General features: G+C 44.6%; 5 protein-coding genes and 1 long non-coding RNA gene across 9 annotated transcripts; 2 read left to right on the top strand and 4 right to left on the bottom strand.

The window, feature by feature from the left end:
* Positions 1 to 10124: 10124 nt before the first annotated feature.
* Positions 10125 to 14345, bottom strand: LOC149365625 (uncharacterized). 3 transcript variants are annotated; one of them, XR_016283033.1, is made up of 4 exons: positions 13700 to 14345; positions 13020 to 13115; positions 12606 to 12757; positions 10125 to 12093 (listed from the first exon to the last, which is right to left on the bottom strand). XR_016283033.1 is itself a non-coding variant. In XM_089544723.1 (4 exons), the coding sequence occupies exons 1-4, from the start codon at positions 13499 to 13501 to the stop codon at positions 12020 to 12022; spliced, it is 360 nt and encodes a 119-aa protein (XP_089400849.1). In that variant the 5' UTR covers positions 13502 to 13670; the 3' UTR covers positions 10125 to 12019. The 3 variants fall into 3 exon arrangements, 1 of the variants encoding a protein (XP_089400849.1); XR_016283032.1 differs by having other exon boundaries at positions 10125 to 12097; positions 13700 to 14338; XM_089544723.1 differs by lacking the exon at positions 13700 to 14345 and adding an exon at positions 13468 to 13670 and having other exon boundaries at positions 10125 to 12097.
* A 22507-nt stretch (positions 14346 to 36852) lies between these two features.
* On the top strand, positions 36853 to 43334 carry LOC149365624 (uncharacterized). 2 transcript variants are annotated; one of them, XR_016283027.1, is made up of 2 exons: positions 36853 to 38488; positions 41209 to 43334. It is a non-coding gene; the product is annotated as an uncharacterized LOC149365624 (long non-coding RNA). The 2 variants fall into 2 exon arrangements; XR_016283028.1 differs by lacking the exon at positions 36853 to 38488 and adding an exon at positions 40352 to 40480.
* An 8872-nt stretch (positions 43335 to 52206) lies between these two features.
* LOC149365623 (uncharacterized) lies at positions 52207 to 60276 on the top strand. The gene is made up of 3 exons (XM_089568965.1): positions 52207 to 54854; positions 59940 to 60081; positions 60133 to 60276. Exons 1-3 carry the CDS (start codon positions 52207 to 52209, stop codon positions 60274 to 60276), a joined length of 2934 nt encoding a protein of 977 aa, XP_089425091.1.
* Positions 60277 to 68825: 8549 nt separating this feature from the next.
* On the bottom strand, positions 68826 to 73378 carry LOC149365621 (BET1-like protein). Its single transcript, XM_089544692.1, has 4 exons — positions 73157 to 73378; positions 71071 to 71152; positions 70530 to 70586; positions 68826 to 69338 (listed from the first exon to the last, which is right to left on the bottom strand). Exons 2-4 carry the CDS (start codon positions 71146 to 71148, stop codon positions 69168 to 69170), a joined length of 306 nt encoding a protein of 101 aa, XP_089400818.1. The 5' UTR covers positions 71149 to 71152; positions 73157 to 73378; the 3' UTR covers positions 68826 to 69167.
* LOC149365622 (uncharacterized) lies at positions 72184 to 73158 on the bottom strand. Its single transcript, XM_089544679.1, has one exon. It carries the CDS (start codon positions 72956 to 72958, stop codon positions 72335 to 72337), a length of 624 nt encoding a protein of 207 aa, XP_089400805.1. The 5' UTR covers positions 72959 to 73158; the 3' UTR covers positions 72184 to 72334.
* Positions 73379 to 79286: 5908 nt separating the features above from the next.
* LOC149365620 (phospholipid-transporting ATPase ABCA1-like) lies at positions 79287 to 137498 on the bottom strand. Its single transcript, XM_089544667.1, has 47 exons — positions 137337 to 137498; positions 137120 to 137213; positions 134992 to 135127; positions 134054 to 134205; positions 132499 to 132632; positions 132007 to 132210; positions 130366 to 130455; positions 128361 to 128637; positions 127554 to 127693; positions 126638 to 126760; positions 125071 to 125253; positions 124114 to 124325; positions 123048 to 123224; positions 121319 to 121541; positions 120104 to 120325; positions 118599 to 118803; positions 115340 to 115465; positions 113307 to 113487; positions 112615 to 112746; positions 111430 to 111569; positions 109446 to 109583; positions 108346 to 108566; positions 106877 to 106967; positions 105119 to 105318; positions 104223 to 104280; positions 103296 to 103436; positions 100161 to 100193; positions 97668 to 97816; positions 96200 to 96327; positions 95761 to 95859; positions 93904 to 94149; positions 92915 to 93083; positions 91652 to 91821; positions 91004 to 91181; positions 90491 to 90606; positions 89146 to 89290; positions 88873 to 88996; positions 88161 to 88290; positions 87456 to 87576; positions 86715 to 86884; positions 86167 to 86308; positions 85469 to 85603; positions 84962 to 85065; positions 84632 to 84724; positions 83144 to 83390; positions 81898 to 82066; positions 79287 to 80174 (listed from the first exon to the last, which is right to left on the bottom strand). The coding sequence occupies exons 1-47, from the start codon at positions 137400 to 137402 to the stop codon at positions 80107 to 80109; spliced, it is 7002 nt and encodes a 2333-aa protein (XP_089400793.1). The 5' UTR covers positions 137403 to 137498; the 3' UTR covers positions 79287 to 80106.
* Between the last annotated feature and the right edge of the window lie 5848 nt (positions 137499 to 143346).

Genomic DNA, 143346 nt, shown 5'->3' with positions numbered 1-143346 from the left:
AAAAGTGCTTCGTGATCATATAGTGTGACTGCTAAGTGTGGCTCAAAATATACAGAACATATTGTAATTGTTTTGTAATGTAGAACAGCGACTGCAACAGCTTCACATCTAGTTTTAAGTTTGACTTCGCGAATTGCAACACCACTCTGTATTATAACAGTGACACCTCCAGACAGCCTAACTGAGTGCTCTCTGTCACATCTGAAGACTTTATATTTCTTTAAAAAATTCCTATGTTGAGGTCCTAAGTTTGTTTTCTGTAAGCATAAAGCCACAGGAGAAAATGAGTTTAAGAGGTCCTTTACCTCACTGTAGTTGTTCAGCAATCCTCGGCAGTTCCAATGAATTAGGAATGCCATTTTTACAGTTTTGGGGGGATACGGTCAAAAAACCTAGACTCCTGGTTTATTGGGGCCTGTAGTTTGAGTTTTTGGTTTCCTGGCACGCTCAAGTGAGCTGTGCCGCCCCTGCATTATGGATGTGCTGGGGGATGTGTCCACTGCCTCACCGGAGGCACTAGAGTGCCATGAGGAAGCCGAGACTGAGCGAGATTCAGACCTCTCCCAGTGGGGGGATGTCTTTTGGGCTGCCGACTTACAAGCTGGCAAGCCCTTTTCTCAAAATGGCAGGGCGGCTTTCGCCACGTCTGCCAGGGGCGCAGACTCACTGTGTGTGTCCTGGGCAAGTGCCAAAGGCCGGTGTGGTGCCCCGCCCCACCACACCGCACCGACAAATCTTGTTTTTGCACTAAAGGAGAACATGCCAATGGCATGCAGAAGTCATTGACGTGCTTCTCTGAATGAAATGTTCTCTTTTTTTTTTTGAATGATTATCTCTTTTTCGGTTTCCCGTGTTGGGCAAGACCTTGAATAAGTGGCATGGTCTCCTTCACAGTTCGAGCAGCACAGTGCCGCATCACAGTTCTCAGAAAGGTGCTCATGCGAGGCGCATTTTGCGCATATTTTGCGGCCACGGCAACTCTGTGAGCCATGACCATAGTGGGTTCGGGATGTAGTGGCGGACATTTATTTTCAAAGAGCCAACTTCTATTGCTTTGAGGAGTGTACTGAGTTGAAAGTGAGGACAAGATGTTTTGTTTGTATTTGTTGTTTTCTTTCCTGATTGTTATGAGGTAGACATTGATGACATTTTGGTTCTTGAGGACCTCCAGCATTTTTTGTTCAGTTAGTGTTTGAGGAAGTTGGCTTCAGAGATTACACCCGCACTGTGTTAAGGAATCTGTGTGCAGTTATTGACGCAAGGGTTTCCGCAATTGATGTTATCGGGGATAGTTTTGAATGTTGGGCACTGTCTTTAAGCTCCAGCAGAAGGTCACCACTAGGCATTTTTTTCAGCTTGTAGCCCGTGCCCAAGGCATCGGTCAGGCTTTTTGCAACCAAGAATGGGGATATTGTTCAGGCAATTATTTCTGTCTCTTCACTGTCCATAATGTGGAATTTCGGGAAAGTTTCCTTGGGATTCTGGAGATACTGGGCTGTCACGTCGGTCCGCACTCTTTTCTGGGGGCGATCATTTTGTTGCGAAGGGGGAGCCATGGGGTATTTGTATTGTTCAGGCGCAGTGCCACCCACCCACCACATTGACTGTCCACTGCAATCTAAGCATATCACCAATATTTTTCATGGAACCCCTGTATTCATTTTGCTGGCTGCTATTGGTAAGCCTGTCATATGACATCTGTAAAGTTAGAAAATAGCCCTAACCATGCTATCTTGAAACATGCTTCAAAAAGCCGATCAACTGTGGCTCGGTGGACCACACCACTTATGGATGTGTGTCCACGTAGCACTTCCTCATGCAAACCAAACAATGACAAAATAAACTGCAAATAGTCAGGTGGATTCTCCACTGGTACCGGTGTCTGTGGATGCTGCACATCAGATGAGCTGGCACTGAAAGGAAAAGTGTACAGTGGTTGGTATCAATAACAGAAACTGTTGCCATCTTAGAAACTATAGCAGGTAAATTGAAAATTGGTTTTTGAGGAAAGGAAATGGTGCAGTAATTGTCTCACATCTTGGTGTACACTGGAACCTTGCCATAAGGGAAGGAAGGAAGGTGGCAGTGAAAGAAGAAAGAGAGAAAGAGGTCCTATGGCAGGTCTAATTCTTTTTTTATGTGATGGCGTGCTTTACCAAGGAAGGCCTTCATTCTGTGCTGTGCAGGCTTAGCTGTCACGGCTGGCACACCGGTTGGCAGGGGCTGCGCACTGCATTAAAAAAAGGCCTCTATACAGTACCTGTTAACGGTTGTTCCTGCGGCAGAACTAAATACACATAATGAATGCACAGGACGACAACATTGCCTGTGGAACATCCATTAAAATCAATGCATTTTAGAAATGCGCACTGTCTGAAAGACCAGAATTTTTGGTTACAACACTTAAACTGCATACTTGTGGGTCATGCAGACGAAGGAAAAGAAACAAGCTAACACACGGCTGTATATGACATCACAACCCGCATATTAGATGAGTATTGCTTAGGCTGCGACAATTGTCGTTTTTATGGTCTTGTGCACACTCACGTACAGCTGTTTTTTTGGGTTATTGGTTATCTGCTTAACATTGTAATGAAAGTAAAATTCTAAGGATGCTCATACATGTCATGAGAAAAGCTGGAGTTAAGGTAAAATCTAAAACTGGTCATCAGCAGCTCCTATTTTGCTTGTTGAGTACTCCATATATGTAGCACCAGCTGCCAGATTGCATAACACTTCGCTGCCATAAGAGTAGCGCGTCCATTATTCAGTATTTTTTTATATCTTAAGGTATTCTGCAATAATGCCTGTGCCACTCATGAACACAAGGACAGCATAACGCTGACAGCGGACTGAGTAATTAAAACGGGCTTACAGGCATATAAGCAATCCTTCAGCGTCATGAACTGCGCCTCGACCAAGAAGCTGATGAACATGGGGGCGTAAGGCACCTACGAGGAGCACAGCTAGTGGAACCATGCTCAGATTTCAACTGGAAAGCTGGGATACCCGGCAGAAGACGAGGGCGAAGACAAGACAGACATCTGCAACAACGCCATTATTTAGAGGACAACAACAACGTCAACATTGACGGCAAAACGAGAAGCACTTTCTTGGTTAAATCGGTGCCCAGGAACATGGAGCCGAAGAACCATTAAGGACGAAGGGCGGCAAAATCATCGGAGGTGGACAGGTTCCCAAAGAAGAAACAGATGGTTTTGTATGTGGACGAGTCCAAGAACTGAACGAAGAAAAACGCGAGGACGGTAGCAGCAGTGAACGCCAAATGAAAAATAATCACAGCTGGTGCGTCAGTGCGCGCAAAAAGCTCTCTCTCTGACTGAGGCCAATCGGTGGGGGCGGTTACTATAGCGACGGATTCTAGCTAGGGCATAGAGAGATGAAAAGATCGTTTCTCAAAGCCGCGAGGACCCTCTCCGAACAAAAATAACACATACACGGAACTAACAGCACAAACATTGAACACATTAGCATTTGGGTCCCCGACACTAGGGTTGAGAGAAATGTCACGTTAGACACCGTTTTCCTACGGTTCACGAACCGGAGGGGGGGGTTTGCCGGTCAAACGTACCCTCCAGCACACGGAAATCTTACGGGGAAGCAATAAAGGCGTTGTTGGGAGCGCGAAAGTGCTCGGCTCCGGCGGGTAACATCAACAGAGAGCAGGCCATCACGCTCAGACGACAGCAAACAGACACCTACCCAAGCATATATCATGAAATGTGGCTGAATAGATACGTGAAAGAGTATGTGTGGTGTGGGGACTGCGCCACGACATACCATGTCACCTGGGGCTGTGAAAAAAGCCATTACTATCCCAGATAACTAGCCCTATCAGTGGGAGGCCCTCCTGACCGACTCCAACCCGAACACACAGCTTATGCTGGTGACGAGGGCCAAGGTGGTGGCGGAGGCCAACGGGATCCTAAAATAAGGAATACCGACCACTGAAGCTCCAAATCTCTCTCTCCCCACCCCTATACCCTAAACTTTTCTCTTCTCAAATAAATGTTTTTACTGCTACTACTACTACTACTACAGTGCTCACGCCCACAAAGCATTTGACAAAGGCTATTTGTGCATTGTCATTTATTTCTACTTATATGTAAGAAAATAATACAAAGACCTAAAGGGTCTGCTTCTAAGTTGTACAGCTGGGCTCTTGTAACTTCTATAAAAGCCCTTCCTTTGAGGGCAATGCATAAAGAGCCACACAGCATCACCCGGGAGCAAGCGTGCCAAAAATAAAGCACAAGGAGCCCTCCGAATTCACATGCAAGTAAATGCACTCATTCACCTTACTCTGAGCTCACTACCTTCCCTATACATAAAGCAGAATCGTACTACTTTCAAAACAGAACATCTGAAAGATAACAACCACAAGTGCTCCCAAGCAACATGACATAGCTGTCACAAACTCTCTATCCCTATTCTATAAATTTTTGAAAATTATTATGATGACCATGTTTTACTCTTCCCACCCCTTATGTAACACCCCCTCTTACTTATTTAAGGTAATAAAATGAAATGAAACAAAAGCAGAGCATATGCATACAAACTCGCCACAATTACACTTAAAAACAAAGATCAAATTCAAAAACCACATACCTTAAATGTCATTCGGTGACAGCCATGATTTGAATGGGTGCTAAAGATGCTTCAGGTCATATATAAGCATGAATGATTAAAGGTAAGGTGCAGGCTTTACCAAAACATACGAGTTCCCAAATGACGTGGAACAAAGTGTTTATACCCCAGGTGAAGGAAGCAGAAGAAAGAAACCTGCACTGTGAGAAATTCCTGACATAATCAGTTCCTTATAGCAAGATCATAAGCAAAGGTTGGCTTATCCACATGGTGCACGAGGCAACATAAAAATGCTTCCATCATCTTCCTCGTTTGCTGTTGCCAAAGGCAAGACAGGACACTAATTTTTTTTTTTCCTAAAAAAAAATGAGCCAGGATTTTTATTCGTGACAGTGCATAGTAGAAAAGACAAGGAATTGCTTCAATTGTTTGTGTGCTCCCTAAAGCAAACACTTAGAGAGTGTCTTATTTGGCGAATGTGTATGCCACATTAATAAAATGTTTAGCTTTTCTGCAGCCAGTCCAGAGTTGCGCGTAAATTCCCTGCATATGCAGACAAATACGCATTGGCCTAATCAGAGCAGTTTTTGCTTTTGGTCACACATAAATAATTTAAATAATTCCCAACCTTTTTTTTTCTCTTGCTACTCACTGTCATGCTTAGAAATTCTGGCTCACTCTTTGAAAAATAAACAAACTGAGACACAAACTCTCTGAAAAACAAACTGGCAGCCTGTTTTCAATGGCACAACTTTTAACGCTATAACCTGTATCATTTAACCCTAGAACACTGCAGGCTTCATCATTCACTAAGTGTTGGATTCACCAGGTGGTGAAACATGGGTCCACCACCGTGATCCTGGGCTCTATAGAGCCCGTGTAAATGAAGCACTAAGGGGTCATGAACTCCAAAGAAATAATGTTTGCATCAGTTAACTTGGAAGAACATATGCTTTGGGATACAGGACGCATTTTATTACTACAGTTTATGTGATTCAAGAGAACAATTACTGGAGACTCCTAAGCTTCAATAATGAAAGCAGTACATGTCAGCAATTCCTTGGTATTGTGAGGGACAGAAATCTCTCGTGGACAGCTCAGGTTAAAAAACTCCCTGAGGGGATTGCCACAGCATCACAAAGACTCGTAGTGGGGACACAATGGGACAGCGATTGCCACGCAATGATTCTGCTGCAAAAAGCCTATGTTTATTGTTTACCGGTATTTGTTTATTTATTCACATACCTCACAGGCTCCAACCGGAGTATTATGTGAGAGGGGTTAAATCAGAAGCTGGGCGCAAACAGAAACAAACATCATTATACAATAGTAAACAACCAACTAGAAAACAGAACGACATTGGAAAACAACTGAGAACAAAAGGCTGCTTTTTCTTTTTTAAGATAACATGATATGAGAGATGAACAATGTTGTCAGGGAGACTATTCCAATAAATGATTGCCTGTATGCGAAAAAAAAAAAATATATGTATGCACTCATGAATGTGGTTCACTTGTTGAGAAAATCAGAGTACTAGTCCTCCAGTCCTTCTGATAGCAGTGCATTACTTCCCTGAAGAACAAAAATATCCTCCACTACATGGCGGTATAAGGCCAACCACTAGTGACCGAATTTTAAGATGCCAAGTAAACAGATTGCACTGCCACTGATATATGCATATTACTTTTACAAATCTCGATCGATGTACGCGAACTTTCGCGAAAAGACAAAGCTGCGGGCTGGGCGTATGCTCAGTCTCTCGCAAACAACGCCAACCCGGACGTGTATCGTTCATAATTCTGGCTTTTTGGTTGCCATTCCATGCATTGCGGAGTGGCACGTCTTCGCCTCGGCAATCTCAACGGCCTGGCAATCGCCGCTGTACCAGCGTAGACCTCAAATAAATTCGACATGCCTTTTGCCAATGCTGCAAAGAAGATGCTTCGGAGGTCGGTTGAGAATCGCAGATGGCGCATAGCTTGTGATCGCTTGCTTAAATTACGAGATGAGATTACGAGACTGTTTTCGTCGAGACGCCTCTAGCCATTTACATGCACTCAAGTGCTCGCCGCGCGCGACCGGGCGTGAATACTCCTGTGTCATTTGTGGGAGTGCAGAGGTGTAATGGGCGACCGAACTTATCTTTGCAGGCCCTGGAAAGTAGCGGATATAGCTCGTAGCGTATGTGTTCTGCGGCCAGTGCATAGCAAGGAGTGCGACGTACTTCGAACGAGCTTAATTAGCTATCAGCCGACAGGGACGTACTTATCTTAAATGAGAATCTATTGGGGCACGTCCGACGTATCTTTAAACCCTTCGCCCGATCTTAAAAAGCTACCGTTTTCTACAACAGTAACCGCGGCACATACGGCCGGGTCGAAGCGCGGTTATGCAACAGCCGGCGCTTGACGGCGATGACAAACTATCAAGACCGTGATAAGGGCTCTAAGCAGTTCAAATGACAACATGGATAACAGTCGTTGGTTGGTTAAGCGCTTCAAGAAATAAGGCGCTACAAAACACACACGAGACGAGACAGGACGACGATACAGGCGATATGGCGCCTGTATTGTCGTTATGTCTCGTCTCTATGCATGCCCAACTAGCCCAGCAACAAACGTTAGCTAAGCGCGTCCCCGGTCCTTTCACACTTACGCGTAAATAACGTGGAACCAACATTCTTAGACAGTTTTGCGGAACCAACATCAAGTAGGTAAGCTCGAAGAGCGGCCATTGATAAGCTCCCATGTGTAGGTAGGCAACATTAATTCCAGTTTCGAAACAGCATGTAGTTTTTGTACCTCGTCACATACCACAGAATATTTTATTACTGCATGTTCCAGATATACTGCTATGCAAGGGGGTTCATATTTTGGGCTTGGGAGTTCAGTTAGCACATGTCCTGTTGATCAACAAGGCCAAGCTGAACCCGGTCTATACTATACGTTCCAACTATCCACAATTGACGACCGTCTCGGTGCATTTCGACCGTTTCCTGGGCGTGAATCATCTGCGTATCGCATTCGACGTCTTGGAAACCTGCAGCCACATAAAGTTGACTGAGATAATCGCAAACAGAAATTTCTTCGACAGAACAAACTATCGATCGCGCCTTAGTTTCGTTATAGTTTCGTTCTTAAAAGTGACTTCGAAACTAAGAGAACAGCCTCAGACTGTTATTCTTTATTGGAAGAATGAATATAATTAACTGCGCCCACGATGCTGCTCTCACTGCAGTTACATCGAATGTCAACCTACGTAACCTCACTAAATTTTATAGGCCACCTATGCGGTAGGCCTGCATATGGGTGGAGAAAAAGTCATCGACAAAAAGACTTTTTTTTTTTTTATCGTATGGCGCTCTTTAGTCAAGCTGCTCTCATGCCATTAATAATCGCCTTCATCATGATCATCGATGATCCAGGCCGAATTTGCGCAATAGAAAGCGAATGACTGGCCGACTTTGTTATTCAAAACGGTGCAAAAAAGAATGCAGTATAGCAGAACAGACCTACTTGAAACATTCACAAGGCCAGATAATAGACAGAAAATGACTACTGACAAAATAGCTCACAGTAACGACACTCGCTTTGCTCACAATAAACTTAATTACCGCCTAAACCAAACACACATTACGGCAAACAGTCCAATTCACAGCTACCGCTCTCTGCAGTTAATACCACTTACTGTATTGAACAATCATTTACCAATTATCGCTTAAATCCGTGCTCCGTAAGTTTTTACTATCACCCCAATCATCACCATCATAATCCAGCTGACTACACCCACTGCAGGGCAAAGGCCTCGCCTAGATGTGCAATTCACCGTATCTCGCAAACCTCTTAATTATCGGCTCCCCTAACTTTCTTCCGCCTTCTCTTGGAATCCGACGGTCCACATATGCTATAGAAACGCAGGCACCGCGAGAGATGCGGGATTAACCGTTTCCTTCCTGTTCGAACGAAACTGTTGTTTCATATCTCTTAAAACAACGTGTGCGAGAGCAAAACTTAATCTCCCCGCAGCTTGTGGTGCGAGGGAGTGAGAAAAGAGAGCGAGCAGTCGATTTTTTTTTCCTTGTTGAAAATTATTCGCCCCGGAACTTTATGCACCTTTCTGGGATCAAAATTGTACGATTTTCGTTACTGCCTAGCACACTCGAAAAAACGTTTCTAGACTGCATTTTTGCTTGTTTTTCTACGTCTTGCCTCTACAGTCTAAAAACGTTTGATAAATGTTGTACTGGGACATTTTTTTTGGGGGCGCACATAGGGAAGTAGTCGTGAGCAGCCTTGTCTAGAGCGCTTGAGCCGTGCGCACTTGGTAACAAAAACCGAAATTAGAGAGCAGCCCCTCATTACAGGGCAAAGTTTTCGTGCCTGCTTTGTTTACGAGGCTATCTGGCGCTACTTCCGTGCAAGCGTTGCAGCTGGACCCTAGAGGCTGCCACAAAATCTGGATTTGTTTGCAAGGAAGTGCAGCGCCCGAGCGCTCTAGACAAGGCTGCTCACGACTGTACGTTGCTTGCTGGGATATGACCTATGCCGCCGCAACGCGCAGTGACCTACACCGCAGTGCGCAGTACTGCGCCCCTACGAGACCCCCCAAGCACTCTTCGACGGGAACCAGCTCTCCAAGAACAACCCCGTACGCCCACTAAATTTACGAGCGACGCAACGGCTATAGGAAATGCGGCGAGTGGAGGACTCCCGACAAACACACTGTGCTTCCACTGTGGTACAGTCGGGGACAAAAGTCTCCGGACCACGTGTTTCTCTAACGAAGCCGGTAGCTCCGCTATTAGCCGGCGGCTGGAGACCTCACTTGTGGAAGCAAAAGCTAAATTTTTGTTCTTTCATCTCCACAAGTGCGGTCTCCAGCCGCTGTCTGATAGTAGAGCTATAAGCTTCGTTTGAGGAACACGTGGTCCGGAGACTTTTGTCCCCGACTGTACGTTATGCCGACCACACACTTCGTCATTGCCCGTGCGGACGCATCGGCCTGCGCTCTTTCGCCATCGACGCCCCACGACTGTATCCCGGCTCGACGACTATACCTGCCGTCTCTCCGTCTGTCACGTTCCCACCCAGACAACACACCTACATCCTAAGGACGTCCTTGGGAAGTCCGCGGCAGGACTTTACGCACATCCCGCGGATGTCCCGAAAAAATCCTGAAAACATCCGAAGTGAAACGCCGAAAGAAGTCCTTCGGATGTCTGACGAGTACATTTTTGGGACCTTCGCAGGACTGCAACAGGACGTTACTATTTTTATTTTTTCCTTGGCCAGGACCCAATATAACCTCGTGTCCTTTTCAGAAGTGTCGCTACTGGTCACGCATGACTGACCAAAATACCAAAAGCAGAAGCAGTGCCTCATAGCCGCAACAGAACCAGCTTCCGCTTCTGGCATTTCGGCCAATTGCATATGGCCGAGAGCGATGCTATAGTAAAAACGACACAAGGTTAGAACACAGGCCTGGATTATGCTGCAGAGTGATTTAAAACACAAAGCTTTGGCTAAAATAGTTTTATTCAAATATATGGGGCATGCTGATGATCAGGCCGAATGCTGATTCACAGCTGAATTTTATTTTTTAATAACAGCACATGAAACAGAACTCACATAAAGGAAGCACTAACACAGCTTTAACAGCTCCTCTCAGGCATTTCTCGTTATTAAGAGCAAGTTCATGGATGGTGTGCACATAGACCTTGCTTCGCAATGTGTGTAATAGGCTTCATTAATTATGTTTAGCTTGTCTGGTTATTATGAGCCAACATTATCACGTTTTCAAACTTGAAGCAGTAGGATTCCGATACAATGAGTAGCCAAGCCAACCCCAGATGCAGAGTTGCAAAATAGAGATGCAAAATAACTATACGGCTAAAACAGCAGGTATATACATATAAGTCATGTAAGGTCTAAACAGGCTTCGGGATGATTATCTTGGTCAGAACAAAAAATATTAATTGCACTGCAAAGGGCATGATATTAAAACAAACAGTAGCGGCATACTGTAAGGCATGAATATTATATGACTGTCTCATAAATAATGAACGCAACAAAACACAAATATGCCACTCAGTGCCTCATTCGTCATATGGTGCTCGGCTGCTGACCCAAAAGACGCGGGTTTGATCCCAGCCATTGCAGTCCCATTTCGAAGGAGGTGAGAAGTTGATGTCACTGTGCGATGTCAGTGCATGCTAGAGGACTCCAGGTAGTCGAAATTATCTGGAGCCCTCCACTATGGCATCCCTTATAGCCTGGGTCGCTTTGGGATGTAAAACGCCAAAAACCAAACTAAAAACACAAATGCAACTTTTTTTTTACTGAAACAACAATACAAGCATACGCAGCAGAGGTGAAAAAATCTAGATCACACTGCACGTAGCATAGCTACATGAGGAAAATTATGTGACTGCAATAAAGCATAGGAACTATTTGTCTTATTTAGAATAATCAATGTTCTTAAAACACAAATGACCCTTTCTTGCTATAACAGCAATACAACCCAACTACACAGATTACAAATTAAAATAATAACATAAGCACTATCTGTCAGGATCAAATTTCAGCAAGCAAGCAACTAGAGATAAAAGCAGGCATATAGCTGTGCATAAGTAGTAGGTGGCCTTCACGGCAATTAGCATGGTCGGAAGATAAACATTTCAGTCAAGCTGCATGTGGAATGACTAAAATAAGACAGGTTGTCTGACTGCTACAAGGTACAGGAACTATACTTGTCTCACTCAAAACAATAAAGATTATTAAATCACAAATGAGCCTTTTTTTCGCTATAACAGCAATACATGCACACAGATCAGAGGTTGAAATATTGACACAAGCACAACCATTCAGAATCACATTTCAGCAAGCACAGGACTAGAAATAAAAAGCACGTATAAGTGTGCATAAGGAGTACATGGGCTTTAAGGCAACTAGCACGGCCAGAAGAAAAAAATCTAAAACACGCTGCATATAGTATGATATTAACATTAACAAGTTATAAGACTGCTACAAGCCACAGGAACTATGGTCGTCTCTTACATAGACAATAAAAGTCATTAAAATCCACATATCCTCTTTTTTTTGCTGGAACAGCAATACAAACGCACTACGGGGGTGAAAAATAACTCTAGTAGTAGCAGTCAGGAGCAAATCTACACAAGCATAGTGGGACTAGAGACCATAACAGCAAGTATAGCTCGATACAAGCAAATTTCAAATGGGCAACAAAATCCCCAGCTTGGTCAGAGAAAAAGAAATTGTTCAAGCACAAAGCATCGCATTTCTAGACACTTAAGTATACTATGTACAACTGCTAGGTATCAATAAAGTGACACGTTCAAGATATCGCTCGGCTTCTCATTCTAGGCAGTCTTCTTTTCGGTTCTGCTATAATGTCACCGAAAAGAAGAGTCATGTATACATGTAAAGCAGAAATCCTGCCACCTGGGCCAATGCTGAAATAGGCTGCCTTGCTGGAAGGAAGACAAAAAAAAACCCAATACATATAGACACTTCTTTCAGTTCACCTTTTTTTTTCAATCACTGACTGCATTTGAAAAAAAAAAAAAACTTGCAGCACAATATACAAATTGCAGCACCTTCACATGGTGTTGGCACCAAATGGTACTTGCGGCAAGGAATTAATCCTTGCACAAGTAAATGTATATACTTCCAAGATTAAAACCACCACAAACAGACGGCCAAGCAAAGAGAGGTGCGTGAGGACTTAGCAGGCTAAGAATACCCAAGTTAACTTAAAGATACATTTCATGATTCTACCTAACTACACAGGCTGATATGCAGGCTGATATGCGTTTTCACGGTATCTATTGAAATAATCTACTGAATTCAGTGCTCTCTCAAAATCGATCATCTCTCAGCACAGTGTCACAGGAAAAATATCAACAGTTTGGAATGAAAAATCCTCAACCCAAGATAAAAAATCAACAAAAAAATGTAGCACACTAGCAACACACTCACCATTGTTTTCTCAGGAGCACAGCTTTGTTCCCCCGTTTTCTTGCGCATTACCCGTTCAGTTGCATGCCGAAACCATGACATGGCTGCCTTTTCGATTTCTTTCAGCGTAGTTTGCTGTGCCTGAGTTGAGGTCTGCTGGTCGGTTAGGCAACCTATATACAAATGAGAGGGTATATGTTATGTATTTTTTTATAGAAAAATATATCTCACCTCTAAAAATTTTTGTACCAAACTTTACTGCATTTCCTTAATTTTGAACCAGCAGGCAAAGGGCATGGGCTTGAGTAACAAAGGATGGCACATTTCTACACATCTTATTACCAATTCCATTGCTGGACCATGCCTTCTGTGCAGGCAGTATGAAAACAGTCCCAAATGCACACTACGAAAGCTGTAATTCTAGCTTGTTCTAACCTGTGGTAACATTCATGGCACTGCAGCCATGAGCCAATGAACCAGATGACAACAAAAATCCATGTGGGTAGTTGTGAAGTGCGTGAATGTGCAGATCTGAAAATAAACAATGAAAATTTGGCATTTTTTTTCGAAGCAAATATCACTGGTCTTGACGCAATCCTACCAAGAGCTACAAATTCAATTATAAGCACTTAATGTAGATATTGATTCTGTGATCTTATTTATATTCGAAGTCTTAAAGGGATACAGACACAGTGTTTTGAGGTGTTCATTTTTCTGCTTTTAATGAGACGTAAAAGCCTATTAATCATGGAAATGAGCTTAAATATCTAGTCCACAGTGTGAACAGTTAAACTGTTCTATATGAGTACTTTTGGTCTCTGTCAGGTCAATGCCAGTGCTGGAGTCCATTATGGCATCATATGATGGCATGGTTAGGACTTACCCCATGTTTTGCTAGTGACTGCCAACCAGTCCATATATAGAAGATAGATGTCAGCATTGGCTAACAGCTCCTCTGTCAATGATTTTTGGCATGTGGAATCAGTGGAATCAGAGAATTTGGAATTGCAAAACCCTTTGTGCCCAGGACACAGATTGGATCACTTATTTGAGTTTAAAATTTTATATCTGTGCTCCTTTAAGATTTGAAATAGCTTCCTCCAAATAATACTTACTGCACATGATTTTGCATATATTCAGCTCACAGAGCCTGTTCTTCCCTTGGCGCCATACCAGCTGTAGCTAGAAGCCAGTTCAGATGTTAGAGTACTTCGCAGAATGTGAGATGTCTTTTCTCTTGCAGTGTCTCCATCTTGCACAGTCATGTGATTTCTCTAGATCAAAACAGAATTAGGTTCGAAATGAGACCAAGAAAATAAAATCAGGATTTCTAAAGTTAACAGTGGGGAACTCTATTGCTATAGTCAGTTTTAATCATATTGAAGGCAGCTGGCATGCTGTTGTGAGGTATCCCTAGGCGGTACAATTAAACATGCATATACCCTCCATTATGAGCCGTCCATATGACACGGGCAGATTTGGCCCTCGCCAGCAAAAAATTCATATGTAAAAACATGCATGACCTCATTTTTTGGATGCAAAAGGCCCAAACAACACATATAGTTCAAATGAAATTGCAATAGTTCTCTTCAATACTATATATATCTAGGTTACAAACCAATAAAAGAAAATCTATGTGCATGCAACAGTTATAAACAGAATACAAAATTAAAACAGCCCCGGCCCCGCTCAGTGGTTACTGCGCTCGGCTGCTGTCCCGAAAGGTGCGGGTTCGATCCACGCCGCGGCGGCCGAATTTCGTTGGAGGTGAAATTCTAGAGGCTCGTGTACTGTGCGATGTCAGTGCCCATTAAAGAACACCAAGAGGTCGAAATTTCCGGAGCCCTTCACTACGGTGTACCTCTGAGCCCGAGTTGCTTTGGGACGTTCAACCCAAACAAACCAATAAACCAAATCAAAATTAGAACATGAACTTTAAGCGCATATTCAGTCGAATGTTGAAGGCACGGAACATGCGACGAGCTAGTATCTAGTTGCTCTTGCGACTTTGCAGCAGCACACGGATCAGGAAGGGTCGTATGCAACACCATCGCCAGCAGCCGACGCTATTAGCATCACGACGTGCCTCTCGGCGTGCACGCCTGTAAGCAGTACTCCTCGGCACCGTAGCCATTATGCTGTCACCAAATTAATATACTGGCCCCCAGTAAGCTTCTGCTCATGTTGAGCCAGCACCAGTCACTGAACTTTAATACCGCCGCTAAAATTACTTCGAAAGCTAGAAATCACGCTACACGGCTCACACACCAGGCGAGGACTACCGACTGCCACTTACTTTAACTTGCCGCATGTGCCATCCGTGTTTCCCGCTGCTGGAACCTTGCTAGAACCCGTAAAAAAAAATTACACTCGTTACGCAACCAACATGCAGTAGGAGCGTCAATAATTGCCTGAAATTTTGGTCCAAAAAACGGAAAACTGGCTAATACACGCCTCAAACCCTCAAACCTTCAGTAGTGCGATCATCTATGGTGCGATGACGATGGTGGTGCCATTGAGCTAATGAGCAAAGAGCCTTAAGCAACATGCACCTAAGACAAAAATAAAACTGTGATCCTAAATAAACAAAAAAATAACTGCAAAAAAGGATGTGTGTTATTGATTTTCATGATAATTGCTCTAAAAGCACGAACAAGTTGCCAGTTGTTGTTGCTGTGGTGTCACTGCCATCGTCAGTGGCTGTTATGGTCGGAAGGCGGGAATACAATTTTGCGTCAATGTGGTTATGTTGTGAGCTTGTGTAAGCTCACCCTCGATAGCTATAACAAAACGGGAATTAGACTATTTGAGCCAGGTTCAGTTAGAGTAATTAGGTCGCCCTTCCCTAATTTCGAAGTTTTAAAATTTAGGGTTTCTGTATTCAGCTAATGGCCCTTTTGGAATTGCTTATTTTCGTCCTGCTTTTAACAGTTTTTTGGCTCTTTCAAAAAATAAGTACTGGGTTGTGTATTACTTTGTGACATCTTGCGCATATACATCGCATGGATTATTGTTTACTTGTTCTAAACAGCTGTATCAAGCCCGCTTGCCAAAGACGTCGGAAAAGGACAGTGGAGCGTGCCACTCGAGCGCTCATGAGAATTGTATGGCCATCTGCACGATTCAGACCCTCTGAATATAAACACTTCCTTATAACAACCGATCTGCGACTGTTTTCGGGATGATCCCACCGCGGCTTTTATACGGACGTCATGTCCGTATAACGTTCGAGCCGCGACTGTTCCCGGGATAATCCCAGTGCGGACTTCATACGGATGTCCCAGGGACGTCCTGTTAGGGATGTGGGACGTGCGTACATTTTTGGGACGTCCTACGGATCTTTGGTGTTGTCTGGGCAGTAGCCGTCCACCACACCTTTTGCCTCAACGGGCCCCAGGTAGGGGAAACTAATTAAACAAAGCAACCTGTGGAGGTCAGGTTGCTTGCCGGGAAACGACGAAGACCCTCCAACGCGGCTTTATCGCTTTATTCGTGGTGCAAGACGCGACCAAATTTATCTCGAAGGATCGTAGCCTGGCTGAAGTGATTTCACTTTGCTCCAGACTTCTGTGGTAACTGCACGCCGTATCTCGAAGTTCGCTATCAGCTTTAAATCGAGCCCGGCAGAGCGGCCGGCATTCGGTTCGACGACCGCCGAGTCATTCAGTTCTTTGCGGGCGCAAGTCTGTCCAATAAAGGGTGACGCTTGAAATCCCTTTCACTTTCTTCCTGAATGCTCTCAGACTGCATGCAGTATATACGTGACAGTGTCGACCCATATCAAGTACATAATGTCCACCTTGCTGCACAATCTAGCTCAACAGACCGCGCCGATCTCTCACGGTTTATAAAATAAAAATATGAAAAGATTAAAAAACCACCTTGCATGCTTCTCGCAAGAGCATGCATTTTAGATCGATGTAAGCAAGCTTTGTTAATCCCCAGCTTCGAGCGTAACTGCGCTTTCTAAATTCTAAGAGGATTCTGGTGTAGGCTAGTTGGTTCATACCTTCAGAAACAGATTAAACGCAGCGCAACGGAACGAGGACAAGATAGAAGAAACACGAAACACAGGACTCTAAAGCCCCTGTCCTGTTTCGTTCCGTTGCGCTGTGTTAATCCGTTTCTAAATTCTAGAAACCGATACGGATAATATAGCCTGCGAACCACGTCTTCAATAAAGGATTTGACGTTCCATACTTGGAGCGCAAATTTCTGGTCGCGAATGCCAGCGCTCGTACATAGGCCGCGAAAGACACAGGGAGAAAAATATTTATTTCCGACCCTGGTACGGGTCGCCGTGTCAAATCGGCCCACCTGAGCATATTGCCCGACACGTGTGGGATAAGGGCAAAGCAGCGGCCACAGTATCGGGCGGAGAGCAACGGCAGCAGCGGCCCAGCTCTCCCGAGATAACGGTTTCATTTATTCGACCTCGGTAAATGTTCCCACTCCTGGGTCGCTTCGTTTGAAGGGATGATGCGCTCTCGTCTGCTGCTTTCTCTTCCAGTTTCGAGCGTAGTAAAATTGTCGGGCGCCAGAGGGAAGCGCGGAACACTATCGTCTTGCGCATGCGCCCTGGCGTCCCGGTATTCCCCTATGTTTTAAACTTGATAGGGTAATCCTATACGAAAATTCCCTAATGAACCGTTGCGAAATCTCTTGTCATGGGTGACGTCACTGGAGGTCAGAGGCCTCCCAGGGGGACAAGCAGACTGCGCGCACGAAATGTCCCTAAAAGACCGTTGAAATGTGCGATGTTTCCACACCGCCAGTCAATGTCTCCCTGGCTTCCGAAGTGTTCGGACCTGCGTCGCTCGTGCTCCTGGAATGGCCGACGTCTCAGTCGCTCGCCAGCTCTCGTCGAGAGCGGACGCGCGGGCGCATCGCTCCTCCGACTCCGATGGCGGCCGCTTCGCTGTGGACCTCTTGCGCCTGCAGACGACCAGCCTCGCAGCCCGGCGCCCGTTCCTGTAGGCTTGTGCTCCGCTGTTTTTTTTTCTTCTTGTTTGCTATATTGTTTATTTATTTAGTTAGTTTGTTTTCTTTTTGTACTAGTATTTATTTTATTTTTACTTTTTTAAATATTTCCTAGCGCTTGTATTTTTTTTCGTTCTTTGCTATTCAGTTACTTTTTCATTTCAATCGTTCTTTATTTTTGATTCTGCCCCTACCTTTTATTATTATTATTATTATTATTATTATTCGTCTTGTTTGCTCTTTTGTTTATTTAGTTTGTTTTCTTTTTTTTACTTTTATAAATATTTCCTAGCGGTTGTATTTTTGTCGTTCTTTGTTTGTTCAGTTACTTTTTAATTTCGATCGTTCTTTGTTTTTGATTCTGTCCCTACCTTTTATTATCATTATTATTATTATTATCATTTTTTTCTTGTTTGCTATTTTGTTCATTTAGTTTTTCTTTGTGTGCTAGTATTTATTTTTATTTTTACATTTTTAAATATTTCCTAGCGGTTGTATTCTTGTTGTTCTTAGGCTCTTTTGTTTATTTAGTTTTCTTTTGTACTCGTATTTATATTTATTTTTACTTTCTTAATATTTCCCAGCGGTTGTATTTTTTTGTTTTTTGCCTATTCAGTTACATTTTAATTTCAATCGTTCTTTATTTTTGATTCTGTTCCTACCTTTTATTATTATTATTATTATTATTATTATCAGCCTTACGCCCGTTCCTAGGCTTGCATGTGCTCGCAGTTACATGTTTATTCTTATCTACTTTTTATTTTTATTTCTTTTTTATTACTATTTTTGCTTTTTAATTTCTTCTATTTCCTTTTTTAATATTTCATAGGTGTTATATTTTTCATTTTTACCTCTTCAGTTACTTCTTAATTTCACTCGTTTATCTTGTGTCCCTGCCTTTAATTATTTATTATTGTTATTTAATAATAACAATAATAATATACTACTTATTATATAATAATACTATTAATAGTAATAATTATTTATTATTAATTATAAATATTAGTTATTAATGATCATTTGTTTAATTTATTATGCTTTTTCTCATTTGTATTGGCTCATTTTGCTCTTTCCCCATATTACGCAATTGCGTGCACAGCTCGTCGTGTGCACCGCGTGCCAGAAATATTCGTGGGCTGCGTAAAAAAAAATTCATATCATAGTAATTGTGGTTCTAGTGATAAGTGTGTGATAGGCGATGACGAGCTAATGAAATCATTGTAATCGATTCATTAAAGAAATGAAAAAGATGAAAAAAAGGGGGTTCAAAGGTGTCGAGATGGTCAGAACGAAAAGCCTACGCTTGGTGGTGCTAATTAAAAAAAAATTAGGGCGTGTAGTTGATCAATTAATTAATAGAAGTCATTGAGAAAAACGTCGCGTGAGCATCAGTGACGCACCAAACGGCTTGCGCTGTCGCGTCAACCCATAAGCACAGCATGGGAGTCCTCCAACGTTTTTTTTTTTATACATAAACCTAAACCCCTTCTGCTTTCTGAAACCTGTTTATCTCCTTTTTTTTTTCTCGTCTTCTCTTCCTTCGCACAGATGCCCGCACCTTACCTCCCCGTAACCACCTGCGAGTACGCCTCATGTTCTTGGGCCCTCGCTGGACCCAACCATGTTTCTTTTCCTCTCTCTTAATCCTTTACGGGGCCTCTCTGCCGTAAAAAAGTACCTTTGCCCGGCCGTCATATGCGCATTTTTTTTCTTCTAATTTGTATTTCTTAAACTTTATCCTGGCCGTTCGCCCCTTCATCTTTTATTTTCAATTGGTTTCGCCTGCGACAACCTCTGGTTGGGTGCGGTCTTGCTCTCACGTTTATTTTATTTATTTTTTACTTTTACAGTAAAGGAGTACGTTCACACACGCGTGCGCCTTGAGCCCCGCTGCTCCCCGGCATCTCGTCAACTAGGTCGTCAACTATAGATCGTGTGTGTCGAATTGTCGAATTGAATACTAAACTGTGTTTTTTAAGGCGGAAGCCTTTAATGTCTCATCGTTGTAAGCAGCAGTTGTCGACAGAAAATGTCACGCTTTTCAATTGGTGGAACGGTCGTGACGTCACAGTGCGCGAATTTCAAACGGGGCCAATTATACTTTGGCTAGTAACCATGCAACCAATTGAAGGGATCGTATAGTGATGCTCCAATTAAGTGGAACTGAGCTTAGTTAATTGCTTAATTGCCCAATTAGCCTAATTAGCTGTACTAGTCAGGCCATATAAATAAATAAAACCGATTAAGAAATTGGTCGAGCTCAGGAATCGAACCCCGGTCTTCGGCGTGAGAGACGAGCATGCTATCCACTCCGCCATGCCAGTTCGATGGTTCGGAATGAACAAAGGCGCGTCTAGTGAATACGGTGTCTTCACTCACTCTCATCCTCCTCCATTCCCTTCCCGCGAGGTTTAGGTGTCCACCGACAAATGAGAGACAGGTACATTTCCTTTCCTCAAAAACCAATTTACTGACGAGCGAGGCGTAGAACCGAATGGGCGATGGCGTTCTATGGACTCCTTGGCAGCGTTGCAAGACGCTGTCGCGTTCCACTCTTAGGGGCATCAGTGACCACACTTGAGGTCAAAAAAGTGCCCCCCCCTGAATTTTGTGAGACAGTTACTGCGTAATTTCCTTTCCTCAAATACAATTTTCATTTTCTTACGGCTCCTCTTTATCTATCTTCTTTCACTCCCACTTCCTCCCTTCCTCTATGGTGCGGTTCAGGTGTCCACCGAGACGACAGAGAATTACTGCGCCATTTCCTTTCCTCAAAAAGCGTTGCGTTCAAAGGGCAAGGCATCGCGCTGAACGGGTGGTGTTCCGTGGACTCCCTGGCAGCGCTACAACGCGCTGTCTCGTTCCACTCCTAAAGGCGAAGCTTAAGCGTCATTAATTAGCAGCTAATTAGTATTCATGCATTAATTAGTAATTAACCATTAATTAGTGATTTGTCATCACTTATTTATTTATTTATTTATTTACAAAATACTGCGCACACTGAGTCCAAGCAGGGTGGGCGAACAAAGTCAATCAAGAGACAAAAAAAAACGCAACATTTCAAAAAAGAACAACACAATATAGAAAAAATAATTGGTTAAAACTCTTGGGATAATGGTTTAACTAGCTCATTCCAATCTGTTATTGTGCGTGGAAAAAACGAAAACTTGTGTCTGTTCTAGCGAATATAGGGGTTAGAGAACTGGGATGGTGTTGACGAGTTTGTCTGGTTGGTGCCGGCGTTAAGTATGATGAGGGATCCAAACCAAGTTTGTTATGTAATAAAAGAGAAATAAATTGTAACCTAAGCTTTCTTCGCCGATGTTCAAGTAGTTCAATTTTATTAATCTCCATTAAAGTGGTGGGGGAGTCAGACCTTGCATATTTATTAAAGATAAACCTGACAGCTCTTCTCTGTATTCTCTCCAGATTTTTTACGTTAGATTTAGTATACGGGTCCCACACTACACATGCATATTCGAGTTTAGGTCTAATTATTGAAGAATAACAAAGTAGCTTAACTTTAGAAGGAGCATTTTTTAGTTTATGTCTTAAGCAGCACAATTTCGTAAATGCCGCAGAGCAGATATTGTTTATGTGCAAGTTCCACGATAGATTGCTACTTATTGTTACTCCTAGGTATTTGTAGTTGGATACTTGTTGAAGAGGGAGAGAGCCTAATTTATATGTGTAGCTATGAAGTATGGTTTTTCGGGTTATCGGCATATACACACTTTTGTCAGCATTCAGAACCATGCCCCATCGGTGGCACCATTCAAAAACGTTGTTTAAGGCACTGTCCAGGTCACTTTGATCCTCCTTATTTGTAACTTCTCGGTATAGAATGCAATCGTCAGCAAACAATCGAATATGCACTGGTGGGTTAACAACTTGAACAATATCATTGACATACAAAAGGAAAAGCAGAGGACCCAAAACACTTCCTTGGGGAACACCGGATGAAACTGGAAGAGTGATTAGTACTCAATTATATGTGGCGCCACCGGTGCCACAGAAACAGCGAAGGTGGTGCGGAAAACGCTTCCGCCTCTACCCACTTTAGACAGTCAAAGTGCCCCCTGAATTTTTAAAGGTGATCTTTGTACCATCTTCTAATAGTTGTTGTTGTCAAATTGTGTTTGTTACCAGAATTCATAACATATGTAGCCTTTATTAATAGGGAACATGGGCCCTGTCAAGCCACGCTTTTTCCGGCTTTTTGCCCATGTTCCCGACATCTATCTGTCTGTCTGTGTGTCTGTCTGTGTGTGTGTCTGTCTGTCTGTGTGTGTCTGTCTGTGTGTCTCTCTGTGTCTGTCTCTCTGTCTGTCTGTGTGTCTGTCTGTCTGTGTGTCTGTCTGTCTGTCTGTGTGTCTGTCTGTCTCTCTGTGTGTCTCTCTGTCTGTCTGTCTCTGTCTGTCTGTCTGTGAGCCAGTGGCGGAGGAGGAAGAGGAGGATTGGATTTTGCTGTTTTGCATTTTTGATTGCTACTTCATATTGCTATGTTGAATTGTATAGTAAACTATTAATAAGCATTGTTATTGTAAAATATCTTATTCACTTGTATTCCAAATTGACTTTCATAATAACCCTCATTGCTACTTCATACTCCTATGTCGAATTGAATACTAAACTGTGTTTTTTAAAGGTGATCTTTGTACCATTTTCTAATCGTTGCTGGCTGGTTGGTTGGTTTATGGCGTTTAACGTCCCAAAGCGACTAAGGCTATGAGAGACGCCGGAGTGGAAGGCTCCGGAAATTTCGACCACCTGGGGTTCTTTAACGTGCACTGACATCTCACAGTACACGGGCCTCGAATTTCTCCTCCAAAGAAATTCAGCCGCGGCGGCCGGGATCGAACCCGCGTCTTTCGGGCCAGCAGCCGAGAACCATAGCCACTGAGCCACCGCGGCGGCTAATCGTTGCTGTTGTCAAATTGTGTTTGTTACCAGAATTCATAACATATGTAGCCTTTATTAATAGGGAACATGGGCCCTGTCAAGCCGCGCTTTTTCCGGCTTTTTGCCCATGTTCCCGACATCTGTCTGTCTGTCTGTCTGTCTGTGAGCCAGTGACAGAGGAGGAAGAGGAGGATTGCATTTTGCTGTTTTACATTTTTGATTGCTTCTTCATATTGCTATGTTGAATTGTATAGTAAACTATTAATAAGCGTTGTTATTGTAAAATATCTTAATCACTTGTATTCCAAATTGACTTTCTTAATAACCCTCATTGCTACTTCATACTCCTATGTCGAATTGAATACTAAACTGTTGTTTAAAGGTGATCTTTGTACCATTTTCTAATCGTTGCTGTTGTCAAATTGTGTTTGTTACCAGAATTCATAACATATGTAGCCTTTATTAATAGGGAACATGGGCACTGTCAAGCTGCGCTTTTTCCGGCTTTTTGCCCATGTTCCCGACATCTGTCTGTCTGTGTGTGTCTGTCTGTGTGTGTGTGTGTCTGTCTGTCTGTCTGTCTGTCTGTCTGTCTGTCTGTCTGTCTGTCTGTCTGTCTGCCTGTCTGTCTGTCTGTGAGCCAGTGGCGGAGGAGGAAGAGGAGGATTGCATTTTGCTGTTTTGCATTTTTGATTGCTACTTCATATTGCTATGTTGAATTGTATAGTAAACTATTAATAAGCATTGTTATTGTAAAATATCTTAATCACTGGTATTCCAAACTGACTTTCTCAATAACCCTCATTGCTACTTCATACTCCTATGTCGAATTGAATACTAAACTGTGTTTTTTAAAGGTGATCTTTGTACCATTTTCTAATTGTTGCTGTTGTCAAATTGTGTTTGTTACCAGAATTAATAACATATTTAGCCTTTATTAATAGGGAACATGGGCCCTGTCAAGCCGCGCTTTTTCCGGCTTTTTGCCCATGTTCCCGACATCTGTCTGTCTATCTGTGTGTCTGTCTGTCTGTCTGTGTGTCTGTCTGTCTGTCCGTCTGTCTGTCTGTCTGTGAGCCAGTGGCGGAGGAGGATTGCATTTTGCTGTTTTGCATTTTTGATTGATACTTCATATTGCTGTTGAATTGTATAGTACACTATTAATAAGCATTGGTAGAGAGAGGGTGCGGTAGATGGTCCTTGGCGATCACAAAATGAACAAGGGAGGGGAAAACCTCAGGTTGCTAGAGCCAACGTTTCGACAAGGGGACTTGTCTTCGTCTGGGCAAAGCGTTCATCATCGGCAGGGATTAAATAGGGCCTTCGCTCCGAGGAGGAAGGCCCCGGGGGTGGGGAAGGAAAGTGGTGTGGGAGGGGATGCGTGTCAGGAAGGGGAGGGAGGTGAATCATGATTCGTTAGGCTGCAATAGTGGAACAACTTATATCCGGGGGGTGTGTAATGAACAAAAGGCTTTGAAGGGGCTGCGATGGGGGGGGGGGGGGGGGGGGAGGCGCTGGGTGAACCTGCAAAACTCAGATAAAAGGATTAGTCAGCGTGGTACAGGGAAATGAGAACAAGAAAAAAAAAAAAGGGCTGGCACCGGAAGGAGAAAGGAAGGGGGGCATTTCCAAGGAAGGACTAGGCAAGAGGGGGGGAAATGGCTCGTGTTCAGAGAAAGTCAAAAAGTGGGGGCGGAGGGGGTAACAGGAGTGTCATGGTTTCCGAGAACTGGTAGCAGGGGATTAGGAGAAAAAGAAGAGAGAAAAAAAAAAAGGTGAACAAAGAGAGAGGGTGACAAGGCCGGAAATGTGGTGGAAGATATGACGTGGGAAGGGTGCAAGGAGCGACAATATACTTATGTGAGGTTCTAGGAAATAGTCTGACCACGTGCAAGACATTTGTTAATTTAAAATTATGCTGACCCTGGAATGTACCTGAGAGATTCCAGGTTTCCTCTGGACATGTTAATCCCTGTTGGTTGCAGTGTTTTAAATTTGTGGATTAAGAATGCTTCTCTGTATTTTCTGTCCCTAGTCGATTTGAAGCCTGACTGAAGAATGAACAATTTGAGTTCGTCGAATTTGTGATGGCGTTAATTAAAATGGGTCGACACTGCCTTCTGTTCATTCCGTGTTGTGTCAGCCCGGTGCCCGTTTAATCTGGCACTCATTGTTTGTCCGGTTTCTCCGATATATTGTTTCTGGCAGTAGAAGCACTGGAGCATGTAGATAATATTGGATGATGTGCAGTCAAAACTGGTCTTTATATCGAAACTGAAATCGCTTGCCGTACTTTTAACCGTAGTGTCCCTTTGTAAATGTTTGCATGTCTTGCATCTAGGTCGAGAGCATGAAGTTACTGTCGGTGGTGGTTTCTTACCGAGCCTAGCATGCACCAGGATGTCCCTCAGGTTTGTGTTGCGTCTGTATGTTACCCTTGGTGCGTCGGGAAATATTTTCCTGAGACGGTCGTTACCAGTTAAAATGGGGTGGTATTTCCGCAGGATATTGTTTATGTTTGGAAGCGCGTTTGAGTATTTCGTTATAAGTGCAGGAGGTCGTTGACTGTTAGCTTTTGTTCGTTTTTTAAGAACTACATCTCGTTTCAAAGTGGTTGCTCGTTGGAACGCATTATTAAGGGTTGTCTGTGGATGGTTTCTGGTGATTAGTGTGTTTTTTAGCGAGTGGAGGTGTTTCAGGTAGTCATCATCGTCGCTACATATTCTTAGTCTCGTTGCCTGTCCTACGAATATACCTTGTTTGCAGTGTCTTGGATGATGGCTAGTGAAATCTAGGTATTGTTGTCGGTCAGTAGGCTTCCTGTAAAGTGTGGTTTTGAGCTTGCTATTTTCTAAATGGACAGTGGTGTCAAGGAAATTGACTTGCGTTTTCGAGGAGTTGAAGGTGAATTTAATGCTGGAGTGGAATGAATTGAAATGTGTGACGAATGCCTTCAGGGTCTCAGCCCCATGCTCCCATATGAAAATATCGTCTATGTACCGCAGGTATACGAGTGGGTTTTTTAGAAATGAATTTAGAAGTTTAGATTCTAGTAGCCCCATAAAAATGTTCGCGTAGGTGGGTGCGAAGGGAGTGCCCATGCTTGTTCCAAATACTTGAAGGTAGTAAGAAGAATTGAATTCAAAGTAGTTGAGTGTTAGTACCAATTCAAGTAGCATGAGGTACACTTCAGTTTCGTGCTGGTGAGGACTTTGAGTTAGAATTTTTAAGAGTGCGTCGATACCTTCATTAATGGGAATATTTGTGTACAAAGCGGCGACGTCAAGTGTGACAAGTATGCTATCTGCTGGGATAATGGAAGCGTCATTCAGAGACTCTATTATGCGGAGAAAGTGCGGTGTATCCTCGACAAAGGAAGGGAGGTGGGTGGGAATATCTGCAAGATAGTTGTTCAGGAAAACTGATAAGTTCTCTGTGGGCGTGTTATTGTTTGAAACGATAGGTCTGCCGGGGATATCTGCGGTAAACAAGTCTTCTGCGGAAACCTTATGGATTTTGGGAAGTAGGTAAAAGCGTCCTGCCTGTTTGTTTAGCGGATTTAAGAAGTGGTAATCGGACTGCGTGATTAGTTCTCTTGATAGTAAGTTTGCCAGTTTGTTCAGAATCAATTTGCAGAACTCTGAAGTGGGATCTGAATCTAATTTCCTATAATGACAAGGGTTGTTAAGTTGCCTAAAAGCTTCTTTTTTGTATTTTTCGGCTGGCAGGATAACTATGCTACCTCCTTTGTCTGCAGGTTTTATTTATTTATTTGAAATACCTTACAGGCCCATTGGGCATTGTGTAAGGGGGGTGAAAAAAAAATATAATACAGTGCATTAAAACCAGAGGAAACAAAAGGGAACATATGACCATGATAAAAAAGAAATAAATCTATACAGTGCATTAATAACCTAAGGAAACAAAAGAGAAACATACAGTCATGATGAACAATATATCAACAAATTAGTGGAGAAGAAGAAACAACGCGGAAATAACAACAGGAAAAGATAAAAAGAATACGCGACACAAAATAAATCACTACAATAAAGTATAATGTGCTCACCGAACGCGGGAACAAAATAGCGCGATTAAGGCAAACACGGAAACAAGGCAGGCAAACATAAGTAAGAAAACATCCGAATGGCACGAGTGTAGCAGCAGAGGAAAGAACAAAAAAAAAATAATAGACTTGAACGTAGGTGTGCTAAATGACGGTTTCAGTGAAATATGTGATGAGTTGAGAATGGAAAGATTCTAGATTAGACACGGAAGCGATGTTGTCTGGCAGATCATTCCATAATCTGATGGCTCGTGATAGTGCAGATGAATTGAAAGCCAATGTGTCACCATATATTCTTGCAAAACTAAACTGATTATATAATCTTTTCGACGTGCGGGATGAGACATCGAGTTGAAATGAAGTAGTTCTATTGAAGTGCGCATATTTGTGAAATAGTGTTAGGAGAGCGATGTCACGGCGCGTGCTTAATGATTGTAGAGAAAGATCTGTTTTAATCTGAGTGACGCTTGAACGGTAGTTATAGTTTCGGGAAATGAATCGTGCTGCCCTGTTTTGGATAGATTCTAACGCGATGATCATGTTCTTATGATAGGGAGACCAAATGGGAGAAGCAAAGTCAAGTTGTGGACGAACAAAAGTGAGGTATGCTAGTTTTCGAATATGAGATGGTGAATTTCGGAGATTACGGCGTAGGTATCCTAATGACTTTGAGGCGACGGCACATATGGATGAGATATGGTATGACCATGAAAGATCTGAAGAAAGGTTAACGCCAAGGTATTTGTAATGTGATACGTGAGAGAGTAGATCATTTTGAATACGGTATGTATAGCTAGATGTGTTATTTTTACGGGTGAATGAGATGACTTTGCACTTTGATACATTAAGAGTCATTAACCATGAGTTGCACCAGTCGTTAATAGTAAGAAGGTCTGATTGGAGCGCCAGGTGGTCATTAGTAGATCTAATAGGGCGGTATATAATGCAATCATCCGCGAAAATTCGCATACTGGAAGTTATGTTATTAGGTAAATCATTGATATAAATAAGGAATAATAAGGGACCAAGCACACTGCCCTGCGGTACACCGGAGTTAACTGGGGAAAGGTTAGAGGACAGATTATTAACAAATACAAACTGTTGGCGATGCGAGAGGAAGTTACGAAGCCATGTTAAAGTTAGCGAGTCTAGACGGAGTGATGATAATTTCGAAATCATGCAGCAGTGAGCTACGCGGTCAAACGCTTTGGCAAAATCAAGAAATATACAGTCAGTTTGAAGGTTATCGTTCATATTAAAATGCAAATCAGTAGTTAGTTCGAATAACTGTGTTTCGCAGGAGTGACCCTTTCTAAACCCGTGTTGATTAGTGTAAAAAAAGTTATTCTGCTAAAGATGACTGAAGACATGCGATGAAATTATATGTTCCAGCATTTTGCAGCAGATGCACGTGAGAGATATAGGACGGTAATTTTCAGCTGAGTTTTTGTTTCCAGATTTAAAAATTGGCACTATTTTAGCTATCTTCCAGTCTGAGGGTAGTATTCCTGTAGTTAATGATTGCTGAAAAATATGAAATAAAATTTTGCTTGCCACTGGAACTGTATTTTTTAAAATTTTTGAATTAATGCCGTCAACACCAGCCGAAGTAGATACCTTCAGAGAATTTATGAGACACGTGATGCCTTCTTCACTTATCTGAATAGGTGTCATGTAGCGGTAATTAAGATCGGGAACTTCCGGAAGGGTAGAATGATCTTCAGAAGAGAACACAGATGAAAAGAAGGTGTTAAATATTGAGGGGCACTCGTTGTCTGGGATGGGGGTGTTGTTACTTTGTAGAGAGATGGAACTATCATCACGCTCAGGGCATACTTGTTTCCAAAACTTTTTGGGGTTAGTTTTCAAAAGGGCTGGAAGATCATGAGAAAAATATTTGTCTTTTGCAGCAGATAAGGCGGAGCAATAGAGTTTTAGTGCGTCACTGTACTTATTCCACGCAGAAATGGTACAGGAACGCTTAGCATTCCGATATAGCCGCTTTTTCTTGTTCCTTAGTTGTTTAAGCCTTCTAGTAAACCAGGGATTAGATTTATCTTTAGTTATTTTGATCACAGGAACAAACCGGTTGATCAAATATGAAATCTTATCTCTAAAAAGTATCCAGTTTTCCTCAACGCATCGGTTGTTAATTGAAGGTAGAAATGTGTGATAAAAGAAGGTTTCTAGTTTTGTGTTGATAGCTGTGAAATTAGCCTTATTATAATCATGAATCTTTTTTGTCACATAGCCCATAAACTGAACCGGGATGTCAATACTTAGCTGAAGTAAATGATGATCGCTGAATCCCTTTAAATGAGTTACTGATCCTATCGTTTCCGGTGCTGTAGTCAGTATCAGATCTAGTATGTTAGTGTCGTGTGTAGGTTGGTTTACAACCTGGAACAGGTTGAAATCAAGCGTCAAGTTACAAAATTCTGTGGAAATATGACAGGATGATGATAGTTGAGCCCAGTTGATTAAAGGAAAATTAAAATCTCCGATGAGATAGATGCTATGAGCAGGACATAACTCTGTTGCTTTAGTAATACTGATACGCAATTCATTAATGAAAGAATGACTAGAATCTGGCGGGCGGTAACAAGCGCCTATCAGAATCCTAGTGGAAGATAGCAGGCAGGCGGCCCAGACAATTTCCAGATGTGAATCGGTGTTAATTACGTATGATGTTAATGTTTTCTTTATGCCTAAAAGGACGCCACCGCCTCTTTTTTCAATGCGATCATGCCTGTATATGTTGTATGAATGTGCACCACGAATGATTTCGTTGTTTGTAATGTTAGGATTCAACCAAGTTTCTGTAAGAATGATGATGTGCGATTCACTATCGTCTAGGAAAGAAGAAAGCAGATCGCGTTTTGGCACTAGGCTTCGGATGTTGGCATATGACAAAGATAGTGATTGACTGTTACGTGCACTCGACTCGTGAGTATCATTCGGGCATTTACTATTGTTTAGCTATCTGTTGGATGGCACAACGCTGTCTGTAGTGGTGTTATATATGTACGTCTTGGGTCCCATGTGCAGCTTGTCAAAAGATAGTTTGAAAGGCTTGTTCAACGCCTTGGCAAATTCATAAAGCTTCTTCCTTGCCTGTCTAGTTGTGAGCGAGAAATCTTCGCCGATGGAAAACGAAGTTCCCTTCAGTTTATGTGCACATGAAAGAATGTGCACTTTATCTTTGAAAAACATCATTTTTGCTATAATTGGCCTCCGCTTATCATCGTTATATTTCCCTAGTCTGTGAACGCGTTCGAACTGTGTACCGGTTGTTTCGATTCCTAGTTTACCTGAACAAAACTGAATTATTTTTTGTTCAGAAGCAGCCCAAGGATCGTCTTCCAATCCAAAGAAAAGGAGGTTGCATCGTCGCAAACGATTTTCTGCATCATCGCACCTAGACGTAATGAGCGACAATTGTTCCGAGACGCAGCTATGCGCCTGTTCAGATGTGCTGGCTTCACCTGAACGTTGGTTGGCCAAAGATGTTTCCAGCGTCGCGACTCGCTCATTCAAAAGCGTGACTTCACTTTGTGAGGCCGCCTCCTTTACTGTCGCAGTTTGTGCCTCACTTTCCTCAGTGTCGCGCGCCTCAAGCGCAGCCACCCTTTCACTCAAGTGCCTAATTGCGTTCTCTGCGGCTTCCTCCCTCTCTTTGGAACATTTCAATTCTTCTAGCAATGAAGCTCGACCTTCTTCCAGCTTTCGGGTTGTTTCGAGTAAGGACGCATATCCTTCATCCAGTTTTTGTACCCTTTCTAGGACGAGGGCAAATGCCTCAGATTCAGCCTTCGTCATGGGACCGGGATTAGACTCGACGTCACCCGAAAGCATCAGAAGTACCTCAGATAATGACACCCACAAACAACTTGGCAGACCACATAATCGCTTTGACACATCAAGAAGCTCTGTTGGGCAAGACACCGCTAATAGGCAGTAATTGCTGCTTCTAATACAAGACGCAGACTTCAGGTAACTAACCTGGAAAACGAGCGGTGGTGAGTGCATCGTCGCTTGCGCGGTGTCATGCCCGAAGGGTGAGGCCCCCGATGCGCGCTTATATGCCGTGCTGATTGCTTCGGTTGTCGTAGACGAAGGTTGCCAGATAGAAGAGCCAGCTGACACCAGATGTAGCGGCATGGAATCCAAGGTAGGACATGGCAGGAACGGAACGTCCGAGCTGAGCTGGCAGGAACCGAGAATCCCGGCGCATACGGCCCATGTGGCAACAGCCTGGAAAACGAGCGGTGGTGAGTGCATCGTCGCTTGCGCGGTGTCATGACTATATCGGTTCTAGAAGCTAAGTGGTTCAGAGTAGCCTGTTCCGTTGGGGCAACGTTTCTCCGTTTTCGAGCTTGCTTTGTTTGGTATATAATTTCTTTCGAGACAGATTTAATGTACAAGTCTAATTCGGGACTCTGCTGCGCTTCCGATGTCCACGTGCTTTCGGCTTTGAGAGGGATGGGATTAAGGCTGGTTACTGCAGTAGGGTGAGCACGTGTTGACCACGTGTTACAGGAAAGAGCTAGGTTAGTAATTGGGGTGTTTGCTTTTTCGGCAAAGAATTCCTTAATTCGCAATCTTCGCGCAAATTCTGTGAGGTCTCTGTGAAGTTCATACTCGTTAAAATTATTGTTAGTTGGACAAAATGTAAGGCCATGCTTCAGAATCCGTTTGTCGCTACCACTTAGGGATTTGGAAATATCGACAATGTTGCTGTCAGTGTCCTGCGGCGGAAAATGCGTAGCTTTTGTCTGTATCGAAATTGGAGGGCGGTTGTTAAACTGTCCAGATGTATTCGTATCTAGCGGAAATTTATCTCTAATTTGTTTATGCTGTTGTTTATCGTGCAGCTTGCGTTCCTTTCTGGCTACAAAATCTGCTAGTGCCTGGCTTTCGCCCGAATTTAGTTCTATCCTACTAAGTTGATCATCGAGGGAAGCATTGTTATTGTAAAATATCTTAATCACTTGTATTCCAAATTGACTTTCTTAATAACCCTCATTGCTACTTCATACTCCTATGTCAAATTGAATACTAAACTGTGTTTTAAAGGTGATCTTTGTACCATTTTCTAATCGTTGCTGTTGTCAAATTGTGTTTGTTACCAGAATTTATAACATATGTAGCCTTTATTAATAGGGAACATGGGCCCTGTCAAGCCGCGCTTTTTCTGGCTTTTTGCCCATGTTTCCGACATCTGTGTGTCTGTCTGTCTGTGTGTCTGTCTGTCTGTCTGTGTGTCTGTCTGTCTGTGTGTCTGTGTGTCAGTCGGTGTGTGTCTGTCTTTCTGTCTGTGTTTCTGTCTGTCTGTGTGTCTGTGAGCCAGTGACGGAGGAGGAAGAGGAGGATTGCATTTTGCTGTTTTGCATTTTTGATTGCTACTTCATATTGCTATGTTGAATTGCATAGTAAACTATTAATAAGCATTGTTATTGTAAAATATCTTAATCACTTGTATTCCAAATTGACTTTCTTAATAACCCTCATTGCTACTTCATAATCCTATGTCGAATTGAATACTAAACTGCGTTTTTTAAAGGTGATCTTTGTACCATTTTCTAATCGTTGCTGTTGTCAAATTGTCTTTGTTACCAGAATTCATAACATATGTAGCCTTTATTAATAGGGAACATGGCCCCTGTCAAGCCGCGCTTTTTCCGGCTTTTTGCCCATGTTCCCGACATCTGTCTGCTGTCTGTGTGTCTGTCTGTCTCTCTGTGTCTGTCTGTCTGTGAGCCAGTGGCGGAGGAGGAAGAGGAGGATTGCATTTTGCTGTTTTGCATTTTTGATTGCTACTTCATATTGATATGTTGAATTGTATAGTAATCTATTAATAAGCATTGTTATTGTAAAATATCTTAATCACTTGTATTCCAAATTGACTTTCTTAATAACCCTCATTGCTACTTCATACTCCTATGTCGAATTGAATACTAAACTGTGTTTTTTAAAGGTGATCTTTGTACCATTTTCTAATCGTTGCTGTTGTCAAATTGTGTTTGTTACCAGAATTCATAACATATGTAGCCTGTATTATTAGGGAACATGGGCCCTGTCAAGCCGCGCTTTTTCCGGCTTTTTGCCCATGTTCCCGACATCTGTCAGTCTGTCTGTCTGTGTGTCTGTCTGTCTGTCTGTGTGTGTCTGTCTCTCTGTGTGTCTGTCTGCCTGTCTGTGTGTCTGTCTGTCTGTGTGTCTGTCTGTCTGTCAGTGTGTCTGTCTATCTGTGTGTCTGTCTGTCTGTGTGTCTGTCTTTCTGTCTGTGTGTCTGTGTCTGTGTGTCTGTCTGTCTGAAGGTTTATTAAAACGAAATACAAATGAGTTATTTCATAAAAAAGTTAGTACAGTAGGAGGTCCCAAAGTGAAAACTGTCTGGGGGACCTCCCATCAGGAATACATAAGGAAAGTGCATAAGTTTGGCAGAGGAGCTATAAAAGTATACAATCAAGTTCTGTCTGTCTGTCTGTCTGTGTGTCTGTCTGTCTGCTGTCTGTGTGTCTGTCTGTCTGTGTGTCTGTCCGTCTGTCTGTCTGTGTGTGTGTCTGTCTGTGAGCCAGTGGCGGAGGAGGAAGAGGAGGATTGGATTTTGCTGTTTTGCATTTTTGATTGCTACTTCATATTGCTATGTTGAATTGTATAGTAAACTATTAATAAGCATTGTTATTGTAAAATATCTTAATCACTTGTATTCCAAATTGACTTTCTTAATAACCCTCATTACTACTTCATACTCCTATGTCGAATTGAATACTAAACTGTTTTTTAAAGGTGATCTTTGTACCATTTTCTAATTGTTGCTGTTGTCAAATTGTGTTTGTTACCAGAATTCATAACATATGTAGCCTTTATTAATAGGGAACATGGGCCCTGTCAAGCCGCGCTTTTTCCGGCTTTTTGCCCATGTTCCCGACATCTGTCTGTGTGTCTGTCTGTCTTGGCTTTTTGCCCATGTTCCCGACATCTGTCTGTGTGTTTGTGTCGTGTGTGTCTGTCTGTCTGTCTGTGTCTGTCTGTGTGTCTCTCTGTGTCTGTCTGTCTGCCTGTCTGTGTGTCTGTCTGTCAATGTGTCTGTCTGTCTGTCTGTCTGTTTCTGTCTGTCTGTGTGTCTGTCTGTCTGTGAGCCAGGGGCAGAGGAGGAAGAGGAGGATTGCATTTTGCTGTTTTGCATTTTTGATTGCTACTTCATATTGCTATGTTGAATTGCATAGTAAACTATTAATAAGCATTGTTATTGTAAAATATCTTAATCACTTGTATTCCAAATTGACTTAATAACCCTCATTGCTACTTCATACTCCTATGTCGAATTGAATACTAAACTGTGTTTTTTAAAGGTGATCTTTGTACCATTTTCTAATTGTTGCTGTTGTCAAATTGTGTTTGTTACCAGAATTCATAACATATGTAGCCTTTATTAATAGGGAACATGGGCCCTGTCAAGCCGCGCTTTTTCCAGCTTTTTGCCCATGTTCCCGACATCTGTCTGTCTGTCTGTCTGTGAGCCAGTGACGGAGGAGGAAGAGGAGGATTGCATTTTGCTGTTTTGCGTTTTTGATTGCTACTTCATATTGCTATGTTGAATTGTATAGTAAACTATTAATAAGCATTGTTATTGTAAAATATCTTAATCACTTGTTTTCCAAATTGACTTTCTTAATAACCCTCATTGCTACTTCATACTCCTATGTCGAATTGAATACTAAACTGTGTTTTGTAAAGGTGATCTTTGTACCATTTTCTAATCGTTGCTGTTGTCAAATTGTGTTTGTTACCAGAATTCATAACATATGTAGCCTTTATTAATAGGGAACATGGGCCCTGTCAAGCCGCGCTTTTTCCGGCTTTTTGCCCATGTTCCCGACATCTGTCTGTCTGTCTGTCTGTCTGTGGTAGAAGAGGAAATGCAGGGAGGTTAACCAGAAGAAGAAGGTTTGCTACGCTACACGGAGGAAAGGAGTGAGGGGATAAAAAAAGAAAGAAAAATGGCAGTAACAGAAAATTGAAGCCTCTAAAAAGTCAGTGTTCACTGATGTCACAACCTATCGTGCTGGCCAGAAGTTCTCAAGAAGCGGAGCAGTGCCTTGGAAGCCTTCACCGTTGACGACCGCTGCGGCCAGTGGCCGAGAATCTTCATTTCCATCAGTGGCCGTGGATCTAGGCGCTCCAGCGCACGGCTGAGAGACTGCCTTTCGGTGGTGTAGGCAGGGCAGTCACAAAGAATGCGGGTTATAGTCTCGTCATGCCCGCAGATCGCACATGCAGGGCTATCAGCATACCGATTAAGAATGAGTAATGGTTTGTGGAAGCTACACCAAGCCAGAGGCGACGCAGCAAAGTTTCTTCTCGTTGGGGTAGGCCTGATGGTAGCCGGAGCTTCAGATCTGGATCCGAGGATTTTAAACGTGAATTGCAATATTGGCCAGAATTCCACGCGGCAAGCGTGATGTCCCGTGCAAGTGCGCGAAGCCTGCCCGCTGCGTCTGATCTCGAAATGGGGATCGACACAGAATCGCCTTCGTCGTGAGCAGTTCGCGCGACCTCATCCATGCGGTGATTGCTTGTTATGCCGCTGTGCCCCGGTAGCCATTGGTAGATAATGTCATGTCCTTTGTTGATGGCAGAGTGATGTAGTTGTCGAATTTCTGCGACTAGTTGTTCATGTTCTCCACGGCGAAGTGCAGCATGTAAGCCTTGGAGGTCACCTTTAGAATCGGTGAAAATACACCATCGCTAAGGGCGCTCCTGACTGATGTGTTCAATGGTGACACGAAGAGCGTTGAGTTCACCCGTCGAAGAAGTGGGGTGAGCTGTCCTAACTCTAATTTCTGTAGTGCTTGCGGAGATGACCACGGAGCCAGAAGAAGTGATAGGGCCATCGGTGTAAACGTGCACCCGGTTTGCATGGTGCTCAAGAAAATATTAAGAGTGACTTGTTTTAGTTATATCGGCGATAAGTTGATCTTCTTCCTGATGCCAGGTATCGAAAAAGCGCACGAGGATTGTGCAGGCTCCAAAGTGGCGAGAACGGTCTAGACGCGGGTGTAAACTGGGACGGCAGAATGACGCGATGTGCGTCAATGATGTCTGTAAACGATGTGCGCGGCCTGGTGGTAGGAAGACTGGCAAGATGGTGAGAGGGAACCCGGGAGATGTGTCAGAAATGTGCCCTCAGTGCGTCAACTGTTAAGTAGGCACAGATTGGATGCTCCTGGGCGATGAGTACAGATGCGGCGTAGAGGCACATTTCGGCAATCCTAGGCAAGTCCGGAGAGCTTGAGCTTGAGTGCTTTGCAGGCTTCGTATGTTTGTTTTTCGAATGTTTCCAAGTGCAGGGAGGCTGCAGCGAAGAAATCTCATGAATAAGGCTTTGTAGGGCTGCATCATCGACCGCACCGACCGTTTGAACCGGTTCGACACGACCCGGAGCGGTTCGAACCGGAACGGAATGTCCCTCCGGAGCCGAACCCGGAACTGAACCCAAAAGGCGTGAACCCGAACCTGAACCGAACCCGAAAAAATTTCGGTTCGACACCCTGTGCACAACCCTTGAGCATTCGTGGGAGAGTTTTTTTTTTTTTTTTTAAGCATTCGTGGGGAGTTGTAGCATCTCCGCTTCAAACGTTGAAGCGCTGGGGTTCCATTCCCTGCCTCGACGCAGTTTTTTTTTAAGTAATGACGCCGAAAGGCGGACAAATCTGCCGACACTGCTGCAACGACAGTGTGAGGCATTAAAGGCTTTCTTTCGCCTTAATATGGAAGGCAAAGATGTTGCTAGCCATAGCATCTGCGATGGAAAGCTGAAGCACCTGAGCTGCGTCTGGCAGGAATAAAAGGACAGGGAGAGGGAAAGAAAGGTGGAAGTAATAGTAAGAAAGGATAGGGGTAGGGCGGCAAACACAGATTATGGAAATACATACGGGCACTTAGCACACAAATTGCTTGGTGGGTGAGGGGTTTAAAGGTGAGGGGTTTACAATGTCACACTGACAGTGTCAGTGTGAAGTCACAAACTGCAGGGAGGCTGTACCATAGTGGCAAATATTCATGTGTTAGTGCAATGTTCCGTTGAGCATCTAGTACAGCTAACTCTTTGCATTGATCTTCAAAGCAGAGTACTAAAGGCGGATGAATTGTGGTTTGTTGAATAATCATTTGGGTGGGCACCTGTATGGTGACAGCGGGGTGGCAGAGATGTTTTGGGAGAGGACGGACTTTTAGGACCTATGTGCATGGAAGTTGGACTTTTCAGTCCTCTAGAGGGGGCTTGTTTGCTTCAACCTAGGCAGAACCTGGGGAAGCTTCCATTGTGCCCCAGGCTCTCCTGACATCTTGGAGCAGAGATAGGTGAAGAAAAAACGTGATTTCTTGTGTATATTCTGCTTTTCATATAAGCCAGTAGCCTGAGAAGAAAGAAAAAAGGTGCTATAAGAGATTACCAGAATGATGTTGCTTTGTTTTGGTGTAGCTGTAATGCTTGTGTCCTGTTTTAAGCCAAGCCAGCTGGAATTTGTTTTTTTCATTCTGGGGAGTCTGCCCTTGAAAAAAAAAAACTTGCTTCATTCTTGGCATGTCATGTACTGATTACCGAATGCCAGTTGTGAGCAGTGCATTTCAGTTTGCTAGAAGGGATGAGGAGAGTGGTGGAGTTATCCTACAGAACTAGTTGCTTCATGCGATGCACTGCATGATGCCAGGCAGTCACATCTGTTTCGGGGATTCTTCAAAGTAAGGAATTGACGAGAAAAGGTCTGGCAAAGTGGTTACAGCTGTCAAAGGCAAGGGCAACTGCAGGAGAGAAACTGCGACGGCCTGAACAGTGGTTGGATCCAGTGAGAAAGTTGCAGAATCTGTTTGATCCAGCGTCTCAATTTCTTCGCGCTTTGCTTCGATCTCGGCACTAAGTCGCTGGATGAACCCTTCTTTTAGGGCCTGATCTCTCTTAGTAGCATGGTACGAGGTCTTGTCGAAAGAGCTCAACACTAAAGTGGGAGATAGTTGTTGCGCCCAGTTGGTGCAGATGAGTTGAGGGTCATTCCACGGTCATTCCGCAAAAGCGACCAGCATCGATTCTCTTAAAAAAAATTGGGCCAGTTGGCAATTAGGTGAATAGACTTTGAAGTACTTTTCTCGAAAAAATTCAGGGGGCACTCTGACTGTCTAAAGTCATAGAGGCGAAAGTGTTTTCCGCACCACTTTGACTGTGGCACTTGTGACGTCACCACTGGATGAGGTCGCACATAATGACTAATTACTAATCAATGACTAATGACTGATTAATGACTAAATGCTAATTAACTGCTAATTAAAGACACGCTTCGCCTTTAGGAGTGGAAGATGACAGTGTGTTGGAAGGATGGAAACAACTTTATTACAAAAAAAATTAAAAAATCTTCCAGGGTGGTCCTCTACTGGTCCAGGAGTCCACGGACTTGTGCTTCACGTAAAGCCCGATCCACCAGCCATTTCTGGCCATTGGGCTGAGCGGTCCGTAAAGCAGCCTCCCAGGAAGAATGAGTGGGATTGGGGATGGGGGGTACCCGCTTTGGGGAAGGACATTCCCCGAAGGTAGTGGAAAAGTGTGGATCTGGGCACGCCACGGGTGTTACAATCAGGAGGAAAGGTGGGGTGGAAGCATGAGAGACGGTGGGGTGAAATAAAACAGCCTGTCTGTAATTGTCGTCATGTGGCGCTGGATAAGGGCGACAAGGTACTGTGGGGTGGTGGCAGTGTCATGCGGCTGAATTTGTAAAATGTGGTGATTTGGTGATACGTAGAGAGGACCGATGGGGCTTCTTGTGCATGGTTGGATGCCTGATCATCCGGGGTCCGGGAGGAGAGTTCTCGGGCCAGCGCATGAACGCGCTCATTACCGGGGATCGAGGCATGCCCAGGGACCCACGACAGAGTAACCGTTCGGTCGAGAGAGGTGGCCGTGGTAAGAATACGGTGTGTTGCCGGTGTCGCCACGCCCTTTAGGTAGTGGCGGTACGCGGCCTGGGAATCTGTGCAAATTTCGGTTACGTTTTTGTCAATGGTGAAGTGGGCCAGAGCAAGTGTGATGGCGGCTCCTTCCGCCTCTGCAGGCGAATTAGTTCGGATAGTGGCGGCGGCCCCCACTGTGCCGTCTTCATAGGCTGCAACTGCCGTGAAATATCCTCCTTTAGAATTTTGTGCCGCGTCGACACAAAGGATATCGGAGCGGTTGCTGTATGTTTTGGTGTAATAGCTCGCTCGTGCCTGCCGCCTACCGTGGTGGAGACTAGCACTCATATTGCACGGTAGGGTCTTCTGATATATGTGATCCTGCGTGTGCAGAGAAATCATGTAAGGTGTAGGACTTGTTGGGGTGGGAATTGGTGGATTGAGACGTAGCTGTCGCAGTAGGCATTGTCCTGTTTCCGTGCGGCTCAGGCAGACTAATTGGTTGGTGCGTTGAGCCTCAATTAATTTGATCACTGTGTTGTGGGTACCAGTGGCCAGGAGACGTTTCGTGCTAACCGTCCATGGAAGACGTAGGGCGGAGGTGACAGCCATGCGTATTAGGATGTGTGCCTGTTGTCTTTGCCACTGAGTGAGTATGTGGTATGGAAGGTGGTATGTAATGCGGCTAATGATTTATGCATTTGTCATATTGAGGGTCTCGCGTTCAGACAGCCCATGATTGCGTGCTGCCACCCACCTGATAAGTGCACCGACCTGTTTGGTCTGTCTCTGCAAGAGCTGAAGGGTGGCAGTTGCATCGAGTGTGTTGTTAATGAGAAGGCCGAGAATCTTCACCTGAGGCACAATGGGCACTGGATTCCCGTACATGTGCAGTTCATTCGGGGGGTCACTGGGGAGGGGTTTCAGCTGCAGGAGTTCCGATTTATTTGGAGAGCAACGGAGGCCTATGTTTGCTAAATGAGTGGTGGTGATGTCTATGGCAGATTGCAGGATATCCTGGGCTGTTCCAAGGGATCCTCCCGTTGTCCACAGGGTTATATCATCTGCGTATATGGCTGTGTGGAGCCCTGGGATAGCAGCAAGGGCCTTTGCCAGTGGCGCTAGGGCAATGTTAAAGAGTAAAGGTGATAGAACTGCCCCTTGTGGGGTTCCCCGGTTAGGAAGGGGGAAAGGCTGGGAGGCAATATCCGCTAGGTGGAGGTCTGCCGTGCGTCCCTGAAGGAAGGCCCGAATATATTGCCATATGCGGCTGCCATATCCCGTGGTGGCTAATGTCGTGAGGATATGGTCATGGCTTACTGTGTCGAAAGCTGTAGTGCTGCCAGAGTCCACCTTCCACCAGCCATTCCAAACACAATGCTTTTTGAGGAAAGGAAATGGCGCAGTAATTCTCTCTGATCTCTGTGGACACCTGAACTGCACTGCGAAATTGTATTTGAGGAAAGGAAATTAGGCAGTAGCTGTCTCACATATCTCAGTGGACACTGTGGACCAATGGGGAGAATGAGGCTTTCACCTTAATAAATTTTTATTGTGAAAGCAATACTACTTGCACTTTGCGGGGTGACCACCATTGTGCCACAGTGACCACCATTGACCTTCATTTGACCTTGAGTTGTTGAACGCTAAACAGACTTGCTTACATTGCTTATCGTTAAATGGAGGGCACCAGGGGTCACCGTTTGACCTTGATTGCATTAGATTGGATAGGATTGGAATGGATTGGAGTGGAATGAATTGGATTGGACTGGAATGAATTGGATTGCATTGGAATGAATTGGATTGAATTGGTTGGATTGGATTACAATGGATTAGATTGGATTAGATTGCACTGGATTTGATTGGATTCGATTGTATTGGATTAGATTACATTACATCAGATTGGATTGGGTTGGATTGGCTTGGATTGTATAACCGATGCATCACCACAAGTCTAACCACAAGCACCACCACCAGCTACACTACCAGCTGTACCATGGCATAGGTACGGATATTGCTTTCGCAATTACCGGGCTTAACCAAGCTAAGCCACAGCGAAATTTTTTGCTCATGTTAGCCTCTTTGAAGTTTGCGCAAAGAAGCAAAAGTTGGATGGAGTTAAAGATATTAAAATCAAATGTCAAACACAATACAATAACAAATCTTAATTTAGAATATTTCAGTTGGTTGTTAATTTGATTTTGTTAATGAAGCTATGCAAAAATTTTGCGCATTTTTTTGGTTCAGTAAAAAGCAGGAATCAAGGCATTTTAAGAAATTTTTTACACAAACATCATTCGCATTTCAGCCTCAATACGTTTCTGCTTTTACCTATTGCTGTAGCTTATGCTAAAATTAACTTTAAATTGTTAAACGGAATTTTTTACAAGTACCTGCAAAGTTCTCAAAACGTTACTTGAGATTCATACCTAAATTAAGAATCAAGGCTCTCTAGATAAAGATATGAGAGATGGCTCATAATGCACACCAACTTCAATGCTTGCAATCTAAAAATTTTAATTTGACTAAATTTAGTTCCTCGGTAGATACTGCCGAACTGTCTTCACTGCAGTTCCATCATTTTAACGTGTGCTAGCATTGCTCCTAGACAATGCGACAATGCACCAAATCATTCCTTACGATTGCTTGAATCGTAATGTCCCATAATGAGAGCAGCACCTACTAACTGTGCTTTCGCTGAAAAATCATTCTTTGTCTATCCCTCAAACCCAGGTCCTACTGTCCAACAGTCCTTGTTGGAAGAACGGAGCAGAGGCACAAGTCTATGGGAAAGCTACTAGAGACCACCTCCTCATTTATTGGCTGCGTCAGAACCAAACGTTTGTACCTGCTTGCCGGCACATCTTCATGGTGTTTGGGCCTGGGTAAGTGTTCGTTCTTCACGTCAGCTTTCACTTTCGACCCGCTCTCCGGCTAGTCACCATTGTGTTCAAGCGCTGTTTGCACTATCGACCTGCTCTCAGGCTCATTGTTGTGGTGTTGGGTTGCGAATTTCCTCGACAGCTCTAACCTTATCTGGGTGAGGTTCAATTCTGGAGCTTGAAATGACATGTCTATATTGTATGGTTGACAGCTTGGACGTTGATGCGTATGGTGGATTGTGAACGGCTGGCGACATCAGCACCACACTGATTTCCCCCTCTGTATTGACCAGGAAACGGGTGCTCTTCTCGCTATTGGTCAGGAAGAATACCGATGGGCGACTGTCTGGTTGCTTGCGAATGGCTTGTCACGCCAGCACCACATTGATCTTCGCCCTTGTAGTGACCAGGAAACGGGTGCTCCTCTCGCTATCGGTCAGGAAGAATACTTGTGGGTGACTGTCCGGCGAGGCAAGGGCACTTGTCGCCAGTGCTGGCCTGGCCTGATTCCCGAATTTTCACAAGGTTCCACGCAGTTCCATGCAGCACTGCTGAGCTCACGGTTGTGACAGCACACTTTGCGTTGTTGTTTGTGTTGTGTTTTGCTCTGTGATCTCTTCTCTTTCCCTAATGAATGTTGGTTGCCACTTGGTTTCAGAGCCGCTATGGTGTCGGCAGGGCGAGAAATCTCATTTCGCGTCTCTTGCATTGAGTTGCAGGTTTCTTCGTGTACCGACGTGACTGTTGACATATTGACAGCCATGAGTTTGTTGGTGAGCTCGGCTCTGTTCGTAAGATCCGTCTCTTTGGACGTTGTGAAGACTATTTGCACGTTTGCGGGAAGGGTCTGCAGCAACAGTCTCCTTACTAGGAGCCTGACGGTGCTTGCCATGCTGCCTGCTATTTGGCGCATGTGGCACAACAGTTGGGTAGGTCGGCAGTCGCTCAATTTGGCTTCCTGTAGTTTGCTGCTGGAGACGCTCTACCTCTGAATGTGGGAACACTGTGGATCCGTCCCTCTTTGAGCATTTGCATACGTTCTCTGTGGGTGGAATAAAAAGTAGGTCCCACACCTTTCTGGCCTTCGCTGGCCAAGGAAGGCCCGCCAAGTCATGGTATTTAATGCTGTCGGCAATGATGCGCAGTGCAGTTAACTGCGACTCGACTTGCGCGAACCAAGGTTCTGGGTGACCAGTTCTAAAAAGAGGCCGCTCCACATTCAGTACAGCTACTGTCGGCTGGAGGAATTGTTTTGTTGGTGAGGGTCAATGACATCCGGTTAACAATGTGTCATGTGTCGTAATGTTCTTTTCCCCTGACTGATGAGTACACTAAATATGTTTTTTTTTTCCTATTTGTGGCAACCAAACTAAACAAATTGCAATTCCTTGTGCTTATAGTATTTTCTTGGGATCGGCTTCTCTTTTAAGCAGTAACAAAACTGGGAACAGACTACTTTTTTCGATCAACTGACCATCTGACACAGAAAAGCAGGCGTTCCCAGCACGTGTGTTGGAGATTGACAGCTTGATTAACTGTGAACCTGATTGACTGGTTGTCCGACAGGCAGCTGTCGCGTGAGGTGATGGTAATACATGTGGCGATAAAGGGAACGGCTCCTCAATTGGAGGCTACTCGTAGATGGACCCATGTCTGTGCCGTTTATATCCAGCCTGCGCAGTGACCTTCGCCGAAAAGGCACTAGCCAGTCCCTCGAAAGCGGCAGTTTGGGCGCTTTTTGCACTTTCGTCCTGCTCTCAGGCTGACCGCCGTGGTGTTTAGGTGTGTTAGGTCGTAGAATTTTCTTGACAGCTCTAGCCTTGCCTGGGTAAGTTTGAATTCGAGAGCTTGAAATAACGTGTCCAAGAAAGGCCAGCTTCTGGACACTCAGCTTGCACTTATCCGTTTTCAGAGGTCCAAGATCTCTTTGGTCCAAGAGTGATGGCGGCCGGCAGACGTGGCACCACCGGAGGCAGAGTGGCGAGGGAGGGGGGGAGAGGGGGGGCGGCGGCGGCGGGAAGGATTGTAGGCCTTGAGGATGGGCCTGATGGGATAAGTTGTTGGCAGAGGGCAGACTTCAGCTTCGTACGGATGTCCGCACTGAGGCAGGCCTGGAACCCAGCAATTCGTGCAGGCCTCAGCTTCAGGGTGAAATGGGTGGCATCGGTAGATCCCGCAGTTAAGGACGATGATGCTGGGGAGGTTGGTGGTACCGAAGAAGGTGATTAGGATCGATTTGGAGTGCCCTGTCGGAAGTGCGTCAGCGATGGCGTAGGGGGAGCTGGTACTCGTGGATTGGAGGTCTTGGACTCTTTCTTCCTGAGTTTGGGGGTCCATGGCATTGTATATGATGCCGCAGAGGGTGTTGTCGGGTGTGGCTATGTAGGCACGCAGGGGTACGAGATGGGACCCAACCGGAGTTCCGGGACTCCGAGGTAGAGGCAACTGCACGGCTCGTATGGGATGCTGACAGTTTGGGAGTTATATTACAGATTGATCCATAAACGGTCGGCTATGCGGGCTGTGGGGTAGTCGTTGGCAAGGGTAGAGATGATTTGCAGCAGGGCTCCGCCGGTGGTTTTGCGGAGGTGAAGCCCCCTGCCCGGTCTGAAGACAATTTTGAAGTCCTCCGCGGGGAGGCGAGGGAGTGGAGTGTGACGACCTAGAGTGGCAGTACAAGAGGTGGTGTTGGGCGGTGGAGGAGGCAGGCGGTTTGAGGCAGGCGATGTCGAGGTGCCAAGCTGGTGTGCCGCGGCTGCACGGTGTGCCTTCACGGCACCTGCCTTCACGAACGGCAGTGGTGCAAGCAGCGAAGCCGGGCTGCGATGGCCGCAGGTGGAAGAAGAGCGCAGGAGAAAAATGGACCAAAATAGTCGAAAGTGGTCAGAATCGGGCTGCGAAGATGTTACACGGATCTTGTCACTTTCACGGATGCATTGGTGGAGTTTCATAGAGAAGGGATGAAGAATTTCTGTGAAGTGGAGTCTAGAAGCACGGAGCCCATGCGAGGCACATCTGTTCAGCTCTGCATTCGATGCATGGGCTCGTAGACTTCAGCACCATGTGCAGCAGTGACGTGGAAGCACTAGCGGATGGAGAAATAGGGTAGGCCCTTGTAGTGGTGACAGGATGAGGCAGAAGGGGGATGCTTTTATGGCTTCTAGGGCACTTCTACTTTTGAGAAGGTATCCTGCAAACGCCGGCTGCAGATATTAAGAACAATCCGAGAAAACTATGGGAAGCATTTCTTTCTCTATTGGTGCACACTGCAAGTAAGTGGGTGTGAGTGCTATGCTCTCAAAGGATATTGGCATTCCATCTTGAGGAAGCGTGTCCATGTTCACTCACACTGCACTTCTAGCGGCTTTTATACCTCATAGAACGCCAGTTCTCGTGCCTTCACTACCAAGCCCTTTATCTTTTCAAATTCTTTGGCCTCCTTATCCGTCCATGTCCACGGAACTTCTCTGACGGCCAGTTTCTTGGGTGGTTCCATGACTTGAGAAACTTTCGGAAGAAAACAAGATAGTGTACCATTCCATAGTAGCGCTAGACACGATAGACATCAGAAGGCGCTGGGATATCCTAAATCACCTTGACCTTTTTTTTTTTGACCATCGCGTAGGCCTTTTCACATCAGGAAGTGACTTTGAATGTGATGCTGGAATAGTCAATTCAGTTTTTTCTCTGTTGCGATGCACACCAATCTGCTGACATATCTGCAGCAGATTCTCAAACTCCTCGTCGTGTTCATGGTGGGCTTGATAATCGGTTTTTCCAACACGAAATTCCAAAATGTAATCCCTGAGTACACAGTATCCCTGCAGTCCATTATGTGCTGATTGTAGTTTTCTGTGGAAAATTTCGCTTCTGGCAGCGAGTCTGATGGGAAGGCGTGGCCAGCGGTTGTGTGCCGTTATCGTCTGGGTAGCCATGAGACTAGACTCTTCGTCAAGAATGCACTGCCAGTAGCTGTCACACAAATCCAGCTTTGAGAAGACCTGCTTTGCTTCCGACCTCCTTCACTTTGAGAAGACATCCTGGCAGGATGTCCTTGTGGAATGGCATTGGGTGCCCTTCAGAAAGTGCTTCGTTGAGTGCTGGAAAGTCAGTGCAGATACTGATTTCTTGACTCTTCTTTGTCACAACAGTGCGGCTAACCCATGGGGTTGAGTCAGTGGCACTCTTGACGACGCCCATCTCTTCTATGATTCTTGTAATTGTCTCAAGTTCTTGGCTTTGTGCTGACAGGCACACGACAACTTGTCACAGTTTTCAGATATGTCTGGCTCGATCAAAGGGTGAACGTGTCTAGGTAGCCAACCGAAAGGTGGGCCGAATTCGTTGGATGTTTGGTTGAAAGATGGCCCATTCCATCTTCAGTACACGCAGAGTCATCGTGGTTGGCTTGGCTTTTTTGTCAGTGGCATCAGCCTGGTTTTCTGCATCACATTCCTGGTGGTACTGTTTTTAACATGGAATTTCACTATCTTTCCGTTGATGTACAAGGTTGCGAACAACGATTCTGCTGTGTCATCTTGCTCCGTGAGAACTTCGTTAGGAGTTTTCGAAGTAAGTTCGCTATGCGGGTTTTCTAGCGTTGGGTTTTCTGGATGTCTAGAAGACTTGGTCCTCCGAACGTGGGAGGAAGAGCAACTTGCCTTTACTTAGATGCTGAAAGTTACTTTGAAGATGTTTCGTAGCGTTGCTGTGGCTCTGAAGCTTCGGTTGCGACGAGGTCCTTGCATGTCTTTCCCTTGGGTTGTTTTTCTGGTTGAGGCATACGTTGGCTTCGACTTCTGATTCTGACATTATGTTTCAAATGACAGTCTATGTTGCACTTGAGTAACTCTTGTTATTAATACTCCCAGGCTGCACGAGCAGGCTGCCATGCGCCCTGCACGGGTTCATGCCTAGAGAGAAGAGAGAGAGCCGAGATGCGGGCTTGCGATGGCGGGGACAAAGAGACCGATGCCAGTGTGGTGCCGCCATCTGGAGGAACATATTGTAACATCCTCCCTTTTTTCAGTTTAGCCCGCAAAGAAATCGTGGAGCCTTTTTTTTAGGGGTGTGCGAATAGTGGTTTTTTGATTCGAAGCGAATTCGAAGCGAATAGCGATTTTCTTCGAATAATTTCGAAGCGAATAGTTCGAATAGTACTTCTGGCACTAAAAAGAGGCTGAGTGACAGTAGGCATTTCCAAAACCATTTATTTTCCCAACACACGATGCCATTACACACTGCACTGAGGCTTTATTTAAAACCACACTTCAAAATTTTAACACCTAGAGTGAAGAACAATTTTTACTGGCAATTTATACTGGAAGAACAACTTTTACATTCCCAGACTTGCATTCCCTCGAGCAAGAATGGAAACGGCTGTACAAAACTCGCGCCGCAAGCGAAACGTCATTCGCACCGCTCGCGCCTTCTGGCAAAATTGTCCCCGGTAGTACTTCCGAGCAGCACTCAGCATCGCGCTTCCATCAAGAATGCTCTCAGCCTCCAACGTATGGAGTGCCCGAGTTGCGGCGACGGAATTCGGCACACCACCGAAGATGGCTCAATGCCCTGATTACGGCGGCGTTCCGTTCCCATCAACGTTCCGTTCCCATCAACGCGCAAGCAGTCAGAATAGCAAGAAAAGATGCCAGTCGTAGATGCCGAGCGTTAACAGCAGTAATCCTCCACGGGTGCACAATAAGCTTAGCGTTATCACTCGCTAAAGGCGCCCTTCCCATTGACATAAGGCGACATCGAGTCCCCGAGCTGCCGCTGAATTTTTCGCGCCTCCGCCGGTAATATGATGGCTTGCTTGAAAGCTGCCGAGAACGCTCATGTTCCGTACGCATGATTCGTCACCTGATTGGGTGAAGCGATAGCGCGGTAGGGCTGCGTGTTTATCTTCGCATCTGTCCTATCTGGTAATCTCGGAAGGGGGGGGGGGATCGCGAGGCGGTGGAGCGGGCGCGGCTTCGGTGCTTATCTGATCTTCCAGCCAGCGTCCGCCGCGGCGGACGCGGTTGTTGCGTTGTGTGACGCGCGTCTTTTTTCGTTTTTCTTTCTGTCCTCTTATCTTTGAACTCTCCTCTATCTGCATGTGGCAGCGGTGGTGGCTCGGCTAGAGCCAGTTGGCAGGCCCGTACACTTTCCTTTTCATCCTTCGCTCAGTCGCAACAACAACAGTAAACTGAGGTTTCTTGTTTTGAAGCTTAGACGACTGATGGCTGTGCTCTTCCTTCTTTGCGTCTGCCTCGACACAGTGGCAGCGACGCGGCTTATGGCAGCCTTAGTGCGGAGGCTCGGAGACGGCCAGAACGCAGGATCTTCCGCAAGAGCGCGTCGCCCTCACCTTTATTTCGTTTGTAGCTGGGTTCGCACCCCGACCTGGTTGTGATTAGTGTATTGACTGACCCCCGAGCGGTGAAAGCGCGATAAAAAAAAGCCATCTATGCGGCAATACTCGGAACTGAAACCACATAAACCAAGCGGGCAAGCGCCCCAGAAACACTATTCGCGCGAGGCGAATACTTCGAAATTTCGAATACCGAGAATTCGGTTCGAAGCGAATATCGAATACCGTGCTATTCGATCGAATATTCGAAATTATCGAATATTCGCACACCCCTACTTTTTTTTATGGCAACAGATCTCGTGGGCCAGGCCAGAGTTCAGGGTTTTGATAAAAATTTAGACTCTGAGGTGAAGCAGGCAGTGGAGTGTTCATCCGAGGATGGATGTCTTCAGCTCGCAGAGATGCGGTCTGTTCGAAGGTTTTTTGTACGTTATCACGAATGCGTGACTTGCGTCCGGGTGGCATGGTCTGTCTCTTGTGTGCATTCTGTTCCGGCAAAGAACACTCACCTACATGGACCTTGATGACCTGTAACCACATTTCTCAGTCACTATTCCCGTTTTCGCTTGTGTGGTCAGATTGACATTGACGTGTTGGCCCTCTGTCAAAGCTGGTAGATCAATGGCTTTTTGTCTGTGGTAGAAAACTATCGTTCGTCTTTTCTCTTGACGTTGCTTGTCAACATTGACCGCTTTTGGCTTCAACTGCTTTGTAGTTGTTGGGAGTGTTGTTTGTGTGCACTTGCCCTTCAGCGGCTGGGCGGGACTTGCTTTCAAGCGCTGGAGTGGTGTGTTACCGTAGTTGAGGAACGCCCTCTTTGGATCGCTGTTACCTTCATCTGCCTTTTTGAAGAGCACATTCAGTCTCAATTGTAGATCCTGCGTATGCGATTCGATCTCGGATAGCCTGGGCTTGACATGCTCGAAGTCCCACGGTGCTGCATACCTGCTGAATGCTTCACTAATGTTTTGTGGGCCATTGTGTTATCTGTGACCAGATTGCTTGTGATGCCTTGTTTTGAAAACGGGCCCTCAGTTTGGAGATCACATGAGCAGAAGTCAAGCTGGTCAACTTCCCAGAAGCTATATTAGTAGTCTACCATCATCAACAGATGTTTTCCTCTGTACTGCAGAATGTCACAGCCAACACGCTCTTAAGGAAATTTTGTCTGTAAGTAGGCCTGCAGTGTTTCTTTCTACTGTGCTGGTGTGCGTTTCTTGGAAACGTCACGTGCTGAAATGTGCCGTCTGTATCTGCATACTGCCTGCCCAAAAGATGACGTCACGTCACCGTCGCAGAGTGCTCTCGATGCCTGTGTGGGGCATCTGCATGTTTTCCTTCATCTCGTCTCGAAGTGTCCTTGAAATGACCAGTCTTTGTCATCTGAGTATTATGCTGTCCTCCACGAAAAGCTGGTTTGAAATGGAAAGCACATTGTGGTTTCTTCTAAGACACTGCTTTTTTCGTGTGGCCATTTTCTGACGGTCACGGTTGTCAACTTCCGGCAGTTTTCATACTTCATATTGGCTTGTCGTATCCTTTCTGTAGTTTCTTTCCGGATCAACCGGAATGTGGATGATCGCATTCATGTCTTCGAGTTGTTGACCAGTTGTTGATCAATGCACGAGGCATTGTCCCAGCCACAAGAATTTCATTTCCTGTGCATTAGTTTATGGCAGTGTTGTAGCGCTCAGTGTGCAAAATCATTCCTTGAAGTCTTCTCGGTACTTGGTCCATTTGCTTTTTAATGGCCTACAGTGGCTTATGATCTGTGAATACAGTATTGAGCATGGAGACTGTATATGCTGACGTAAGTTATTGCAAGCATTTCCGTCTCGACTTGTGCATACCACGCCTTGGTGGGTGTGAGTGCTCTGCTTGCAAAGGATATTGGCTTTCCCTCTTGAAGGAGTACAGCTCCAAGTTCATGTTCACTGGCATCACAGTGCACCACTAGTGGTTTTTGTGGGTCAACAACTCTGCTACTCGTCCCTTAACTACAAAGTCCTTTCGCTACAAACCTGAGGCTCTCCACAACCAGAGGTATTCGCTGATGTGCATCTCAGAAATCCAGCTTTGTAAACTGTTTTCTGCTGGATAATGCAGCCTACTACTCTTCAGCATGGGGAAGAGATAGTATAAGGAAATCTGCAAAAATGGGCAGGCGCCCTCATCTTTTTACGTCCACCCAACTGTATGGCAAAGCGGGCCCTGACCAACTCTGTTTTTTGGTTCTATCTAAACCCACTCTATTCCCACGTTTTTCACTGACATACACACAAGTTTGTTCGTAGTGGGTGTCCGCGAGCTACAAAAAATCCCACCTTATATTAAAACTTGCCGCTGTTTCAATCCGGTATTCATTTTGTTTGCTCGTAGATGATTCCCATGACTGCGCCTTGTAGACACGTTCTGCACAACAACCTCCGCTGAACAGGAAGGCCCTAACCAGCCACTATAAAACGGCAGAAATTCACGATGGACCTGCTCTGAAGTTTCTGCGTGGTTTGGGTTTTCCTGGCTACAGCTGTGGTGCATGACAGCACCCCTTTTCAGCATGTTTCTTCACCTTGAGTGCTTGAACTTGACATAGGTTCAAGTCGCAAATTAGAGACAGTTTTCCTTGCCATCAGTAATTGTCATGTTTGACGCCATGGTTACCTGATGTGTTGCAGCCTGATAAGGAAACAGCTGTCTTGTCTGTTAGGGTTTGAAGCCCCTTGGTACATTACTCTTGAATTTGTGTTAGTTTACTTTCTGCGCCCCGTTAGAGGCGGGATGCTAGGGTGGAAATGGCTTGCCATGGACTGCGTCCCTAGTAAAGAATGCTGCATACTGGCTTCTGGCGAAGGTGGTTCTTTATCAGCATGATGTCAGGAAAGCCATGCTGTGCAAATAGTCCTGAGCACTGAACCCTTCAATGGCAGAGTGGCAGGGCAGCCTTCACTGTGTCTGCCCTGCGCATGGATGGCCCTGCCTCAGGATCACTGTGTGTGGCCTGGGCAGACACCTGAAGCCTGGTGTGATATACACAGTGTCTCCTTGCAGTCCTCATATATCAGTTTTCCTTTTGCACATTTTAATATGTTGTAAGGAGCCAGCGCCACACTGCGGTTACAGAAGACGCACGGGAGGCGGACGAAGAAGAAAAGGAAAGGAATACGTGGCAGAGAGAACGTGCGGGGGCAGAAGAGGAAGACGGCGGTCGGCGACGGAGGTGGACCTGTTCTGCTGGCGCCCCGAGTTACCAGGCTTGGGCCTCAGCTGCAGACGTCCGGGTGACCAGACCCGGACAGCCGTCGTCGGGAGCCTCGGCCGTCACATCCAGGCGCCTCTCTTCCCGCCCAGCCGACAGCTTCTCGACACGGGCCGCCTCTAACATCTCCGTGGCGCACCCGGGCTACCTGACCTGGGGGCCATGCCCGGAGCACACAGACGCTATTTTCTACGGCGGCGTTGAGGCCGCCGTGGAGAACGCCGCCAACCGGGTGTCAACGAAAGGAACCCGACACACGTGCCTAAAGTCTGCCCCGACGCCCAGCCACACCTCTTCGATCGACGCACCAGGCTCATCACCGGGACACAAAGAAACTTAAGTGTGACTTTCCTTTTTGACTGTCTTCTCGCGAGTGTTTGTTTTCCTTTCCTTTTTCCTCTTTGTTCTCTCTCTTGTCTGTTTTTCCCCGTTTCATTTCAATACTTCAATTAGATTTTCTTCCTGCAAACGCCGCCTCGTTTATTTCTTTCCTTTAACTCATGAATGTTAATGCGTAAATTTGACCTGCAGTCTTCACCTCCTCACAAATTTGGCGTCCACGACAGGACGAGGTCGGCTGTTATCGCTTTGGTACTTGTTTTTCGTTAAGCACAATGAGCGCGTCCGAGCTTGTGGCGGCAGGAGAGCGCATGGGGCTCCAAGGTGCAGAGTTGCGCGCGTGGGTAGAAGAGGAGCTTAAGAGAACGCGGGATGAGAGAGCCGCTGAGCGCGAAGCTTCCAAAGAACGTTTGGAGAAAGAGGCACAAAACTTACAGTTGAGAGTGAGGCTTATGGAGGGTGGGGAGCGACGTGCTGATGTTGAACCAGCTGTTCCCAGGGCCGAATCGTCTATTCCCATCAACCCTCATGGGCTCATTCCCGTTTTCAACGAAGGTCGGGATGATCTTGACGCATACCTCAAGCGATTTGAGCACGTGGCCACAGGTCAGGGTTGGCCGAAAGACAAGTGGGCCACGGCGTTGAGCCTATGCTTGGGAGGAGAAGCTCTTCGTGTTTTTGGAAGGTTATCGCCGGAAGACTCTCTAGATTACACCAAAGCTAAACTAGCGCTTTTGCAGCGATTCCGATTCACGGCGGAGGGATACCGCGAAAAGTTTCGCCATAGTAAGCCCCACGACGGCGAGACCGGTAAGCAGTACGCTACGAGGCTGTTTAGTTTTTTCGATCGTTGGGTCGAAATGAGAGGCCGAGGCAAAACGTTCGAACAGGTTCGCGACATGATTGTCGCCGAAGAATTTTTGAACAACTGCCACGCCAAGCTTGCGATATTCATTCGCGAGCGTGACTGCAAGACAGTCGACGAGATCGCGGTTGCCGCGGATCATTTTTTGGAGGCCCAGCAGCAGTCTAACTTGTCAACTTTCAAGGATAAGTTGGAACCAAATATCCCCAATGCGAAGGATAGTACTGCGGGATCCAAATCTCAAGTGCGGTGCTTTCTGTGCGATAAGGCGGGACACAAAGCGTCGGACTGCCGGACGCAGCCGAAACAATCGTACTGCACGTTCTGTCGCAAGGAAGGCCATGAGGTACAGTCCTGCAGGCGCAAGAACCCAGGAGACCGCGAGGCGTCAGCCTGTTGTATGCATCCTGCCAGTCCTCCGGTTGAAGTGCGGCCTGATCTTACCAGTGTGGATGCAGGTTACCAGCCGACGGTTTTCAGTGCCAGCATGCCTGTGCAGCAAGGCGAGCTGTTCGGGCAGCCGGTTTCTGTTTTGCGGGATACTGGTACCAACAGTATCGTGGTGCGTAGGAACCTGGTTCCCGAAGCGGCTTTGACCGGTGCTAGAGCTACTCTGCTCCTGGCGGATGGCAGAAGTTTGGAGGTACCAGAGGCGGAGGTGCTGATCTCGTCGCCATATTTTTCGGGCAAGTCCATCGCTCGCTGCTTGGAATCTCCACTGTACGACTTGATCATTGGGAATGTACCCGGCGCCCAGGACCCCTTTTCCATCAACCGAACGGTACCACCAAGAGTTCTGACTGTCCAGAAAGGGATAGGAGAGGCTGAAGGCTCTGCCGTGCTGGGGACAGCGAAGGTTCCTATGGCGTGCAGGGACGTGTCCATCAAAGCGTTGGAGGTGTCGAAACCCACCTTCCGTAGGAAGCAAGAGGAGGACACAACGCTGGATGTGTGCCGGAACAAAGTCGGCGAGACTTATCCTGGCAAAAACAACACCGCCTATTCATTTCACTTCGAAGACGGAGTTCTGTTCCGTGCGTTCCAGAGCTGTCCAGGACAAACGATACAGCAGGCCGTGGTGCCGAAAAGCCTGCGCCATCAAGTCCTTACGCTTGCGCATGAAAGTGCTTTCTCCGGCCACCAGGGCATCCGCAAAACCACTGAGAAGGTGCTCAGCGAGTTTTATTGGCCAGGAATGCAGGCGGAAATCAAGAGGTTCGTGAAGTCTTGCGACATGTGCCAGCGGACTCTACCCAAAGGAAAGGTAGCGAGAGCCCCGCTGGGTCGTCTACCGCTCATTGATACACCGTTTGAGCGAGTAGCTGTAGACCTGATCGGGCCACTGCACCCTGCTTCATCCAAGGGAAACCGCTATATCCTTACGCTGGTAGACTTTGCAACACGATATCCCGACGCGATACCTTTACCTGCAATCGACTCGGCCACTGTCGCAGAAGGTCTTCTTGAGATGTTTTCACGCATTGGATTTCCGAGAGAGGTTCTGTGTGACCGAGCCTCAAGCTTTTCGTCGGCGTTAATGAGGGAAGTCAATCAAATGCTCGCCATCAAGCACCTGTCTTCGACACCATACCATCCTATGTGCAATGGCCTGGTGGAGCGATTTAACGGGACGTTGAAGAGCATGCTCCGTAAGTTGACTCAAGAACAGCCCAAAGCTTGGGACCGATACCTCGCGCCTCTGCTCTTCGCGTACCGGGAGGCACCGCAGGCAAGCTTAGGCTTTTCCCCGTTTGAACTAATTTACGGCCGACAAGTCCGAGGACCGCTGACGATCCTCAAAGAGCTCTGGACCGCGGGTCAAATAAGCGAATCCGCTAGAACCACCTATGGCTATGTTCTTGACTTAAGGGCGAGGCTGGAGGAGACGTTGCAACTCGCACATGACAACTTGGCGAAGGCGCAGAAGTCACAAAAACTGTATTACGACAGGCGTTCCACTCGCAGGCAGCTGCGCGTCGGAGATCGCGCGCTGGTTCTTTTGCCTGCGTCGCAAAACAAACTGCTTATGCACTGGAAAGGCCCCTTTCTTGTGACCGGCAAGAAGAACGACGTTGACTATTGGCTCGAGGTCGGCCACACGAAGAAGTTATTTCATATTAACATGTTAAAAAGGTACGAAGAGCGACAGCCTGCGACGACTCTCCAAGCGTCGTCATTCGTCGTGGTGGAGGAGGAAGACTCAGAGCAACCTATACCGACCTTCGCAGCGAAACCAGGGGTCGGCGTGGAAGCCATCAAGAGGTCCAATGCGTTAGATAGCTCCCAGGCGGCCCGCCTTGACTCGCTGTTGGCTTCGTACAGTGATATATTTTCGGAAGTTCCGGGGCACACCAACCTTCTTCAGTGCCACTTGGACCTGACGACAAGGGAACCAATCAACACTCCTCAGTACCCACTACCGTTTGCCATGAGGGAGGTTGTTGAAAATGAAGTTAGTGACATGTTAGCGCTAGGAGTTATTGAACGTTCCCACTCTCCATACAACTCGCCTTTGGTCCTCGTGAAAAAGCCGGATAACACATACCGCACTTGTGTAGATTTCCGGCGTATCAACACTGTCCTAGTAGCCGACGCCGAACCCATCCCGAGGACGGACATCATGTTCGCGGAGGTCGGCACTAAGACCTACTTCTCGAAGTTGGACCTCACAAAAGGCTATTGGCAGGTCCCTCTCGACGAAACCTCTCGACCAATTACTGCCTTTTCGACTCAGTCGGGACACTACCAATTCCGGTATATGCCTTTTGGGATCAAGACCGCGTCTGCTATTTTTACCCGCCTTATGAGGTTCCTTCTAGAAGGCCTCCCAAATGTAGTTCACTACATAGACGATGTCCTAGTCGCAACCTCTACTTGGGAACAACACCTGCTCACCTTGACAGAGTTGTTTGGCCGCATTCGAGCGGCTGGTCTTACTGTCAAACCTCAGAAATGCGAGATTGGTGCGACCCGGGTCATTTTTCTCGGTCATACCCTGGGTGATGGAGCGATCCGACCGGTGGACGCGATCGTGGCAAAACTGCAACATGCCGCGAGACCCGAAACCAAAAAGCAAGTTCGCTCATTCCTCGGTCTAGCCGGCTACTACCGCAGTCTCATTCCCCGTTATGCTGAGCTGGCTCAACCTTTAGTTGAGCTAACGCGCAAGACTGAAGGCAACCGCGTAAGGTGGACACCAGAGCGAGACCAGGCATTTGACAGGCTTAAACAGGCTCTAACGTCGAAACCCATAGTCAGGGCGCCTGACCTTGCGAAGGATTTTATTCTCCGCACGGACGCTTCTGGCACTGGTCTCGGGGCAATCCTTTTGCAAGAATACAACGGCACCCTTCATCCCGTATCATATGCTAGTCGACAACTCCTTCCCCGAGAGACGCGCTACTCAGCTATAGAGCGGGAGTGTCTTGCACTTGTGTGGGCCGTAGAAAAATTTCACATCTTCCTGTATGGTCGCTCCTTTACCATTCAGACTGACCATCAGCCTTTGAAATACTTGTCTCAGGCCAAGCACCACAACAGCCGTGTATTGCGCTGGAGCCTTCTACTCCAAGAGTACACATTCCATATAGAACATATTAAAGGATCCGTGAACGTCGGTGCCGATTATTTGAGCCGGGCTTGAATTACTGAAGTGTACTCATGCTGTAAATATTGTACATAGTGGTCAATGTATATATGCTCATTTAGTGTGCTCCTTTGTTTCCCCTGTTGTGTTCCATTGTGCTGTATGGTTGACTGTCGTGTGTTCAGTGTTTTCTGGTGCGAACTGCGTTCGTGCGAACCAGTCGTTCGGTTCAGAGTGCGTGTGTGTGGTGATGTGGTGCGTGCAATACAGTGTCCAGCGCCTCCTCGTTGCGTCTTCGGCTTCAGTCTTGTGTGCCGCTGCCCCAGGTAATTTTTTCCCATGGAAAAAACTCTGAAAGGGGGGCTTTTGTAAGGAGCCAGCGCCACACTGCGGTTACAGAAGACGCACGGGAGGCGGACGAAGAAGAAAAGGAAAGGAATACGTGGCAGAGAGAACGTGCGGGGGCAGAAGAGGAAGACGGCGGTCGGCGACGGAGGTGGACCTGTTCTGCTGGCGCCCCGAGTTACCAGGCTTGGGCCTCAGCTGCAGACGTCCGGGTGACCAGACCCGGACAGCCGTCGTCGGGAGCCTCGGCCGTCACATCCAGGCGCCTCTCTTCCCGCCCAGCCGACAGCTTCTCGACACGGGCCGCCTCTAACATCTCCGTGGCGCACCCGGGCTACCTGACCTGGGGGCCATGCCCGGAGCACACAGACGCTATTTTCTACGGCGGCGTTGAGGCCGCCGTGGAGAACGCCGCCAACCGGGTGTCAACGAAAGGAACCCGACACACGTGCCTAAAGTCTGCCCCGACGCCCAGCCACACCTCTTCGATCGACGCACCAGGCTCATCACCGGGACACAAAGAAACTTAAGTGTGACTTTCCTTTTTGACTGTCTTCTCGCGAGTGTTTGTTTTCCTTTCCTTTTTCCTCTTTGTTCTCTCTCTTGTCTGTTTTTCCCCGTTTCATTTCAATACTTCAATTAGATTTTCTTCCTGCAAACGCCGCCTCGTTTATTTCTTTCCTTTAACTCATGAATGTTAATGCGTAAATTTGACCTGCAGTCTTCACCTCCTCACATATGTTAAGTTGTAGAAATATTCATCCAAGATCCTAGAGCATATTATTCAAACATTTTGCTACCTTTCTCAATGAACGTAGCATATTTTGTGAATATTTTCTGGGTCAAATAACTGCCTGGCCTAATGGGTCCAATTGGCTAGTCCAGTTGGATCCAATTGGTCGAGGGCTAAAAACACAACTGGAACCAATTGGTTCCAATTGGGAAATCCAATTGGAAGCAATGGGAATGTCCATTTAGTTCCAATTGGAATGTCCAATTGGTTCCAATGGTTTTTTTTTTACTGGGATGCCCTGCCCTGTCGCACCACAGCGGCAAAATTTGGTTTTACTGTGAACAAGAATGTTCCCTGGTTTTGCACAAAACTTTTCCGTGCTTCGTGGAATGTGATGTTTTCTTTGATTTTAATGGTTGCTACTTCTTTCTCTTTCTTCCAGGATGGGCATAACCTAGAATACGCGGAGTGGTCCCCTTCACAGTTAGCACACTTTGGCACTGCGTTGCAGACATTAGAGTCATGTTCATTAGGTGCACATTTGGCAAAGGCTTTGCGGCCACAACAGCTCTGGGATCCTTGGCCAAATCTCTGGCACTTGAAACACCAACGAGGATTGAGGGTGTATATTCCGACTGGTATTTTCATGTAACCTACTTCTATGGTATCGGGAGTTGGCTGGGGGCAAAAGTGAGAGCTAAGTGTTTTGTTGGTGTTTCCTCACGCCTTTGACAGTGTTCAGGGATCTATAGGCACTAACGGAAACAGGATGGCCATTTTTTTTACCTACACTGGCTACACTAGTGTGGCCAGTGCGTCATGGTTTCTTGATACACTTGCTACACCAGTGTAGTCTGTGTAGGTAAAAAAAAAGGCCCTACGTATTTCTCCAAAGGGAACTATGTTTGATAGCATGGAATACTGTGCTTGGTCTTTGATCTGGAGCAGTAGGTTGCCATAGGCCAGCTTCGAAACCTTGTAGCCGAGGCCCAATGATTCTATGAGAGATTTAGAAACTATGAAAGAAGATATGTGTAATGAGTTAGTGGACCGTGCAATGCCGAAAGGCGGACCGGCTCGGCGGTCGCCGTCAACGGCTAGGCTCCACGAAACGGACGATGATGCACCGCGCTCCACTGCGCAACGAACAACTGCTCCTAAAGCCGTGTCCTTTTTGTTTTGGTGCCTCGCAAGTTCTATCACGTCGGCACCGGGTGGCGCCACGAAACAAACACGAAACCGAAACTGTAACAATATGATTCTTGCTTGTTCTTCTGCTACCTCACTTTTTACAACGTTTTATCTGAGCAGATTTCTTCTTTTTTCTTTGCAGGAACTGTGCAGTGACATCGGTCCGCCCTCGTTTCTAAGGGCGAAGGGCGATCATTTGTTGGAGAAAAGGAATCCATAAGAAAAAAAAACTTATTCTGCAGCCGCCCACCATGGAGCTCAACACGGGGACAGGATAGGAACTTGCAAGTCCTGCGCACGCCAGGTGCACACTTCAACTTTAACCAAATACGACGCAACTCAGGGCGGTTGGACACACAAAATTAACCCTAGCCGCCTATGAAAAGTGAAAAAAGCAACAAAAAAAAACGAGAAGAGAGGAGACAGGAGAGTTGTGAGAGAGGGATCATCATCATCATCAGCCTGACTACGCCCACTGCAGGGCAAAGGCCTCTTCCATGTTTCTCAAATTAAACCTGTCCTTTGCCAGTTGCGGCCACTGTATCCCCGCAAACTTCTTAATCTCATTCGCCCACCTCACTTTCTGCCGCCCTCTGCTATCCTACACTCCGTTACCCTTAAGGACCAGCGGTTATCTTGCCTTCGCATTGCATGCCCTGCCCAAGCCCATTTCTTCCTCTTGATTTCGACCAGGATATCATTAACCCTCGTTTGTTCCCTCACCCACTCCGCCCTCTTCCGATCTCTTAACCTTACAACTATCATTTTTCTTTTCATAGCTTGCTGTGTTGTTCTTAAGCTGAGCCCTCTAAGAGAGGGATAGAAAAGTGAAAGATGGAGGGGAGGCTAGGAAAAGGCGACTGCCGATTTCCCTTGGTCGGGTCAGGCCAGAGGTGCAGTCTACAGGAAGCTGGGGGCCAAAGTGGTGTGTTACCTCCACCGAGGGGCCTTAACTCTTTCCCTACCACACCCATTGAGCTTCGTTAACCCGCTAACGATCATTTCATGCCCCAATTTCAGAACCTTCTGCGTTGCTAATCACCATGCTGAAGATATAGCTTGTAGGCAAGGAACCAAAGTTTTGCTTCCGATTTAGTTTTCTTTTGTTCCGCGAGGGGGCACTTTCTAACGCGCTGCAGAGAAATGAAGACGTGGACCTGCGCTCATTGCCTGCGATGTTGCGCGCAGGTGACGCCTTCGCGGCTCGACTTCGGAGTCTTCCGCATTGCTTACAGGCACAATGCGCGTCTGGCTTGTAGCCGGAGAACTGAAGTTTTGTTTACGATAGTAAAGTTTTTTTTTTTGCCCCTGCAATCAGCATTTTTTGAACGTGCTCCAAAGATGCGGTATCATCAAAGTCGCTTTACAGCATCCACATGCACGCCACGCGCTCTAAAACATAGCAAATCTCACGACTCTGTTTCGTCTGCGAGTGATTTAATCTGCGACCTGTGCAACAACGAGCCTGAAAATGTGTCAAGGCACTGAAGACGATTCAGTTTTCACATCGGTGACCAGCCTGAAACAAAGGCGCTGCACAACTGCAGTTTGAAGATAGAAGTGATTTTTTTTTGCTGATAGTGGCCAATAGAGTAACAAACATTTTGCATATTTCAGAAAATGTTTAACATTTTTTTTCTTTTTAAACACCTTGTCTTTGCAAGTTTTTTAAATTTTTTCCTAAAATCTCGTTCTTAGCAAAAAAAATTTTTTGTTGCAACATGCAATTTGTTGTTTAAAATTATGAATAGAAAGCACCTTTATTCAGCTCTGTTTTTGGGTATTGCAATAAATACTGAATGCAACAGTTTCTACAGAAAAAAATGTACAGAAACCTTCCGAAAATGGTCATTTTCTCCATGGTACGGAAAGAGTTAAAGGTCCAAACGCTCGGCTACCACTCAACCACCAGGATCCCCTTTTCCCCGACACGGCTGAGCCATGCACGGCTAAGCGTGGGTGCTCGGGTCCTTGGTGATGCACTGCTCACTATCCATCCCCCTGTGGGGATGTCCCTGCGGATGCTCAGGGACTCGCCCATGGTGTCACAACTCGTACGGCAACAGCGAACATGCATCAAAACGCCATTTCGTTTCTTGGTGCAGATCTTGATCCTGCTTGCCCCGTTGAATCGTCTCGGTGCCACGACTGCTCAGTTGCGCCCATTGAACATCTGCATGCTGCAGATGCTCCTGCAGGGCCATGCGGTCGACTTATCTCGACTGGCGGGACGCCATGTTTACAGATGATTGCGCACCACTCCGCTAGAGTACACAGCAGGCATCCGCAGTGCTGTGTTCACATGGACTTTGGCAAGGCGCCGTTAGTACGCCTGGATGGCCAGTGCCTGCTTTCAGGCTGAAGTCACCTCTCTCGATGGCGGCATGTTGGATCCCATTCTCCCGTTTGGCTGCAGTGAGATGCAGCGGTGGGCCGTTTTGAAGGGAAAACTGCCACTATACCGCGTGGAACTAAACAAATTTGGTGCTCTGCCAAGGTAAGATGGTACCAAAGATTGTTTAAACAGTGAACGGAATCAGTTATACTGAAGTGCATCATCTTTCACAGCTCTTGTGCCAAGAAACTCGGCACCTAGTGAACAGCCATTACCTTCTCACAACAGAAGTAGCATATTCCACTGCAGTCTGTTGACTCGGATTGTCTACATTGAGGTTACTTTTACAGCAACCACGATTATTTCGAGCTGCAGTTGCATATTCGCCAAAGACTGCCATTCGGACAAGTTCTCGTTTTTGATGAAATCAGGTACGAGAATAAGTAGCTTTCTAATTTCAATAATTGTTCTTGAATGCAAGTGTTTCGCATGCCTTACCTTGCATAGTTTTAAGTTGTCTGTTGGCTTCCAGCCATCTCGCTTCTCCTTCGATTCCCACTTTTTTCTGCGTGCGCTGTCCCAAGCAAAGAAAAATAGCCACTGTCCATTTCTAGTGTTGCTAGGACTCCCGGGAACACAACAGCCCCTCATAGCTTGATCTCTGACTGCTGCATCAAACACCACACGAGCTCACTTCATGCAGCCATATCGGTGGTTTCAAGAACTTCTTCCCGGCATCTAATGGGCTTTTTCCCGTTGTGAACAAAGCGATGTCAAAAACGTGTGGCCTGATAGGCAGTCGCCCACTTTTTCCTTGGTTTTGTATGTTTCGAGCGTTCCCCGCCCTCTTCTCCCAATTAGGGACGCCTTGCTACGGGTCACACCTTTCTTCTCCCAATTACAACTGCCTTGGTATACGTCACACCTTCTGCACTTTACTGTCAGAAGTCGCATGTTTTGTTCACCGGACCAGAAGTATGTGCGCTGATGACATAGGCTGGGAAAGCTGTGATCGTCAGCTGTAGTAATATCAGAGGCAGGTTTTTTGCTCGTCATGTGGTCACCGCTGCGGCATTTGGTGCCTTCAGCTGAAATGATGGTGCTAAGCGTAGGCGAGGATTAAAACCTGCCAAGCCACATCAAAATGTAGCAGTAGTAAATTCTTTATTTGTGGAATGCCAGAGTTCCTATACAGGCCTGCCCAAGCCAACAGAGGGCTTGGGGGGGGGGGGGGGCACTACCGCCTGGCAACATGGGACACGTCGGAGCATACGCCACTGTCAGTTAACATTATGAAATTAAGTAAAGTGAAACTAAGGAATTAACAGGAAGCAAAATGAAAAAAAAAAAAATCAAGCTTACAAATCTAGGATGACGGGCTTCTTCCGACTGACTGAAAAAAAAACACTGACTTGCAAGTCATTCAGAAAACCTGGCACATAGAAAGCACAAACGTGTTCGCCATATCTAGTCCGTACTCTGGGCAAAATGAAATGATCGCATGGACGCAATATTCGAGCAGGCTCATATATGGGAGGCAGAATTTATTGTTCCACAGATGCTTAAGGACAACACTTTCTTGAAGCAACATGAACAAAGGCATATGAGAGCTGAAAAACAGACGAATTGTTAGTAATTGGCAAACCCTACATTAGAGCAGAATTATAATCAACCTTATTTCACCAAAACATTGAAGAGAACTAAAAAGAGCGAATTCCACAGTGCAGCACAACTGTACGCTAAATGCAAGTGCTATCATTTTCCTTGCATAAATTGGGCAGTATAGAAGATATGCTATTTTGTGCAGCTGTTCGCAAACGTTAGTCGAATGACTGTTCCAAGACATGCTGGAATCAAAATGAACTTCCAGGTAATTGACTCTTGAAAGGGATAGAATAGGAAAGCTGGCAAAATTATTACACCTAGGAGAATGAAGAAACACTGGAGTCTGGACAGAAATAAGTTTCAGGGAATTTGTTTTATTTATTTTATTTACACACACCTTACTGAATTAGAAACTTGTTCCAGTTAAGTTTTATTTTCATTGACAGAAATTGTTATTGCAGTACCAACTCGTGACATTTACAGCATCAGTAATTTAGCCGCGGCTGTATCGTAATTAGCATGACGAGATATTAAAAGCTTGTCATCAGCATACTGAAAAACCTGGCTATGAAGAATGGCTTGACTAATATCGTTAGCGTATAAGTTAAGATCAATCCGTCATAATTCTCAAGGAAAGAAAAGAAAGGCCCCAGAAGCCATAGCTATGGAGATTACGAAGTAATGCATCATGGTTCACTGAATCAAAAACTTTTCATACAACTAAAACTAACGTGTAAATAAATTCGCCGTTTTCAACACTATTGTTAAGGAAATAAGTTAATTCATCTGATGCTAAATCCATATTGGTTAGGCGATAAGATGTGCATATCAATGAAGTTTTGCATTACATGGCCTAGCGCTTCCTTCAGAACTTGACGTTTTCCAGTAAGGCAGTCAAATTAATATTTAGGCGCTCTAGCTGGTAAGGCATTATGTGAATCTCTCGTCACTTTGTTCAGTTTATTTATTTTACCTTTTGCCACAAAGGCATTCCCCACCTCTACTTGTTTACACCAGCTCACTACAAACATCCTGGTGCCGCACCTACCTTCAGTACATCAGTAAGCAAAGAAAATTGTGGGTGCGAGACGCCAATAAAATTAGTCTTTTTTCCCAGTAGTGGTTTATTGTCCCTCTTTTTCGTATTGCTTTTAAATAAACAACTACTGGCGGAAAAAATTCACGGAGGGCTTTCTTAGCTTGGGGCTCATCACAAATTATCGTGCACTAGCATGGTTGGCCCAGGTTATGTATGGTTTATCTTTCTAAAGGGTTAGTCTACTCACCGAGATGAGTGTATAAATAATGACATATTCTGGTAGTTGGCACCCTATAACATCAATAACGAGGGATCTGCTCCCGGTTTAGACAGGAATTTATATTTTATTTCGGCGTCAAAAATCGCGTAAAAATGCATGGTGGCGACCCCAAACGTTCATTTCGTTGGTGCAGGTGGTAGTCTTTTTTTTGTATTGTAGAAGCATAAGTGAATATACTACGTACCGTTAGTATGCACCAATGTCGCAAAAACGTACGTTTTGTTCTAGTAAACTGTAGAAGGCGTACCGCTCGCTTTTTCTGTAAATCACATGAATATTTATAGTTACATGTACGCTAAACACAGCCACATTCCCACTTTCAGTTCAGCGTATGTTAGCAGAGACTCAAAAATAAACTCAGCCTATAGTGGCGCCATCTGGTTGTCAGGACGGGAACCATTGCTGTAAACAAACCGACTCTCCACTTAAGCCTAGGAGCGGCAGAATCGTCACTCTAATTATTAAAATAAAGCAAATTTATCACTTATACGTTTTCTTATAGGAGAGATGAGATTTATGGCCAGTGAACGCACTAAAAAAGGCAGCAACAACGAGAATTCAGTCCGAAGTGAGAGGTCCAGCTTCAACGGGCACTGCCATGTTTGTCGCCGCGCGGCGGAAATCCAGATGGTTGCCAGATGAGACTACCACCTCATACAGATGTGTTCCCACATCAATAAATTCTATTTTAAAATGTTCTACCGCACTTCTTGGCACCACACCTGGCTAAACGGTAATTTTAGTAATGAGCTCTCGGTTGCCGCAAAGAAAATATGGCCAATAAAATTCAGTAGACTGACCCTCTTTCTAAGGTTTTGCTTGACTTGAACTGGCTTACCTTGGTTGATATGATATATGATGTAAGGTCGCATGATATTTCATCATTTGATTTTTACTGCAGTAGAATTGGTCATTCTCTATATTCATAGATCCCTGGGAGTACTCTCCCACTCGATGTGCAAAGGTGCAGTGGGTGCGCCACTGCCCCGATATGGTATCCAGGGGGGCGGGGGGGGGGGGGGGGGGGGGGGGGGGGTTGGTGTCGGAACACCCTCCTCCCCGAAATTTTCTCATTTGTGGCAACAGTCACTATTTTTGCAAGCCTTTTGTCCCCAATGCTTCCTTTGTCAAAGTAGCTTCAGTGCTTGACACTCGACTTGGTTCAGGTTGAGGCGATCGCCCATTAGATAAAACTGAGGCAGCTGTTGTCCAGTTGCGGGAGACGGGGTATCTAAAGATACTTAAAATAGCGGAACAGCTGTGTGGGCAAGTCGATATACAGCTTGAAATGCCCCGTTTGATCGCAAGTCAAAGGCACTTCAGGAACATTCTAGTGTGAAGGAGTATTTCACGCTGTTTGTATTCCGTCTCTTCCTTGACCACTACGCCACTGATGGCAGGTTCCGCGACCGGTGAGGTTTCTGAGACCCAGGTTGCTCCTCCCAAGGAACTTCTCGTGACCAATCACTCAGTGAAATGCCGCCTCAAAGTTTGCCCACTGGCCAGACAGGCGTCCGCACAAACAGAAGGACAATGGCTTTTTGGCCGAGCGAAAGCCTTGATGCAAGCGCACTAAAAATGCTGTAGCCTTTGGTGTCAAGCAGCTACATCAATAAAATTCATCACACGTGTTTCTGGGCAGGCATGTCTGAGTGCTTACATTTAATAATTTATTTTTTTTTGCTTCTCTTGACGACAGCAGCAGCGATGAGAGTTCGTCGTATCCACTCGTCATCTCTTTACGCACACTGTACGTTTAATGTGATATCTCAGCTAACCTATCGCCTTTCCCGTCTACTATCGAATGACGGGGCTATCCAATGTCTCTTGGAAACCGGAGCAGACTGTTCTGCAGAAGCAAGGAAGGCGGCCTGTGTTACTCTGTCTCCCCTTGCTTGTTTAGCCTGGTGTTTAGCACACCAGCCTGTGATAACTTTTTAATTGCTGTATAGTTGGAGCAAGTGCATCATGCCCAAAACACACACAATGCTGCCAGAACCTTAGTGCCACGAATGAAACAACTACAGTCGAGCCCATTAATTTAGAACGACGCTCTCTTATTACAAACGAGGGTGGTGCTTCCGTGAAACTATATACAGGGTGTTTCATCTAAGACTTTCCACAATTTTTAAAAATAGGCTTTTTCTTAGTAAGAAGAGTGCTTTTTCTTGGCATAGCATTGTCAGCACTGTAGTATATCAGAATACAGCTAAGACGTGCTAACTTGCTGGCTGGTTAACTAGTATTGAACAGTTAACTTTTCAACTAGTGCTGTTAGGTTGCTTCGTGTAGCCCACCATAAGTACCGTATTTTCCGGTGTATAAGACGCACCCGCCATATATGCAGGCTGTCATTGAAAAAGTTAGTATATAAGACTCGCCCCCATTTAACCAGTTAGGCTAGTAAGGCTTAATTAAACATTCTTGTGCGACCATCGTGAAATGCACCGTACCTGTGAGAAGTTCTTAAGCGACTCTAAGTGATCGAAATCTTAAGTTGCCATGAGTGTCATGTGAATAAAGGGCTGAGGGGTTATGTTTGACCCTTGGACAAGGCGCTTTCGGGCACGAAGTCCCCTTCCCTTCTGACAATGGGAACTAGTGGAGCAATGGTTCCACCACCACCTGTAAGTAGACCTCGCGGCGAACAGGTGTCGAATGACTTCGAAATCGAGCACCATTACCACACTGGAACAAGGCAAACTATTCTGAAAGAGTGAAGATCAAGGTTTGGGATGACTCCTCTCCCTAGAAACATGCATTTGGAGCATCACTCGGCAAACATTACCAGAGCCAAAGCGATGAATCGGAGCTACAATAACTTAGATTGGGCCTTTGTAGTGTCACGGGAACCATGAAAGCGATCTTGGTAATCCATCAAGGACAGGTAGTCAAATGAGTAAAAATTGCAGAGCTGGAAGAGGTAGCAATTGCTCTGGCGGACTCGCATGCATCGAAGTACATCACCACAGGTTCGCAGACAGCCTACAAAAATTATATGTGGGGGAGAATTCCACCGCTGGCCTGCAGAATCCTGCAATCCAGAGCTTGTGCATCCAATAAACTGCTGGACGTGCATGGTGAAATCAATCATCAGTGTTGGCCAATATAGCTTTATTTTAACACGCTCGGCACAAAAAGTGTAAAGCTGCCGCATACCAACCATCCACCACAGAACATGGAATATGGTTTGGTTCATGCGGCTTCACGTCGCAAAGCGGCTCGGGCTATGAGGAATGCCGTAGTGAAGGGCTACAACCAACTATACACAAGAACTCTTAATACCCAACAATAGTGCTACAGTTGAAAACTTTCTATTAGCAGAAAGCAAAACTGCTAACAAGATTGCCATCCTCTAGTTTAGTGTATGTTACAGTTGCAGGCAATCTGATGTGTTCCCGCAACATTTTGAGAGGAAACTTTGATTTCAGGCAACATGCAATGGCTGGGACGAAATTTACCTTTTATGAGACCTGTGCCTCCCGTAAACTACTGATGCTTGGTGTACAGGTAGCCCCAAAATGAAATGGAACCGTCAGTTTATAGACCAGAATAAATTTTGTTGCCATTTCTGCACAGAACCTAAGAGCTATTTCGAGAAAAAAATAAAAAAAAACGCTTGCGAGCCCTTTTCATGGAGTAAACTGTTAGCCTACGTTTCCTTTGCAGCCGCCGCTACCTGTACCTTGGGCACCCTAGTATGAAAGAAAGCATTAGCACTGTACAGGCGCGGACAAAAGTAAACGGAGCAGGCAACTGTCTTGGAATATTTTTCATGCATCACCTAATTGAAATTTCCAGCAGTAGTACGCGCATGCTGGTAGAGGAGGTTGGTGGGCTTTCTTGTAGACAAACAACGCTTCTTCATTACCAATGGAGAAAGAGTGATTGCACTTCAAACGGAATAGCGTGCTCCGTTTACTTATGGCCGCGCCTGTACATGATAGCGGTGGCTGTAATGTGATTATATATATATATATATATATATATATATATATATAGAGAGAGAGAGAGAGAGAGAGAGAGCTTCACATGAAGCCACCTAGCCCTCATAAAGAAAAAAAAACCTCGCTGTGCATAATCGTAATTAAGTTGATATAACCTAACATATAATCTCTGCAGCATATTCTCTCGCCGCAGTGACTGAGTGGTTATGCTGCTGCGCTGCTGACCCGAAGGATGTGGGTTCAATGCCGGCCATGGCGGTCGAATTTCAATGTAGGCAAAATTCTAGAGGCCCATGTACTGTGCAATGTCGGTACACATTAAAGAACCCTAGGCAGTCAAAATTTCTGCAGCCCTCCACTACAGCATCACTCTTAGCAAGTTGCTTTGGGACGTTGAACCCCCCATAAACCAAACTTTCTCTCTGAAGCAAACTGAAAATTATTCTCCGCCTTGCATGGCATGACAATGCACCTTTTTAATTATAAAAATGCTGCTCTTAGGATTTGGTTGAAAATAGCAATCATTTTACCATGTCAATAACATGCAAATGGAGTACAAGACCAGCATTCTGATCTAGCTGCTTAGTTTACATTTCTACTAGGAGATATTCACTGATCTTATCAGGTAAGTCTCCACTGCAATACCCAAGAGCTTTAAAAAAAAAATGCAAAGATAACAATTTGTGGTGCGACTTAGATCAGTTCCCTGTACATGCAAAAATCACACTAGTTGCATTTGTGCAGAGGGGTGAAGGTGAGAAGTCTGATAGAAGATGCAAGGTTGCTAGTGCTAAGAAGCCCACTCCCCATTGCACGGCGGCAACTGCCTTGCCTGCTGCATTGCCATCAAAAGTTGTCCTCCAGCATAGCATGAAATCGCGAGCGACTGGCAGATGCTTCCATGAAATGGGGTTAACATTAGTCCACTCCCCTGTCTATAAGGCCTCCTTTGAATGGTATTCACAGCTGCCTTCTCTACTTTTATCCTACTATAGTGGATCACTAGGCCTTTAGAGCATTTGCGATGTAGTTTTCATGAGATGAAAAAAAATGAAAAAGGTGCTTACATGAAATAAAAATTGCAACACGAGGAAAGCTCCAATGTAGCTGCAGTACCAGCAGAACATCTATGCATGCATGCTTCGATAGTGTTTAATGCCCCAAAGCGGCAGAGGCTATGAGGGACATAGTGGAGGGCTCCGGATAATTTCGACCGCCTGAGGTCTTGTAATGTGCACTGGCAGTGCATAGCATACGGGCCTCTAGTATTCCACCTCCACTGAAATGCAACTGCTGCAGCCGTGATAGAACCCACGCCTTTACAGTCTGCAGTCAAGCAACATAACCACAGAGTCGCCGTAACTGTAGTAGGTGGCCCCTTCTATACACACTGAAAACTTAAGAAATTAGGCATATTTCACAGGTTTGAAATATGCTTGGAACTTCACTGCTAAAGACTTTGTGCTTCAGCTAATGAAATTGCTCATTTTTCTGGTTTTATTTGAGCCTTTTATTGCAGAGCTGGTAGACTGAGATTGTTCCTCAACTGAGGTGGCACAAATTTGTCGCCGAGATGATTCAAACCAAACATCGAAGGCAATAAGCATATCTGGACATCAATTTTCAAATTCAATTTTTCTGCTTAACTCAAAAAATTAGCATTACGCGCTTTATGCACAAAGGAAACAATCAGAGCTATAGTATTTCTAACAAGGTAAAGTAAGCAGCTGTAAACTAGGACTTATCAGAATGTGTTACTTCTGCATACCATTATGAAGGCTCCAATGTGTGTGACTGTATAACAGGTGGCAACATTGTAAGGGTAACAATTTTGGACCAGTGACTTGGGCAGATGCCTACTGGTTTTCGGAAAAGGCACCCTGCTTTAAAGGTGCAGATTTTGCACATCTGTCCAGGACTTTGCCAGAACAGCATCAGTGATGTGTTGCCCGGCTGGCAAGTGTGTACCCCAGTAACACTAACACGACTACTCCCAGGATCACGTAGCACATGAGGCGGCGATTCGACTTGTTGGACTTGAGCATCTTGTTCACACGGCCCATGCTGCCTGAGAGAATGCCTTGAGATCCATCAAAGTCCCAGCCCTGGGCGCAGAACACACAGTGGAACCACCAAATGCTTTTGTCTTCAGTGTTGCAGTGAAACAGGATCACAATAACTTAAAGCACTTTATGTAATGCAATGAAATGATGCAGCTTCTGTCAAAGGTGTTGCGAATGAGCAAGTTGTGCTTTTTGGAGCAAGAAAAGAAGTGAAGTCTGAAAGCAGCTACTGGCTTCAAAGTATATGAACTGTGTATTGAAAGTTGATGGGGTTACACACACAAGTATAAGCTCCGACATCCAGAAGCTATGGGTACATTTTAGGGGCGTGCGAATATCAAATTTTTCAAATACGAATCGAATACGAATACTTAGTTCCGAATATCGAATCGAATATCGAATAATCAAGGACAAACGCATTTAATCACTCCAAAACATTTATTTGGGCGCCCAAGAACATCACAGTTCAACTATCAATGATTAAATGAACGCAAAAGGTGTGTGTGGCTGCACAAAAAGTATCAAAGTCTCGAACATTATGCTTAGAAGAGTGGAAATACCAGAAAAGATGGCTAGTACACAACATTGATTAAGGCTAGCTTGCCATCAGCACAAAAGCGCGTTGCTGGGATGACGTAAAAGGTTGTCATGAAGAAAAACCAGCTGCTCCACATGGTCAGGCAGAAGTAGTTCCCTTCTAACTGAAACGACTCCTCCAGCCACAGAAAATGCCCTCTCGCTTGGCACTGACCTGGCACGTATTGCGAGGTACTTCGTGCACAGCTCTGACTATACCAGCTTCGCAGGTATAGCCACAAAAAAGCTCACCAGCGCAGTCAGCTACGGCATGGCCCTTGGAGGAAGAAAGAATTTTCCTTCCGTGTAGGCGCCGCCATGTTGTTATGTATCTGTCGATAGGGCTTGTGGACCGAAATGAACGCCCGTGCTCACAATGAATATTCGGCTAGATACGAATATTCGCGTCGGGTCGGATATTCGAAAGAACACGAATACTTGGATTTCGAATTGAATTCGAATACTAAAATTATAATATTCGAAATATATTCGAAAATTTCGAATATTCGCACACCCCTAGTACATTTTGTTTCGTCCATTCTGCAGCATACTGGCTCTGCACTAAGTGTCACTATTACTATGCCTATATCGAGAAAGAGCGTCCCTACACTGATTAATGCCCATAACAATACAAGAAAGCTTGAATCTTTGACTCACTAGTCCTCCAAGCAGGCGGTTATGCTCTTTGGTCTCCACTTCAATGTCGTACGCAAGCTGGGAACAAACACATGCAAACAGTTGTAGCAATTCGGCCGAGAAATTGAAGCAAGCAGGGAAACTGTTCCTCACTAAACTTGCACACAGTATGCCCAACAAGAGGCACATTCTTTATGCTGTTCTACACAAAAACAAAAAAACTCGTAAGAGGTGTTCGTAACACAAACTTCATGAAATTTTGAAGTGTCCGCCAATGCTGTTAAGAACAGCAGAATACAGGTGTATTAATATTGTTAAATGTGGTAGTGGCAGTTCTGTGCAGGACTAGAAATAAACACGCAATAAACTGGCATTACAGTTTACAGTATTACTGTTGTGAATTAAAAAGGTCACACAGCTGAGTTGACAACAAAAAAGCTGCCAACGCTTTGTTCTTGCAGAAACATAGCAAATTATGTACCCGAGAATACCTCAGCAAAATGGCTCATATTGTAACTGAAGAAAACAAAAAGGAAAGATCAATTAGGATTTGCTCTCTTACACTCTTGAGGTGAGAAACCTGACTGGACAGATGCTCGGCCAAGCGCCGGTTTTCCGTTTCAAGGCGTTCCTCCTCCATTGTTCTGAAAATCGACAGAAACACAAGGGCAACTATCATCAGGCTAGCTCAGTGCTTCAAGTCCTTCACACGCATTTTGTTATTGCGTGAAAAGTGAGTGAAACAAAAGTGTAGTTGCTGTGTATACAGTTCATTACACTGCCATAAGCACTTCTGTCAGTTACCGCTTTTCCGACATGTTCATTACTAAAATAGCACTTCTGCACAGGACTTTACCAAACTGGTTTAACATCATGAATTAACTCCAGCCTACCTAGGCAGTTAAAAAACTGAAGCAGCTGCAAGAACAAAGCAATAGCGGCAATCCAAGATTATCTAACCTTCTTCCGCTGCAATATCTAATTTTATTCGGCCATATATAACTCTGCAATAGTTACTTACAGCGTGCAGAGAGTTAAAACTAAAACTCGGGACTTTTTTTTTTCACTTCTTTTCCTTTATTGGCAACAAGTTTTGTACAGCACTGGTGGTTGATGAAGCACAATTTTTTTTTTTTCCTTTCCAGCAACACATCCCATCACGATTGTAACGCAAGGCAGTGACAGCAGGTTTCCGAGTGCAATCGAGTCTACTGACAAGCACCGCTGAACAATAAATAACAACAGACCTGCCAACACAACTATCACAGACTCTGGGCACTTGCAAGACTTCATAAAACAACTAAGTACACCTGCACTGCGATCGCAAATATCATATGTCTCAGAAGCACAAGCATGACATGAAATACAAAAGAATCCCATGAATGAAGAATGCATACAACCTGGCCCTTGAACCAGGAGTCTTAATGTTGTCTAGCCATGCGCTCAAAGCTAAAGACGTGTCTAACTATGGGATCCTCAGGAAAAACCTGCACTTGTCCACTCACGTAGTCAAGCAGGTGGGCGGGTGGGTCACTGATTTCAGCACAACCCTGGCAAGATTCTCAAGCAGCACTAGTACCTTTTTTGTCAAAAGGCACCTGAACTCTGTCATTTCGCCGCTTGACGACTCTTTTTCCACTGCCGGGGCTCTGCACCTATTCAGCAAGACCTTGCGTAAATGCGGTCGCCCCATTTATTTATTCACTGCTCGATGCCACGAAGGGACCACGGAAATGTCTTTGGATAAAACGTCCTCACACATCTGAGCCGAGGCTAGAACGAAAACTTGGCTGACACGGTGAGGGGCACAGAACGGGGAAGGCAGTTCACGAGGTGTCGCCGTGCACCATGAAGGGGTTGCCCAGCACGGGATCGGTGGGGTTGTTCGCGTTCTTGGACTTCTCCTTGTGTCCGCGGCAGTTGGGGCAGTCGTCCGCCTCGCTGTCCGACGAGCTCTCGCCGAACTCTCGCTGCTTCTCGAAGATGCAGCAGCACTTGGACTTGCGCTTGTTCATGTTCTCGTTGTCCACCGTGTCCGCGGCCCACACGACGCGACGTCTAGAAGCAGACCGCGGCGGCGCGCTCGCGCCGCTAGCCCCGCTTTCGGTGTTCGTCGACGCGGTAGCACCTGTCGCCGAGTCCTCGACTGTAGTCGCGGTGCCGGAGGGCGCTGGTTTCTTCTGTCTACGTTCGACGTGGCCGCGGCAGTGCTCGCATTCCTCGTCCTCGCTGTCGGACGAGCTCTCGCCGAATTTGTGCGGCTTCACGTAGACGCAGCAGCACTTTGACTTGCGCCGGTTTAGGTGCTCGTTGTCGACGGTTCCCTCGTGCCAGGCGACGTGGCGCCGGTTCTTGATTGGCTTCCTCAGCTTCAGCACGACGCGGTTGCCGGTAGCCTCCGGATCCGAGCCTTCCGCGGTGTGAACTTTAGTTTGCGAGATGGTGGCCATCTTCTCCGGAAGACGATCCTTCAAATCGAAATCAGACGAACGAATGCAGAGACAACAGATCACCCGCTCCTATTCTTTTTTTTGCTGAGTGGCGAAATCAAAATGAACCGCTGCGCGCAACTCTGACGCCGTCTACGCAGTTGCTTCGTTTCAATATAGCGCAGGGTGGAAAATAAGTGATGGAAGAAGTGTTGTTACCGGGTTTCTCAGGGAGCTGTCTAAAATGCTTCTCTTCCACTGTTCGGGGCACTTGGATGGCTCCTTTCGTTTCCTTAGGGTCGCTGAGAGTTCTGGCTGGCAGGAATAGCTTTCAGTTTGACCCGATGCAGTGAGGATGTCGCACGGGGACTCATCGCGATGATGACGCACCTTCACTGGTCGCCATTTTGGACTCGTCGGGTGGATGACGGACGCGATGCGGCTTCCGCGAAGCAATGGTTGAAAAAAAAACAAAAAAAAACGCTGAATTTAACCGATAAACCGCGCGCGCAACTTTATTGAAGCACCGCTCTATAAACATTCCTCCATTAATTCTCAAATGCATAGATTGCTATTTTGTTATCTTACCTGAGGCCAGAGTCGTCAGGGTTGACAATGTACCGTACTACCCGCCCGCAGGTTCGCTTGCGTGCACCGTGCTTGCGAGCTCGTTTGTACTGCTGGCCTTAGCAATTATTTCTGCGTTCTAGTAGTTCATTCATGCACGTTAATACGCACCGAAAGCTCGTATGTACCAGCCATTCAGAAAAAGCCATAAAACTTTCCACTGGTAGGCTGTCGTAAGAAATGAGAGCTGGAAATTGCCAACGTACCCGACAGCTTTCCTCATGTTCAGTAAACAACAAATCGCTTTAGTGCGTTGAGTTAAACTACGAACACGTCGAAAGAATTTCTTTTGACAAGGGGCGGGCCCTGCGCCTAATTTTGGTTATTGATTGCTAGCCTGCCCTTGCATATTCAACAATGTTCAAGAGCAGAAAAAAGAAAACAGTATGAGAAAGACATCAACTTTACTTTCACTAAATAACAACAAAACAGTGCAATGCTTCACCAAAGACATGATGTAAACGCATCCTGTACATGCGGCGTTTCGTGAGCACAGCACAACTTTATTTTATCGACATTGGAAGCTGAGAGGTTGCAAGAGTACTGCAAGTCTACCTCATTTGCATTCGGTCGGCACAGAGCTCCAATAAAAACAGTATTACAGGTATTGACCTGACAACAACTATACCCAACACAGCCAAATGTTTTTCTCATGCACAAAGCAAAATCCATGGAATGCAACATCTCCAGCATCAGAACCAGAAATCATCCATAAAGGAATGGTTCCTATAGTGCTAGACTAATATGGCTTGCCCCCTTTGTTCAGTTCCGCTGCAGAGAAACTGCCCAGTTAAGACTACCTGTTGTGCATTACTTAAAAGGAAATATTCGCTGCAAATGAAAACTGGCAGTTGCTTTTTGTCCAGGACCCTATGGGCACTGGAAATCCCTTGGACGTCTTGTGGATGTTTAGGACGTCCATGAGAGTTCCAGTGCTCACTGGGGAGTTGCTTTCTGCCCGTGTAGGTGCTGCCACACTGCCTGCCAAACACTCAGAAGCTAAACAGGTGCCCTTGTGAGAGAGAATGGTGCACTTGTTCCTTGCCCATTGTGGTGTCTATATGCGAGATTTATTCAGTTGTGAGGTCAAGAATTTGCATTTTCACTGCAAGCAGCTGAAAAGTTGCATATATGGACCAATTAGGTTTTTTAAGCAAACAGCTTAGTAAATGCAGCCCATGAGTTATGAAATTACAAATGCAAAATAATACATTATCACAGCAGAAAGCAACAGCCAATATACTACATAAATTTCTCAGGAAACTGGATCTATTCTGGAGAGCACATATAAATGTAACATAAAACTTCGGTAAGCATAACTGAGTGTACATAACTATGAATAAACATGTACAACAGACTATAAGTGCTTGCAGAATACATATGAGTTGGAAAAAAAATTGCACAGGCTTGTAGTGCTGCCTACAGTTCAGAGGCATGCAACAGTAGACTGCACGTTCAATTAAGGGTGCAAAGAATTTATTTTTTGTAAAACCCATGTTGTCCAAACATTCACAGACAATATGAAGCTTTGAGGGCCATTCAATAAAACTATTCTGTACACTTGTGTAAGCAGCAGATTTATATGACTGCTGAATATTTTTATACTTGAAAGCAGTTTTGGACATCATGCATGCATTCCCTTAACTTGTTTTTACACGACAAAAAAGTTAAAAATGCTGCAGAAGTTGCATAGAGATGCCAAACAAATGTTGATTTTATATTCTCCGAAAAATAACACAACCGAAATCACGAAACTCTGATCACAGGATACAATCGCAATAGTTGATGCATACAACTAAATACACGTGGTTTATTCCCCACAAAAAAGATTGAAGATGAAAAATCCTTGCAAAGTACTTACAGACAAAAATGTAAACAGAAAAAAAAATACACCGTCGTATTTTCATCTGCAGAATTGTAAATAAATAGCAGATCTCACTTTGCGATAACTTGTAATCATATGCACAAAAGTGTGCGACTCTATACAAACCTCTGTTTAGGCAAAGATGCCTCAGCCTTGTGGAGAATATACTAAGCATAACATTTGACATACAACTGTGCATTATTTAGCCATACAAGTCGGGGTCAGCAGTGCACAGTCCTAGTTGAGAGGCGTTCCTGAAAATAACAGTGCTCCACACAGCACTACGCGATAAGAAGGAAACGGGTTTGATTTGATCACCATGGCTTGCACTTATGGGAAACTTGCTTTGAAATGCACTATAAACTTGTATTAGATCAACCTGCTCCTGCTGTAAACAACACTGTGCTTGTTAGGGCATGGGTCGTCAGCTTAACAAGGTGCTTAGATAAATGCGTAGCAAAAACTGTGCACCTGCGGACGATTCCGTCATTGGCAGTTCACAGCAGCAAACGGTCATTCAAACTACGTAACATACTCTTGTACCTTAAGTCACTGTGGTCATGATGTGTAGCTATGTAACAATGATAGTCTTCCTATGACGTGAATGCACTGTAGAAACGATTCTAGCCACAAAGCGCAAACCGTCCTTTATGTAAACTATACAAAACGACTATGTCTGGTGATACCGAGGCCATGACGACAGCCAGCTAGCTGCTAGTTTGATCCGTAGGTTGGCTTGCTTTCAACTTCAGTTCTGGCAAAACCACTACTATATGTCACGACTCCTTCATTTGAACACACTTGCTAACAATGTACATTCAGCACTCTATGTAACTTGCCAGCACTGTGTCTAACAAGCAGTTTTTTTTTTTTTAACTAGCTCTATTCACTAGCAAGCAATCGTTGCCCCCCCCCCCCCCTCGCCCCCCTCCCACCCACCTCCACTTTCAGAATGCAACTAAAGTGCCTAGCTCATATCTGTACACCGCTAGAGCAGGATTAAGAGCTGCGATGAATGAACCGCAGCTTGCTATCACACATAGTATCCCGGTACCAAACACACTTGAAATCTGCAAATACTGTGTTCCAAAATGGTTTGAGTTCTGTGGTTCAGGTTATAGTTTTGGTTTTTGCTTCAGTACAGTTCACATGACAACACAACATTATCACCAGTATTGCCAGCATATATACTGGTGCCATTAACGGGTGGGTTTTTACAACATGAAAGCACCACTCCCATTTGCAACATTTGAGAAAAAGCTGTAACATGTAACAAAACTAAATTTTTTATCTTCCATGAAATGATACAATCTGCACAAATTAAAGAATGTGAAATGTGGTTGAAATTTTTGGTTAGATGTTACACCTTTAATGCGCTGGCATGTATTTTAGCTCAACTGCTTCATGTCACACAGCTGACCGCCAAAAGCCATTGCTTACATCACTAGCTTAATATATGCTCTTTGATGACAGCTCTAATCTTTGGCAAGGATGTTGCAAGCATAGAAATTGGAACAACTTCATCAACCAAATTACTAAGATAATTGCAAGAGGCTTTCAATTGCTTGAAGGTGTGGTCATGGCTACACCTTTAGAACACCCGAAATTCTGCACATTGTATACGATGTAATCCTGCCAAGGTATTTTGCACATCCGTATCATCCTAACATCCATACCAATCGTGATCATATCACTGAGATTCTACAGCAGTAAGTGTTAGAGAGGAAAAGTGCACTTGGCAGTAACAGCATAGTGGGCAATGTTTATAATGCTCCTTTTTAACTTGCTCACGACAGTAAATACCATAAAGGTTACAATGGCAGCCGATGTTTATGTGACTGGCGTAAAATAAGACTCTGATTGTGAATAGCTACGCAATATACAAGGCCAATAAATTTCTTTGGTAAGTGAATTTGAGGTCATGGAGGTTTGGAATAATCATTAAAAAAAATTTGAGGAAAAACATATTCCATGAGTCAGCTCAAAGTGAAGAAGAGGAACAATGCCTGCTGAGAATAAACTGGTGAGCCTTTAGGAACTCTCAAAGGAAGATTTACAAGCAAGACGTCATGACCAAGCTCGAAAGGTGACATATGTAAAATTCAGTAAAATTCCTAGACAAAGCAAAATGGAAAGTGTCCAATGTACGAATACAAACGCAGCTATATTTGTTTATCTATTTCCTTATTTTCAGGCATTGTGTGCTTAGGAACTCATTTATATAACAGCTACTCTGAAAGTGACCTTTGCTATGACCCCTTAAGTAAAAGGAAATAAACAGCATAGAACAGCTTACAGGTTAGACAGAGGATGTCAACGAACGAAAGTGGACAAGGAATAGGAGATTACCAAACTTGGCTTCTGCATGACATGATTGCAGGAATTTTACTCAGAAGATATCTTCCTTAATCAGCACATCAATTTACCTGCTATCCCTCCTCTTATTTTTATGCCAAAAACAACGCAGCACAAAACTTTTCTCACTGAATGCCAGGCTGTGTGAACATGGAACAAAGTACATGGATAGATGATGAATTTGGCATGGTAGGATAGTTTCCCTGTTACCATCTTCTTTCACTCGCCACTGCACTCCATTCTTTTAAACAAAACTGCAATACGAGTACTTTTTAGCACATACAATCAAATCCGAATTCATATATATCCCTTGTTCTCCCCTTATTGATAATCATGGATACTGTAAACAAAATGAGATGTTTAGACATGAGTAACGCAGTCCTGATGTGTCGTCCAGCAACTCCTAAAACAGAGGATAGGCATCATATGCACTCTTACCCGCACCTAAGGACCCAGTCAGATACATCGCTGCATTGGTAATCATGACCATGACAGTTGCACAATCGCAAATCAAGCAAGTCAGGCTCACAATTCACGGCAGTATAGCAACCACAAAACAAATACAGGGCAAACAAAATCGCAATAAAAAATACAACCCCATTGCTCATATTCACAAACAGCATGAAGCTCAAACTCTGAAAGTCAAACTCAAAATTAGGAACTAAGCTGTGCCCTTGAAATCACAGGACTTAGCATCACATTATCACCGAACCAAAACAGTCACTCACATTCGAAATGTCACTTGACCCGAGAACCGACACAAACTCAACGATTGATATCACCACAAGTGAATCACATCGAGCAACAAAGTGTAACAAATGAGGATTCAGCTACTCAACATGAGGTTGTGCAGTACAGAGCATTAGGCACAGCACTGCTTAAAGAGACACACTTGAACCTCAGTTCAAGGAATTTGAGCCCCACAATCTGATGAACAAATCACAATTCTTGTGTGTGCCGCTGTGCAACTCCTTGCCACTTTCTCGGTTTTATATTCAAAGTTTAATAAAATAATGGGCAACATTATACACAAAGGTCCAAATGTCAACTACTACAGTTTTTTGACAAACACTGTACCGTACAGCATTCATTGAAAGTACAGAGGCCACCAAGGTTTGCTACTAGGCAGCACAGAGAGGCCATATTAGCAAAGTGGAAAGTTGGGCAAGTTGGATCACGTTCATGATGTAAAAATTAGCGCACAGGGAACACAAGGGACGGAAAGTAAACGACGCAGACAAGCGCTAACTCGCAACTGAGGTTTATTGCTGACGCGCGCAATATAAGGTAGTCACTTTAAAAACATAAAACAAAAACAACCCCAAACAGTCCCCACAAACAGAGGAGCGACTGTTTGTGGTTGTTTTTGTTTTATGTTTTTAAAGTGACTACCTTATATTACGCGTGTCAGCAATAAACCTCAGTTGCGAGTTAGCGCTTGTCTGCGTCGTTTACTTTCCGTCCCTTGTGTTCCCTGTGCGCTATTTTTTACATCATGAGGCCATATTAGCTTCCTTGGAGCTCCATAGGCGCTGGAGATTTGAGGGCAGTAGTTTCTCTTTTCCTCGAGAGATTCTGAGTGCTGATGGTGCTTAACAGGCCATACTGCACAACTCAGAACCAAGGCATTGAGCCTTTATTATACCGAAAAAAAAAGCTGCACGCACAAATACGGTAAGGGTCAACAAATGAAAAAAAATATTCTGATGTCACATACCGAGACCACCAAACTTCAAGTGCAACATTCCTGTCAATTCACGAGCATCTCTACAGAGCCAGTTCTTGGCCTGCAGTTAACCCACTCGTTAGTGAACGTTGTGATAGCACTTGAAGCCTAAATGTGGAAGGACTGTAATTAGGGGAGGAGAAGAGGGGAACAGAAGAACTCCCATACTTTTCATTTTCTTCGTACTCCACGTCAGCAGCACTCACTCCCAAGCCAACTCGTACGTGACCGACCTACTTAGATCATGTGACCACACCACTGACCAGTGGGTCAGCATGATGGGAGTTTTTGGTCACAACGTACTGCGGCAAAAACACCGGTGCCGTTTCCCGAAAGGTGCCCCCCTCCCAAACAGCCATAACTGTTAAAAAGTAACAAAGGAAAACAACAAACAAGACACATCACCCGCTTCTGTCACCGAGAGTTTGGATGGAACGCTGTTGTGCTTTGCACTTGCATTATAAGTTCTTCCCTTTCTCAGAGTTCAATGAAAGAGAGAAAGAAGCCACGCCGCCAGGCTCGCTCGATGATGGTGGTTGGAATATCACAGCTGGAGGAAAAAAACCTTGCGATGTAGTCACTGCCACCGGCAGCCTTTCAGACAATGTCCGTCTCCCGGATCCAAGCCGGGAGCTCTATGAGTTCCTGCCCTCGCGAGAGTGGACCTGCATACAAAGACAAGTCAGTAAAATAAAGTACGCAAATTCTAGCCTTGTGACATAAGTGCCAGCCTAAAATCCTTCAATGGTGATCAGACAGTGTCGTTAGCATTATCTGATATAATCACATACTATGAATTTGGTTTTGTTACCACCCTGATCTCTTATGACTTACAAGGGAGTCTGTAGCTATGTACAGCCTTTGTCAAAAGTTTGGAGCCCAGGGGGTTTTCTTTTGACCAACACTGTGTCGTTCTTAATAGATCTCTAGCGCTCCAAATTTCCTGGACTAGAGAAGATTTCTGTTACTGCCTCCTGCATTAGGTAGGACTTCCATGAATGCTCCTGGAGTCCCAGTATACAGATTAGAAGTGAACCCCCTGGGCTCTAAACTTTTGACAAAGACTGTACATGTGCTGTCAAAAGTAAAAGGAAGGCAATATTCACGAAAAATTTTAATCATTGGCCCCCGAATTTATGCCTCCTTGAATACTTACGTGCAGCCTAATTGTGATTTTGCGAATTGCACTGTGCACCAACAAGCATGGACCAATATGCTTTAGATTTAAAGAAATTAAATTTTTTTGACAGTCACCTTTTGACGGCGAGTGTACAATAGTCCTTTTGTTGTTGGTGGCATTCCGTCGGTGCACTGTTTGTGCCACTTTATCAGTATGTAGGGGTGTGTGACATTCACGTAACACAGTAATCACAAGGCCAACATTCGAAAGGAAGCGGATATCTATGACGATAAAATGACTCGCTGAAATGGCTTAACCACCATGCTCTATGACTGCGAGGAGAAGCCAACTTTTCAAAGGTCTTGAGCCATGAGGCAAAGCGCACAGCATGCACTAAGAAGAAGAAGAAAAAAACACCTCGCTGTGACCATGGAAAGAAGGTGGTGCGGGCGGCTCATAAAGGGAAGGCAGTAAAAGAGCAGTGAGGAGTAGGAAAAGGTTGCAGCACTTGATTGAGTCACATGCGTTTCTTAACTTATTGCCTCTTAAATGACACTGAGGCCATGAAAGACGCCGTGTTTACACGAAGCTTTCGTTTTCATATGGATAAACACTCTGTGGCTGCACTATATTCGTGTAAATGTGTACTTCCATAAGACTTAACGAAATCGAAAATTTGATAACTGAAAATAAATCATGACCACATAACGGGATGATCAGAGCAGAATGTAAGGAATTTCAAATTGTTTCTTTCCTAAACCAACACTATGTGTTTCGTTAAATAGCTAAACTACCAGACAGCTTTTTCTGAGGCATTCCAACACCAATCACTAATACAGTAAAGATTTTTGCTGCCTCGAGCGACTTTATTACAGAGGCGTTCTATTGTAATATCTAACAAGTGATCACTTAAAAGATAACAGAATGCTCAGAACACTTGTGCATTGGTCAGTTTTTATACATATATTTGAATGTGTAACTTTTTAAGGCTCAGATGCAGTTTTCCCTTTATTTTTCATTGCACATCTATCTAATATTTATAGACTAAGTTGAATGGCTGCACTCTGTCAATGTTAGCTTTCCAAGTCTAGAGATTTTTACAAACTCGCCTGAAATTTTTTGTGTACAGACTTACCGCTGGCTTACTGGCGAGTCATTCAATTAGATGTGCTCTAGCACATGCTTACAAACATTTAGTGGTAGCCCAGGTAAAAACAAACCTGGTGAAAGATAAAAATAAGGGAAAAAAAATAAACAGCGGCACTTGCCAGCAGAAGTAGGTCCTATGCTGACAACAGGTGTGAGCTTTTCAACTGCGGTACTTCCAGGATGCGCGGCTTTTGGAGATGACGGAAGTGTAGACGATGGCAGTTCACTTTCCACGTCACCCTGCTCACCCTTGACATCACCTTGCTGCTTGGCAAAGTTGATGAACACCTGTTGAGAGGAGCAGAAAATAAAGACACACTTTAGGGCGGTTACAGTTTACACCGGCATCCATCATTTTCAGCTGTGAACATGATGGTATGCTGACTGTCACGTGCAATTGATAAGCAGAGGCACACACTTTCCTGTTTTTTCTCTTCCTTTGGGGTTAAAGAAAACAAATCAGAACCATTCAATGAGCCTGGTTTACCTCCAGCAAGCTAATCAAACGACCACGGATTCAAAGAGTACAGCTTGTCATTGACAGTATTATTATAGGAATTTATGATGAGTGCAGCTTGATCCTGGGATATTAAAGGGTTAAAATGCCACAATGTTTAAGCACCAAGTTTTTTCAGTAGGAGCACATCACCACCAAACATGTTTCATCATCAGTAATGTTTCGGGATAAGCAGCTGTTAAGTGGTTGAAGGCACTGTAAGGAACTGTTAAAAGCAGAGATTGTGTTAAGAGTTGCTTCCAGAAATAATACACTAATATGGCTCACTGCTGCCACAAATAATGGTCACACATGAAAGGCCAAAAGATAGTAAATGAGGTGACAACCTTAATGAATTTCGTTACAAAACTGTTTGGTTAATTGCTTGCATAAAACTGTCTGCCAGTGAGCAGAAGTTAGCTAGACAGTAAGGAAATGACAACAGTTCATTTAGACTCATCATGTGTAACTCACAGATGTCTCTGAACATCAAATGTATCACTGGCTGTTATACTGCTTGCTTATGGTGATTCTTTCCATTCGTCTTGAGCCTTTAGACATACTGCGTATGTTTATTGCTTTTGTTGATCACAATGGACACTTTATCATGGCCATACTGCATAGACACAGTGAACTCATTTTTCCTTCCCTCTCACTTCCTTTCTGCTTCCTTTATCTCCTTCCCAATATGTACGATAGCCAACTGGGCCTTTTCAGCACTTCAGCCTTCCCTTTCTTCTGTCTCTCACTTTCTGTCCACAATTGAAGGTCCTTTCTATTCTCCTCTGAGGCCACGCTGAAGTTATTCTGAGGCCATGACAACCACAAAATTACACAAGTAAGCACTTCTTCATGGATAAAAATTTCACCTGATCGAGGGTGGTCTGCGTGACGGAGTAATCGTCTAGTGCCGAACTCTCACGGGCAGCTTCGAGCCGCCGGAAAAGGACGGCGAGGGGCACACTAGGTGAAACCTGGTACTCCATCTGGTTCAGGTGTTGCTCCCGCAGCTGGGCGTTGGCCGCACCAAATGACTGCTCCATCAGGGATGCCACGTGGGCCAGCTCGGCTGATGCCCCGCCGACTTTCAGGGTCACCGTGTAGCCAGAGCCGTACCTGTGAAGAAAATGTATGTGAGGCTGCTCCTGACATAGCTGACCTGGGCATAGGGCATGACGTGAAAGCGTACTGGGTTAACTGCCATATATGCAGGTCATTCTCTACTTTACATTCATAGGTCCCTGAAAGTCCTCAAACCCCTCCTGGCATAGTGGTGCAGTGGTTTAAGTGGTGTGCCACTGCCCTGCAATGGCAGGTGCTCACAGCGGTGGGCCTTGAGCGGCCCAGTTTGCTCTTCCCGACAGACCAATCGTTAATTTAACTGCCATCTGCCATGGCAGGCAGTTTGCTCACTACCTGGTGGCTAGATTGTGATGACGCTGCAAAGTCAGATTACCTAGGTCGCCCACCTGACTCCTAGGTTGCTATCTGAGCGCCACCTGCCAGAGTCATGCTAGTGATTTTTCGCTCATAACGCTGGCGCCAACAACGCCAACACCAGATTTTCTGGACACAGGGCCTTTAATGCTCATGCATTAAATCTGCATGCGAGGCAGGTCTGGGGAATGCAGCACCGAGGTGGCTTCCCCACAGTGCATTAGTGCAAAGGGCAAAGAATCCGAAAACAACAAGGAATAGTTCCCAGCTGCTTCCGCCATCGCTGTCAATGGGCTGGAACTATTGCAAAGTTCCTTCCACGCAAAAGACCATGTAAATGGGACAGAATGTGTGAGCACTGGAAAAGGAGGTGCTAAGGCCTTGAGCCAAGAAATGATAATTGACCTTTTTAACGAGCGAAACTGCCAATAAATGCCTTTGTATCTCTCATTCAACAGTTAGATTTTCCGAAAATGAGGCGGTTTGGATCGCATGTATTCCCCTGATAATACATTTCTCCCCACATTAAGTAACAAATTGCATCAACGAGGTTTTTTTTACCGTACTTTGTGACTGGTGTGCAAAGCTAGGTCCTTGTGAGAACTAAGTTATGGCTTTTTTGTATTTAGCTGGAAAAAAAAAACATGCTTTTTGAATGATAGTTGGAATCAAGCCTTTCATCCACTGCTGAAAGCCTCGCACCAGCTAGATAGTCATTCCAAAGAAAATAACTTCAATTTCACTAAAACACTGCATAAAAAAAGAAACAATGAATTAAGTGACGTTAAGCATTCCTCTGTGCTTGGCTCAGCATGCTTTTGCATCCTTTCCTGGAAAAACGTATCTGGAAACTCACTTCCGTGGTCGTTTTCCAAGTGAAACTAGTAAGAAAACTTCAAGAGCAATGTATGCACACTCACTTGTTTTTGAGATGCTGTATACTCCCAAGGCAGCGGAACTGCCCATTCACCATAATTGCCAAGCGACTGCACAGTGCCTCACACTCCTCCATGCTGCAAGAGTTGGGAAAAATGAGTGATGACATCCAGAGTGCGTAAAGATAACACTCACAGATATATTACAAAAGGTTCAGACTAATTTAAGAATGAAATGAAAAGAAAACCCAACAGCTCGATAGCAACCGCAGTGAAATGTGTTCTGATTTCTTGTATGGCTACCACATGGCCTATGCATATCCATTTAATAAGGACCAACTCAACAACTGCTAGCGTGTGATGCAATCAGCTTGCCTGTGTGATGTCAGGATAACTGAGCGGCCATCGCGGACAATGTCCAAGATGCAGTCCCAAAGGAAGCGGCGGGCTTTGGGGTCCATGCCTGTTGTAGGTTCATCCTGGACAAGTATGTGCAAGGAAGAAAAGAAAAAGCAAAGATAAGTGAGAAATGGATCTTCCGATGATCAGATTACCTTTGGCATGCAAGATTACGCAAAATAATGACAACAAAAAGAAACCGTTTTGTCAGGACATAACAGTCGTAATGAGCATGGCAACTTATTCGGCTGAACATTTTATGAGTAATCAATAATGCAGGGCACTTTCATGCCTTAGCAGTTCAGAAAAATACTTCTAATGAATAACTGAGCAAGAGCATGTGACTGACACACAGTACCAATAAGTGAATCACCGAGTAAGGGAGTGGCTAAATCAATGGACAAATTACAGAATTACTGCCAATCGCACCTTGACGGAAAATGCATACGTGGCCATTATACTGAGACTCTGAAAGGGTCTTACCAGGAACACCAAAGGCGGATCACCAACTAAGGCAATGGCAGTGTTCAGCTTGCGCTTGTTGCCACCCGAATAGGTTCCGGCACACCGGTAAGCATAACGATGCAGACCGAGCTTTCGGATGCCCCAGTCAGCAACCTGTAAGATTGACACCGAATTCCTATCAGTGTTGCTGCACACCATGTTTCAAGAGGCAATACTGCTGGTGTGATAATTTCCTAGAACCTTTTCAAGAACTCTTGCTGGGTCTCAAAACAAATGAATAATTTTGTTTGTTAGTTTTTTCACTATTGTTTTGCGAGCAAAGTACATCCTCTGTCATCAAGACTCCATTTCGATACAGAACTGATGCAATGTTTTTTTTTTTCTCAAAACAGAAAGAGTAATTTCTTCTTGTACTCTCTCGATAACACCTGCTGATGACAGCGAAAAAAAAATTTAAAAAAAAGGACATCGTGAGAGTCAAATGAATTAAGGCTAAAACAATGCACAGATGGTCATACAATGTGGTGCAACATACTTGTGTTAGCCCGGCCGTAGTAGCCGTACTTCGATGGAGGTTAAATTCTAGAGTCCTGTGTACTGTGTGATGTCAGTGCACGTTAAGAACCCCAGGTGGTTGAAATTTCCGGAGCCCTTCCCTATGGCGTCCCTCATAGCCTGAGTTGCTTTGGGAAGTGAAGTTCTACTAAGTTACTAACCTTCTGAACATGCTTTTCAGGTATCCCACGAAGCCGAGCATAGAACTCTAAGTGCTCCCACCCCGTGAGCAAAGGGTCGAGCGCATCGAACTGTGGGCAGTAGCCGACGTTCTGCCGTGCCAAGTCCAGTTGGGTGCGGACACTGGAAATGAAAGGGCGCAAAAATTGATGCAATATCAATTAAGAAGATATACAGTGTGTTTCATGTAACTTGAACCAAGGATTTTAAAAAATGGTGCACCGAAGCTGGGTGAAACCCAAAGACATATTGTTCCCCATTGTGTGGCGCTCTTCAGATTATCTTTTAACCGCTGTATTTATTTATTTATTGTCACAGACCTGCCAAGTAACACTGTAAGTTACAATACCATAAATATAGCACCACCAAGAGCCACTCCTGTTTGAGATCTGACCATAAACAAGGCAGCAGTTTCAGCAAGTCGCTTAACAAATCCTCTACGCCGTTGAATGTTACGAGCTGCAACATTGGGGGCTAGGTTAGGGATCAACTATTGCATGGGCAGTTGTTATAATCCTGACCGACTGACCTGTAGCCCGAGATGTAGGCGTTCCCTTCAGTCACCTCTGTGTTGCCAGTGAGCATCTTGAACGTGGTGGTCTTTCCGGCCCCATTCACCCCAAGCAGCCCAAAGCATTCACCTGCCCTGACACCAACACAGAGGTGATTCACGGCGGGATGCTGGCCAGCTCGGTACACCTGGGAGAAAAATTTGTGAAGTGAAAACCCAAGAAATGAACGGAGTTCAATACAGACCAGAAATGACAGCCTGCGAACTAAGTGCAGCCAATCCAAATAAAGATTTCTTGTAAATGCAAACTCTGAACCTTCAGCTGCCTTAAAGAAACATGAAGAGAAATGATCGCTCTGTAATTCATGCATATTTTGGAGCCCTTCGCTGACACTTTCGTGACAGTCTTTGTCAAATACTCACGCCTGAACAGACTGGTGGCTTAGTACTTACACAAGGTATGAATGATGAAAGAACTTGTACAGAAGGAACTAAATGTTGGCGGGACGTGATGCACTGATACGAATGATTTGACACACTGCCTTGCATATAATACCCGAAGGCTCACACCATGCCCATGCTCAACCCTGACACCAAAATGTTCATGCGTAGACATTGCGAATCTCATACAAACTCTGCGAAACAGAGAGTTTGCACATTTATGTCTCGGATCTGTGTTCTGTTTATGTGTGGCTATGCTTGCACATAAATAGCAGATCAAAATCAGACAGCCACTGCCTTAAAGAAAAGAGAGCTTACCTTAGTGAGATCCACCACTCTGAGTATGGAATCGTTCGCCTGGCCAGAGAGCACACGCTCCCTCTCCTGTACCACATCTTCGTCAGAGAGCTCTTTTGAGTCGAATGGAATTGGCTGTTGCCTGAAAGAAAGGTTAGAAAAACAGAATGCAGATGTCAAGACAGAAGTTGCTGTTCTGTGTTGTGCTCTGAGATATGGAAATGAAAAGGTGGAATGTAACAACAAATTCGCCTCCAGCTTTTTAGATTAGCAGCAACCAGTGCTGTTGATGGCATGTATGTAGCACGTGATGTTGTCCACTCTGACATGAAATGCATGCAAATCTTAAAACTAGAAATGCATGCTACAGAAGTCAGGTAAGGTGAAAAATCAACACTTGAAATTTTTGCTCCCAGTCACTAAAAACACAAGGTCCATATAAGCAAGCAGGGAGGTTTTTTTAAAAATCTTTTTGCAACCGGTAACGCACACAGAACACCGATCTGATAAGGAAGAATAAGCTTCCCAGCGTCACTCTTTATAGTAAGAGGAGTTTTCACAGATATACTAAGCAGCAAGCAAATGTATCTCTAGTGTAAAGCAAACTAAAGGATGTGAATAACTACACACTGCAATTTATATTTTCTTTTTTCTAGTATAGCAGTTTGCTGTCACAAGACACATACAAAAAAAAAAAAAGAGGAACCCATGCGAGGGTGCACATACCTTTTCCGGACGAAAAAATGGTACTGCAGGAGTAGCGTGAAGGCAAAATACACAATGCCTTGGACAGCAAGGCTGACGAGGTTGAGGCCCAGGAAGTCCCACTCTAGTGGGTGCTTGAAGGTCTTCAAGCCTGGAACACAGGGCACCAAATGCTCCTCTTGCAGTGAATGTCTCAAAGCAATGCTGCTGTTTACTGAGCAGCAACTTACAATTCACAACCGGTCACAGCGCCGAAACTAATGTGCTGAAGAAAAAAAAAAAAACACGCAAGAAAACGATGACACAATGCTATTTTTCTGCCCAACCAACATGGCCATTGCTCACATTCCACCAAAGCAGCAAGTACATCTTCCTCACATTTATCTTCGTCCACCACTGCCAAGTTTGAGCACAAGTTTATTTTTTTTTATTTGTGGTGTGATAAAATCATCACACATAAAGAAAATCACCAGTTTGAAAGTGGACACAGAGGTGCGTATGATGCCAAAGTTGGTGATATTTTTTAAAACTCTGCCAAAAACCTTTACCCCAGAATACATAAAATGCTACCAGAAGGCTCGAGGCATCAGATCAAATACAGAGACAACAACCATTGTTCTTTTTTAAGTGGTCCAGGAAGATGACTGGCTACTAAACAAATAACACTAGCAACTAAACAAAAAACAAAGCACTAATGTTCAAAAAGAGGACACATCGAAAGTGGAAAGCTTACCAAAACGTGCCAGAGCTTCAGCTGTGAGATGGTTGGAGAACATGTCCATCAGGCCTCTTCCTAGACAGTACTGCGGAAGCACCAAGAAGGCCTTACGCAGAATGCGGGCTATTGATTGGAGCTCCTGAAAGAAGTACAACGTGGTAAATGACAATAATAAAACACTGTCCCATTAAGTGACAGGCAAATTGTTCAAGAACCTCACAGAGACCTTGGTAATGATGTTTAAAGTTCCTACTAAAGTTTTCTACTTCAAGAACAATCGAGCGTTACCTTGTCGTCAAAGAGCTCCAGAACGTACGTTGAAACCGTGCTCACAATGCCCACAAAGAGGTTGCAGCAGGCAAGTGTGACAAATGCGGAGCTCGGCACGCTGAAGATGAACGACGATGGGTACATCAGCGGAATGCTTGACCACCTGCAACACAATAGTCAGCATGACAAGAAAGGGTAAGGAGTGTGTTGAAACAAGCAATATAAATTCCTGCATACACTCAACACCCTGCAAAGATCTCGTATGATGGTTGGTTCAATGAATTTAGGGGAATCTTCTAAGGTGGAGTGGATTTCAATCAAAGAAGTAATCACTCGTTAGCATCCACTCGAGTCTTGAGTGCAGCAAAATGGCTATAAGGGAAAGCAATGTGAATTTCTCAGAAACTCTACATTTGGAGAAGAAAATTCATCCTGGTCCCAAGTTCGAGCCCTGAGTCAGGAGAAATTTTTCTTCAATTTCAAAGTTTCTGCAAAAGCCGCATTGCTTTCCTTTGTAGCCATAGAGGGCTGCATTCAGGTATATTCTTAACTAATTAACATGAAGGCTGCCATGAACACAGAATGATTAGTTCTAGCTTTCCATTTTTCCCGTTGCTTTTTGTTTGAAGTCTGTATATTCTACAGCAAAGTTGTAATTGCAAAATAAGTTCTAAATTTTTTATTTTTTTTTGGCAACCATGAACCAAACTGACAACATTAAAAGGACACACAATGACAGCCAAGAGGAACAATGAAATTCGCTTAGCTACCTAATTTCAGTAAAGAGAAGTGCAGCTTTTGTGCAAGAACAAAGACACAGCAAGCACACAGCACATAATATGAAGTTATTCGAAATTTCCTCAAGCTGCGTGTCTGTTCAGAAAGACGTGGAAATCCGGACACGAGTACTGCAATTATAACGGCATGTTTGGACAACGCAGCAAGTATGGAAAGAAAAATGATAGGTGTAATGTTAAGAGATCAGAAGCGGGCAGAGTGGCTGAGGGAACAAACGCGGATTGATGATATCCTAGTCGAAATCAAGAAGAAGAAATGGGCTTGGGCAGGGCATGTAATGCGAAGGCAAGATAACCGCTGGTCCTTGAAAGTAATGGAGTGAATTCAATAGAAGGCAAGCGTAGCAGGGGGCGGCAGAAAGTTAGGTGAGCGGATGAGATTAGGAAATTTGCGAGAATACGGTGGTCGCAACTGGCGAAGGACAGGGTTAATTGGAGAGACATGGGAGAGGCCTTTGCCCTGCAGTGGGCGTAGTCAGGCTGATGATGATGATGTTTGGTGAACAGCTTGCACATCCTGAAGCAGAGAGTATCTTGCTTCACTGAAAAATCAAACGTTTGCTCACCCATACAGCAACAAGAGCAGGACCAGCCCACCAATGTTGTCGTGGGAGACGTAAGCTTCTTCTTTGAACGCCATGAAGATGAAGACGCACAGCACAGCTGGCACGATGTAGTTGCACTGCAAAGCAATGGATTGAAAGATGGCTGAAAACTAGAGGTACGTAAATTATTTTTTAACTGCGTTAAGTGTGAATGCTCAGAAGTCCACGCTAGATGATTAGAATTTGAAGAAGAGCAAAGATGTGTTCATATTAATAGGACCACTTTTAATACACACCATGCTGACAGGATTAAAGTGTCAGTTTGAATAAACCAGATGTTCGAATAAAGTGAATTCAGATCAATAACGGTTCTTCGTACCACATTTCAAACAGTACTTCGTACCACATTTCAGGAAAAACCACGCTTGCAATTGAGCAAGAAAAGAAAGTTTCCAGCTTGTTTCCTAAAGCTGTTCAGAAAGTGCGGGATATTTAAGAAGGAGAGGGAGTAAGGTAGAGAGGTAGAGTGCTCACCAAGTCCCAGGTGTAGTTGCCGATCCAGTAGAGAAAAGGCTTGAGGCCGCTCACAAACTGCAGGTGCTGGGAGCCCGAGGTGCGGTCCTCAATGAGGAACATGACAAAGCTGGCCGGCACAAAGGACATGGCGAAGATGACACAGGTGGCATGCAGCAGGCTCAGGCCACCACGCTTCCTGTGGGTCATGACACATGTACAAATGAGCAAAACAATGAATAATGTGCCACTTCACTTCAACTACACATCCAACACTGAAATTCTAATCACTTGCTTCTGAAACACACACGTCTCTGAACAGGGCGCGCTTGTTGGGGTGCGCTTTCTACCGCAGAACTGTTTTACGTTCTTCTTTTGCTTGAGAAAGCTGTGCAGAAGCCTTGCGAGGGCCGCTGCATGGGGCCGCCAAGGTTCACAGTCACTACGAAAGCTCATCTTAACCGAAGAACGCGCGGAACAGTAAGTCTTAAGTGGATTCTTTTTTTACACTGAATCATATGAGAAGCCAACCAAATGGTCTCATACTGTTCATCTTATTCGAGAATTCATCTTTGTTGACAGAGTTCGTCCTAATGGCAGTCTAGTGTAATAATAGTAGTACTGCCAACCACCCCTCTCAGAGCAATTGAGCAATGCACAATGACTCACAGAAGCTCGTCCTGGAGCTGCGCTTGAGTGAAGTTCATCGGATGGTTGATGACCGACATGCCGTAGCGGCTGGCATCAGCCTCAGGTGGTAGGTGGGCCCGTAAAAGCACATTGTTGATGGCGTTCATGTACGCCACTGATGAGACCCAGCCCTTGTTGTTGTACCAGACCTGTTGCAATTCATGTAGAGTCAGTATGCTACACGGGCATTTTAGTTCCACAAAAATACAGAATTTCAGCGGTACTCAAACTGGGTTCTGAAGAATTCCGGACTAAGCTTCGATCGCAATTTGGTGATAAAAGCACCCATCAAGGTGTGTTAGAGCCCCAGAAGAGCTCCATCAAAGTCAGGTAGAGTTTAGGGTGCTTAATGAATTCAAGCAGTGATTTTTGAAAGCATGTAACAATCAGCAACAAGCTACTCCCAGGAAGAGAAGCTACCTCTATGCAGAGAAGAGGTAGGAGATTTTAAAAAAGTAAAAAGAAATATCTAAAGTAAAAACGGCAGATATGAAGTTTTAGAGTGGGACAGCTTGTACCCTGGCGCTTACAGAGTCCTAAGTTTAGCAATAACGCCAATGTGTCAAAGATTAAAAAAAAAAATTAAAAGCAGTACACCTATTTGTTTCTCCACATAGCTCTGAGGTGGAGCTGCTGATAAGGAGTTTACAGCTGATGAGAAAAAGTTAATGCTCTATAAAAAGACCCCATGCATAGATGCCTGAGTCTGCAGCAGCTAACTCTGAATCAGCTCGTCAACTCCCTTCAACACATCAAGCATTCGGCCGTACGCAATGACAATAAGATGTTCCCTATCATCAGCACACTATCACTTTTGGTCAAAGCTAGCTTTTCACAGTTTCCAATAAAAAATTTCCTTCTTGCTAATAATATAAGACATCCTCATAGTAAGCATCCTGCCAAAGTGAATTCATAGCCTTAAAAGCTCTTGAACCTCCATGTTGCAGTCACGAATTCGGCATGATAGTACAAAGCTGTTCAACAACAGCACTTGTATCATGCACAACTATTTTATGAAATAGCTCTTCCCAGTTTACGTCAGACAATCATGCCAATAAGAACGATGTTTAACTATGAAAGCCAGCAAATCTAAACACCACACAAAATCAACACTTTATAAAGCCCCCCCACCATATCCCTTCCCTCAACCTCCCTAGGCCACTGCATCAGCGAACAGCCACTCGGTATATAAACTTTGCCTGAAGTTCAGCACAAACACCGTGTTAAGCAAATACAATATACCTTAACGTTGTCCTGCACTCTGGAGTTGTCCACACCACGACGTAAGGCAATGACAGCTGCTGAGAGGTTCAGGCCACCGGGGACATCCATTTTCGAGACAGCTTCCTCGATAGCAGTAAGGTTGACTGAGGTGAGGTGATTCTTAACTCCAAACTGGACACCGCCAAACCTAGACGGCAACGTGTTTGTGGAATTAAAAACATCAATGCTCCTGCATTGAGTGGCCGTCATCTCACAGTGCACATGAATCAAGCAAGACTAAGTAACGTGAGCGCAATAAAAATAAGAATCATGACAACAGCATTTTTGCTGGCTGCAGTGCTCAAATATAAAAAGTGCGTGTAGCATCAAGCTTTATGAGTCTAATGACTCTCCTTTGTTAGCATAGACTGCTAAAAAAATAGACTGTCTTTACCATAAAAGGCTGGAAGTGAACGACAAAAAGTGGCACTTTAAGTTTCCAACACTGAGGCTTGTATACATGACAGATACAACAAGAAGCAGAGTTGCTCGAGAAATGCATGCAAACAAGAACCTCCAATGGATTTACTGGTAACAGTCAACAAGTAAAACTGGATTTAAACTGAGAATTATTGACATGATTTATCTTTTCTTGACCTGTGTGGACCTTTCCTTAGCTTAACTTCTAGCTCAATGTGTGATGCCTATCAAAATTAACTACCTAAGTAAGTTTCCGATTACAAGGGCCAACAAACATACAGCCTTTGTCAAAAGTAACCAGGCTGCATGGTTTGCTTCTCATTCGTATAATAGAGCCCTCACGGCTTCCCTGAAGATCAAGAAGTTCTTTGAAGGTGAGGACAGGGGTTCTCCTTACCATGCATAGATTTAGAGCTTTAGGGCTGGCATAATGGCTTTAATATACAACTGAGAACCAAACCGTGCAGCCTGGTTACTTTTGGCAAAGACTGTACATGAATCCGCCAGCAATACCGGCGAATACCAGTAACAGCCAAGTGAATATGAACCTTGTTTTGTGGTATGGATTCCAGGTCTTGACAAGCCAGTCTGGAACGTCGCGACCTGTCACGTTGAGCAGCACATCAGTGCTGGCGATACGAACAGCCGGTGGCGTGGGTCCACCAGCATCGCGGGTGCACTGCTGGGCACCACTGGCACAACTGCAAGTGCCACCACCCTTGGAGGACTCGTAGCCATAGGGGGCGCCAGGCACCACGACACTCCCGTTCACCATGTCTTCACACCGCAGACCGCTGCCAAAGAAGGTATGCGAGAAAAACAAAATGAAACATATCTTAACAAAGAACTGAGTTTATCCATAAAGGCCATTTGTATCCAAGAATGTACTGAGCACAACACTTAGCTTAGAAATAACAATTCTGCAAGAAGAGGCCTGAACTGTGTCTCTGGATGTGGTACTCACCACGAGACTAAAATTTGCTAAGATTTTTAAAAACTGGCATTTTTTTTTTCACAAAAAGTGCAGTCAACATTGAAGATGGTGTACAAGGTAAGTGCACTGGCTGCGTGGTCATCTCAGTACCGTTAAAAAAAAAATTAGGCGTGGTTTATCTCTGGCTAAGCCTGGTCAGTTGCGTTAGCTGCGAAACTTTTCGAGTCGTGCAGCGCGTTCTTCTGCTGTCTCTCGAGCACGTTGTCTCTTCCTAGCTTGGTCTTGTCACTGTTGCTTAACTTTAGCGCTTTCCATAACGACAAGATTCCACCAAGGCGAAGCACACGTCCCAGGTAGCACCGAAACATTGCGATAATGTTACATTTTTGTTGCGCTCAAATGTTATTTCAATGTCCTTAATGTCCTCTTTTTCTGATGTTTTTGTAATATTACATATAAATGTTCGAATAACTTTCCCCAAACATTCATGAAACATGTAAACAACATAAATGGAACTTTCTCGAAAATGGTGAAGCAGCCCCGCACAAGCATGCAGGCCTGCCAGTGGTGACGGCACACAACTTACAACACTTTGCAAAAACCAACAACAAGAGCGACACCTTCTCCACTAAACTACAGCACAGCAACTCGTATTCACTCACCTCCAAACGAATATCATGCCGCTGAGCTTATATACTCGCTACTGCGGGATGTCCCATGAGTGACAGTGGGGAATGGGTAATAACTAAAGTTTTGTGACCAAATAATGGGGCTCTTCATGTAATCTATGGCGAGCACTATCTAAGAGATGTGGTTACAAGGCACTGTTAGTTGAAAAACATCTTTACTCTAAGAACAGTGAGAAAATGTCTGGAAATCCGTGCTATAGTTGCGACTCTAACATTATAATAAAATAATCAACGTTTGTTTAGAATGTGAAAGTAACGTTTCCTATGTAACTGATGACATTATATGTTAATTTTTTAATGTTAATGTAAAGTTACTATGCAACATGTAACATTACTCCAATTTACATAACATTTTTATAACACTATCCTAATGTTCGGTGCTACCTGGGACATATACCTCCGCGAAGAGCCACCTCCTCACTCTCTACCTCGGCGGAGAGCACGCATCTGGCGGGAGCAAGCGACTACACGCGCGGCAGCGGCGCGGCGCCGACGGCGCCACCTGGCGGAGCTCGGCTGAAACGGCTGCTAGGCAACGGCTGTTCAAGGCCATTCGTGTCTACCGGCCACTGGCTACACGACGAGGCGAAAACCTGGCGTAGTGTTGCTAACGCAACAAAATAAAGCGGTGCACAGCTCTCTAAGCTCACTGACTTAGCGAGTGTGACCTGTCTACTCCTGACCTCCCGGCAAAGTCTTCTGTTTCCAATCGCGAAGAAGATATGTTAATGTGTTTATCTTGAGAAACACACACGTAGTTAGGGCCTCTAAAAGAGCCCCACCTGAGAGGTTCTCCCTTGATGCAACGGGCTCCCAAGCCTGTTCGAGAGAGGAGGCTGTCCGTGTACTTCTGGGCCAATGGGCTAGAGGTGTCTTCAGAGCTGGAACAAGAGACTCGCGAAATAAGTTCAGCCATTCAGGTACGCCTCTAACACGAAGACAACATAAGGTTGCTTGAACCCTCAATATCATATTACATGCACTGCTCGTAAACAAATTTACTGTGCTTGCTTCACAGATTTTAAAAGTCAATGCAAACAGATGTAGAAAGCAACACTTTCAAGCTCAGAAAGGCCAATAACTTCAGCTGTGCGAGAATAGGTGATCAAGTGCAGGACTAAGCTACTGCCTAAGAATAAGCTATGATATTGCCAACTAAGCTGGCTATACTACAAAGTAGCATGCATAAAGCCCAGCATGTGAAAACGCCTGTTGTCTCACCCATAAAAAATGTAGTTTGGTGGGCCATACACCCATGGCGTCAGTTCCAGTGGCGGTTCTTCAGACATCGGTGGAATCAGTAACGTGAACAGCAGCGCCAACAGCACAAACAGGGCAGGTAGGATTATCTGATAGGGCAATGATATAAGAATAGAGAAAATATGGTGTTACCATGCAGAAGTCACCACAGCGATGCAAATTGCAAGGGATTCACCATGACTCTAGTATTAGGACAATTTAAGCATACTAAAATGAGAAAGAATAAGAAACAGCATGGGTAAAATAAAAAATTTTTTACCTGGAGAATTTTTCACTACTTTTCCATACCGTGTATACACACTTTTTTAAAGGATCATTAGGGCCAACTCCACCCAATTATTGTCCTTAGTAAATATTTACAGCATGGCTTTGGCTATGTTGATGTTTGTTTATGAGCACAAATATTTATTGTTGAGAAAACTGGATTCAAATTTGGAATACATTATTCTCCCCACCACTGGATCCAAACTCGTGACGCCAATACCAAAAATGAACGTGTGAACACCGTTTGGATGTGAATGGCAGTTTAGCCTAGCTTTTGACAGGCCAAATTCTATTTGCCCACACATATTTTAAAAGAAAGCACACCTCTTCAACCTCTATGCTATGTTGTGTAATTTGTTCATACCGTATGCCTTTTTGCCAACTTTCTCAGCATTATTTCATGCATGCACAGTTGTCCACACATTTTTCTAGAGTGTTCGAATGACATACGTTGTTGTGCATTTATGACATTCGCCACTGTCTGGCATGGCAGGCTTGAAGTAGCTTCTAAAGAACGGTATGAGGAGCTAAATACAATTCATGGATATGTACAGCCCCTGTCAAAAGTATACAGTCCAAGGGGTTTGCTTCTAAGCTGTTTAGTGGAGTTCGCTAGCACATCTAGCAGTCCAAAGCTTGGGAGGATTGAGGACGCAAAGCGATACCTCTTTTGAGAGATCACGGTCGCTGAGGGTGCATAGCAAGACATACAGCAAACCGCTTGGGCCATATACTTTAGATAGGGGATGTACATGCACAATAAAGTCAAGTTTCAAGCCCTAGGCCACTTGTAAATGATACAAGTACACTCCTCAATGCTCTGTTCAAGTGTTCCAGATGGGTGTGTGGACAACTGCACTTACTTCTGCTACTAACATGTCGTGGTAACAAACCAACCTATGGTTGTGTTAAAAGGCACTGATTGACTGACCAGTCTTCACTGAATAAATAAATAACTGATAAATTGGCCGGTCACTTGACTGATTTGACTAGTTCATTTGATTGATTTGCTGAAGAAGAGCCAGGATGAATAAATGAATAAGTGATGCAATGTAAAACAAGCAAACAAGTAAGTAGGTGATTAAGAGTGAGTGGGCAGGTCAACAATTCTCTAAATGGGCTGATGCACACATGACATAACTGCACTGCACTGGAAACTGCGCACCTCGCAGAACAGCCCCTTGTAGTTGCGTGTATTCCGCATGAAGCGCCGCCGATACATGGCTGCCAGCTGGCGGCGATGAAGCAGGGGACCCACGGCCACTTTCTTGACAATGGGTGGTGCGGGAAGGTCGCTGTCACCATTTGCACCTCCTGGTAAACGTGTAGAGGGGGGGGGGTGCAGAAGTCAAGCAGAAACACATGTATATATGTAAGTGCTGCTGAGGACAGTGGCGGACTTGTGCAGATTTGTGCTTACATGCCCCAGGTCAGCTGAAGTGCTCGCAGGGACTATAACTGGGGAAGAACAGACAGACACCAAGACATTCCTTTTGTTTTCAGTTTCCGTGGTCCCTTCCATAAAAGAGTTGCGGTGATCAAACTGAGTGGAATAGGTTGCAGGTATTCCTATGTAATTAGCAAAACAGTTTATCACAGGTAAAATAATGCATACAAGCCACTGTGACATCGCATCTAGCCTAGCCTAACCCTGCATTGCCTTATCTTGCCTAGCCTACCCTGGTCTTAAACCAGGTTAGGCAGAATAAAGTTCCTGAGCCACTATGAAACTGCGTTGTAACATGAACAAGTCTGACCTGACCTGACCTGACCTGACCTGACCTGACCTAACCTTGTCTTTAGCTGCCGCAGTGGCTCAGTGGTTATGGTGCTCGACTGCTGACCCGAAAGACGCGGGTTCGATCCCGGCCGCGGCGGTTGAATTTCTTTGGAGGAGAAATTCTAGAGGCCCGTGTGCTGTGCGATGTCAGTGCGCGTTAAAGAACCCCAGGTGGTCGAAATTTCCGGAGCCCTCCACTACGGCGTCTCTCATAGCCTTAGTCGCTTTGGGACGTTAAACCCCATAAACCAAACCAAACCTAACCTGGTCTTTGCCGTGTAACTTCAGCAGACTGCACTACAATCTGAGCTAGCCTAGCCTTGCCTTGCACCGACTTGCCTTAACTTAACCTTGCCTAGCCTTTCTTAGTAAGCCCGGCCTACTCCAACTAATATTGTCACATACCTTAGAATGTCTAATACTTTGCATACAAAAGCAATAATACCATGTTTCTTTCTTAGGTTGAATTTCTGTGGAGGAGAAATTCAAGCGGCCCGTGTACTGTGTGATGTCAGTGTACGTTAAAGAACCCCAGGTGGTCGAAGTGTCCGGTGCCCTTCACTACAGTGTCTCTCATAGCCTGAGCCGCTTTGGGACGTTAAACCCTCATAAACCAAACCAAATCTTTCTTAGGAAGACAGTCCTTTCAGGATTTTCTTGAATTGTCACTGTAACTGCTAAGTGAGCTAGAATACATCTGCTGCAGCTGGACTGATTGGACGACTACTGGCAGTGCTCATCGCTGCCGCTGAATCTGCTTTTGCATGGCAGTCGTGGGCCCAGCCCAAAATCAGTGCTTTTCAAGTTTGCCATGCCACTGGCTTCACAAGTGCTACCTACTGCATGTGAAGGAGCAAATTAGCGAACACCATACAGTTACTTCCAAATTTGAGTGATTAAACATGCATTTTTCAATACCTACTAACTTGCTTTCCTCTAGATGAATCAGCCTCCTTCCGGTGATTATTAAAGTTTCACGCAGAGTAGTGAATCCAGCTTTCTGGCAGGTTACCAGCTATACTGCTGCAATGGCTGCTCTTACATCCAGCATCAAAAGCTAGCGTAACACACAAGTTGCAAGGAGATATTAATTGCTGCCTACAGTGGGCCTATGGTACGAAACTTACAACTACACTACAGTGTTGTCATATTACAGTCATATTACCGTATTCATACATATATATATATATATATATATATATATATGAAAGAAGCCAACAGCCACAGAAACCAAGGGACACAAGGGATCCCACCGGCGGCATGTGGTTGTTTTTTCTTCTGCTTTTCTAATCAATTAGCTTTAAGCGATAACATATTCAGTAATATTCTAAATTGATCAACACCACAAAATAAATAAATAAATAAAAAAAAATCCCCAGTGTCCCTTGGTTTCTGTGGCTGTTGGCTTCTTTCATATTTATAATGAGCCCCTCATTCCCCTTCCCTTGTTTGCTTATATATATATTGCCATATTAGTCATTATTATTTTCAGCTTTAAGAACATGCTGCGAGAAAACTAATTTCCCTTTTTTTTTTTTCTTCAAGAATTACAAACTGCAAATATTTTATGCTGGGTAAATGCAGTAGTGCGCCCTTATATGAACTAGCTTGGATGGTGGGAAATCCAACTTCGCAAAATTTGTCTCTCCACACCACATTCCACTGTAGTCTAGGGGACCTGTTATGCAAGGCAATACCACCTTCACCTGAAGGGGTGGAGCTCACACTCTTCGAGTTTACACAAGACTCACACATAAACATGCGAAACCATGTGCTGTACCCGTGCAAACCAAGGACATGCAAATGCTTGACGGGGACGGCGAGAACGAAATGAAACAGTGCGAGATAAAGAAAAGTAACAAAAAAACCCGGACTCACTAGACATATCCGCTGCCAGGTGCTGCCTTGCGGCTGTGAGGTGGACACCAGCGACGCATGGAACAAGCGCATGGCAAGCAATATGGCAACAGTAAGCGACAGCAACAAACCCCCACCAACGCCCACTGCAGAGAGACGGGGGCCTCACTTGAGCAGGCTTAAGGGAGGGGGCCACTGCTTTTAAGCCATGAAAACCTCGAATAAAAAAATTGAATTTTAGAAAGCTCAAGGTATCACATCTATAGGGTCTTCCTAATTATATTCCGAACAACTTTCATCAAAAGCAGCGCAGAAGCGACTTTAAAAAATGTGTTTGTGACCGTAGGTAGCGAAAAATCGCCATAAAAATGCCAGTTTTCTCAAAAGTGTTTTTGACCTTGCTACCCTACTTGCAGAAAGCGTAGCAAAACAAATGGCTTCATAGGTCTGCATGCGGTTTGTTGCATTGTGTTCCTTGATAGATTCTTTAAGCAGTAACATTCCTAGATTTTTTAATTACTTCCTTACTCTTTTATTCCATCACTAATTTGACATGACGATAGTGAGTGCATTAAGAAACCGCGGGTATGACGTTCTGTGTAGAAAAATATGAGGCTATGTAGAAAATTATGAGGCTGCTAAAAAAATCTGGAGAATGTCAATACATCAACCATTCCTTTCAGTAAAAGTGACTGCAGACTCCTGTTATGTGCTGCTGTCACAACAGGCTCTCTGCAAGTTAGGTATAACAATGAAACATACAAAAATTTATAATGGCAGAACTACTCAAGATATCAAGGTGGTGAAATTTTGTGTTTAAGCATTCACTGGACTGTTAAATAAACGAAGCCAAAGTCAATTGCTCTGCACTAAAAAATTTAAAAAAATATTGCCTCCGAAAGCCGCGTTCCCCTTAAAGGGTCAATGCAGACAAACTGAAGCTGGTCTGCATTCTATTAACGAAGAGACCACTCTCATTAAAAACGGAGCATTTGTATGCTAGACCAAAAAAACGAAGTACAGGTGTTGTCATCACCGGCCGATTTTTTATTTGAACTAAGTACATCGACACCAATGGATTCCAGAGGCTATGCTACGCCACGATTCATTTCAAAACAACAGCAATCAGTCCGTCTCAGTTTAGACATAACGAGCTTGGATCAAGCGGCGAGAAAATTTTAAATTCAATTTTGTCAGCCATATAAATGTCTTTTGCTGGTGGAGTCTCCTGCACTGATTATGACCACTTCACAGACTAGAACATGCTCAAGTGAGGCCACCCGATCGATCTAACCATCACAACATGCCACCTTCCAGGCAACAACAAAACAAAAGTACAAAAAAAAGCTCCAAAACAAAAAGAAGCAACAGCACGTCTACGGCTACAAACAGCACAAAACACACTACAAGATCCATCATGCCACTGCAAACAGTCCTGAATTTCTTTCATTTATTTCCTAATTACTATTATTATCATTACTATTTTATTTTTTTTTCCCCATCATTTATTTTCTTGTTTAACATTCTGAGTACCTATCAGTTGCCGCCTGTGTCTTGGCCAATCCCCCGCAGTGGGTACACGCCATTATTTAGTGGACAACAACAACAACAACATACAGTCCCTAAGCCTTCTCCGTCTGTTAAATGGCACGATATGCGTCAATGTGACATGAACGAGAAAATACCTTCCACGCTGGCTTTTCGAGCCGAGACAGCCAAGGGCTTTGTTTCCGGGACATATAATGTGCGAGACTCTCTTGCGAGCACGCACACAGCAAAGCGAAACAACTATTGCAGCAAGCACACCATTTAGCAAAATAAATAGGACACACTGACGCTACATCACGTATCTCGACATCCTGTTGGGAACGTGCAATGTGATGCTCGTGCTGTCAATGCTGCTCCTAGGGGTGGTGACAATAGTAAACTAGAGCAATTTTCACACTACGAGAAACACTCAATTCACTCTGTCGCCAACAAAACAAAGCAAGTAGCTGCAGTGACTGCCTGCTTGTAGTGATGACTACTTGCTTCTAATCGGTAGAGGCTCAAGACGGAGTGTTTACAGCAGCATGTCCGCAGACCTTTCTCACATGACATCTTCTGTAGCACCAGCTCTTAGCAATGAATTCCATGTAAGCAGAATATAAATACAGCCCCTTCATGTCACGTGACAACATTTGCATTAAGCTGATAGGCTTCATCCATAACACCATGTCCAAAGAAGCAATGAAATGGGAAGAAGTGCATATTATCAACAAAAAAGTGGCCACTTCGTGTTTCAGTGATAGCTGTGATAGTTGTAATGAGCTATTACAGCTATCATATAGCTCATTAAGGGGGGCGTGCAGCAATTCATATTGTTTTTATTATTATTTATGCATGAAATATAACCAAACTAGGCAAACATAAGCAATTTTTTATGTTCATTTCAGAATTGAGAAATAAAAAATGCTGACCAGATTGGCCATTTTCTTTGAGTGTCCTCCCGAATAGCTGTTGCATTGCTCTAAGAGACTGGTACGATGCTTGTCATACCAAAATCACAGGCTTAACTATAGCCCATGAATGTCACACAGATGCAACATTTAGTGGCGGGTTTTGTGTGATGCCACAGTCATCCGTACTACTTACCTGGTCCATCTAAAACTAGCAGCATCATCTGTTGTTGTCTATGGCAGCACCAGACAAACAAAGTTGAATTTCACAGCATGATGAATAAAATTCAATTCGCTGCTGCGAGGGCCCGTTAGCTTCCCCATTTTTTATTTTTTGGCAGGTGTTTCACCTTTTCAGTAAAAAGTGGTACCACTGTTTACTTTTACACAGAGAACAGATGCATCAGCGCTTATTTGTGCTCACCCAAAGTAGTGTAATACAATTTATTTAGGATGAATCATGCAGGTGACTTTATCAGATTTGGCATCAGCCAAAACCCATGGCCAAATGCCAGCTCTGTGTAAAGCCTGACATCGAAAAGAAAGCTGGCAGTCAAGGAAAAAAGAAAAAAAAATTATTAACGCTTGTCACCATCTCCGATGCAACAGTCAGCATGAAAAAAAACGGAAGCTCACCCTAGTTCCTGTATAAAAAATTTCTAGCTGCCACACACACGCACGAACGCACACATAAAAAAATGAAGTTCATGGTACATACCTGCATCTTCCGGATCTGGTCTGACAGTCTTAGCAGATGTCCTTAGGGATAGGCACCAGATTCTCAGTGCGTCCAAGGTCTTTTGGAGCCTTGTCTTTGGTGGCCCGTCCACAGATTCGGGGCTCAGGATGGACAGGTCGCCTACGGAAAGGTACGATAGTCATATGAGGCCAAAAAAGTTTCACTCTAGGCCAGATAATGGAAGAAATACTCAAGACTCAAACCACACACTGATCAGCTTCATTTTACCCCCTGTTGCAAAAAACAAAAAACAAAAAAACCCATAGAGCCTTTCAAGCAGAGGCAGCACTGTCACTGGTAAACTAAATGGCGAATAGTGTGTGTACAAAACACTGCCGGACTACATGTTCAATTACTGTGTTAAAGTGTGAATGCTCTCAAATACCTGAAAACGCAATGATCTTTGAGATGCCGTGAAGAAAATAAAATTGTTGCAAAGTACATGCGAATGAAGGAAAAAGAACAGAAAAGCATTGTACTACAAGGCAAAACTACCTTTCTGATTCTACATTTATATGTTGCAATGTCACACCTTACAGTGAAGCACTGTGCAGCTGGGGCATTTATTATTACATTAAATAAATCCCTAGAGTGTTTAACCTTTCGAAGCTTCGCATAGAAAAGCTCTGATTTGAGAGCTTTAGTGTAAATTTCATTTGAAAAGGTTAGATTCACTGAAGGTATTTTAATGCATTGTTTTGTGGGTCTTTCATATCAAGCTTACCAAAGATTGCCTACATTTAAGCCCAGCTGTGAGCCAAACCACTTGCAAAATGTTGCTCTCTCTTCTACACACTACTAGAACATGTCTTTTAAGCTGGCAGATTACTGCCGAGGTAAAAAGCAGCACTTGAAAGCTGCATAGGTGAAAATACTACTTTAGTAAATAGAACTCTAAAGCCTTACCTTCACCATTTGGCTGGTTCCTGGCATTACTCTTGCCCTGAGTCACTCGCAGGAAAACCTTCAATAGAGAAAACAAAATTTTTAAGTGGAACAAACATTATCAACAATGTGCAACTGCTCAGTACCCTTTCATGCAGATGTTACATGCACAAGAGTAAGCCATCAGTGATTTCTACCTCGTACATTGTGCACTACTGCACAAACATTAAAGCAAGGTGGAAAACTTGAAAATGCAAAAAGACACAAGAAGGACAGGAACACAATTACCAGAGCTCTGTAACATGGGGGCAGAAAGCTGGGCGTCTCGGTTAAACTAAACTCAACGTTCATTTTCAGCCTTGTTCTTTAGCGCCAGTACCACGTCTTGCCATTTTTAAAGCAAACAACTACCCCAGCCATTGCAACCATGTCACAGAGCTGTGGTAATTGTGTCCCTGTCCTTATCCTGTTCTTATGTGATGCAAGTTTTACAGCATGATCCACCAACTTGCCAAGCTTAGACACTTGTAGAAAGCATGCAGCATGAATTTCGTACAAGCTGCCCATAGCAACTCACTGAGGTCACTGGGGTACATGTGAAGTTCAGTGCGGTCTAGCTTATTACGAAAATAAGATTCACAGAACTAGCGTATGAGCCCCCTGTTTATTTTAGTTGCAGCAACCTGTCAAAGCAAGTCACAACAAGAACATGAGCATTCCTACACAAAATTGTAATGCTGGCCTCCTCTACACCAACACAGAGACTAATCCACGTGCTTTGTTCCTCACCACAGCTTCCTGGCTTGAAAACCTGAACAAACATATAATTTTTTTTTTTTAATTGGAGGGGGGGGGGGGGGGGGGGAGAAAGGTACTGCAGCGACAAAAGCTTGTTTCGTCATAGAACAATGGCATACCTCCTCCAGTGTGGTATCCGAGATGCCATAACTGGTGATGCCAAGTTCTGTGAGATTGTCGTCAAGGTCTTTGCACAGGGACACAAAGCAGGGATACGTCTCTGGGCTCGCCGGAAGCCTGTACGACAAGTCGGCTCCCATGTCTGTGGCAAGCTCTGCCTTGGGAATGTGCCTCCGTATGAGCTTGTCAAGGACCTCAGCTGAGACGGCCAAAGTTAAAAGGAAAAAAAAAAGAAAGGAGCAATGGTTAATAAAGCACAAGGCACCTCTAACATAGGTTGATTAGGCGCACTGCAATTAAGAGAATCCTGCAACTTTAAATCCCGTGAAACATGGTGATTCGCCAGCTTTTCCCTGAGAAATTTAGGGCGTTTGCTGAAGAAAATAGCTGCATTTCGTTCCCATACTATAGGCACACTGTCTCTCCAGTGATACCCGAGACAGAAGCAATGACTGAACTTCTCGATGCAAAACAGGCACTTTCATGATAAGTAGTGTGATTGGTCATAACGCCAACAACACTTTACGTAACGCTATTTTGAAGCTTCATCATTTGAGCTTAGTTCTTAGTCAAACATGCCCTTCTTCTATTCTTTTCTTTCATGTGCACTTCATCAGCCTCCATCATAAAAAAACAATCCGTAACAAAGTAGTGAACATAATAAAGGTAAACACACTTCCCCTCAAAATGCAACACAAAGCACAATAATTTCTTGTGGATTTAATATGAAAACAATCATAACAAGCTGATATCAGCTCTTTTTAAACTTCACAATAATGAGGCTTAAAGGGATACTGAACCAAATTTTTGGAGCTGCTCTTTTGCATGTAAACAAGAGCTTGACTGCTAAAATTGATAAATATGACAAGCATTTTAGCGAAAAAGGCGGATAACACGCTTTTTTTCGCGATTTATTGCCGTATCGTTGCACCTGGTGGCCGCCTGTGGAAGCTGCGACTAGACGTCATAACACCCGCGCGCCCACCGTTCCCGCAGAAGCACGATTGCCATCGCTACTCGCGGCTTTTCCATGTCTGTCGTCTGCTCACGGCGTACACAGATATGTCAAAATGTTAATCGATGCTGTCTACATACCATAACCGTATGCACGCTTACGTCCGCTAAATGCAGGTACTTTTTCCGGACCTTGTGCCATTTCTAGCATTCTCGCTTTTAAAACAGAAGCGCGACGATGTTCAGACTAGTGGCGCCATCTGGTGGTTAGGAGGGGAAGCATTGTTGTCAACAAACCGACACCCCTCTTAGCCTAAAGGGGGCAGAATCGTCACTCTAAATAAAAAATAAAGCAAATTTATTACTCGTAAGTTTTCTTATGTGCAACAGGAGATGAAGCGAAAGACTAGTGGCCCATTTATGGCCAGTGAACGCGCTGAAGAAGCCAGTAACAACGACGCAACCAGTACGAAGCGACGTTTCATGCATCAAAGGGCGCCGCCATATTTGTCGCCGCGGGAGGGTGCCATGACGTCACGCTTGCCACCTCGCGCCGAGGGCTTGGCGCGAGGGGAGGGCTTGGCGCACGCTCATGAAACATCGAAAATAAAACCATCCGCTGAAAAATATGCGCAGTGACGACTAGATTTCGGTGTAATCACATTCCGAGAATCTATATTCAGCCTTTTTGTTCAATTTTCAGATTTTGCTTCAGTATCCCTTTAACAACAGCTACGGCGCTCTGCTGATCATAAGTGTTGGGGACTAAGAAAAAAAAAACAGAGGAATAAAACATAACATACTGGCTTCATCGCCGCAGCCACCTGCTACAAGTGAAGGAGAATCAGTATTTGTCGATGAAACACTGTTAGCTCCATCGGCTGGCTTGTGGGCCTGAAAAAGAAATCAGACAATGAAACCAAACAAACACATCAAGTGCAAATGTCACAAGAGCATGGCAACAATTTCAGACATCAAATACTACACAGATGACTACATAGGAACGTCAGACAAACTATCAGACTGATAAACACTGATAAACACTTCCCCTTACGCATGAAAATGCAGGGAAGCTGCCTTGCAGAGGTGCGCTAAGAATGTGGGAAGCTTTCTGGCGTCATGTTTTCTGCTGAGGAAGCAACATTGTGTCAGTTTTTTTTCTCTACCATGCCTCCAACAAGCCTTGCAGACGCTCTGCCAATACCATTGCGTGAAGTCGCCGTGGGTCATGGTCGCTGAAAAAGAGCGTCTTAACCCTTTGAAGGTTTTTGCCGTATATGTACGGCGGCGGTTTTCTGTCCCGCAAGGTCTTTGCCGTACGGGTACGGTTTCGATCTTCCGTTTGAAATTTTGCGCCAAAAGAACAATGCGTGCTCACTGGGGGGTGCTGCCACCTCTTAGGACTTACAAGAAGTGTTTGAATTTTGTGCTGCCTTCTTACGGAGATAAGCAGAACTTATGTCTAGCTTTAGCGCGGCGGCACAGACTGCGGTAACACCCCTTTTGTAGTTTTGGTTTCGCCGCGTGATCGCAACGGAGTCGCGCGAAATTTGAGCTTTCTTTTTGTCAGCACTATCTCGCAGGGGCTGCCGAAGTTGATTTCTATCTTTATTGGCGCTGCTCTTAGCTTGCTTATCACCGTTGCTCGCGAGGTATTCTCGCTCTCGGCGGCAAAGCGCCTACGCGGTTTCGATTCCGCCGCGGGATCGCAACGGGATCGCAACGGAGTCGCGCGAAACGTGTTTTCTCTTTGTGGGCACTGTTTTGCAGAGGCGGCGAAAGTTGATTTCTATCGTTATTGGTGCTGCTCTTAGCTTGCTTATCATCGTTGCTATTCTATTCTATTGAACATTTTCCAGTTGTGAGTGATGCTGTCACCAAAGTACTGTTCCTAATTTTTTTTTTACTATTTATTCTCGATTATATACATTTTGTAGATTCAAGATCCGCAATAAAGTAATTTGACCACCTGGGAAAGTTTTCTTCAAAATAATTCGACCCTCAAAGGGTTAACCGAAGGACATGTGAAACAGTTCATATTAAAGGGCAAATGAGCCTATGAAAAACCAATCCAATGTTATGACATTGTTAGTCTTATCCAAGATTTTAGCTTAACTTAGTTCGTTTAAACGAGATTATACTGTACAGTTTAACACTTGCAAAGCTTTGCACAATGCTGCCTCTTTTGCAGCTAGTGTCACCTGCCAGAATGTAACAGCAACACTAACAGCCCACGAACATGCCGCTCTGTTAAACCAGTCGTACTACTTACCACATCCCTACAAGCAGACGCTGTAGGGGATGGTCGATTCTTGAGCGATTTGCTACGACGTGCCGGTCGTACAAGAGTAAGGTAGTAACCGCTGCCAAACCGTGTCTTGAGAAACAACGATGAACCGCAGCAACGTAGGCGGCCCTCATTGATGACTGCAATGCGGTCACCCAGCAAGTCGGCCTCATCCATGTGGTGTGTGGTCATGATGACCGTGCGACCTGAAAACCCAGCCACTCTTCAATGAGACTTGCAAAAAATGCTGCAAATACAGTCAGCCTCAAAGCATACTGCTTGCACAGCAAATGGGCATCGCTAGGACAGAAAAAACTATACACGAGGTGTAGGGACATCTCCTTGCTCTGATGCCAGGTTTTGTTCTGTGAGACTGATGATATCGTTTTGCCTCTCAATGCTAATAAGCAAACTTCCCCATGCAAGCGTTCTTTGAGAGCTTTGTTAGCACATAAATAAACAGTACATTCAGTGAGCCACGCTGCCCAAACAAGAAAATAAACCAAAGTATTTAAAATAACTACTGGCACCCAATACATTAGAGAACAATGCAGGAGCACTCATTTCTATGCATGAATTGCTGAAACACAAAAATTGTTTGCATCACTAACTTCAGCGAAAAATGACATTCATGAGCCAGTCGCAGTCATGCAACAAGAAAGCACAATTTTCAGTTAGCCCTCAAGAACTGTGCCTAACACTGCAAGCTCGCTACAAACATTTGGGTTTGCTCGTTAGAATTTTTTTTAGTTGAGCTGAACGACTGTCTGCTGAAGATTTTATAACGCTTAATTCTGAACAGCTGAGTCAAATCTTAATATACCACAACGCCATCTTCTTTGTCAGTTATGTGTCCATACTATTGCGGAGGCCGAAACACCTAGTAAGGATATAGTAACAACCCAACCGAGAAGTTCTTATTTTTGATTTCGAACTGGCATCATCTTCTGTTGGTAGTATCAATGACACATCGCACATGATAACTAGCTGATGGTACACTGAAACCTTGCGACAACATTTGTTTGAGCAATCACGGTAGATAGATTCCAAAAATTAGTAGAGAGATGGCAACAGGCAAGACGGACCTTGCTTGTACTTGAGCATGAGATCCCATATTGCCCGACGTGCGTACGGGTCCACACCGGCTGTTGGCTCATCGAGGATCACTGTTCGACTCCCACCGACAAAAGCAATGGCCACCGAAAGCTTGCGTTGCATACCACCTGGATGTTTTGGAAAGACAGAAAGAAAAAGAGGAAAGATCACTCAATACACAGTCCTAGTTCACTGCTGTCACGACAATGAAGAAGAAAGTTAAGTAACTTAGTGCATGTACAAGCAACAGCCCATAGTCGAGCAAGCTCTTAGCTTAATTGCAAATTACTGCTCTAGGTGTGGCTGGCTGTACAAATACAGTCTAGCCCGTTTATAACGAAGCCACTTATAGTGAAATAGCGGTTATAACGAAGGGATTTCAATTTCCCATTCCCATTTTTGCATTTTCAATACATTTTGGGTCCGGTTTTAACGAAGTACATAAGAGCACGTCAGCGGATATAACGAAGAGATTTACTACCAACCGAAAAATAATCTGCCAATCAACACATATTTGCGTCCTTGAGGCGATTTTTTCCGCGAAAATAAGAGCAAAATTTGGCTGACGGCGTCCTTTCGTGGCGTCGTCTGCTCTCCTGCAGAGCGAAAGGTTGCTTCACTGCATCGCATGGCACGCCGGTCTCGTGTTGCGCCGTCCTTGAACGGCGTCACAGCGTAGAGCGGTAGAGCACGCCGCGCAGGGGAAAAATGCAAAAAAGAACATAGACGATTTTTTTTTTCCCCAATGACGTCGCACAGAGCAGCCGTCTTGGCCAATCGCGGTTCTCTATTTCTCCTAAGCAGTCGGCGCCACGGCTGGACTGCAGTCTACAGGAGGTGTGGCAGTGCGCGCTTTGTTTTATGTCGGTGCCGCGGTGTGCAAGGCAGGGAGAAAGCGCGGCGGCATTGTGCGTGTTGGAAGCGTGGCTCATTTTTATCGTTATCGCGGATCGTTGTATGCTGTTTATAAGGACAGAGTTATTCGACTTGATCTAGCTGGTGAACGGACAACTGAGCGCAGTGTCGCACTGTTCCAGGTTGAGAGCACGGCGAACGCTACTGAGAACGCGCGTGACGCCATCGGTATGCCGATGTTTGCATTTTTTTTTCGTAGTCCGCATAGTACGAAATAGCGGATATAGCGAAGTGATTTTCGATTCCCGCCGACTTCGTTATAAACGGGCTAGACTGTATAGTCAACTGTCAATAACTCAAACTCGAAGGCAGGTGAGAATTTGTTCAAACTGTGCAGATTTAAAGAATGCATTCATGCTGATGGCACCAACACATCAATTCATATAAAACTCAGCGTTTGATATCAAATTAACAACATTGTCCATTTCCTACAAGGTATTTACAAAGGTAAAGCAGATCTGTAATTTTTCAGATCAATAAATAAAACACCATGGGACAAAGCATGAAAGTTACGGTATAATGAAATCATTTTTTATCCAGAGTAGTATTTCAGATAAAAAGGCTCTGAGAAACCTGGAATACATATAAAGCATAAAGCAGTGAGGATTTAATGTTGCAATTATTTACAAAATCATAACACTGCCTTCTTGAATGAAAAGCCTGAACTGTTCACTAATTCAATGCAGTTATACATGATGCAAGTGTAGGGAGAGTGAACGAAGAATGTGATAAAACATAACCCCACATTCAATAATGAAACATGTCAGGTGGCCACATGCCTATATTATATTAAAAAAATTACAACCTCAAGGACCAAGTGACAATTTTTTTGTTTTGCCATCCCTTAGACACCAAAACAATTTTGCAAGTCACCTTTTGTACATAAATACCAATTGCAAGCTTCATCAAAAAGTGGTAAAAGAGTGCTATGATATGACGAACACAGCTCACAACTGAAAAGCTGCACGCAGTACAAGGTGATGTAAAGAAAAGAACAGCAAGCATGAGAATAGTTATAAACTTTGATGCAAGTTCGCAGTCAAGCTGTGTCTGACTTACCTGAGAGATTGCACGAGTATTCATCTTTCTTGTGAACAAGGGCTAGGTCACGGACGAACGATTCAACTTCTGTTCCAACTACATCTGTGCCGAGTCCTTTTAGCCGAGCATAAAACCACAGGTGTTCCGCAACCGTCAAGCTGCAACACAACATAATAAAAAAAAACATTTTGTAGTTATACTTACGACGCAGTCAATGATAGCATAAAAAGTTAAAAAATAAAAAGCTAGGAAAACATACCAGTAATAAATTAGTGAACTATGACTTGATTCTGGCATGATAAATGTACAGGTCCCTACAATTTGAAAGGGAACAAAGTTCAAATTTGAGCATTTGAGCTGTTCTGCAACTAGCTTGCCTCTTGGCGTACAAATACATCCAAAAGTCATTTTCTAAGTTAGAAGAGAAATAACCAGAAAATTTGTCTTTCTGTGCATATTGGTTATTCCCTTTCATACCAAAAGGACCTGCACTAGTGACAGTGACATTCTAAACAAGCCAATTAAAATCAATAAATTCAGTTCAGACTAATGGGAATTTGAATTACCAGGGTGCATACCGGGTTCAATGCGCAGTACACAGAACTGGGGCACCTTTTTTCTCAATTAGAAGCACATTTCTTTTTGAAAGAGGTACATTTTTTGAAGACTAAGAAAAAAGAAGAAAACACTGCCCTCCTGTAAAGAATTTTGGATCATCATGGGGTCCCTTACCAAACCCTGCATTTTTTGTTTTGTTTCTGAGGCCTCTCTCTAAGTACGGGTGGTGGGCTGGAAGCAGGTATTAGGATGTGCTCAATGCAATGTGAGCATTCCAGCCAATGCAGTATGTGCATGGCACCCCCCCATGCTGAACCAATCACATGGCACAATACTCACTGCTTCTTCAGCAATTTTTTGTGATATACTTAAGAACACATTTTCCAACCTTTACCCTGAGGCAAAGATAACTGCCAATGATGGCATATTATTTCTGTGGTATCTATGATGCAACATACCGACACGCTAATGACATGAACATATTATGCGAGTTTTAAAAAAGTCATAAGGATCTTAAAGAAGTGGAGTCTTGCCAAGACAGAGGTCACTGTAAATTTAGCTGCTATGCAAGGCAGAAGCTTCTTCACCTCTTTCCCCCTCTATACAAACGAATTCTCAGACCAAAAAGCAGGAAAGTAACATTACTTGTCGAAGAGGACGTTGTATTGGGGGCAAGTGCCGAGGCTTTCACGAATGATGTCCATCTCAGACCTGATGTCCCTGCCATAAATTTCAGCCGTACCTTGCGTCGGAGGGTATAGACCTGTGAGGATAGAGCTGAGAAACAAAAATAGAAGAAAAAAAATTAAGACATAAATTCAAGCTGCATAACTTACACATCAACTGGAGTTGAACAGTTGCGACAGCTACCGGAATTTTACCTTCAAGCACAAACAAAGCCAAACCCTCAAATCGCAGCATTTTATTTCCATGGCTTACAGAGCAAAAGTTTATTTTTGCCCTTTAAAAGTTTATTTTTGCCCTTATGATTTGAAAAAATGAGCAGCTCGTTAAAAGAAAATCACTGCACAAACCACAAGGTCAAATTACCACACTAAAAATTTAAGCAGCACATCACAATAATTACGTGCAGACAGCTTCAGTTTCTGCCCTGAAAAGCAGGTGCACAGCTGAACAATCAAAGCCAAGAACAAATACATGCTATAGAACAGCGTAATAAATACTTTCATCATCAACATGCAACTTCCAGCAACCAGCCTTCACTGCTCACAACACAATGCATGCATTTTATTCAGTCTATCTCGCTGAAGAACCGTTTGGATCATCCTTAACGGTCATTACAGGCTACAGTGCTCGGACTTTATAGAAGCACTCACATGGTGGTTGTCTTGCCGGCACCATTGTGACCAAGGAAGGATGTGATCTGTCCCTCGTAGAAGTTGAGGCTCAGTTCGTTGACGGCCGCCCGGTCCGCACCGGCGTAAACTTTGGTCAGCTTGAGAATGCGCACACCCAGTGGGAGATTGTGGGGTTCTTCTTCCATGTCTTCTGTTTTTCCTGGGGTCATGTGGCCAGGAAAAACAAATTAAAACCAACTAATTTTATTCGTCTATTTAACACTGGTTCTGAAAAGTTCTTGACTTGCATCAGTGCTGCAGACTGTCCCACGGTTTCCTCAGTACGACTTGATGCATCCATCTCAGCTCAAAATTTCATTCTTTCTTTGTTTCTTTCAGCATAGCGTGCTAACCTCAAAGAAGGGGCTATGGCAGGGGTTGGGACAGAATATACATCACGCAGGCATTGGCCATGCACAAGTTTGAAGAAATTAAAATAATTTACAGCGTATGTTCACGAAAGAAAGACTCGCAGAAAAAAAAAAGCAAAACGTAATGCACAACTACAGCTAGTTGCAAAAATAAGAACAAACAATGGGCATAATAAGTTGCAACTAATACACAATGCCTCAGTGATGGTGACACTCACCAGGTGGGGGATAGCTAATGCAACAATCAATTTTTCCAGCAGGCTACCGCACTCTAGGTTAAATATAAAGCTATGATGCATGCAACAGAGGCATGCCATTATGCGCCTTTTCAGTTGATTCCTATAACGACCTTTTTGTTTGTTTTCATTCACATGTATCATGAAACACAGTGCTGTGTGCAGTGGCGTTCACTGTACTGAGGAATCTCTTTCTTCGAACAGCCAGTTGATTTGACACTTAAAGGGTCAGTCTACTGAATTTTATCGACCATATTTTCTTTGCGGCAACCGATAGCTCTTTACTCAAATTACCGTTTAGCCAGCTGTGGTGCCAAGTAGTGCGGTAGAACATTTTAAAATAGAATTTATTTATGTGGGAACACATCTGTATGAGATGGTAGTCTCATCTGGCAACCATCTGGATTTCCGCCGCGCGGCTACAAACATGGCGGCGCCCATCGAAGCCGGACCTCTCGCTTCGGACTGAATTCTCGTTGTTGCTTCCTTTTTCAGTGCGTTCACTGGCCATAAATGGGGCGCCTGTCTTTCGCTTCGCCTCATCTCGCCTATAAGAAAACATATAAGAGATAAATTTGCTTTATTTTAATAATTAAAGTGACGATTCTGCCGCTCCTAGGCTTAAGTGAAGAGTCGGTTTGTTTACAGCAATGGTTCCCGTCCTGACGACCAGATGGCGCCACTATAGGCTGAGTTTATTTTTGCGTCTCTGCTAGCATACGCTGAACTAAAGGTGGGAATGTGCCTGCGTTTTGCGTACGTGCAACTATAAATATTCATGTGATTTACAGAAAAAGCGAGCGGTACGCCTTCTACAGTTTACTAGAACAAAACGTGCGTTTCTCTGACATTGGGGCATACAAATGGTACGTAGTATATTCACTTATGCTTCTACAAAAAAAGACTACCACTTTCTTGAACAAAATGAACGTTTGGGGTCGCCACCATGCTTTTTTACGCGACTTTTAACGCCGAAATAAAATATAAATTCCTGCCTAAACTGGGCGCAGACCCCTCGTTATTGGTGTTATAGGGTGCCAACTACCAGAATATGCCATTATTTATACACTCATCTCGGTGAGTAGACTGACCCTTTAAGTCTCATCAACATTGACTTTATAATGAAAGCTCCCCTTAATCTAAACTCTGCAAAATTAAAACAAATTTTCAGTCCTCTTTGAATTCAAATGATTTCATGTTGACTGCGTCAATACTGGCCTTTCCCTTTGGCAGGTGTCTGACTACTGTTTGCATTTCTGTGGGTTTCTGCAGCGACATTTAATGGATTAAATGCTTATAAAAGCACCATCTCAATTGATGTGCATTTTAGTCACTGAGTGAAGCAACTGTGATTATATAAAAAGAACTGAAAGTGAAAACTTGTAGAGAATGGGACAAGACCCACCGTTCAAGCTGGCCGTTCCGTTGCAGGATTCCCAGGCTGATTTTCTGGGGCTGTCAAGGTGTGAGGCGCCACACCAGTAGGACTTTGTGACAAAGAAGTACCACGGCTTCGGCACGCCATACTGACCTGCAGAGTGTCACGAAGTGAAGACCAAAATTACTAAGACTTTGGACTGGGTTAGCTGAGGTCGGGCTAGTTGGCTGATTGTTCACATTGCCTCTGTGTCTGCTGACACCATAGCCCGGTTACTTATATAATGAAGAACTGAAGATAATGTGAGCACAGCATGAGGAAAAAGAAAGCAAAAGAGATAAGCTAAAATACTAGATCTTTCATCAGTCAGACTAACAGGCAGAATGCTAACAGAGGGATCACTGTGCCGTGAAAAATCATGCAATTAGTCAGATTCATGCGAGCACTTTCATAGTTATCCTCAGGAGCACTAACATGAGAAGCGTTTCTGTGAGATGAAAGGCAAAAGACAAAAGCCTGCTATGCTAAGGTGTTTTGATTTAGCATAGCAAGATTTTTTCTGCTTTGCTTGTACAGTCAAGACCACTTAAAACAATATTCAAGTGCCATGAAAATACCATTGTTATAACCAATAATTGTTATAACAGGGTTGTGCCGAAAAAAAGAAAAGATGACAAACTTCACCGCATTTATTGACAGTAAATACCCGGAGGGGTTTGATTGTTCTAATACCTGTAAAAGCTCGTTAAGTCGAACTTCAGGGAACTGGAACAATGTTCACCGATGACCAAAGCACCGCCATCACTGCACCACCGGAAGCTTTGCACACCTCCACATCACAGGAATCAAGCCGGCTTTCCGGAAGTGATTCATATGGGAAATTCAAGAAGCATGCAGAACTAAGGGTGCGGTGACAGCTGACAAGAGAAAAACCGCGCTGGCTGCATGCACGCACACTGCACCGACTGATTGGGGGTACGCATGGCGCGCGTAGCCAATGCAGCAATGCAGCAGCTCTCCTGACGCGATAACGCCTGCCCCTGGGACAAGGGAAATTTGTGAAGTGGGGACCGTGGGGAAGTTAGCGAAGAACAGCGGAAGATGGGACAACGTAAGCACTGCCGGTGCCAGCTGTAGCTCAGAGTGTAAAAACAAAGAAAAACGCGTCTGCACATTTTTCTGCGCGCGGCGCACCCCTCAGAAACGTTAATAACAGACTGCTCCACCAAGGCTCCCTACCATGCTCACTACTTTCTTCTCTGCATGGGCCTTTTGCTCAGGGGAACGCATTCACGGGTTCTTTTGCTTTCGTGGCGTTGCTGCGCCGGCTCAGTCCGTTGGTCGGCCCCACACGCGCGCGCTTTTGTGTTGTAAGCATAGCTTTGCTGGTGTGGTTGTAGCATTTCTTTTCTTTTTCTGTAATGGTTGACACTCAATTACCAGATTTAATTGTTGTAACCAATAATGTGCCTTGACAGCATTGCTATAAGCAGTTTATTTTACCATAGAACACATGGCAAAGCTGATGGTGCCATGACCGACCATTGTTATATCCGATATATTGTTATAACCAGTATTGTTATAAGTGGGCTTGACTGTATATTTCCCTATGCCATTTGTACATAAATCTTAGCATACACATTAAATGTCAAAAAAGAAGGATGGGTAGCTGTGCAAATTGGTAATAGTTCATTGTCAGTGGCACAGCGTGAAACAGACGGAGGACAAAGGTAAAAATACAACATGGACGAACGCCCTTTGTCCTTTGTCTGTTTCACACTGTACCACCCACAATTAAAATTTCAGCAGGTCAGTGCTTAGGGTATCTCGTTCAGACCTCTCTGGGGAGGCTTAATGTTTCCCTGTACTTATGGGGTGGGGCTCCTGTGATTTTCGCTCCATGTATATGTACACAGACACACACATGCAAGCATTTACACATGCATGCATGCATTGCAATATACGAGGGGGTACCCAAAAGAAACCGGACTTATTTTTGTTTGAACTTATTTTTTCACATTTTATGCACAGACCTTCAATGTCCTTCAAAGTATTCCCCGCTTGCAATGATACGCTTGTCGAATCTTTCATTCCATTTTTCAAAACATTGTTTAAATTCATCTTTTGTGATGCTTGAGAGTGCCTCCGTCGTTTTTTTCTTCACCTCAGCAACATCAGCGAAACGCTTTCCGTTCAACTATTTTTTCATTCTAGGAAAAAAAGAAAGTAGCACGGGGCAAGGTCGGGAGAGTATGAGGGTTGAGGAAGAGGGGTCATGCCATTTTTGGTCCGAAATTGTCGTAGAGACAGGGCTGTGTGAGCAGGGGCATTGCCATGATGGAAAAACCAGTCACCCGACCGCCACAAATGTGGCCGCTTCCACCGCACACTGTTGCCCAATCTTTTCAAAACATCCGAGTAGAAAGCCTGGCTAACTGTCTGACCCTGCGGTACAAATTCTCAATGGACAACTCCTCTCACGTCGAAAAAACAAATCAGCATTGTTTTGAGGTTTGGTTTCACCTGACGAGCTTTCTTGAGGCGAGGTGAATTTGAAGTTTTCCATTGGCATGATTGTTGCTTTGATTCAGGATTCGATTCAGAAACACTTGAGTTGTCCCCATAGCATCGTCCTTGTACGTCTTCCTTAATATTTCAAGAGTTTCCATTCAACTTTTTCCGAGCAAAAATCAGAATTTCACCGGCGCACGCTGTTCACGAAAATCAGCCATTGCAAAAACGACATTCACACAAAACAGTCATCACTCTAAAACTCTGCTTAAACTAGTCTGACCTCCTTCAGCGACGGCAATCGGCTTACTGACTCTGGAATGTTCGTTCTATCCGCTCCTAGTGGCAAAACGCGGTACCGCAGAAGCTTTGCTGACCAAAAAATTTAGTCCGGTTTCTTTTGGGTACCCCCTCGTATCCGGCACTTCACCACTCAGTGTTCACAAAATTATTTTCAAATTGTGCAAAAATACTGCACGCAAAAAAATGTAACAATACTGCAATGTAACAATGCTGCAAGCAAAAAGCAAGCTGTCCTTTACTAGCCCCTTGAATCTGTTTAAACACACGTGCAAAAACTGTTTATAGAAAATCTTATTTCACATCAGCAGCATGCATGTGTTTATAACAAAGGGGGGCAAGGGCAGGTCCCTCTGAGTATACCCTCCCCAGTGGCTTTCGTCCTGAGCATACCTCTCCTAGCAGAGCACCGCTTGGCGCTGTACAATGCACCAAAATGCACCAAGGTTTTCCCAGAACTCTAGACCCTGCTCACCAGGAAAGACGGCCTCGATGTACCAGGCGAGCACAAAGTAGAGCACGGCGTCCAACAGCAACAGGCCCATGATGTGTGCTATGGAGAATGTGTCCGGAGGCAGTCCCCCCTTGAGTAGGTTGTGCCACTGGACCCCGACACCTTCTTCCTCGAAGTGGGCAAAATAGCTGCAGCCCAGACCAAAGGCCACATTGGGCACCAGGCTCTGGGAAAACACAACAAGAACGGGTGTGATGCAATGCTTAGAGGACCCAGAGATGCTGAGTAGCCACCATCACTATCATCATGAGCCTATGTCCATTACAGGACATAGGCCTCTCCCAATGACCTCCCCCCCTCCCCCCTTGAGTTAACCCTGTCCTGTGCCAGTTGTGGCCGTCCAATACCCGCAAACTTCTTAATCTCATCCACCCACCTGACTTTCTGCTGTCCCCTGCTATGCTTGCCTTCTCTTGGAATCTAGTTCGTTAAACTGAGGGACCATCAGCTATCTTGTCTTCGCATTACATGCCCCACACATGCTAAACTTCTCTTCTCAATCTCAGCTAGGATGTTATTTACTGAACGGTGTGCATTGGTACAGCAGCACTGTTACACTGCACAAGAATACTGGTCTGCTTTTCTACAATGCAAATATACCAACAAGTCAACAGAACAATATTCTGTTTCGTTTAAATAAAACAGAGCAAGGGTACGTACAGGAGAATCAGTGATAACAGTTGCTACTTCACCAGTGCTTAAGTTAATCAAGGAACACGCTCGCTTCATGTTTTGACAAGACAGCAGTTCAGCAATGCTGCAAATGACAAAAATGAAAAGAACAAAGATTTCATGCTTTGTTGAAATTGTGCAAAGGTAACATGTACCGAATTCCCGGTTAATCTGTAGAGGATGTATTCCACCAATGCTTTGGTTCAGAAGTCAGTTCGTGCAGAATTAGCTCAAGCCCATAGGAATCACACTGTCAAGCTTTGTTTATATTCCATCTGATGCTGGTGACACACAAGGTCAGCAGTGCACTGACATAAAGTGTTCATTAACCTGGCAGCAGAGACAATGTGATTTCACTGTGTTGTTGATGGATGGACAGATGCAAGGGCCGGCAGGCAAGCAAATCAGTGGGCGGGTGGGCAGGCAGGAAATGATATGAAATTTCAAGTCTCACAAAAAAAAATTTTAGAGAAAAAATTGATTCATTATGCGAGTAAATATGCGAAATGCTTTCAGAAGTATGTTTTTCACCTCACTATCAAATTTACAGCAAGCAACATCAGATATTTAGCAGGTATCAAGACCATCAAAGCATTTTTGAGAGCTATCCCCAGAAAAAAGTTGCACTTTAAGAGCAGAATCTATGCTTTCGACCAATCAGTATGCAAGCCAACTACAAAAGTCACACTTCCCAGCATTCCCACAGTAAACTAAGACCACAGACCCTCTTTTCGCTCAAGGTAATTTCGAGAAACTTTACGGTTAAAAAAGAGCAGAGAAGGGGGCACACTTACAAGGGCACTCTTGTGGTGGATGTTGAGGTGGTCCTTCCACAGCTTGACGAACGGGTAAGGCAGGTAGCAGGTGAAGAAGAGAATCCCACCGGCGGCAGCCGCAATGTTGGCCCGAGAGAAAAGGGCGGCCACGAGAAAGGCCTTGCACACAATGGATGCCCCGAAACAGGCCAGGAACACAAAGATCACCCCCGGGTCTGAGTGGTCCAGTACTTGACCAAACTGCGCAACGTGGAGGCAGTGAAGACAATTGGTTGATTGATATGCGGTCTTTAACGAACAATGGAAAAGCAGCCTGCAAACACATGGGAAACACACTTTACTGACTAATACTACTACTATACTACTACATCATCACTAACACCATCATCATCATCACTACGCCCACTGCAGGGCAAAGGCCTCTCCCATGTCTCTCCAACTAACCCTGTCCTTTGCCACCTGCGGCCACCGTATCCCAGCAAACTTCTTAATCTCATCCACCCTACTAACTTTCTGCCGCCCCCTGCTACGCTTGCCTTCTCTTGGAATCCACCCCAATACCCTTAAAGACCAGTGGTTATCTTGCTATCGCATTACATGCCCTGCCCAAGCCCATCCGTTTCTCTTGATTTTGACTAGGATGTCATTAACCCGCGTTTGTCCCCAACCAACTCTGCCCGCTTCCAGTCTTTAACATTACACCTACCATTTTTCTTTCCATAGCTCACTGCATTGTCCTTAACTTAAGCTGAACCCTTTTCGCTAGCCGCCACGACAGTCCACAAATAGACAGAGGTCATTTGAGGTCAGCAGGCTATCAGTCAATCTGGCGTGAATTGACTGGCCAAGAATTCACATGCTATGAGTCCAGAGGCTTTGAATTTGTGTGCTAACAGTCCACAGACTGTAAATTTATAAACGTTGAATAGATGAGGTATGAATCTACAGGGTATGTGCTTTACAGCCCATGAACCTATGGGCGTTGAACCACGAAATGAAAGGCTCAGCTCTGAGTCAGTATATAGCTATGAATCCACCTCCATATCTTCAGGCTGTCAAACAGAGACCTCAATACATGAGCACCTCTGTCTTTATATTAGTTAAAGTGAGCCAGCTGATGAATCCACTGATAAACTCAAATTTCAAGAGAGAACATTCTAGCAACTGTAACTACTACGATGAGAACTTTATAGTAGGCCGAAAAGTTTCAAAGAAGGGGAACTGCGTACGCACCTTAAGGATGCACGTGAGGAGGAGCGAAGAGATGAGCATGAAACCGAAGGCATTGATGAACCAGGAGAGCCAGAGGACACCACTGCCCAGGCCCATGACACGCATCACTTCCTTGAGGCGTAGTTCTTTCTCCCGAACAATGCTCTTGATGAGCATCGCGAAGGAGTACACCCACGAGAGCACCATGAACATGGGGAAGGACTCAGCTATCGTCACTATGAACCTGCATTAAGAGGAACAGACAGAGTACAGAACACAAGCGATCAGATGAGTAGGTCACGGTGAGAGCAATGTCAAGACGAAAGGCAACTCAGAACGGTTACCGAGAGAGCAAGATGACTCCGAGCCACGTGAAATGAGAGCGGAGCAGCAAAAGACCATTACTATACTTTCTCAAACTTCTAAACACGGAAATTCTGTACAAGAAGGTGATGGTTTCCAGCTTACTGCAGACATTTTTGACACACTGCTATTAGACCAGTGAGGCTGCTTACACACCCCAAGTTTCTTATCTACAGATGCACATGACACCAGTGCTGATACAGAATGCCATATGTTGAAGCCGCAAACTTTGGACCATGTACATGAGGTGACTAGTGACACTCCTGATGTAAGTGTTGGCGTAAAGGCAAAAGTATGCACACAACTGAATTCTCGACTCTGAAGTTGGTTGCACTGATGACATGTATTGCTCACTGCAAATTTATATGCTGCATCTTTTTGTGATGAAGACACTTCTAAGCTACATGTCTTGAGCTGTTCAACTGTAGAGTGGAGCAACATATGGCAATGAGAGAAATAAAATGCGCTACGTATTGCAGCAAGAAATATACTGGGCACAAGAAGCACATACTCAAACTGCACATTTGTGGCTCTAAGCACCCACTAGAGAGGCACAACATTTGTTAAAGAAAATTAAATGTGTTTCTAAGATCACAAAGAATGTAGGGGTGTGCGAATATCAAATTTTTCGAATACGTATTGAATACGAATACTTGGTTCCGAATATCGAATCGAATATAGAATAATCAAGAACAGATGCATTTAACCACTACAAAACATTATTTGAGCACCCAAGAACATCACAGTTCAACTATCAGTGATGAAATGAACACAAAAGATGTGTGTGGCTGCACAAAAAGTATCAATGTGTCGAACATTATTCATAGAAGAGTGTAAATATCAGAGAAGATGGCTAGTACACAGCATTGATTAAGGCTAGCTTGCCATAAGTACAAAAGCGCGTTGCTGGGATGAACATAAAAGGTTGTCGTGAAGGAAAACCGGCTGCTCCACAAGGTCAGGCAGAAGTAGTTAGTTCCCTTCTAGCTGAAGCGACTTCTCCAGCCACAGAAAATGCCCTCTCACTTGGCACTGAACTGCACGTATTACGAGGTATTTCGTGCAGAGCTCTGACTATACCAGCTTCGCAGGCATAGCCACAAAGAAGCTCACCACCGTAGTTAGCTACTGCATGGCCAACGTTACGCATTGCTCTGGGCGCCGCTATATTGTTACGTCTCTTTTGATAGGACTTGCGGACCGAAATGAATGCCGGTGCTCACAATAGAATATTCGGCTCGGTACGAATATTCGCGTCGGATCGAATATTCGAAACAACACGAATACTTTGATGTTGAATCGAATACGAATACTAAAAATATACTATTCGAATTATATTCGAAAATTTCGAATATTCGCACACCCCTAAAAGAATGAGCTAACTCACTGATCGAAGATGTAACAGGGGTATGGGAACTGCTGTAAGTAGACTCCCGTTGTCCTTTCCCAGCCAGTCTGCAGTGCAATAATGGAGTGCTCCACGAGGTCTTGTAGGTACGCGAAGCCAAATGTTAGGTACTTGAGGTCAATGGTTGGGCGTCGGCGTGGGCCAGGGCGAAAAAATCTGCAAGAAAAAAAAAGGTACCTATTCAGACCAACACGAGCTAGTCTGGTGGTCTCACGGAATGATGTCTGTAGATTAGCCCTTACAACACAAGAATATGAATCAATGAAGACAGCAAAAACTAAGTTGCCATGCAATTTAATAATATGCCCTGCAACCTGCTGTAGTTTTGAAACCTTTTTCTTCTAACCCACCTGTTTATAGCACCAGCTTGAAAAAATGAAAATAAAATATGGGTGCATTAAAGTTACTGGAAAAAAAAAAGCACTAAATTTTAATCCCAGTATTTGCATATCAAAAGGCACTGTAAAGCTTTCAACTGTATAGCTTTCCACTGTATTTTAGCTCCAACCAGAAAAAATGGATGAGGCTTAACTTGGTTAAGCCTGGAGAATGCGAAGCATCATCGTGTCGCGTAATTTGGAGGCGCACAACCACAGCGACGGCGTGAGGTGGGCCCCCATTTCTCCACTGTCGTGACGTCATCGTGTCACGTGGTGTGACGTCATGTATCACGTGATTTGGAGGCGCACAACCACGGTGAAGGGCTGAAGCGGTAGCTAAAGTAGTATGCTTCGCATAAAAAAGTGGTTGGTTTGGTTTGATTCATGGGGTTTAACGTCCCAAAGCGACTCGGGCTAGAAAAAAAGTGACTATTCAAACTGGTACCTTCAACTGAAATGAATTCCGGAAGAACAAATGCAATAAGTTGAATTCAATAAATTTCAAATTGCTTTTTAAGGTTAAACTGTGAAATTACACAAGTGCAAGGCTCCACACCTCAGAGCAAGGCTACAACGCATTACATAGGCTCTTCTGCCAGCATAAAAGAAATCTGGCTCACAGACACTGACATCCAGAGCACCATATTTATAAACCACAGATTTACCTGTCCTCGATCTTTTTCGTCGAGTCCACCTTGCGGGCGTCCATGCGGATCTTGTAGCGTATGAAAGGCGGCAGCACGTCAGTGTCCCGTGAGCTTTTCATGCCGGCAAACACCAGCGCTGCCCATAGCTTGTTCTCCCGCATCAACGTCAGACCACGAGGCATCAATGCTTCCTCCGAAGGGTAGCCCTCAAATCGGTCCATTTCAAAACACTGAAGACGAAAATAGGAAGGGGCACGAGAGATGGGGGATTTTGAACAGCATGGTTAAAAGCTCTTCCTCTTTGTACTGTGCAGTTCCCTGTTCTATTCAGATAACTTCTAGCTCGTGTGCGTCGAATTCAAGTCAAGGCCTTAGGACAATGCCAATGCCTCTGAAAACGACGAAGCGAAATGATGAAAAACGATGAAATGTGAAAGTTGATGGTCTCCCTGAAACCTGCATCCTTAGAAGCCTAAACCACAGCACCACTAAAGCAGGGATCTATATGTGGAATAAAAAAATATGTTCCCAATGTATCCCTAATATGGCAGTTAGGAAAGCGTTAACTTCATAACTATATTAACCAGCTACATATTAATCCAAAAACTTTGAGAAAAACGGTGAAAACAGCGAAAGAAGAAAAACTGTGCGCCTCACTGACAGCTTGGCATGGCATAGCCAGATACAAACTAATACCAAAATTCCTGGATGAGTCTGTACTCTCTTGACGCATATGTTGTGATGCCTAGATGTTCTGGCCACATACGCTTACAACTGTAAAGCCAATCACTTAGCGGAAAAAAGAAATCTACCCGCTACCTCAAATCTACCGCACTAAGTACCAGCATATTAAGGAATCAAGTAAGGCAGGACAGGCCTCAATCCTAAGGTGCAGCATATTATCACCTTATTATCTCACTTATTATTATCATGTGACAACCTAAAACAAGACACACATCAAAGTGAGTGTCTAACCTCGAAGACGTGGTACACCTCCCGAGCCACCCTGTTCATCCTCTCGATGCGGCCATCCCAGTCAGACAGGAGCCAGTCGAGCACGCCTTGAACCTGGGTGGCATTTGGAACTTGTGCCACGTTCTCCCCAGCCTTCTCGCCAGCGATGAAGAATGCCTCAAGGCCCTCAGATGTCGAAAGCCTCTGCGATAAAAGTGCAAAAGACATAGATGCGCTCAAGAAATGAAAGACTAGGCAGAACAGGCACAACACATCCAGATTAGAGTACAGTCAAGTCCACTTATAACAATACTGGTTACAACAATATATCGGATATAACAATGGTCAGTCATGGCATCATCAGCTTTGCCATGTGTTCTATGGTAAAATAAACTGCTTATAGCAATGCTATCAAGGCACATTATTGGTTATAACAATTAAATCTGGTAATTCAGAGTCAACCATTATAGAAAAGAAAGAAGGAAATGCTACAACCACACCAGCAAAACCATGCTTACAACACAAAAGCGTGCATGTGTGAGGCTGACCAATGGACTAAGCTGGTGCAGCAACGCCACAAAAGCAAAAGAAGCAGGCATCATCGCGTCAGGAGAGCTGCTGCATTGCTGCATTGGCTACGCGCATTGTGCGTACCCCCAATCAGTCGGTGCAGTGCGCGTGCATGCAGCCAGCGCGGTTTTTTTATCTTGTCAGCTGTCACCACACCCTTAGTTCTGCATGCTTCTTGAATTTCCCAAAAGAATCACTTCCGGAAAGCCGGCTTGATTCCTGTGACGTGGAGGTGCGCGAAGCTCCCGGTGGCGCAGTGATGGCGGTGCTTTGGTCATCGGTGAACATTGTTCCGGTTTCCTGAAGTTCGAATTAGCGAGCTTTTACAGGCATTAGAACAATCAAACCCCTCTAGGTATTTACTGTCAATAAATGCTCTGAAGTTTGTCATCTTTTATTTTTTTCGGCACAACCCTGTTATAGCAATTATTGGTTATAACAATGGTATTTCCATGGCACTTAAATATTGTTATAAGTGGGCTTGACTGTATCTGTACTGGCTAGCAATCAAACAGCAAGAAAAGCTCATTCAAGTACAAGAAAAAAAGCAAACGCTCATGGGATATTGAAGAACTAAGTGTAATGAAATCTCTTCAGTTTGAACTTGCTTAATCTGAACATCCAGTTTATTAGAACCTGTGCTTTGGTGCCACCAAAACAAAACATGTTAAAAAGGTTACTCTTAATTCAACCTCTCCACAATTCAAAGACATTTTACTTTACAAGTCTGAATGACTGAGAATCGATTGCTTTCATTTACAAGTTACACATGCCGTGTACACAACTGACGTGCTTCTTAGAAATCGTCGCAATCACTTCTGTACAGCAAATCCACTCGCTTGTAAAATAGCCGCTCTTTCTTTTCTGAAAGTTTGCCTATTGCAATAAGCAATAATTCTGCCCATCCACTCAAAGTTCTCAGCAACAAGAAAAGTTTAAGTGAACTTTTCCCACATCTTGTGTGCTAGAAGTTATAGGGCCCTTGGCACGAAAACCTAACAATCAAAACATCACTCACCCTAACTTGCTCCAGCTTAGCAGAGTTGTTGCTAATCCAATGTGCCACTTTCGGTGCGATGTGCACAGTCCAGCGCTGAGCCAAATTCTTCAGCCTGTTCAGAGGCTCAAATGTTTCGTTCAGCTGCGAAGCCACACGATGATGACCAAGATCACGACATGTCTACCAAATCTGCTTACTGTGCTTGGACTTTTACACCTCAAAAAGGGCAAAATAAAGCCTCACCTAACCTTAAAGGTGCACTGAAGAGGATTCTGAACATGTCTTTTTGCCGCGGGAACTCGATCGACACGTTCCTAGCATTCTTAGAAACAGTGACTTATTGCCTTGTGTGGCCGATTTCCCCAATTAAAACGAATTAACGTCCGGCTCCCGCCTTTTTTTTTTAATTCTGCCTCGTATGGTGGGCGGAGTCGACCAACGCGTGGAGCGCCTTTCACCCAGTCCCGTGGAGGCTTTGCTTTTGCTTTATTTTGTTTTTTAGGTTTCCATGAATAAATAGTTTCATTCGCAGATAATATAGCCGCAAAAGAAGCGTGAAGAAATAAAAATACGCGCGGACTATTTGCTACTACGGACTACTACGTATTACTCCGCCGATGGCAGAGCGGCAAGCCGCCACGGGACTGGGTGAAAGGCGCTCCACGCGTTGGTCGACTCCGCCCACCGTACGAGGCAGAATTAAAAAAAAAAAATGGCGGGAGCCGGACGTTAATTCGATTTAATTGGGGAAATCGGCCACACAGGGCAGTAAATCGCAGTTTCTAAGAAAGCTCGGAACGTGAAGATCGAGTTCCCGCAGCAAAAAGACAAGTTCAGATTCCTCTTCAGTGCACCTTTAAAAGCAGTGTTGCAAAACAGTACACGCATCCATTAATGCCTAAACGACATAGCATGAAATCAAACATTCTCTGACCTTGCGAATGATCCTCTGTGTTGCTGCATTGTTTGGGGCAAAGAGAATCTTGCCACGAACGTAAGGCTTCAATTGCCTCCAGAGGAACCGCATCAGCTGATTGTGTTCGAAACTCTTGAAAACTGCATTGCAGCGTGGGCCTGTAAATGAGAAACAGACAGAGCAGCTGGTTTCAGTTGAAATTAAAACGAAACCAAAGTAAGAGAAGGAAAACAACCCAAAGAGCCAGTGATAGAAACATCCCCCAACACACACAACAGCCAATCAAGTTAAAGGCAAACTACCGATGCAGAAGACCAATGACCAGCAGCGAGCTAAGTCATATTTCAATCACGAATGAAAAAAATCTCCACTTCTGTAATAGTGCGACATGAATGCCCATCCCTTAACAGAATAAATAAACATCTCAGCAACAGAACCAAGTGGTCAATGGGGAGCTGAAAATCTAGAGCTAAGGAGTTTATGTAGTCAGCATCAGCATACCAACCCTCTCTGTAAGAAGCACCCTAAATTTCTGTGCTGGTTCTATGAATGAAATGCAATAATTTTTCTTCTACAGTGCACCAGAGGCAATGCAGAAAAAGTCAGTTCTGTGAATGCCCTGCAATAATGGTTTGCCTACAGTGCACCAGGGGGCAGCACCAAAAAAAAAATTCGATTTTAAGAATGCTTTGCCATAACCTTCTGTCCACAGTGCACCAGATATCAGCACAGAAAAAAATAATCTAGAAACCATGCGAGCTTCCTTTGCTTGTCAAAATATACGAGCTCTTGACAGCCAAATTTACAGTGAGAGCAAAAACTCACTAGTGGTGTTGTCGTAGACATACTCCGAAAGCAAGGCATCATCATTCTGCTCCTGCAGGTTCCTGTTGACCTGCTCCCTGAACTCCTCAAAGCGTTGGGCGGGGCCGTGCTCCGTGTCCAGGAGAGAGGACGTGTTGCGTCCACAAAGCGACACCTGGACCATCCTGACCAGTGTGCCATCTGGTGACGAGCGCCCCCAGGTGAACAGCGCCGAAAGCTGCTCGATTCGCTCGCTGAAGCTCTTGAGCAGCTGTTGAAAGCTGGTGAGTGCCCACACCTGAGGCAGTAAAGATGCAACCCTTATCTGTACAGCTGTGCAAATAGGGGATATTCAAAATTCCGCAAGTGCGCTTTCCCGCATAACAATGTTGCCCAAAACAAGATGGCTGACCATGCGTTTCCAGCTGAAACAAAGCAAGAAAGACTGGTTTTTTGTTTGATTCTTCCAAAATACGTTTCTTACATTCTATCCACACCTTTAGCGCCTGTCCTGTAGCCCACGTAGTTCCTTTATAGCGAAGTCAGCCATCTTGTTTGGGGCAACATAGTTATGTGGGAAAGCGCACTTGCGGAATTTTGAATATCCCCTATTGTGAAATATGTGCACAACTCCTGATTAAACCCACATGGTATTTATTAACACCTGTGTCATAATACTGATACAGTACCACACAAACATCTTTGCACATGCTATGCTTTCTACAACTTGACCAGTAATGACGTCTGAACGACAACATCACGCTTCAACATGGAAGGTGTGGATTTTATGACTGTGCTGCATTCGCTTTTCACTCTCTCAAGTCAACTGTGTCAAAAAGTTGCATGCCAAAGATTTGGCTGCTGAACTGTGAGGCTGCCACACTGCAGACTCTAGAGCTCTGAAAAAAAAAATCAAATTTAAAAAACTTATTAACCCAGTCAACAATGAGCGATGCTGTCACTGCAGCACATCATGCATTTGCAGCGACCTTTCTGCGTGCCTCGTGCACTGTTTAAGTCTTCCAGGGGAAAAAGTGCCAGATTAGCAGGCTTACACAGAGCTTCAGCCAATTACTTTTTCTTAGTTTCAAAAACTGATCTGCCATCCTCTTATCAATGGCTTCAAACTCTCTACTCTCACAAGAACCAGAACGTGTTAAAAATATAATCAATTAGCTGTATACTCGTAATTCACACCTGCTGCAGCTGACAGCTTGTTCCTAGAATGATTTCCTCTCTATTTCGAGCTCTCCATATATTAGGAATTTTTGAAACTGTTCACTGAAACACCCGGTATATTTAGACAAAATTAGCTGTTACCAATTTTGTCCAACTATCAAATCTTATAGAAACTTTTCACTCAAAATCTGCTGTTTCAGGGCTGAAATTTTTTCTTTTCCACACAGTGTGTTAAAATCTGAAGGTTTTCTTTTTCTGAATTCTTTACCAACTCAAAATTCATAGCACCTTGAAGCATTAGTGAAGCGCAGGTCCCTGTACTACAAAGGTACATCTGACATCTGAATAGGGGATATTCAAAATTTTGCAAGTGCGCTTTCCCGCATAACAATGTTGCCCCTAACAAGATGGCCGACTTCGCTATAAAGGAACTACATGGGCTTCAGAACAGGCGCTTAAGGTGTGGATAGAATGTAAGAAACGTATTTTGGAAGAATCAAACAAAAAACCAGTCTTTCTTGCTTTGTTTCAGCTGGAAACGCATGGTCCGCCATCTTGTTGGGGGCAACATTGTTATGCGGGAAAGCGCACTTGCGGAATTTTGAATATCCCCTATTGGATGTATGCTGAAATTGCAATATAACCACCTTGTGAACCACACATTAGTTCAAAAGATTCACCCCAGGGAAAGTAACCATTATGAACAGTGTTTTTTTTTATATGACGATTGGTCATGCACACTACCATATGTGGTCACAGTAAAGGAGAGGCGACAGGCTAGGATGTAACTTAAGCTGTTGGGGAAAGACAGTTTTTGTGGAGAACACGCAGCACAGATAGAGCGTACCTCATTACGAGCATCCTGAGCAGCCTGAAAAGCTGCCACCCAGTCAGCAGTGCTGAAGTTGTGCCCGCTCTCTTTCATAACAGATGACACCTGATGATGAGGAAACAGCAATGTGAGATTTCAGACTGCACTCTTCAGCTTGATGCAACGTTTTTAGATAAAGACAGTTGGGAAACTGCGCCGGCGAGCCAGGGAGCAGAGCGGCCCCACGCGATCCCCGTCTAGGCGGTGGCGCTGCGGTCGCTTTAGGATGAGCGCGTCGTCTGCTACTGCCAGCTTGAGGAGCGTCGGAAGGAGATGGCTCACGTTCGTTAAAAAAAAACAACGTATTTAAGGAATATTACCCGCCAGAGGAATATTATCAACATAAACTACGAAGAGGCAAGCGATACGTCATGTTTCTCTAAACCACGGAAAGAAGGGCTTCCAGTTTTTTCCGATATTTACAGCCAAAAGCTCAACCTCGAGCATCCTGCCCTCACGTACCCCGACGTGGAGCGAACGCGGACTTCGCAATTTGTAGATGAGCGCGGCTAGAAGCAGCCGCCCCCGGCGCAGACGATGCGAGGCGCGAACTAACGTTAATCATTCGCGCAGCAAACAGTGACCAATCGCAGTCAATGGGCGCAGCGGCGGTGAAGAGAAATAGTGGCCTCTGAGATCAAGCGCGGTGTTAAAGTACCGATGCTTGAGCTGGTCACGGAGGCCATGGAAAACAAACGCGGTACTCCCACCACCCAAGAGATGGCGCTCGCATCTCTTTGAGATGCAGAAAGGGGCCGCATACCCGGAGAGAGTTTTCCAACTGTCTTTATCTAGAAACGTTGGCTTGATGCCACACAGTAAGTCAGTGAGAACACAGCCTTATCAACGAAGGACATACAGAGACACTAGTTCTACGATTATCCACCGATTATCCACCTACGATTATCCACCTACGATTATCAACCTGCAGGCCTACGATGAGAAATGAAGGCTGAACTACAATTAAATCTCAACATAAATGCATAATGAAATCTAGTAAAGAAGCTAACTGTTCTGCCAGATTAACAATTTTCTAGACATGAAGTGTCTGGCTGGGAAACTCAACCTATCTGTTGAATTGAGAAACCTGCAAAACTAGATTCTACCTAAGGTTAAATCAAAAACGTGGACACCATGATGATTAAAAATGCATCGAGGTATGCAGCCCTGTATCTGTGAGGAAGCAATTGTACATGTCACCCCTAAAATGCAAGTTCAAAGAGTTTCACAATGACTAACATTACAAACATTGCACCCTGAACTTAAGAAGAAAATTGTACACGACATACACACACTACAGTCACAAATAATTCAGGATTACTTTGGATGAGCTAGTTCTGCATGATTTCATTTCAAAGACACTAAAACACCTGCAAGAACAAAAAACAACTAAAAGAACAAGATCTATGATGACCTATCAGTACTGTAGCACCTGACAACATGGATACTCTGGATTAATTTCAGTGAGCATGAGCCTGTACCCAATAAGCGCTAGAAGTCTCTTGGATGTCCCTTGGATGTCCTGAACGTCCGCAGGACGTCCGTGGGAGTTTTGCTGCCGATTGGGTACAGACCAGCCTTTCTGCAGGTAACTAATGTGGCAACTTATGAACCCACCCTGTGCAGCACAGCAGTCCAGTTGAGACTTCTCAGGACCTGAATGGTGAAGGCACGGCCGTCTGATGGGGAAAGCTTGCAGAGGTCTCGCTGTACATGGTGCTGCTTGTCGCCTTCTCCCGACGGGCTGGCAACGGAGAGCAACTGGGGTGCACCGGGCTTGCAGAAGTAGCTTCGAATGTCATCCTTGCCCCTGTCAAAAATCTGGCAAAAAAAAAATGACTCTTTGATTATGCTTTATCATTAATGCATCTGAGCAAGCACAGCTGTTTGCGCTTTCGAGATTTGAAATGTAGTGGAGAGACTCCGCCAGTGCCTGTACAGAGTCTGTCACTTGCACTCAGAGGTGCAATGAGAAAATGAACTGTAGAAACAAGGAACATCAAGATTATATGTGAAAAAAAAAGTGCTGCAATCCCTCGCTGTACAATGCTCAAACTTGCAAGGTGACAGACTGAGGCATCGGTGCAAAACATGGCCAGGAAGTGTCACCTTTTGCAGAGCCCGCACGCTGACGCTAGATTTGAAGAAGGCAGGGTAGAAATCCTTGTTGGAAATGTTCAGGTTTTCAAAGCCATTTCTCGTGTTCTCATCATTCTTCAAGACATCTTCTACGTCAACCCTTCCTGAAAAAAAGAAGAAAAAAAAGATGTTGAGCAATCTGCTAGTGATAACGGACAAGTTTTATGCGGAACTATAGTCACAACTTCACTCAGTTGCAGTGATATATAATCATAGAAACAAGCAATGAAATGAAATCGGAAAACAAATAGAAGCTATAGTCAGAAACACCACCCACACAAACATTAAAGCACGCACACATGCACGTGCTATTCTGTGTCCTTGCATATCTGTATTGTAAAAGTACTTAATTCAAACTTTTTTCAAAGCTTTGAAGAGCTCTATCTGAAGTTTGTTACTATCACTGCATAAGCCCAGCCTTACGCACAGAGCTAAAGTTCTGAAAAAGGTACTGTATGTGCACCTAATTAAAATGCTTTCATAACGTCAGCAACGAACACCTTTTCCTTCAAATATCACGCCTGTCCAGGGCCTCCACTTTGCCCAGAGATTGCTCACTAGGAGCTATTATATCATTAAGCACAAGTTTTAAGCATTTACACGTTGGTAGAGTGCATTTGCCAAATAACACCCTACAGCCGCTTTGGTGTCATTCTGCTGGTGTCGAAGTGCTTCCTATGACAAAGGCTCCTTACGATACTGATGGCCTCATTAAACAAGTGCTTACTGTACACTTTCAGACAAGCACCTGAACAGACATGGCTGACATAACCATATCAAAATTTATGCTATTGCTTTAAAGGAAAACTGAGGAAGATTTGAAGTTCAACTGTATCAATAGATTACTACATTTTAAAGAAAAAGATGTCACTACTGTTGAAAATGAGCTTTTATAAGATAGAAAAGGCCATAAAATAATATAGAGGTGTCCCCATCACTGCTCATCATCAATTTGGCTAGTAAACTGCAGCGCATCTAAGTGTTTTTTTGGGGGCAAAAATCCCAGAGGTTGCTCAGTGGTTATGGCACTTGGCTACTGACCCAAAAGAAGCAGGTTTGATCCCAGCCGCGGTAGTCGAATTTCGATGGAGGCGAATTCTAGAGGCCTATGTAGTACTATTGTGCGATGTCACTGCACGTTACAGAACCCCAGGTGGTCAAAATTTCTGAAGCCCTTCACTACAGCATCTTTCATAGCCTATAAACCGTAAACCCAGAGGTTAGGCTACACTGCTATGCCTTTCAAAACAGTGATCACTGAATTTTTTTTGGCGTAAGCATCATGAGTTTGAGCTAAGCCACGGGAAAATTTTTAAACCCAAATTTTTCAGCAATAAATGGGTGTTTTTGCTGCCAAAAAGTTACGAACATAGCCAGGAAGAGTGTTTAAAGTCGACTTTCACTAAGACTGAAAACTAAATGGAGTTATCCTAAGTATCCGTTTAACATTCAGACCCACTTGAAATTGAACAATAAGAATACTGTGGTACTCTTAAAGAAATGACCGTACTTTTGGACTACTTACCAGAGAGTGGGAACTGAGCATCTGTTAACTTTTTTACAAACGAGGAGAGGGTCTCCAAGTCCCGAGATAACCGTTTGATGCTGTTCACTGTGTCTTCATTCGTTAGGTGTTCATTCACTATGTGATTCACATCACTAACCAGCTGAATGAGCCTAAAAAGTAAAAACATTTCATTAGCACAGGGATGAATAAAAGAAGACAGGAGATGAAAAAATCAGATGTGTCCTAGCTGAAAACCCTTGTGTTCCTTTCTGGAACATCACAGTGGTGTTTACAACTAGCCATTTGGGTATACCTGTCATAGCTGCGTTGTCCTTAGCTTAAGTTAAGAACAACGCAGCGAGCTATGGAAAGAAAAATGATAGGTGTAACGTTAAGAGAACGGAAGCGGGCGGAGTGAGTGAGAGAACAAACGCGGGTTAATGACATCCTAGTTGAAATCAAGAGGAAGAAGTTGGCTTGTGCAGGGTATGTAATGCGAAGGCAAGATAACCGCTGGTCCTTAAGGGTAACGGAGTGGATTCCAAGAGACTGCAAGCATAGCAGGGGGCAGCAGAACGTTAGATGGGTGGATGAGATTAAGAAATTTGCGGGAATACGGTGGCCACAACTGGCGAAGGACAGGGTTAATTGGAGAGACATAGGAGAGGCTTTTTTTGCCCTGCAGTGGGCGTAGTCATTCTGATGACGATGATGATGTCATAGAAGGACACTTTTTTTTTTTTACAATGAACTAACTGAGACAAAAACCCTGTACTTTATCGCCTCCTCAGTAAGAAAAAAACTATATTGAGAAAATGCAGAAAACAGACGCACTGTGTGGTGAGTAGCATACCATTGCACTTGGAATTGTTCAGGGAATCCTTATCAAGCTTGAAAATCAATTAGATCAAATAATTCAGGTATTCAGTTACGAAACTAAGTCACCGTTCACTCACAGGGATGTGTTGTACTGCTGCTCGGCACTGCTCTGTGTTGCTGGCTCCCTGTGGCACGTGTTGTTGAGGGTGCACACCGTGGACTGGACGAATGGCAGCAAGCCAGCCGAGGGCATGGCCTTGGCATCGAAATGGCCTTTAACACAGGGGAAAGAGAAAGCCAGCCACTTGCTGAAGCAACATCTCCTCTATGAGATGCAGAAACAGTACACACAGACCCTTCAGTTATTTAACACGCATGGAAATTTTAGTAAACGAGCGCCTCCACACATTCGGCGTGTCAAGCTGTTCAGTTTTATTTTAAACACTTCTGAGGAATTTGAAAGATAGGCAGAGTTCAGAACAATGGAGGTTATGCACAGTGAGCCCCTGGAGGTCAAAAATTTCTTTAATTTCTCTAATCAATTACTGATTTCAATCCTATCCTCCTCTTTCTAACTCCACTGTATGTGAACACTGAAGAAAGAAGACAATTTTCATGATGATCTGTTTTACTGTGTTACATTTTGAAGCCTTTAGAGAAGAGAAAGCAATTGTTTGCATATATTTAGCCAGCAGATTTAGTTAATCCATTTGCTACGAAATGCTAGCAATCGGATTTTATTGGTTTCATGTGACTGTACCTGACCATAAATATCAAGAGGCTCACAACGCATTCATATTTGACCATTGACACCCGAGAACATGAAAGTGGACACATATACTACTATAATACACAAATTTCAACACTGTTTACATTTTTTGTTTGTATTCGCAGCTGTTGTGAACAAAACTTCACGCAAAATAAGTTATGTCACCAGTGTTAATTTCCACATTATCAGCAACAAATGCATTTCATGTGGATTCTTCATACTCCAATGCTACTTTCTCGTCTCAGCACATATTACATGCCAACAATATTTACTCTCAGAGATTACAATTATTTTTATCATGCCCCGAAAGACGAGCAGGCAAACATACATAAGTTTTTCATAACCTAAATGAAATAGCGTTCAGCTTGTGCACGCAGTCTTGTTCATTTCATTTCATTTATTTTACCCTCAGGGCTTTCGCATTACAGAGGGGGTGGGACAGTGAAAAAAAAACAATACGTACATTGATCAAAAAGAGTGCTATATATATGAACAATACTGAAAGATGCTAGAGACAGAGGACGTAAACATTGAGAACAAAGTACAGAAGTAAAAAAAATAAAAGGATTACAAAAAGAAAATCTTATATAGTCTATGTATGGGTAAACAACATTTCTGATGTGACAACATTAAGTTTATTCTCGTTATGCAAGCCTGAACATAAATTCAGTGGTATTACCCATGAGCCAGGCATTCACTATGCTCTTGTCTGCCCATCATTACACTGCCAGAACACCGCTGACTGATCCAGGGAGTTATACATTTCTAAACTAAACCACAAGCACACTTTCTTACAACTATCATCAGCCTACCGAAATCTAACAACAATTTTACATGCTAGTAGTATACAGTATACCCCTTAGTTCAAGGTGAAAGTATGAGGAAAACACTTGGGCTTCTCCTCAGCCCACTTTCCTCTTCCTCGACTAGAACAAAAGAAAGCGGCTCACTTTGTTTCACCTCACTTGGCCTCACAACACTTTCTTGAGTCCGGGCAAGCGTGCACATGACGCGAGTGCCCCTTAGGCATAACGACTAGTCGGTGTGCCTGACCTTTATGCCGCAAAAATGCATTGTATGTGGCCATTAACTTGCTAATGTCCCGGGGGTATTTCCTGCACAAACAACCTCATGGATGGTCACTTAGTCTATGCAATAAAAGGTGGCCTTACAACCAGCTCGATGGAGATAAAACTTTTCATAGCATGTTTACTGTGGCATGAAAACTAGGTAGGCCTATGCACACAACAGTCTGCTCCTTTAAACTCCCTCACTAGAAATGTTATGAAATGTTTAACATCAAAAAAGTTACCTCATGTGGAAGTGATAACTATGCCAGACCAAAAGGCCAGACAGGAAGAGGGTAAGTTGTTAAGAAAATAAAAAGTCACAACACACTGTAAATAGCACAAAATAATAACAAGTCAGGACAACAAAATGTGCACGGCATGCCGAGCATGGTCCGGAAACAAAGATACAGATGGCCCATTACTCACACTCATGAATGAAAAGTCGCAGTCCCCGTGTTCGCACCCACATAAGAATGAAGAAAAGGATGAGCGGCCAGACTATTTCTATGCAGACACGCACCTGCAAATGAAGAAATCGAGCATGGTCCAGCAGTCAACAGACAATGATTGTTCGCTGATTGTGCTTCAAAAGAAACAAAACAACATCAAGTAAGAAGATTCATGCTTTTGGTCAAGCTCGTACCTTCTGCCGCCGATGTATTACAAAGTTTTTCCATAGTAGTAGGTACAGCTGGTTCCAGAACTTCATCCTGCTTCTCTGCAATCAAGTCAGAGGGACGATGTTGTCATTGGCACCTGTGCCAAAGCAAGGTGATTGTACATGTGGCAGCCCCCTCACTATCCCTTATCTGTGTTTCGGTTTTATGACATGATTGCACAAGCAGAATGATAAGAGTGTGCTTCCACGGCTAGGTATACGGAGTGACATACTACATAGAGTGCTTGAACAATAACCCTACCCATATGCACCATTTTGAGCGACAGAGCATCCTGAGTTAGAAAACTTGCAAAAGTGATTTTATCTGCACAGTTTTAGCAGACAAAAAGGATTCTTGGGGCACAAAGCACAAAATCTCTAATGAATTTTCGCTGTAGCTTCAATATATCACAGCTATGAAAAGTTAGACTAATATTTCAAGCTTGGGACATGGGTAAAACTAGGTAAAAAGCCATGATACCAACAAAAAGACAGGTGAACCAAACCACTGCTGAACTAAAGGACTGCAGTTCACATAAGGTGTTGTAGGATCTAAAATAATTCACACGACGAAATCAAATGAAACCTATACTAGCACAGATTCTTCTTTGGAGTAAGGGCATAATGCTCAATGAAAGGTCACAGAAAGTGTAGCATATTGACCTTTCACATAGTCAACTGCACTTTCTAAACAACTAACAAGAGCCAGTGATGCATTTGCACTACTGGTTCAATGCACCTCAGAAACACACACGCACATAAAAAAGAAAACCCCAAATGCAGGCAGATTTTAATGCAATGGACAAACCAATAGACGAAAAGGAAAGAAAAAAGCAAAGCGGTCAGCAGAACAGAGACGGAAGCACAGTTAAGTCTTCGAGGCAGGAAGAAGCCCCTTAACCAAGACCATTTAGCCACCATCCGCTCGCCACAAAAATGACGCCTGGCTCACAGGAAATGAGCGTGCACATGCTTTCCCCTGGGTTTGAAGAACCTTGTGCGCTTAGCGCCGAAATTGCAGGACAAAGAAAATGTGCGGGTTGCTCAAGGACTGCCTCTGCACACGTGCGCCATGCAACTTTCGTCACTGTCCGTCCATCATCAAGGGCATCGCGGACTGACGGCTGGCGGCTGTCCGACGAGTGCGAGAGCTGAGGAAAGTGGTGCGTGAGAACCAGTTTGCAAGCAGCTCTCCCACGTTGGGACAGTGATTAGCAGTTGCCCTCTATCTTCAACCATCCTTTCTTCTGAGTGGCACTACGCAAACTGAGTCACAGATTGTGGGTTCGACTGACCTCAATGCCCCTGAAGACTACTTGTGTCGCTAATTAAGGCACCTGTGTTTTTTTTTTTTATTGCTTAAGATATTTAAGATGACTAAGGAAAGCTGTCTAAAGTTTAAGGTAGATAAGCGCCTGTGGTGTGTCTGTTCTTCATGTCGTCCCTAAATGTGTCTTGTGCACTAGCGCATTATGTCTGTGAGGCATATCGCAGGCACCTAGAAGAGCATTACGAAAGAGGGTCACAATATGGCGGGACAGCTATACAAAAAATTGCAAAAGATGTTGCAAGGATGCAAATACAAAGAAAATTATTTGTGTTTCTCTCAGAAGCTGGCTGTGTACCTTTTGTATTTTAATCAATCTGTGTCCCTTTGTGACAAATGTTTACCACATTTACTGCACGTGTTACTACATGTGCTTTAAAAGGTTAGATATTGTTCATCAGTAAGCAGGAGAAGAACATATTTGTACATGTTACACATCCAGGCTGTAGCAAACAGATGGTTTATTTTTTGTTTGTTTATTGCTACTGTCATGAAGAAAGGGCAGAACGTTCTTTTTTCTTGGCAGAAGACAATCACAACAGCCATACAGGAGAAAAATATATGTAAATTACTAAATGCACCTGCTGTCTTACTCTCTTAATTCCAATGAGAAAAAGAGGAATTTGCTAATCATCAATACAAAAAAATCAGTAAGCCATGCATGTACGAAGACTTCAATATGAGACAAAGAGCACATAAGCTCATAATAGGCTGCATGCCTGGATATAAGGGTAAGTACAAAAAAAAACAATCTGGTAACTACAAACAGCAACCCTGCTTCTGAAGGGCCCGCATTCATCAAAGCCAATTCAGCAAGTGTCACAGCCACTGAAAGAATGTAATAGACAACAAATGAAATTCATAGCAGGCATACCAAAACACGTTACCACGGAAAAAAAATGGCACAACTTCCAGTTCCTGAAGGAAACAACCAGGAAAGTGTGGTTTCAAAAGGGTAAATGTGAATTGATATACAAATAAAAAAAAAGGCAAAAGGCCAGAGAGAATCTCCCGCAGCCCTCGCTAGTAAAAGTGCGGGCAAGCTGTGCCGGGCCACACTTGAGGATAAAAGCGGAGAAAAAGAAAATAAAAAGAGAAGGGGACAGCGAATTCAACGCTCACAAGAGGGTGAAAGCAACGGTAATGGGCACCAATATGAACTGACGAGCAGCGTCAATGGAAGCCAGAGAGAGGGAACCAGTCACGCGAAAGACTGCCGCATCCATGGCCGTATCGATGCAAGATGGAGGGCAGAGGGAGATGCCGTTGCTAGTCTGCGAGCGAGCGAAAGTGAGAGCGGGGCACGGTGGGTAATAGAGCGGAAACCCCGGTACGCGCGCGGAGTAGAAGAAGAAGAAACGAGAGAAGAACGCGGGGAGGAGGAAAGAAGTGCAATGCAAGAAGCGGAACCGAGAGAGGCGGAAGGCATTGCGCGAGATGGCAGAGAGGAAGCGGAGGACAACAGAGCGCGTTGAGAGGAGAAAGTATGCAGTTCGACGGGGTGGGGGGGGGGGACGAGAAAGAGAGAGAGCGAAGGAAAGGTTCGGGAGGAGGAACTGTGAAGACGAAGGCGGAGAAAGAAACAGACGGTGAGGAGAACGAGAGCGAGAAGGAGGAGGAGAGCAAAAGAGAAACAAGGTCATCTCGGTGCAGCTGCACCCGGGAAGACCTCGCGCGCGCGCGCGCCGCTCGGAGGCTGGCGTCGTCAGCGACGGGGCGGCGTTCGCTTTCCCGCAAAGCATGCAGTGCGGCGGGCCGACCCGCAAGGAGTCGCTGTCGTCGGTGAGCGGGTACATATGCACCCGCCCGAAAGCGCGCGGGCATGGGAGAGGAGGGAGGACCGGCCGTTCTCGCTTTCCCGCGGTTTCGTTGCTTTTGGCGCGGTTTCGCTTTGCCGCGTGTTTCCGGCGCGCGCTTTTGTTGTGCACTTCGTTGACGCTCTTGTTTCTTGACATTCGAAGATGAGAGGACGCAGCGTCGCCGCGGGACCGCGTGTTGTTGCTAATACATTGTTTGCGATGCCCAGACAAAAGACGGGCGGCTCGAGAAAACCGGTGTCTAAGGCGGCAGACAGGGCGAGACTGGCATATGCATCATATCGAGGCCGGGTGAACGGACGCGCGACGACCGGTGTCGGAGCCAAGGGAACGACGTGAAGTGGTCGTCAGAGAGCGCAGTAAAATTAACGCAAAGCTCCAGTAAGCAGTGTTACAGAACATAACAGAAATTTTAAATTCCAATCTATGCGTGAATAGGTATCGTCACTTATGTTTCTTTTTTATGTGTTATAGAGCATGGTAATAAAGACGTCAACCTTGCACAGAAAATAAAGGAACGTACTGACAGACAGCCACACCCGCCATTCACGCAGTTACTATATCTCTCCTGCGGCGAAAGCCGTTATTGGGCCGCGTTTCGATGAAGGCGAAACACAAGAGGCGCCCGTGTGCTGTGCGATGTCAGTGCACGTTAAAGATCCCCAGGTGGTCGAAATTATTCCGGAGACCTCTACTACGGCACCTCTTTCTCTCCTTTTTCACTCCTACCTTCCTCCCTTCCCTTACGGCGCGGTTCAAGTGTCCGCCGAGATATGTGACACAGATACTGCGCCAATTGCTTTTCTCAAAAACCATATAATAATTGGTTGGAACACCGCCGTTTCTTGAGTCTCACATGTCTCCCATGTTTCGGTGGACACCCGAACCGCGCCGTAAGGGAATGGATAAAGGAGAGAGTGAAAGAAGAAAGGAAGAAAAAGGTGTGGAAGGCTCCGGAATAACTTCGACCACCTACATCGCACAGCACACGAGTGTCTTGTGCGTTTCGCCTCCATCGAAACGCCGGCGCCGCGGTCGGGTTCGAAACTGGGAACTCCGGCTCAGCAGCCGAGCGCCCTAACCACTGAGCCACCGCGGCGGGCAATACGCGGTCTTTTGAGATACTTTCCCGCAAATGCAGCCACATACAGCCCCACTACAGGCCACGCGTATACATGGGCACCTTACTTCTACCCCAACCCATTGCCAGTACCCAATTTCACTCTTATAATTCGCTGCAGAGCACACTATAAAGAGCTCAACAGTACAATATGAGTATGCATATTCGCACTTTGAAAAGACATTGAGGACAGACTAAAAATGGCATGTGTAGATAGATTACCGCGCATTACAATGGCGAAGACACTACTTTAACAGGAAGCGGAGGTCCTACAATCTGGAAAATGTTGCGAGATGAAACACCAGTGCCGCCACCACAAGCCGGTGATCACGGAGTCCTTTTCGGTCTTGACGTCAGTAACTTGAGTTCCAGTAGCGGAGAAATTTTTTATCCATTTCGTTGGAAATAAATGCCCCTTTTGCTGCCAGACAAACATCAACACAGCCAGAAAAAGAGCCATATAGAATCAATTGTCAGACAGAACTAATGTTGGAGATGGTGTTGTTCTCAAGACCACTACAACTTATCCTTTCCTTTCCACAGAAATGAAGTAAGTCGCACTGCGAAACGAAGAGGGCGACCGGGTATCACCGTCCATGTAAGCGCACAAACACAACCAGATTAGGTTAAAAAAGTAAAGACTAAAAAAAAGGCGGGAAACGGGGCAAAGTATATACATATGCGCGCCGAGCTGAAGGAAGCGGCTGAAACAATAGAAGCGTGACGCACGCGACTCAGTGAAGATGACAGCGCGCCGAGGACACACGATACAGCTGCGCAATCCGAGAGAAGTCTATACTATATACACACAGGCGCCTCAACTCTGCGAGGAAAAGAGTGCACGCGCGGTTCAGCTTTCTGTTTATCTTTCCAAAAGAAAACACGCGCGCTTCAGCTTTCTGTTCTACTTTCCACGAACCGCTGCGGCTCGGTGGCTAGGAGCACGAGGTCGCGGGTTCGATCCCGGAGAAGGTGAAGGACAAAAACGCCCCTGCACCGAGATTTTTGGGCAGCTCCGGGAGGTTTTTCGTGCGCATACCGCATTCTAATGAAACGTATACCGTATAGTTTTTATCTCATTCCTGATTAGCTCCACCAAAAGAATGCCAGCCATGCGACATTTCATTCAGGTGCGAATCGATTTTAAAGTCTCTGTTATTTCCGTGGCCGCGGTTCAGATGATTTATACTGGCAACCCTGCGCCTTCGACTCTACAGGCATTCCCCACAAGAAATTAATACCGGGTCCCCGCTTTCCTCTGGACGGTGCAGACTGCACGCAGATATATGATGCGATGCGATACCTTGCTGATTCGTAGTTGCTAAGCAGCCTTCCTCGCTTCGGCGGAACTGTCTTCTTCAGTTGCCAAGACATGGCTTGCCGCCTCATTCGATAGTCATCGGGTACGACAATAGATCTCAGTAAAAGGGTCTGGGCTATAGTTTGACGTAAAGCGCGCAGAAAGACACGGATGAGTGAACACGACAGACAGCTCTCATCCCCGCCGTTATTATCAAAAGAGACAAAAAAAAAAAGTAAGCTCTAGGCCCTGTCTGCCCAGAAACACGCGTGATGAATTTTACTGACGTCGCTGCGTGACAGAAAATAAACCACTACTGGGGAAAAAAAGGATCCTTTCGTTGGCGTCACGAGGCCACGACTTCTTTACTTACTGACGCGCAGAAGGCTAATATATTCGTAAAGTGAGCTGGAGTAAAGAATTAAGAGGGT

This window comes from Amblyomma mixtum, chromosome 1 (genome assembly GCF_055824585.1).
Source record: "Amblyomma mixtum isolate Tamu chromosome 1, ASM5582458v1, whole genome shotgun sequence".
Classification (NCBI taxonomy): domain Eukaryota; kingdom Metazoa; phylum Arthropoda; class Arachnida; order Ixodida; family Ixodidae; genus Amblyomma; species Amblyomma mixtum.
Note: the sequence above shows the minus strand (reverse complement) of the source record. Positions and strands in the feature narration are given on the sequence as shown.

Excerpts from the sequence above, each read along its gene's own strand:
- LOC149365625 (XM_089544723.1), bottom strand. The coding sequence starts at position 13,501 with ATGGACTGGTTGGCAGTCACTAGCAAAACATGGG. Across the intron at positions 13,116-13,467 it reads AGTCACTAGCAAAACATGGG|ATCTGCACATTCACGCACTT; the intron begins GTAAGTCCTAAC and ends GTTTATTTTCAG. Across the intron at positions 12,098-12,605 it reads GTGCTCCTGAGAAAACAATG|CAAGGCAGCCTATTTCAGCA; the intron begins GTGAGTGTGTTG and ends TCTTCCTTCCAG.
- LOC149365623 (XM_089568965.1), top strand. The coding sequence starts at position 52,207 with ATGATTGTCGCCGAAGAATTTTTGAACAACTGCCACGCCAAGCTTGCG. Across the intron at positions 54,855-59,939 it reads GACCTCACAAAAGGCTATTG|GATCCCCTTTTCCCCGACAC; the intron begins GCAGGTCCCTCT and ends CTCAACCACCAG. Across the intron at positions 60,082-60,132 it reads CGCCCATGGTGTCACAACTC|ATCTTGATCCTGCTTGCCCC; the intron begins GTACGGCAACAG and ends TTCTTGGTGCAG.
- LOC149365621 (XM_089544692.1), bottom strand. The coding sequence starts at position 71,148 with ATGGAGGAGGAACGCCTTGAAACGGAAAACCGGCGCTTGGCCGAGCAT. Across the intron at positions 70,587-71,070 it reads AGGTTTCTCACCTCAAGAGT|CTTGCGTACGACATTGAAGT; the intron begins GTAAGAGAGCAA and ends GTTTGTTCCCAG. Across the intron at positions 69,339-70,529 it reads ACCGCCTGCTTGGAGGACTA|GGCTGGGACTTTGATGGATC; the intron begins GTGAGTCAAAGA and ends TTCTGCGCCCAG.
- LOC149365622 (XM_089544679.1), bottom strand. The coding sequence starts at position 72,958 with ATGGCCACCATCTCGCAAACTAAAGTTCACACCGCGGAAGGCTCGGAT.
- LOC149365620 (XM_089544667.1), bottom strand. The coding sequence starts at position 137,402 with ATGAAGTTCTGGAACCAGCTGTACCTACTACTATGGAAAAACTTTGTA. Across the intron at positions 123,225-124,113 it reads ACGAAAAAGATCGAGGACAG|ATTTTTTCGCCCTGGCCCAC; the intron begins GTAAATCTGTGG and ends TTTTTCTTGCAG. Across the intron at positions 96,328-97,667 it reads ACAAGGGGCTGTTCTGCGAG|ATAATCCTACCTGCCCTGTT; the intron begins GTGCGCAGTTTC and ends TTGCCCTATCAG.